Here is a 144,179-nt window from a genome sequence, read left to right as displayed (position 1 = left end):
AATATGTATTTTAAAAATGGTTATAAAATTGTTTATAACAGAGACTATCTTGAGATAACTTAAATTCCCCCAAATAAAGGGACTATTAAATACATTATGATATAAATTTCTAACAGAATAGTATGTAGCAATGGGGGAAGCAAGATGGCAGAGGAGTAGCAGACTGAAATATCATTAGGTCCCAGGAATTGAGCTAGATACTTATCAAACAATTCCAAACACCTACAAACTCAACAGCAGATAGAGCAGAAGAAGAGCAGCAATTCTAGGACAGATAATCGACCACTGTCTGGAAGGTAAGATGTGTGGAGAAGTGAATCCAAAGGGATAGGAAGATAGACCATGGGAGGAGGGGCTGGGTCCCAGCAAGCAGTGGAGCAGCAGAGCACAAAATCAGAACTTTTAGAAGCCTGATACACTGAGGAATATCACTCCAGAAGCTAAGCAGGGGTTGAGCCCTCATGGGGACAGTGTGGTCTCAGGACCCTCAGGGTCACAGAAAGACCTGGGGTGCCTGAGTGTGGCAAAGCTGCCAGGTATTGGAGTGGGGAAGCTAGCTACAGAGATGGAGCCAAGGAGTGAGCTCTTAGCTCAGGGTTACCTTAAACCATGATCTAAGGCACATTGGGTCACTGCTCTTTGAGTAGGGACCCCCCAAGTGACATATCTGGAGAGTCCCCCCTCCTCCCTCCTCTGGAAGAAGAGATGTGGAAGCACATGGCAGGAATCTACTGGGTTTGGCGTCTCCAAACGGGGCCATGCACCAGAAATAGAAATGCTCAGTCACAGGCTGGGTGAGCTCAGAGTGCAGCCGGAGATCAGGGAGACGGGAGGGATTGACTGCTTTTCTCTGAGGATGCACTGAGGAGTGGGACCCTGAGCTCTTGGCTCCTACAGGACAGGAAATTGGGAGGTCGTCATTTTCATTCTGTCCTCCAAAGCTCTGCAAAAAGGGTTCAGAGAACAAAAGCTACCAAGAGCAAATCCAAGCAGGTTACTTAGCCTGGCCCTAATTCTGCCTCTGGAAAAGACACTTGAGAATCACTGCAACAGGCCCCTCCCCCAGAAGGTTAATAAGAACATCCAGCCAAGACCAAGTTCACTTATCAATGAGAACAGTGGAACTCCAGAGTTAGGGAAAAGCAATGCAGATAATTCATGGCTTTTTCCCATGATTCTTCAGTCTTGCAGAGTTAAATTTCTTTTAATTTTATTTTTTTTTCTTATTCTGTTTTATTTAAACTTTTCCTCTTTTCTCTTTTAACTTTTTAAAAACTATTTTATCTTAACAAAACCTTTAAAAAAATCTTTTTAAATTTTCATTGTTATAGTCATATTTTATCCCTTCATTGTATTTAACCTTATTTTTTGTATACATATAGGTTTTTTTGGCTTTAAAATTTTGGAATACAATTTCCTCTAACAGATCAAAATATACCCTAAATCTAGCATATAGCATTGTTCTAATCTCCAGCCTGATCACATTCTCCCCTCTTTCTCCAACCAACTTATCTTATCAATTCCTTCTTTAGAATCTTTTAAAAAAATTGTCATCTTTACAGTCATATTCTGACCCTTCATCATGTTTACCCTTATTTTTGCATATATATAAGTCTTTCTTTCTTTAAAATTTTGGGAGGTAGTTTCTTCTAAGAGACCAGAATACACCCAAAACCAAGTGGGTGGCTCTGTTTTATTCTTTAGTTACACACACACACACACAAACACACACATATATATGCACATATATGTATATGTATGTAAATATATATTTATATAGAAAAATTTATATATATATGTGTGTGTATATATATACACATATACATATACATGTGTGTGTGTGTGTGTGTGTATATATATATATATATATATATATATATATATAAATTTATTTTTCTATTTTTCCCTCTTTCTTCTCTCCCTGGTTTTGGGTCTCATCCAATTTTCTTAGTGCATATTTTTCTGGGGGTTTTTGCCACTCTTTTAGTATATTATTTTCTCATTCATGTATTCTTATCTGGATAAAAGGACAAGGCAGAAAAACTCACCACAAAAAAAAGAACAAGAGGCAGTACCGATGGCTAGGGACCTAATCAATATGGACATTGGTAATGTCAGAACTAGAGTACAGAATGATGATTATCAAGGCAATAGCTTGGCTTGAAAAAGGCATGGAAGATATTAGAGACTCCTTTTTGGAGAAATAAAATCCCTTTCTGGAGAAATAAAAGAACAAAAATTAATCAAGTTGAAATAATACACTACTAGTGAGGTGCAATAAAAAATGGAAGCTTTTACTGCTAGGATAAATGAGACAGAAGAGAGAATTAGTGATATAGAAGGCCAATGACAGAGAATAAAGATGCTGAGCAAAAGAGAGACAACTACTGGATCATGAGGGAAGAATTTGAAAGAAAAGTAATACCATAAGAAAAAATAATATTAGAATAATTGGAATCCCAGAAGAAGAAATAGAGGGGGGTAGAAAGTATATTGGAGCAAATTATAGTAGAGAATTTCCCTAATATGTCAAAGGGAAAAAGCATCAAAATCCAGGAGGCACAGAGAACTCCCCTCAAAATCAATAAAAATAGGTCTACAATCCATCATCTAATAGTAAAATTTACAAGTCTTATTGACAAAGAGAAAATCCTGAAAGCAGCTCAGGACAAGAAGTCTGTAACATACAATGCTAGAAATATTAGATTAGCAGAAGACTTATCCACAGAGAACTGCCAGGCCAGAAAGAACTGGCATGATATATTCAGAGCACTAAATGAGAAAAATATGCAGCCAAGAATACTATATCCAGCTAGGATGTCATCGAAAATAGAAGGAGAGAGGGAGGAGTCAAGATGGCGGAGAAACAGCAGGCTGAGACGACCTCAGGTAGCAGGAGATCAGCTAGATAGCTTATCAAACCATTGCAAACACCTACAAATCCAACAGGAGATCAAAGAGAAGAAGAGCAGCAATTCTAGAAACAGAAAATTGACCACTTTCTGGAAGGTAGGACTGGCAGAGAAGTGTATCCAAAGCGACGGGAAGATAGACCGTGGGGGGAGGGGCTGGCTCCCGGCAAGTGGCAGAACAACGGAGCACAAAATCAGGACTTTTCAAAGTCTGCTCCACTGAGGGACATCGCTCCAGAGGCTAAACCAAGGTGAAGCCCATGTGGGGTCAGCATGGCCCCCAGTCCCATGGGGTCACAGAAGGATCAGGGGTGTCTGAGTGTTGCAGAGCTCGCAGGAATTAGAGAGGGGAAGCCGGCTACAGAGACAGAGCTGAGGAGTGGGCTCTCAACTTGGGGTTACTTTGAAATGTAATCTGTGGAACAGGCCACTGCTCTGTGAGTGAGGTCCCCGCAAGATATGGGGAGACACGCCCTGGGGGAGCTCAGGGATCTGTGGGGTTCAGAGACTCCTGGTGGAGCTGTGTGCCAGGGACAGAGATGCTTGATCAAAGGCTGTGTGAGCTCCAAGCACAGCCGGAGGCCAGGGAGACATGAGTGATTGAGTACTTTTCTCTGAGGGCGCATTGAGGAGAGGGGCCCTGAACTCTTGGCTCCTCTGGGCCAGAGATTGGGAGGCCACCATTTTCATTCCCATCCTCCAGAGCTCTAAAGAAAGTGTACAGGGAACAAAGGCTCCTGAAATTGAGCCTGAGCGGATTATTTAGCCTGGCCCCTGGTAAGGGTGATGCAATTCCACCTCAGGCAAAGACACTTGAGAATCACTACAACAGACCCCCCAGAAGATCAACAAGAAATCCAGGCAAAACCAAGTTCACTTACCAAGGAGAACAGCAGAATTCCAGAGGAGGAGAAAGCAAAGCATGGAATTCATGGCTTTCTCCCCATGATTCTTTAGTCTTGCAAAGTTAATTTTTTTTAATTTTATTTTTTTTTCTATTTTTTAACTTTTACCTTTTCCTCTTTCAACGTTTTTTAACTAGTTTATCTTAACAATACCTTTCAAAAAAAATTTGGACATTCATTATTATAGTCATATTTTATCCTTCATTGTATCTAACTTCATTTTTTGTATACACATAGGATTTTTTCTTCTAAAAAATTTGGGGTACAACTTCTTCTAAAAGATCAAAATATACCCTAAATCTAACTCTGGGCTTGTTCTAGTCTCCAGCCTGAGCAAATTCTCTCCACTTTCTTTTTCCTTATTCTCCCAACCAACTTACTTTATCAACTCCTTTGTTAGAAATTAAAAAAAAAAAAATCTTTATAGGCATATTCCATCCCTTCATTGTGTTTACCCTTATATATATTTTTCATTCTTTAAAATTTTGGGAGGTAGTTTCTTCTAAGAGACCAAAATATTCCCAAAATTAAGTAGGTGACCCTGTTCTAGTCACCAGTCTAATATATATATTTTTTTCTTTTTTATATTTTTTCTTTATTTGTTTCCTTTTTTTAATTTTTATTTTCTGAACTTATTTTTATCCCCTTTGTCCCCCCCCTCCCAATTTGGGGTCTCTTCTGATTTGGTTAAAGCACATTTTCCTGGGGTCTTTGCCACCCTCTTAGTATTTTATTTTCTCCTTCATATATTCTTTTTTTTTAAAGATTTTATTTATTTATTTGACAGAGAAAGATCATAAGTAGGCAGAGAGAGGGAGAGGGGAGCAGGCTCCCTGCTGAGCAGAGAGTCCGATGTGGGACTTGATCCCAGGACCCTGAGATCATGACCTGAGCCGAAGGCAGCGGCTTAACCCACTGAGCCACCCAGGCGCCCTCCTTCATATATTCTTATCTGGCCAAAATGACAAGGCGGAAAAACTCACCACAAAAAAAATGAACAAGAGGCAGCACCGAAGGCTAGGAACCTAATCAATATGGACATTTGTAATATGTCAGATCTAGAGTTCAGAATGACAATTCTCAAGGTTCTAGCCGGGCTTGAAAAAGGCATGGAAGATATTAGAGAAACCCTCTCTGGAGAGATAAAAGCCCTTTCTGGAGAAATAAAAGAACTAAATCTAACCAAGTTGAAATAAAAAAAAGCTATTAATGAGGTGCAATAAAAAATGGAGGCTCTTACTGCTAAGATAAATGAGGCAGAAAAAGAATCAGTGATATAAAGACCAAATGACAAAGAATAAAGAAGCTGAGCAAAAGAGAAACAAATACTGGACCACGAGAGGAGAATTTGAGAAATCAGTGACAGCATAAGATGACACAACATTAGAATAATTGGGATTCCAGAAGAAGAAGAAAGAGAGAGGGGAGCAGAAGGTATATTGGAGAGAATTATTGTAGAGAATTTCCCTGATATGGCAAAGGGAACAAGCATCAAAATTCAGGATGAGCAGAGAAACCCTCTCAACATCAATAAGAATAGGTCCACACCGTGTCATCTAATACTAAAATTTAAAAGTCTTAGGAACAAAGAGAAAATCCATAAATCATCCCAGGAAAAGATGTCTATAACATACAATGGTAAAAATATTAGATTGGCAGTGGACTTATTCACAGAGACCTGGCAGACCAGAAAGAACTGGCATGATATATTCAGAGCACTAAACAAGAAAAACATGCAGCTAAGAATACTATATCCAGCTAGACTATCATTGAAAATAGAAGGAGAGATAAAAAGCTTCCAGGACAAACAAAAACTGAAAGAATTTGCAAACATCAAACCAGCTCTACAGGAAATATTGAAAGGGGTCCTCTAAGCAAAGAGAGAGCCTAAAAGTAGTAGATCACAAAGGAACAGAGACAATATACAGTAACAGTCACCTTACAGGCAATACAATGGCACTAAATTCATATCTCTCAATAGTTACCCTGAATGTTAATGGGCTAAATGCCCCAATCAAAAGACACAGGGTATCAGAATGGATAAAAAAACAAAACCCATCAATATGCTGCCTACAAGAAACTCATTTTAGACCCGAAGACACCTCAAGATTTAAATTGAAGGGTTGGAAAACCATTTACCATGCTAATGGACATCGGAAGAAAGCTGGGGTGGCAATCCTTATATCAGACCAAATAGATTTTAAGCCAAAGACTATAATAAGAGATGAGGAAGGACACTCTACCATACTCAAAGGGTCTGTCCAACAAGAAGATCTAACAATTTTAAGTATCTATGCCCCTAACATGGGAGCAGCCAACTATATAAACCAATTAATAACAAAATCAAAGAAACACATCAACAATATTTCAAAAACAGTAGGGGACTTTAACACTCCCCTCACTGAAATAGACAGATTATCCAAGCAAAAGATCAACAAGGAAATAAAGGCCTTAAATGACACACTGGGCCAAATGGACGTCACAGATATATTCAGAACATTCCATCCCAAAGCAACAGAATAAACATTCTTCTCTAGTGCACATGGAACATTCTCCAGAATAGATCACATCCTGGGTCATAAATCAGGTCTCAACCACTATCAAAAGATTGGGATAATTCCCTGCCTAGTTTCAGACGACAATGCTCTGAAGCTAGAACTCAATCACAAGAGGAAATTTGGAAAGAACCCAAATACATGGAGACTAAACAGCATCCTTCTAAAAAATGAATGGGTCAACCAGGAAATTAAGGAAGAACTGAAACAATTCATGGAAACAAATGATAATGAAAACACAATGGTTCAAAATCTGTGGGACACAGCAAAGGCAGTCCTGAGAGGAAAATATATAGCAGTGCAAGCCTTTCTCAAGAAACAAGAAAGGTCTCAAATACACACCTAACCCTACACCTAAAGGAGCTGGAGAAAGAACAAGAAAGAAAGCCTAAACCCAGCAGGAGAAGAGAAGTAATAAAGATCAGAGAAGAAATCAATGAAATAGAAAAAAAAAAAATAAACAATAGAACAAATCAATGAAACTAGGAGCTGGTTCTTTGAAAGAATTAATAAGATTGATAAGCCCCTGGCCAGACTGATCAAAAAGAAAAGAGAAAGGATGCAAATAAATAAAATCATGAATGAAAGAAGAGAGATCACAATCAACACCAAAGAAATACAAACAATTATAAGAACATACTATGAGCAACTCTACGCCAACAAATTTGACAATCTGGAAGAAATGGATGCATTCCTAGAGACATATAAACTACCACAACTGAACCAGGAAGAAATAGATAACCTGAACAGACCCATAACCAGTAAGGAGATTGAAACAGTCATCAAAAATCTCCAAACAAACAAATGTCCAGGGCCAGACGGCTTCCCAGGGGAATTCTACCAAATATTTAAAGAAGAATTAATTCCTATTCTCCTGAAACTGTTTCAAAAAATAGAAATGGAGGGAAAACTTCCAAACTCATTTTATGAGGCCAGCATCACCTTGATCCCAAAACCAGACAAAGATCCCACCAAAAAAGAGAATTACAGACCAATATCCTTGATGAACACAGATGCGAAAATTCTCACCAAAATACTGGCCAATAGGATCCAACAGTACATTAAAAGGATTATTCACCATGACCAAATGGGATTTATTCCAGGGCTGCAAGGTTGGTTCAACATCCACAAATCCATCAATGTGATACAATACATTAATAAAAGAAAGAATAAGAACCATATGATACTCTCAATAGATGCTGAAAAAGCATTTGACAAAGTACAGCATCCCTTCCTGATCAAAACACTTCAAAGTGTAGAGATAGAGGGCACATACTTCAATAATATCAAAGCCATCTATGAAAACCCCACCACAAATATTATTCTCAATGGAGAAAAACTGATAGCTTTTCCGCTAAGGTCAGGAACATGGCAGGGATGTCCATTATCACCACTGCTATTCAACATAGTACTAGAAGTCCTAGCCTCAGCAATCAGACAATAAAGAGAAATGAAAGGCATCCACAGCAGCAGAGAAGAAGTCAAACTATCATTCTTTGCAGATGATATGATACTACATGTGGAAAATCCAAAAGACTCCACTCCAAAACTGCTAGAACTTGTACAGGAATTAAGTAAAATGTCAGGATATAAAATCAATGCACAGAAATCACTTGCATTTCTCTACACCAACAAGACAGAGGAAAGAGGAATTAAGGAGTCAATCCCATTTAGAATTGCACCCAAAAACCATAAGATACCTAGGAATAAACCTAACCAAAGAGGCAAAGAATCTATTCTCCGAAAACTATAAGGTACTCATGAGAGAAATTGAGGAAGACACAAAAAAAATGGAAAAATGTCCCATGCTCATGGATTGGAAGAACAAATATTGTGCAAATATCTATGCTATCTAAGGCAATCTACACATTTAATGCAACCCCTATCAAAATCCCATCCATTTTTCTCAAAGAAATGGAACAAATAATCCTAAAATTTATATGGAACCAGAAAAGACCTCGAATAGCCAAAGGAATATTGAAAAAAAAAAAAGCCAAAGTCGGTGGCATCACAATTCCGGACTTCAAGCTCTATTACAAAGCTGTCATCATCAAGACAGTATGGTACTGGCACAAAAACAGACATATAGATCAATGGAACAGAATAGAGAGCCCAGAAATAGACCCTCAACTCTATGGTCAACTAATCTTTGACAGAGCAGGAAAAAATGTCCAATGGGAAAAAGACAGCCTCTTCAACAAATGGTGTGGGAAAATTGGACAGCCACATGCAGAAAAATGAAATTGGACCATTTCCTTACACAACACTTGAAAATAGACTCAAAGTGGATGAAGGACCTCAATGTGAGAAAGGAATCCATCAAAATCCTTGAGGAGAACACAGGCAGCCACCTCTTCAATCTGAACCGCAGCAACTTCTTCCTAGGAACATGGTCAAAGACAAGGAAAGCAAGGGCAAAAATGAACTATTGGGATTTCATCAAGATCAAAAGCTTTTGCACAGCAAAGGAAACACTTAACACAACCAAAAGACAACTGAGAGAATGGGAGAAGATATTCACAAGTGACATATCAGTTAAAGGGCTCGTATCCAAAATCTATAAAGAGCTTATCAAACTCAACACCCAAAGAACAAATAATCCAATCACTAAATGGGTAGAAGACATGAACAGACTTTCTGCAAAGACATCCAGATGGCCATCAGGCACAGGATAAAGTATTCAACATCACTCAGTATCAGGGAAATATAAATCAAAACCACAATGAGATACCACCTCACACCAGTCAGAATGGCTAAAATTAACAAGTCAGGAAACAAAAGGTGTTGGCGAGGTTGTGGAGAAAGGGGAACCCTCCTACACTGTTGGTGGGAATACAAGCTTGTGCAGTATGGAGGCTTCTCAAAAAATTGAAAATAGGGCTACCCTATGACCCAGCAATCACACTACTGCATGTTTACCCTAAAGATACAAATATAGTGGTCTGAAGGGGCACCTGCACCCAAATGTTTATAGCAGCAATGCCCACAGTAGCCAAACATTGGAAAGTACCTAGATGTCCATCAACAGATGAATGGATAAAGAAGAAGTGGTATACATATGCAATCAAATACTATGTGGCCATCAAAAGAAATGAAATCTTGTCATTTGTGATGACGTGGATGGAACTAGAGGGTATTATGCTGAGCAAAATAAGTCAATCAGAGAAAGGTAATTATCGTATGATTTCTCTGATATGAAGAAGTTGAGAGGCAGGGCAAAGGGTTTGGGGAGTAGGAAGGAATAAAAATGAAACAGGATGGGATCGGGAGGGAGACAAACAATAAGAAACTCTTAATCTCACAAAACAGACTGAGGGTTGCTGGGGGGTGGGTGGGTAGGGAGAGGGTGGTTGGGTTATGGACACTGGGGAGGGTATGTGCTACGGTGAGTTCTATGAAATGCATAAGCCTGACGATTCACAAACCTGTATCTCTGGGGCAAATAATACATTATATGTTAATTAAAATAATTTAAAAAATAAAAAAAATAAATAAAACATCAAAAAAAGAATAGTATGTAGCCATTAGTAATACTGTTTACTGAGAATTTTTAGATTCATGCAAAAATATTCATGATATTAATTAGAAAAAAAGAGTGCTAAATTTAATCAGCAGTATGACCTTGAATCTGATTTTTACTTTACTGCATTTGTTAAACTGGAAGTAACTTGTACATCTATTTTTGTAACAAAATCACAGAAACGTTATCATCATAGGAGATTTGGCATTAGAAAGTTATACTGAGCCGGGGGAACCAGGTGATGCATCATTTCTGTGCCTCTCCAATTTTTCTATGCATTACTATAGAAGGAGTCACTTGAAGCAGTCTGAGAACACTTGAAACACTATATTAATATTTTATTGTAATATATGTGTAAAACATTCCTTTCATTCAATACTATATTTATGCTTATTTTAATTAAAAAAAATAAAATTACTTACCTCCAGGAAAATAATTGCAACAGAAAAGATCACAACCTAAATTTTCCAATTATTTATTGTGCATGCAGGTTTTTTGCCACCCAACTTTCACAAAATCCATGAGATTCACCAACATGAAATCTTTATTCAATTTGGTGGTATATGCGTTAACACCAACTTCTTAAAATAAAAAAATAAATAAATAAAATAAAGTCTTTACTTGGCATCTTGTTCAAATGAAAGCATTACTCTGGAAAGATTACTCATGTTTGTCCTTTACCTTTGGGTGTCCTTTACCATCTTGGGATGTGCCCCTGGTGTAGGGACACATACCCCATTTTGAAGAACCTGATCATCATTAAAGTCCACATGTTGAAAGTGACAAATAAGAGAGTGAACATAGTCTTCATTTTAATTTCATATGTATATATATATATATATATATACATATATATATATATATATTTTTTTTTTCTCTCCACAAAAAGTTGAGAAGACAGCTTGTCATCTGGTGCATAATAACTGCAGGGTTATTTTAGATTAGGGTAAGGACATAAAATAACAAAACTCACCAAAATTTCTCCTTAAAAATTAAAGAATTGGACTTCCTGTGCCCTGAGATGTTTAACAGGAAGTGGATTACATTTCTGAGAGAGGTGCTCAGCACTGCAAAGTATGTGGCTAAGATGACTTCCAAGTCTCCTTCTGAACCTGAAATTATGTAGAAGATGTCCTGTAGCCATTGAATGATGCCTGACATTATGAGGACATGTGTGCACCACCATATTTTTTGTCACATCCATAGCTTCTGCTCCACTACATTTTTCACCTTCAAATAGTTCCTGTTCCTCAGATGATGCACCTTTTAATACTGTGTTCAATTTCCCAGTATGCCACCCTACACTCCCCCATAGCCTTTTCACTGACAATTAATTTGGGCACATCCTGGTAGGACCACTGTTCGTTCTGCTCCTGTTATTCACACACAGTGGCTCTCCCTTGTACCAGAGTTAAGCTGTACTTGTCTGGTTTCCATCATCCACAGCACCTTGACATGCCCTTTCCAATGCGTTTCTTCCCCCCCACCTATAACTCATTAAGATAATTGACTTTTTTTTTTTAATTTTTATTTCAGCTATAGCATAAATTGTACTCCTTTAAAGAATGTGATGACCTGAATGGTTTTTAATGATATTAAGGTGATTGTAATGACAAGTGCTTTCACTAGAAGATTATGTGGGGTGAATGACACTCTTTGATGCTGTGTATTATGGTTCCATTCCTTTATTCATATTCATACTCGAGGTCCTATAGCTATGCTCTCTTGAATATAAGCTCCTCTTCAATTAAGGAGATAATTTTATTGACCTTATCTTATAAATATTGCATCCTTACCTTTGGCAAAAATGATTACCATCACTTTGGGCTTGGTCAGAACTCATATCACATATCTCACCTAGCTTCCTAAGCAAAGGATGAAAGAATCTACCAGTTTTTTTTTCCCCTCAAAAAAAAATTCCACTTTATTCAAAATGTTTTATAAACTCTGAAGACATTCTAGTTACAACAGTGATTGGCTCCTTCACCCAAGAGAGCCAATGTGTCACAATATTCCTGTCTTGTGGATAAGAGGTGCAGATGAGGATTTCCTGATCAAGCCTAGTGGCCATTTGATCGAACCAACTCAAGTCAGATATAGACCCATTGACTGGTCAACTGTGACTAGAATGGGGAAGATGACATTGAATAAGCATGATGACCAGGCACTCCATCAATCTAACTAAAAGATAGGAGAGAAGAAAAGTTAGCATTATAAGATTGTACCCTCACTATTTCCCAAAGACCATTAACATTTTTTAACCTCAGGAAATTATTCAATGTAATAAACATTTATAAGACACCTACCATGTAGTAAGAATTGCATGCAACATCTACTCTATGTTAAATCCCTTAGGAAATCATAGTGATACAAATATCAACAAAAGCCAACACTCAGCAAAAGCTTATATGTAGGGATAAAGGGGAATGAGGAAGGCCAGAAATAACTACCATAACCTTTTTCTAGTCTACATTTCTTTCAAGGCCTGATTTGTTGTTGTTGTTGTTGTTGTTAAACAACTTTCTGGAGAGTAAGAGAGAAACTTCGAGATGATAGGAATCTACAGTTTAAGGAAAGACAACACAGGTTAGAAGAATAAAACAATGGACCTATCCACTGTACTTTGAGAAATGAATGCACAGATGATCAGGAATATCTGAGACAGAAAAGTGCCCCTGGGAATGAGGAGGAGGAGGAGAACATACATTGTTGGACAGTCATGACTACACTTTGTCCTTTATTTCACCTCTCTCCCTGACTTCCATTTATACTTTGTGGTGTTTCCCATTAGAGCTGCATCTACATTTCTCTTAGGATGAATTGTTTATAGCAACTTTGCTTTTAAAATAGTGTGACACTGTGCTTTTGGTACTGTTTGAGTTACTAATTGAATTTTGTTAGCCCGTTCTGAAAGTTAACCCTGATTTATATAACCCTTCTATGGGCAAATGTGTTCAGAGTGCCAAATGTAGACCCTGTCTCAATTGGGGGAAGACTTGGGAAACTTCTGAAAAATCTACCCATGTCTAGCAATCATGGGGTGATTCCCAGACTTCATTGACAGAGGCACCAATTTCTTCTCATTTCTTTCAGGTTTTGTTAGTGTTCTGGAAACTACCTTTCCGGAGCACCTGGGTTGCTCAGTTGGTTGGGCGTTTCCCTTTGACTCAGGTCCTGAGCCCAGGGTCCTGGGATTGAGCCCCACATTGGGCTTCAGCCCCACAATGGGCTCCCTGATGAGCAGGGAATCTGTTTCTCTCTCTCCCTCTGCCACTTACCCTGCTTGTGCTCTCTCATTCTATCTTTCTCTCTCTATTTCTCTCAAATAAACAAATAAAATCTTTTAAAGAAATAATAAACTACCTTTCCATGTGGATGTATGCTCAAAGAACCAAATAAATAAATAAATAAAAGATTGAAACTGGTGTTGCCCCGATATATTCTAAGAAAAAGGAAACTCCCATTCCATATTCTATAGAGACAAACGGAGAGTGTTTAGAGCAGGTTGACTGATGTCTAATTCACAGAGTCATTAAGTTTTGGGCACCGAGGCTGCAGGTGATATATTTTTTTTTTCAATTTACAGTTTATTAAACTTTCTCATTTTTAAACCACTGCAATATTTATTGTCTGGACTCTGAATCTCTCACTCCCCATATGGTGAACTACAGGAATCGGCGCACAAGTCTCCTTTCAATTGGCTGTAACCTTCTGGAAGGCAGAGCTGAAACTTGGACTATGTTTCCTTACCCGTGGAGCCCAGTTCAGTGTCTGGCACACGTGCTCAGGAAGTGAATGCAGCAAGAATGAACACATTTTCCAGAAGCTACTACATTTCTGGGATATTTCATTTAGTCTTCCACTATTTCAGGAGTAATTTCCAAATTCCACAACTTTTACTAAAATTGCATGCCTGATACAACGAATCAGTTGGTGAAAATTGCTATTACTGTGCATCAACGAACAGATGGGATGCTCTTGTAGTTGGGAAGGCATGAATAAACTAGCTCCATATCAGAAAAGACTTCACCTTACTTTTTTTTTTTTTTTTAATGGCCAAGAACTGTGCCATACAGAAATAAATCTTTGAAAGACCAATAGGAAAATAGACTTCCAAGGAAGAGTGAGGGAGACATTTTGGGGAGATGTATAAAAGAGACTTATGAAGCTGGGGAGGGGTCAACATCATTTTTTTTAAAGAACTAAATGAAGCTGAGATAAAGCTAAAGGCATTGTCATTGGCTTCAGTTACTTGATAAGCAGAGTGATTACAGCAGAAGAATTCAGAAATGGGGAGTAGAGATAGCATACTTATTTTCAAGTGGATCCACTCCCTTATGAGAACAAAAATCAGAGCAGCAAAAAGAGGAAGAGGAGACCTTCCACCTTTGTGCCAGCCTCTGCAATACCATGAAATATATGTTGTGTTGATTAAATATGTTAGTTTAATCTGTGACACTATGCGCAAGATGGTTGCTTCAAATATGACCACCAATTGGATCATAAAACTTGCATACCCATATATAGTACACACTAAACAATGAAGAATCAGTTTTTACCAATGCTTTAATACAACTGGGCATAAATGTTTATAAGGGTGTGTGATTTTACTCACTCAATACTAGTTATTCTCAATTAGTAAAAAAATACTGCTTCCTCAAGGGAGATTAGCATTCCAGAGGTAGTATGGCAGTGAGGTGGTATCAAATAATATAGTCAATATTTTCCTATGAGTTCATATTTAGAAAATAAATATGTATTGTTTCATAGTACAAATTGTAGAATTTGGAGAAAAAAAGGGATGAAAAGAGTCGTAAAGCACTTGAAGTCCTTTGTGGCTCAGTTGTTGATCTACTTGGGATTTTGGCTTATGATCTCAGGGTCATGCATGGAACCCTATGTTGGGCTCCATGATCACTGGGGAGTCTGCTTGAGATTCTCTCCCTCTGGCTATGCCCCCTCAAATAAATAAAATCTTCAAAAAATTTTAATTGAGAAGCACTGAAATAGGCTGTGAGTTTCTTGCAAGCAGAAGGTATGTCTCCTAGTTATTTGTATCTCTCTTCCCTATTTTCCTTCTCACGGTTCCTGCACCGTAAACTTTCTATAGTTGTGGTTTATTAAACGTAGGCTCTCCCTTGCTTCATTCCCAGGCTCTAGGCAAAACACTGAGGACACAAAGGTAACTAATGAAGATTCTGGCCTCATGATATTCACACTCTAGTGAAGAAGACAGTTAAACATACAGGCTGTTGAAACAAAGTAACGAAGTTTCATCACAGGGTGTTGTGGGGGACATAAGAAAACTCAACCAATGATTGAGTTAAACAGAAACATAAAAGACTGAAAAAAGGCCTTTATAGGCATTCAGTAGGACAACTATTTAAGCAAACTTTTATTGGTAAAGACCATCTATCCTCAGAGATTATCTCACAAAGAGATTAATTTTATGTGGCTTCTTTTTCTTCCACTGGAAACAGCACTTTGCTTCCAATCCACATATTGAGCTTCTATGAAATTTATTGTTGGAAATTCGGCAGAATAATTTATGACTAAGATGTTTTCAAGTGTTTAATTGGAAATACCTCCCCTTCTGCCTTCATTACATAGAATATGGGGCATTATTCAGAACCCTTTCAAAGAAAACAATTTCTAAATGAAATTACTTTAATGCAGTATTTGTGTGTGTGAGTGTGTGTTCCTGGTGGCTTTTTTCCACATGAATAAATATCTCAATTGAGATGTAGAAAACCAATTAGGTCTCTGTTTCTCTTTGCTTTGCAACTGGGTAGAGACTTCTCAGCACGAGGCTGAGAACCAGTGTGTTGTGCATGTGATGGGATACCTCCTCACAATAAGGAGGCAAAGGCATAAGTTTCACTTCCAGTCCCCAGCAGAGCTGCCAATGGTCCCAGGAGTCAGAGAAACTGCTTTATGTTGAAAAACAATAGTGTTTCCTCAGAAAATGATTTCCAAGGATGAGTCATTTTCTTTTTCTTTCTTTGATTTGTTAAGCTCAAGTAAGTAAGGAAGGAAGTAAGACAGTAGGGAATGCTGACTCTCAGTCCTGTGCTCAGACTGCTTCACTGTTATGAACCAAGGGGCTGTGTGCAAATTACTTAGCTTCTCTGAAATGTCATCCTCATCTCTGTGAGATGTTAGTTAGCCATAATATACCTCAGCCTAAGGTGCAATGACCTATGGTCTTTGAACAAGTAGTGTCAGCCCTCTGTACAGACCAATAGCTATAAAATGAAGATAATGATAGTTCTTATTTGAAAGGAAGTGGCAATTGAATGTGCTACTGTGTCCAAAGAGCTCAGAGCATACCTAGTATATCACAAGCATTAGTTAAGTGTTTTGTTTTATTTTTTAATGTTTATACTGTTATATTTATTACATTTCTTAAATTACAAGCATGGGCCATACACTTTACATTGGTTATCTTCATTTAATTCTATTTTCACAGTGACTTTATGAAGTACTAACATTCATTTTACAAATGTCAAAACCGAGACTGAAGCTCAGTGGAAACCCGTTACATAGCATCACTCCATAAGTGGCTGAGATTGAATTTACCTGGAGTTGACTGACATCTGACTAAGGTTTTGTTATGTTTTGAATACCAACTGGAATAATTCCAGAAAATTCCATTTCCAGTAGTAAAAAATAAATAAAACTCTTATGCATTGCAGAGAAATCATTCCTTTACTTTAAATAAGCCTGATCATGTACTTCTTTCACTTGAACATAATATTGCCAACAGAAACCATATGTACGAGTCAGCACTTTGGTCCTAAGACTGATACCAAGCCAACAGGAACATTCCTTACCCAAGAGAGCTGTTGGCTTGAGTATTTCACATTCTTTAAAGATTTGGGTCCATCTCGTATGTGTAAAAATGATCTTTATTTGTGTAGAAACACATGTGTGTACATGTGACAAAATGCATGTGGTTTTCATGTGGTGCCATTTATAAACAGGACCTTGAAGTTAAGCCATGATGGTTCCATTTAGTGAGTAATGAATAATAAGTGAAGAGGGAAACTTGAAACGGTGAAAATGTGTGAATCCATACAGCCCCAATTACATTAAATAAAGTAAGTCTCAGTTTAAGTAAACTCATCCTACAGAATTTAATACATATCAAATCAACAAAGTAATAATAAAAAAGTTAAAACCTACCATATATTGATCTCCTACTATCAGTCACCTTCCATATATCTCACAGATCCCCTAGAACAATAATATGGGCCAGATAATTCATTTTGCAGACATCAAATCAGAAAATCACAGTAAGTGATTAAACAAAGCCGCAGAGCAAGTAATAGTAACAAAGACTACAATTTTTGAGCTCTTAGCACGTGTCAGGTAGTATTCTAAGTGGGTGGGTTTTAGGTATTACTCATCATCAATTTATCAAATAGATATTTATGGCATGCCTACTATGTACCAGCAACTTTGCTAACCTATAGGGACGTAGCAGGATGCAAAACATGAAGTCCTTATAGATCTCATGTACTCGTTGTGGGACTGTAAACAAATGACCACATTTATGACACAACACTATAGTTTATAAATGCTATGCAGAGTAGTAAGTGGGATAGGGAGGGATGGAAAGTTGGGACACAAAATAGGATGGAAAAGATCCCTGGGAAAGAGAGGAGAATATGCATTCATTTTAGTAGTTCATTCATTTATGCCTAGATGACTCACTGTTGGGTTGCACTTACGTAAATCTAGTTGATGCCCATCACTACAGCAGAGACCTAAATGAGGAACTGGGGTCCAGAGTAGGAGAGGCAGTGCACAATGTCTTCACAGACACTCCATGGGCTTACACAGAACCAGGCTGCTAAGATGCTTTTCATTATTCACTGCAACAGCATAGTTGTTGGGAACACATGTTTTAGGGATAGCCTTCCTTTGTTTGAATATCGTATTTAGGGGACTCCCTTTATGTAAGCTACTTAAACTTGTAAGTTTCCTTAAATTGTATGTTGAAAAACATGATACATTATGTCTCATAAGGTTCTTGTGCAGATAAGTTATTCCCTGATCATACTCCCTACCACTCTTCCTCACAGACATCTCCATGCACACTTAGCTGTCCCTATGAGTTCATCCAATTCTGTCAGCTGTACTTCCATTCTTCTGCTTTGACCTTCAGGTAGTATTTACCTTTCACTCTTTTTTTTTTTAAATCCTTCTCAAAGTCCTTTAATTAATCAATTAAGGTGTTCTTATTTATTTGTTTGTTTGTTTACCTTTCACTCTTACTCCAGATTTCATTATGGCTTTTTGTCACCCTTTTCACATATTTATTCAAGTATCATCTTCTTGTCAAGGCACTTAAGGACCTCACCTGAGCAAGTGCCTTTCAAAATGATTCTGTCCTTCTAAAGATTCTCCTTCACCATCCCTTATCATCTCCAGGCTGATTAGCAGGGTCAAGTCTCAGCACAGTGCAAATTGGGACATACAGTCCAATATCCAGGAGGATGGAACTCAAAGACAAAACAAAACAAAAACAAACCATCAAGACCTACATAATGAAATATTAGCAGGAATTTGGGAAGATGGGTTGAAATGGATCCTGAGGGGTTGGAGCAAGAGGTATAATGAAGAAATGGACTATAAACGTAGACAGGCAAGAATATATTGACATAAGAGTCATGAACTCTGCCTGTGTGTTAGCAGGCTTGGCAAGGTCAGTTAAAAGTAGCCTCAAAGAATTTCAAAGCTATCCCTAAAACGGCCTCAAAGTGTTGGGCTCCTTGAAGCTCTTAGATCATGATGGTTAGCAGTAAATGCCATGGAGATGGTAGGACTGCAGGATAGGAGTACTGGGGTAAGGGCCACAAGGTTTTGGGGAAGTAGGAATGTTTAATAAATTTCATATATGAAACCAGAGAAACTACCACTTGACTATTTATTCTACGCAGGCCAACAGAGCACACCTTCAACTAAAATAAAGAAATACATATTGGAGAGGAGACCTGAGCTGGCTCTCCTCTGTAGGCTGGAGCTGACAGCCGGAGTTGCCACCATGGAGTTGGGCTCTGTAGTAACAATGTAGATGTTGAACAGATAGTATCAGTGAGAGTACTCTATAATGGCAGAGGCCAGGTAAAGACATTTAATCATCAGAGACAAGATGGAATTACCAAAATATACAGAGATGGTAAAGTGACAATGAGAATATCTTATCCCCTGGGACCTGAGGTGATGACCAATAAATCATGGTATGCAAGGAGACAAGAGGTCAACACCCTATTGAGAAGAAGTTGCTTCCCAGAAGCCACATGATAGCCCTCATGGAAAACTGTGGCCCTCAGTGGAAGACAGGCCTAGGAATTATCCACTGAAGTGGAGACCAGAAGGAAGAATTTTGCAATACCATTATAAGTGTTTATACTAAATACTACCCAAGTTCTTTCTGAAAGAAACATGTGGTAATGTATCTGATTAAAATTGTACTAGAGAAAAAGGGATGCCAAGATTTTTTTTTTTTTTTTAATAATTGTTGCTATAGGTTCTGATATATCATTGGTACCAGAGAGCCAAATTGCCATCAGGATCCTCCAGCTAGTAAGAGCCCTATTGAGGCCACTTATAAATGGAATTCTAAGCCAAGTCAACTCCCAATGGATTCAATCTTTCTTTATATACTCCCTGTTATCATTTTCCTATTCTCCATGTGTATAACTGGGGAAATATATTTAGTAGCTGGCAGAATCTCATTTTGGTTCCGTAATAATATGGAATAAGAGCCATGATTATAGTAAAGATCAAGTCCCTGAAATGGCCCTTTGTGACACCCTCTTCCCTCAGCAGTGGTAGTTAATCAGAAGTAATAATATATGCTATAGGAATTGTGGAGATTAAAGACACCATTAAAGATTTAAAGCTTTAAGGGATGTTACAGTAGTGCTGTCCATTATATTCACATTCAATTAGTTTGTATGACTTCTGTAAACAAAGATCACTCTTGGAAAATGACAGTGGTCTACCATAAATTTAGTCAAATGATAGCCACAATTGCAGCTGCATGTATGTGGTATTTCTGCCCAAACATATTAACACAGCCTCCAGTACTTATTGTGCGTCTATTAATCTAGTGAACAGACTCTCTTCAAAACACATCAGTAAGAAGGAGCTGAAGAAGCTTCCCCATCCGCTTTATTGAGATATAATTGATGAATGACACTGTGTAAGTTTCAGATGTATAATATGAGAATCTGATACATGTATATATTGCTGAAAATTTATCACAATAAGGACAATTAACAGATACTTCACCTCACATGATTATCATATCTTTGTTGTTGTTATGGTGATAACATTAAAGCTCTGCTCTTATAGGAACTTTTTAGTATAAAATACAGCTTTGTTATCTATAGTGATCATGCTGTACCTTAAATCCCTGGAGTTTTAATTCAACTTGTAACTGAAAGTTTATATTCCTTGACCAGTATCTCCCCATCTTTCCACCCCTCAACTTTTGGCAACCACTATCTTATGCTCTGCTTCTTTGAGTTCAATGTTTTTATATCCTACATGCAAATTAGAATATGAAGTATTTTTCTTCGTCTGACTTACTTCATATAGTGTAATGCCTTTAAGATCCAGTAATTTGTCACAAATGGCAGGATTCCCTTCCTTTTGTTGCGGAATAATATTCCACTGTGTATATATAGAAGATTTTACTTATCCATTCATCCATTGATAGACACTGAGACTGTTTCCATGTCTTGGTTATTGTGACTAATGGGGCAACAAACATGGGAGTGTAGATATTTATTTGTGATTATTATTTCATTTTATTTGAGTATATATCTACAAGCAAAGTGCCAGATTGTATGGTAATTCTATTTCCATTCTTGAGAAACCTACATATTGTTTCTCATAGTGACCATACTAATTGACAATCCCACAAAGAGAGCACCAAGGTTCGCTTTTCTTCACATCTTCACCAATATTTGTTGTATTTTGTCTTTGATGATACTTATTTTAACAGTGTGGGGTGGTATTTTACTGTGGTTTTGATTTGGATTTACCTGATGATTAGTGATATTCAGCACTTTTCCCACAAATGTATTGCCCATTTATATGTCTTTTATTAGAAAATGTCTATTTAATTCCTCTGTCCATTTTGAAATTGTGTATTTTGTTACTGAGTTGTATAAGTTCTGTACAGATTTTGGATATTAACCCATCATCAGATATAGTGTGTGAGTATTTTCTTCATTCAGTAGGTTGCCTTCTTTTTTGTTGATTATTTATTCTATCATACAAAGGCTTTTTTAGTTTGATTTAGCCCCACATGCTTACTTTTGGTTTCATTGTTTTTGTTTTGATGTTGTATTAAAAAAAAAAATCATTGCCAAGACAAAGGTCTTTGCCAAGACAAATCATTTGCCAAGACAAAGGATAATTTTCCCTATGTTTCCTTCTAGGATTTTTATGATTTCATGTCTTATGTTTAGGTTATTATTCCATTTCAATTTAATTCTCGTAAATGGTACAGGAAAAGAAGTAATTCCTCATAAATTTTCAGATTGTTTTTCCTATTTCTATAAAAAATGTCATTGGAATTTTGATAGAGATTATATTGAATGTGTAGATAATTTTGGATACCAAGGACATTTTAACAATATTAACTATCCTAATTCATGACCACATGATATCTTCCCATTTGTTTCTGTCTCCATTAATTTCTTTCATCAGTGTCTTGTAGTTTTAAGTATATATATCTTCCACTCCTCCGTTAAACTTATTTTAAGTATTTTATTGTTTTGATGCCCATTGTAGAGAAAATTGTTTTATTTCTTTTTCAGATCTTTCCTGTCATATAGAAATTGAACTAATTTTTGAATATTGATTTTGTATCCAACAACTTTATGGATTTTGTTTATTAGCTCAGCTTTTGGGGAAGTCTTTTTTTTATTTTTTTAAATTTTTTTATTTTAATAAACATCTAATGTATTTTTATCCCAAGGGGTACAGGTCTGTGAATCACCAGGTTTACACATTTCACAGCACTCATCATAGAACATACCCTCCCCAATGTCCATTTCCCCACCACCCTGTCCTGTCCCCCCTCCCCCTGCAACCCTCAGTCTGTTTCTTGAGATTGAGTCTTTTATGGTTTGTCTCCCTCCCAATCCCATCTTTTCATTTTTTCTTTTCCTACCTCCCCCAACCCCCCCCACCTTGCATCTCCACTTCCTCATATCAAAAAGATCATATGATAGTTGTCTTTCTCCGATTGACTTATTTCGCTAAGCATGATACCCTCTAGTTCCATCCACGTCGTCGCAAATGGCAAGATTTCATGTCTTTTGATGGCTGCATAGTATTCCATTGTGTATATATACCACTTCTTCTTTATCCATTCATCTGTTGATGGACATCTAGGTTCTTTCCACAGTTTGGCTATTGTGGACATTGCTGCTATAAACTTTCGGGTGCACGTGCACCTTCGGAGCACCACGTTTTTATCTTTAGGATATATACCCAGTAGTGCAATTGCTGGGTCGTAGGGTAGCTCTATTTTTAGTTTTTTGAGGAACCTCCACACTGTTTTCCAGAGTGGTTGCACCAGCTTACATTCTCACCAGCAGTGTAGGAGGGTTCCCCTCTCTCCGCATCCGCGCCAGCATCTGTCATTTCTTGACTTGTTAATTTTAGCCATTCTGACTGGTGTGAGGTGGTATCTCATTGTGGTTTTGATTTGTATTTCCCTGATGCCGAGTGATGTGGAGCATTTTTTCATGGGTCTGTTGGCCACCTGGATGTCTTCTTTGCAGAAATGTCTGTTCATGTCCTCTGCCCATTTCTTGATTGGATTATTTGTTCTTTGGGTATTGAGCTTGCTAAGCTCTTTATAGATTTTGGATACTAGCCCTTTATCTGATATGTCGTTTGCAAATATCTTCTCCCATTCTGTCTGTTGTCTTTTGGTTTTGTTCACTGTTTCCTTTGCTGTGCAAAAGCTTTTGATCTTGATGAAATCCCAATAGTTCATTTTTGCCCTTGCTTCTGTTGCCTTTGGCGATGTTCCTAGGAAGAAGTTGCTGCAGTTGAGGTCAAAGAGGTTGCTGCCTGCATTCTCCTCAAGGATTCTGATAGATTCCTTTCTCACATTGAGGTCCTTCATCCATTTTGAGTCTATTTTCGTGTGTGGTGTAAGGAAATAGTCCAATTTCATTTTTCTGCATGTGGCTGTCCAATTTTCCCAGCACCAGTTGTTGAAGAGGCTGTCTTTTTTCCATTGGATATTCTTTCCTGCTTTGTCGAAGATTAGTTGACCATCGAGTTGAGGGTCTATTTCTGGGCTCTCTATTCTGTTCCATTGGTCTATATGTCTGATTTTGTGCCAGTACCATACTGTCTTGATGATGACAGCTTTGTAATAGAGCTTGAAGTCCGGAATTGTGATGCCACCGACTTTGGCTTTCTTTTTCAATATTCCTTTGGCTATTCGAGGTCTTTTGTGGTTCCATATAAATTTTAGGATTATTTGTTCTTTTTCTTTAAAAAAAATGGATGGGATTTTGATAGGGATTGCATTAAATGTGTAGATTGCTTTAGGTAGAATAGACATTTTCACAATATTTGTTCTTCCAATCCATGAGCATGGAATATTTTTTTCATTTCTTTGTGTCTTCCTCAATTTCTTTCATGAGTACTTTATACTTTTCTGAGTATAGATTCTTTGCCTTCTTGGTTAGATTTATTCCTAGGTATCTTATGGTTTTGGGTGCGATTGTAAATGGGACTGACTCCTCAATTTCTCTTTCTTTTGTCTTGTTGTTAGTGTAAAGAAATGCGACAGATTTCTGTGCATTGACTTTATATCCTGACACTTTACTGAATTCCTGTATAAGTTCTAGCAGTTTTGGAGTGGAGCCTTTTGGGTTTTCCACATATAGTATCATATCATCTGCAAAGAGTGATAGTTTGACTTCTTCTTTGCCAATTTGGATGACTTTAATTTCTTTTTGTTGTCTGATTGCTGAGGCTAGAACTTCTACTACTATGTTGAACAGCAGTGGTGATAACGGACATCCCTGCCGTGTTCCTGACCTTAGCGGAAAAGCTTTCCATTTTTCTCCATTGAGAATGATATTTGCGGTGGGTTTTTCATAGATGGCTTTGATAATATTGAGGTATGTGCCTTCTATCCCTACACTTTGAAGAGTTTTGATCAGGAAGGGATGCTGCACTTTGTCAAACGCTTTTTCAGCATCTATTGAGAGTATTATATGGTTCTTACTCTTTCTTTTTGTAATGTATTGTGTCACATTGATGGATTTGCTGATGTTGAACCAACCTTGCAGCCTTGGAATAAATCCCACTTGGTGGTGGTGAATAATCCTTTTAATGTACTGTTGGATCCTATGGGCCGTATTTTGGTGAGAATTTTCGCATCTGTGTTCATCAAGGATATTGGTCTGTAATTCTCTTTTTTAGTGGGATCCTTGTCTGGTTTTGGGATCAAGGTGATGCTGGCCTCATTGAATGGGTTTGGAAGTTTTCCTTCCATTTCTATTTTTTGGAACAGTTTCAGGAGAATAGGAATTAATTCTTCTTTAAATGTTTGGTAGAATTCCCCTGGGAAGCCGTCTGGTCCTGGACTTTTGTTTGTTTGGAGATTTGTGATGACTGTTTCAATCTCCTTACTGGTTATGGGTCTGTTCAGGTTATCTATTTCTTCCTGGTTCAGTTGTGGTAGTTTATACGTCTCTAGAAATGTATCCAATTCTTCCAGATTGTCAAATTTGTTGGCGTAGAGTTGCTCATAGTATGTTCTTATAATTGTTTGTATTTCTTTGGTGTTGGTTGTGATCTCTCCTCTTTCATTCATGATTTTATTTATTTGCATCCTTTCTCTTTTCTTTTTGATCAGTCTGGCCAGGGGCTTATCAATCTTATTAATTCTTTCAAAGAACCAGCTCCTAGTTTTGTTGATTTGTTCTATTGTTTTTTTTAGTTTCTATTTCATTGATTTCTGCTCTGATCTTTATGATTTCTCTTCTCCTGCTGGGTTTAGGCTTTCTTTGTTGTTCTCTCTCCAGCTCCTTTAGGTGTAGGGTTAGGTTGTGTATTTGAGACCTTTCTTGTTTCTTGAGAAAGGCTTGCACCGCTATATATTTTCCTCTCAGGACTGCCTTTGTTGTGTCCCACAGATTTTGAACAGTTGTGTTTTCATTACCATTTGTTTCCATGAATTTTTTCAATTCTTCTTTGATTTCCTGGTTGACCCATTCATTTTTAAGAAGGATGCTGTTTAGTCTCCATGTATTTGGGTTGTTTCCCAATTTCCTCTTGTGATTGAGTTCTAGCTTCAGAGCATTGTGGTCTGGAACTATGCAGGGAATGATTTCAATGTTTTGGTACCGATTGAGACCTGATTTATGACCCAGGATTTGATCTATTCTGGAGAATGTTCCATGTGCACTAGAGAAGAATGTATATTCTGTTGCTTTGGGATGGAATGTTCTGAAGATATCTGTGATGTCCATCTGGTCCAGTGTGTCATTTAAGGCCTTTATTTCCTTGTTGATCTTTTGCTTAGATGATCTGTCCATTTCAGTGAGAGGAGTGTTAAAGTGTCCTGCTATTATTGTATTACTGTCGATGTATTTCTTTGATTTTGTTATTAATTGGTTTATATAGTTGGCTGCTCCCATGTTAGGGGCATAGATATTTAAGATTGTTAGGTCTTCTTGTTGGACAGACCCTTTGAGTAGGATGTAGTGTCTTTCCTCATCTCTTATTATAGTCTTTCGCTTAAAATATAATTGATTTGATATAAGGATTGCCACCCCAGCTTTCTTCTGATGTCCATTAGCATGGTACATTGTTTTCCACCCCCTCACTTTAAATCTGGAGGTGTCTTCTGGTCTCAAATGAGTTTATTGTAGGCAGCATATTGATGGGTTTTGTTTTTTTATCCATTCTGATACCCTGTGTCTTTTGATTGGGGCATTTAGCCCATTAACATTCAGGGTAACTATTGAGAGATATGAATTTAGTGCCATTGTATTGCCTGTAAGGTGAGTGTTACTGTATATTGTCTCTGTTTCTTTCTGATCTACTACTTTTAGGGTCTCTCTTTGCTTAGAGGACCCCTTTCAATATTTCCTGTAGAGCTGGTTTGGTGTTTGCACATTCTTTCAGCTTTTGTTTGTCCTGGAAGCTCTTTATCTCTCCTTCTATTTTCAATGATAGCCTAGCCGGATATAGTATTCTTGGCTGCATGTTTTTCTCGTTTAGTGCTCTGAATATATCATGCCAGTTCTTTCTGGCCTGCCAGGTCTCTGTGGATAGGTCCACTGCCAATCTAATGTTTTTACCCTTGTATGTTACAGACTTCTTTTCCCAGGCTGCTTTCAGGATTTTCTCTTTGTCGCTAAGACTTGGAAATTTTACTATCAGGTGACGAGGTGTGGACCTATTTTTATTGATTTTGAGGGGCGTTCTTAGCATCTCCTGGATTTTGATGTTTGTTCCCTTTGCCATATTAGAGAAATTCTCTCCAATAATTGTCTCCAATATACCTTCTGCTCCCCTCTCTCTTTCTTCTTCTTCTGGAATCCCAATTATTCTAATGTTGTGTCATCTTATGGTGTCGCTTATCTCTCGAATTCTCTCCTCATGGTCCAGTATTTGTTTGTCTCTCTTTTGCTCAGCTTCTTTGTTCTCTGTCATTTGGTCTTCTATGTCACTAATTCTTTCTTCTGCCTCATTTATCCTAGCAGTGAGAGCTTCCATTTTTGATTGCACCTCATTAATAGCTTTTTTGATTTCAACTTGGTTAGATTTTAGTTCTTTTATTTCTCCAGAAAGGGCTTTTATCTCTCCAGAGAGGGTTTCTCTAATATCTTCTATGCCTTTTTCGAGCCTGGCTAGAACCTTGAGAATTGTCATTCTGAACTCTATATCTGTCATGTTACTAATGTCTGTATTGATTAGGTCTCCAGCCTTCGGTACGGCCTCTTGTTCTCTTTTTTGAGGTGAGTTTTTCCGCCTTGTCATTTTGTCCAGATAAGATTTGCTTTCTCATGCTGTGGAATTCCGCTATTCTTGGTGAGTGAAGTTGGTTTTGGATGGGTTTCTTGTTGATCTTCTGGGGGAAGGGCCTGTTGTAGTGATTCTCAAGTGTCTTTGCTGCAGGTGGAATTGCACTGCCCTTGCCAGGGGCCTGGCTAAGTAATCCTTTCGGGTTTGCTTTTGGGAGCTTTTGTTCCCTGAGCGCTTTCCGTAGAGTTCTGGAGGACGGGAATGACGATGGCGACCTCCCAATCTCTCGGCCCAGAGGAGCCGAGAGCTTGGGGTTCCGCTCCTCAGTGCGCTCTCAGAGCAAAGCACCCAACCGCCCCCCTCCCTGGCCTGCGGTTGCACCTTGAGGAAAGCAGTCAATTGCTGGAGCTGGAGAAAAGCACCGGGTCGCTTCTGTCTCCGTGGCCTCTGGCCGCGCTCCGAGCCCACCCAGCCTGCGACCGGCTCAAGGTAACCCCGGCCTGAGAACTCACTCCTCGGCTTTGTTGCTGTAGCTGGCTTCCCCGCTCTAATACCTGTGAGCTCTGTGGCACTCAGACACCCCCGGTCCTTCTGTGACCCCGCAGGACCTGGGGTTATGCTGACTCTGCCTGGGTTTCCCCCTGGTTTAGCCTCTGGAGCGATTTATCCCAGTGGAGCCGACTTTTAAAAGTCCCAATTTTTGCTCCGTTGCTTTGCCGCTTCCCGGGAGCCAGCCCCTCCCCCCGGGGTCTATCTTCCCATTGCTTTGGATTCACTTCTCAGCAGGTCCTACCTTTCAGGAAGTGATCAATTTTCTGTTTCTAGAATTGTTGTTCTTCTTCTCTTCGATTTCCCGTTGGATTTGTAGGTGTTCACACTGGTTAGATAAGCTATCTAGCTGATCTCCTGCTATCCGATGTCATCTCAGCCTGCTACTTCTCCGCCATCTTGACCCTTTTTTTTTTTTTTAAGACTTTATTTATTTGAGAGAGAGAAAGACAGGGCATGAGGGATTTGAATGGGAAGAAGAAGAGGGAGATACAGACTCCCTGCTGAGCAATGCAGGGCTGGATCCCAGGATCCTGAGATCATGACGCTATGACCCTGAAATCATGAGGTCATAAGATCCTTAACTGACTGAGCTACCCAGACACCACTGGGGGAGTCTTTAGTAATACTTTTAATATATAAGATCATGTCATCAGCAAAAAGATAATTTTACTACTTCTTCTTAGATTTATATATCCTTTTGTTTCTTTTTCTTGCCTAATTGCTCTACTTAGGAATTCTAATATTATGTTAAATAGGAATAGTAAGAGTGGGTGGACTTGTCTTTTTTCCAAATTTGGAAAGCTTTCAAGCTTTCACCATTGAGTGTGATGTTAATTGAAGGTCATATATGACCTTCATTTTATTAATGTATATTTCGTCTATACTCAATTTGTTGTGAGTTATTATCATGAAAGTTTTGAGTTTTGTAAAATGCTATTTCTGCTACTATCGAGATGCTTATTTGATTTTGCCTTCCATTCTCTTAATGTGGTGTATCAAATTTATTGATTTGCTTATGTTGAAGCATCCTTGAATTAAAATGGTAAAGTCCACTTGATCGTTGTATACAATCCTTTCAAAGTGCTGTTGAATTCTCTTTGTTAGTATTTTGCTGAGGATTTTTTCATATATGTTCATCAACAGTATTGGGTTTTAGTTTTCTTTGTTGTTGTTGTTGTTATTGTTGTTTTATACTTAACTGGCTTTAGAATTAGGATGATGCTGACTTCATAAAATATATTTAGGTGTGTCCCCTCCTATTCAATTTTTTGAAAAATTTTGAAAAGAATTAGCATTAATTCTTCCTTAAATGCTTGTAGGATTCCCACATGAAAACATCTGGCCCTGGGTTTTCCTTGTTGGGAGTTTTTTGATTACTGACTCAATTTTATTTGTTAATAGTTTGTTTAATTTTTATTTCTTCTATTTCTTCATGATTCAAAGTTGGTAGTTGTGTGTTTCCAAAAAGTTAATCATTTCTTATAAGTTGTTTAATTTGTTGTTGTGAAATTGTTCATAGTTGTTTCTTATGGCCCTTTGTATTTGTGTGGTTATCATCTGTAATATATTTTATTTATATTATTATTTATTTGAGTTATCTGTCTCTATCTCTCTGTTTCTCTGTCTCTTTGGGGGGACATTAAGTAAATATTAATAGATCTGTAGGAAGAAATAGACAATAATACAATAATAGTAGAAATCAACATCTTACTTGCAAGAAATGTTTTACTTGAACTATGTTTTAGACCAATGCAACCAGTTGACAACTACAGAATATTCCATCTGACAGCACTAGAACACACATTCTCAACTACATATAGAATGTCATCCAAGATAGATCAGAGGTTAGAAAATAGAAAACGTCTTAAAATTTTTAAAAACGCACAAACAAAAAATAAAATAAAATTAAATTAAAAAAAAAATCAGAATAATACCAAGTGTCTATTGGTATGAATGGTATGAAATGGTATGAAAAAAAAAGATGAGGAGGAGGATGTTATTAGAAAGTCTGTGCCAGACATTGTGCTAAATGCCTTAATATGCCAATCATCAAACAACTCTAAATGGAAACGATTTTCCTATGAATTGGAAATCACTATGCCTAATCAAAAAGTAGGAAAAGTAAAATAGAGTTGAAATGACTTGTTGAAGGTGAGCATTCAGATAAAGGAAGACCATGAATTCATTCACAAAACAAGATACTTTATCTTTAGAGAAAAAAATTAATAGGAAGATTTGGAAGTTTATAACAGGAGATTTATTAATTATTTCTTCAATTATGTTTTCAATTCAGTTTTCTTTTACAATATGAATAAATTTATTCAATAAACAATTATGAATAATCCTATCTAGCCATGGAGATATGGACATGAATATCCTGAGTCTTCCCTCTAGGAAATAAGTCTACCTGGAGAAGAGACAGGTATAAAAACTATTATAATACAGTAATTAATATAGTTTGAAGAATTTTATAGTATTGGTTACTTTAGAAATTAAGAGATATTGAGGGGTCATTCTATGATGGAGTGAGGTTAGAGAATAATGCTTTAATGGAATGGTGGGGAAAACAAAATGGAAAAGGAATTAGAAGTGCTGTGTAGAAAAAAAAAAAATGGTATCCTGGAAACAAGAGGACTTTGGAAGTGGGCCATGTGGGTTTTAATCCCCTCCTCCACTTACTGGTTATATAACTACTGACATGTTGCCAAATGTCTCCTTGCTCCACATTTCTAACAATAAAATGGATATAATAATAACTAAGAGAAGTAACCTTTTTTTTTTTTTAAGCTTTTTATATTCTGGGAATGTTGTTAAAGGCTTCAAATCATTATCTGATATAATCTTCTCAATTTTCTTACAATTAAAGAAACAAGCTCAAAAAACTTTGGCAAGTTGCCCAGATCACAGAAATATTAATCAGTAGAGTCAAGATTTGAACCCACAACCATCTGACTTCCAAGTTCATGCTTTTCCCTCTATACCACTCTCCACTTCTAACTGCAAAGTTTTCTTTGGGAATTTCAAAATATAATACATGAAAAATGAATACGGCCACCTGGATGGCTCAGTTGGTTGAGTGTAAGCCTTTGGCTCAAGTCATGATCCCAGGGTCCTGGGATGGAGTCCTGAACCGGGCTTCCTGCTCAGTGGGGATCCTGCTGCTCCCTTTCCCTCTGCCTGCCACTCTGCCTACTTGTGCTCCCTATCTCTCTGTCAAATAAACAAATAAAATATTTCAAAAAATGAGTAAACAAACCAGCTATCAACTTAGCTTGGTGACTGACATAAAATAGGTACTAAACAAATGCTGACCATTAAACTGGCATTGTTCCCATTATCCTCCATATTAAATTCAGGAATTTGCATTGAGTACACAGTGGTAGAATTACTAATTAGCATGACAGCAACATAGGAACAGGAATCTGTGTGTTCTTTGTGAGCAGGGAATGTATATTATCCATTTGTGTCCCCACCCTTAGAAGAGTCAAATGACAAAGAAAATAATGGAAAAAAATAAATAACCACATTTACACATACTGCCTCAGGTTCATATGCACCATTATGGCATAAAGAAAGACTATTTCCAGGTTTGCTTCAAAACCTCTTGCCTGGTGACACATGATTTTCATTGTAGAGTCTCAGGTACCCCAGATATCTGTCTTCAGAGAACCAGGGCTGGGACTTCACGGTAGTTTTTAGGGTTAGAAACCAAACATCTGGGACTAATAATACTGGGTTTCCTTTTAGCAGGAAAACTAAATAGGTAAAAATGACTCATGTTTGACTAAATTATCACTTTATTGTGACCCAATTGATTGAGAAGCTTAATAACAACAAATATTGGAGGATAAGCCAAGTAAATTTCACAAAAAACATGTGACTTTAAATCATGCCTTCTCAGTGACATTTTAAACCTCTGAATTTGTGCTTTTTAAACCATTGGGAATTTATCTTTTAAAGAACCTTTGATTTCAAGGTTGGAAGCTGGCAAAGACAGCTAAAACTTTCTTACTCTATACCGTAATTAACTAATATAATTAAAAATGCCAATCTTATTACTGCTTTTTTGAACAGAACATTTTGAACATTACTGCTTTTTTTTGGCCTTTCAAGATCATTTGGAATTTGGATAAGAGCGCTCTATACCCAGAGAAATTGCAGTGTTTACCTCTGGCCCCATTTGTAGCCTGAAACAACAAGGGTTTCTTAAGAGAATAGAATAATATATACGGCATTGACCCTGGAAATAGGAGACATGAATCCCAACTATGGCTTTATGAATACAGAGAGAGAGTCTTTCATTTCTCTCTGGGACAACTTAGGAATGACTTTGTGGGGAAGGAATTCTCCTCAATGAATTCAGGTCTTTCCCAAAATTAGGAGTGTGTTCAGTAGGAAAACAAAACATTATCATAATGATCTAATTTTTTATATCCATCCAGGTGAAGAATAGCAAAAGCTTATGGCATGTATCAAACACCCCAGGTATTTATGGTGTCGTGGCATATGCGGTGAGCAAGATGTGTGACTGTGAGCTGCAAGAACCATTGAGGAATCATGTAGACTCTGAGAGACATTCATGGTTCTGAAATCTACTTACTGTCTCTGTCATTTTTATCAGATTTTCCATGTTCGGGCCAAATCACTTCTTAAATATCACAAGCTACTGACAGCTATTACTATTTTCTAAATCTTTCCAATCAAATTATTCTAATTTTCAATAAAAAATTTATAATTGCATTTTTTTTCCTCTTTGGATACATGGAAAGAGTTTTATAAATTAGAAGATGCAGATCCAGAGGTGAGCATTACCCAGTTACCAGCTGTCTGATTTTAGGCAAGCCAATACTTAAGCATCAGCTGATTGAAAGCATCCCCTTTTTTCTTCTCTTCTGTCCTTGCCTCCTTTTCTTCTTCACTTCCTCATTTTCCACCTCTTCCTTTTCTTTCTCCACCTGGGTCCAAAATCAAATGTGAGGATCATTATACATAACTTAACTGACTAGAAAACAAGGATCAAATTAAATGTTGTTGATAAAATGGAATGGGGAAGTATCTCAGATTCGTTGGGACTTCTAAAACAAGATCTTACAGATTGGCTGGCTTAAACAACAGAAATTTATTTTTGGTAAGAATCCTCTTCCTGGCTTGCAGATAGTCATCTTATTGTGTCCTCACATGGAAGAAACAGAGAGGGATAGAAAGATTTTGCGTTTCTTCTAAGGGCACGAATTCCATCACGAAGACTCCACTCTCAAGGTATCCCAAATTCTCCACCTCCAAATAGCACCACATTAAGGATTAAGGATTCAACATATGACTTTTTGGGGGACACAGTTATTCAGTCCATAACAGGAAATGGGAACCTCCTCCATGAAAACAGCAAAAACACTAGCAAAAAAGAAAAAAAAAGTCAAAATAAAGTCATTGAGGACATTAATCAATCAATTAATTAAAGGCTTGCAACAATATGAGGATTATTTATTCACACACACACACACACACACACACACACAAGCTGAATCTTGGTAAGAACAAGAAGCTTTGTGTCTTTTTACTTGCTCCAGTCCCACCTTCTTCTCCTCAGCTCTGCAGCCTCCTTGAAAACCAGCAGCCTAGCAGATTCTGGAGGAATAGGAGTTTGGGAGACTGGATTTAGTTTGGTTCTGTTCATTTATGAAACACTTCCTTTAAGCACTTCTAAGACATGGCAAGGAGCCAATGATTTTAGTAGTTGAAATCATATATCTAATGTCCTGGCAAGACATAGGCTGAGCAGGGGACTGTTTCTATGTTTAAAAAAAAAAAAAAAAAAAAAAAAAAGTCTATTAAGAATGCCTCTCTGCTCTAAGGAGTTAAAAAATGTTCTCCGTTAAGTCAGATATGGATATGTCCACATTTTGAAAATAGGAATGAAGAAAAGATCTCTCAAGAAGTGAAGGCCCCCAGTAATGCTGGCATCTTGGCTGTGTAGATGTATAAGCAAAGTCATAGAACGGAGACATGGAGAGAGAATGCTTACAGACTAATACATAGTCTGATTGGGCTCATGATCTCCTCATGGATTTTTCTTTTTAAATTTTATACTTTTTAGGTTTCACCACATTTTGGTGCTAAAAGCCAATTCCACTAACTATATCACAATTATCACTTCTCTATGCACTTTTGAGCAATTTCTAAGTCAAATGTGGGTATTTGCTATACTTCTGGAAATGTAAGTTTAATTACTCTTATGTTTATTCTCTTTGCTACGCTATGGAGATTTTAGATTTTTTCCTGCAATAATTCCTCATTTTATGCAATGCAGCAGAACCTATTGCCTGCTCTTGTAAGTTAGTTTTCTTTTCTTTTCTTTTTTTTTTTTTTAAGATTTTATTTATTCGACAGAGAGAGACAGAGTGAGTGTGGAAATATAAGCAGGGGGAGTGGGAGAGGAAGAAGCAGGCTTCTTGGAGAGCAGGGAGCTTGATGCAGGGCTAGATCCCAACACCCTGGGATGATGACCTGAGCTAAAGGCAGGTGCTTACCAACTGAGCCACCCAAGAGTCCCATAACTTAGTTTTCTTTAATGACTCTATCTGGTATAAGAATTTAACTCAGTCCTCCCTCAGAAATTCTGACCCATCCAATGGGGAATAGGTTCTACAGGAAATTCAGTTGTTGGTCCCCCATAACTCATGGGACCTCTCAATCTGCTACTCAATGCCAACTGCTTTTGACCTCCCCAGTATGTAATTCACCCTTGAATCTTCATTTTTTTCCGAGTCTGCACTCTGGACACCCCTCCAGACTCAACACCTGATCCCATATTTTTTTTTTCTATTCTTATGTACACACAGATAGGTTCAGCTGGGTGTTACCTTTCACTCACTGCTGTTCTTGTCCTTTACCTCCATGCATGTTTACATAGGGACTAGTATCTACTGCTCTAAACCAATAAAAAACATACTCAAAGCACTTTGTTTACCTAATTTTGTCTTTTACCTCATTTTACTGAAACAAAATCAGATACAAAAGTTCTCTTGGAGAAGACATACTATTTATCCCCAATAGCTGTCTCATTCCAAAGTACCCTTTGCTTTCTCACCTTTTAAGAATAAAGACAAAATATGCCCACATAGTTCCTAACATTATTGATATTATCAGTTTTTTCCCCACTGTCATTGGTTTGCTGATGGTACTTGATCGATTGACTTTGCCATGGTCCTTACCGCTACTATGGCTAATCATGTTCATTGTGCATTGTTGTTGTTGTTGGTAGCATTATACTTTTAATTGGGCCAGGTCATACTTCACAAAGGCAGAAACTCTTGCGAATAGTGTTGCCTTTCTTCAAAAGAAGTTGACTAGCAAGTATTATATTCTATTTATGAGAATCACGGTTTAAATGAAAATGGCTAAAAAACTGTGATTCAAAGTACAGAGGGAGGCAGTGTGAAAAGGTATCTCTTGTGAGTTCCCTCTGATTTCCTGCCTCTGTTGCCTTTGTTCAGACCTCTTTGCCAAAGAGCATTACCAAAGTTATCTACATGGTCTCCCCAAGTCTTATCTAATCCATTATGATCTATCTTCCCAGTTATGGCAAAATAGTACTTAAAGTATTTCTTCTGATTTTATTTTCTTTCAGGAAAAGTAACTGATAAATTTTTGGATTCTATTCCATGTGGGAGAGCATACTTTGTATTATTCCCATACTTTTTAATTTACAGAAGCTTATTTTATGGTCTAGGACATGACTTAGCCTCAAAAATGTTCCCTGTTCAATTGAAAAGTATGTATTTTCTATTGTTTTGGGTGGGATATTATATAGATACCTGTTAGGACTAGGAGGTTTATAATCTTTTTAAAGTTTTCTACTCTTATTAATCTTATATCTAGTTGTTCTAGCCACTTTAAAGGTAAGGTATCAAATGATCTAATTATTATTGTTGAATTATCTATTTCTGCCTTCACTTATGTTAGTTTTACTTTGTGTGTTTTGGTGCTCTGTCTTAGGTGCATATTTGTGTTTATAAATAGCATTTCTTCCTAATACATTTGACCTTTCTTTGTCATTATAAGAGGTCTCTTTTTTATCATATTTTTAACCAAAAACTGTTTTAATTTTAATTTTTATTTATTTTTATATTTTTAAAGATTTATTTGACAGAGAGAGTGAGAGTGAGTACAGGTAGGGAGAAGCAGCAGAGGCAGAGGGAGAAACAGGCTCCCCAGTGAGCAAGGAACCAGATGCCAGACTTGGGGCTTGATCCCAGGACCCTGGGATCATGACTTCAGCCAAATGTAGACAATTAATTGATTGAACCACTCAGATCCCTATTAACAAACCTTCAAAAATTGTCTTAAAAATTTCTTTCTTCATTTGCTCTCATCCTGAAGACCATTTCTAAAGGCTGTGTTTTTTTATTTGTTTGATTTTTGTTTTTATTTTTAATGATTTTAAATAATTTCCCTTGGAATGAGTCACCAGAGTTCCCCATGTTCTCATGCCTGAAGCTGATCTCCTGATGAATTTCAACACCTTTAATAGTTGTATAATTCTTCTCTATCCCCTACCTCTCTACATACATATACATGTAAGTATACATGCTCATATACAGAGTAACTGTTTTTCTATATCTGAACTAGATTTCCATCTATATCCTTTATTCTATTAGAGAGCAGAGAACACAATCTAGTCAGTTTTAATGAACTCAATTACTTCAGAGTTTGTCAGTTATTTTAACTCAAAAAGTCCATTCAAAATGCTACTTTATTTTCCTTCTTTCCTTCACCCTAGGATTATGTTAACTTCCTAGGGGCCTGTATTTTCAGGTGTGGAAGACAAGTAAGAAAAATACATAGTCCACAGACATCTTGTGGAATACTCTGAGGTGTTCAGTTTTATCTGATCTCAAGTATAGCAAATCTCCCTGCCCTGACTTCTAAGGCTACTCTGTCCACTTTTTATCCCTCCGTATCCCAGTGTTCTGATGTTGTCATAGGAGTGTTCAACACTCTCCTTCAGAAATAATTAGAATTCTACTAATAGACCAGGAAACACAGCCCTCCCCGTATCCTTTTCTGGGACAATAGAAGACATGGAGCACTACCTTGGGCACTTTCTTCCCCAGCAGGTTTCTTGATTTTTCTGTTTCCAAACCACAGTGGGGAGAAAAACCTCCTGAATATTGATATGTCTCAGAGTTATAGCACAAAGCTGAGTATAACTGACTACTGGTCTCAGATCTCCAAACTGTCCCTGGAACTCCCCTAGGGAGGTGTCCCAAAATCTCCCTAAGTCCCTACAGAATTCTTCCTCAGAGATCCCACCAATTTTCCTATTTTGCCTTCTCTTTAACTTTTCTTCAATCTGTGGCGAAATGATTCTGTATATTTTCTGAAGAATGAACATCACATCTGGAGGAATTTCTTTCTTAAAATCTTTCAAGTGTTAGGAATGTATGTGTGTACATATGTATGTATGTATGTATGTATGTATGTAAAAGCTGAGTGTTTGAGGTCTCCATCCCCTGATTCCTTAATGATGATTCTACTTGGTGTAGCAGCCTGGATTGTGAGACCAAAAGGTAAAAAGGGGGTATTATTTCAAGAGTGAGTATGCCTATTGGTTAACTTTTGAAAAGCCATTTTGATATGTGTACATGTTATTTCTTCTTCCTGGATTGCATTCCCTAACCTACTGGCAAAATCCTAATGATCCTATAGGATTCCAAACTTTGTAAAACTTTCATTGCCTACCACAGAAAACCAGATCACTTCTTCATGTCCCCCATGTGTGTTTATATCCATTGTTATAATTATTCTTTATATTATTTCATATCACTTTTGTTTTCTTTTTACTTGTCTGACTTCCATTTTAGACTATGCATACTCTGAGTGCTAGTTTTGAGGTTTCATTACTGTATAATGCACGTTTTATGAGTGAGTCCGAGTGAAGACATGAAGGAAAGACACACTAAGAAGATAGAATTCAAGAGGGAGATGTTGGAGATAGGTGTGAACTAGGGATCAAGGGCACAGTTTGTAGTAAGATTCTCCCATAGTGAAAAACATTCTAGAACCCTTGATTTCTGGTAGACAAAACTGCTTTCAGAGAAGCTTAGTACTATTCTTGGCAACAATAGCTTATTCAGGTTAGTAGAGAAGAGTAGACTTAAGTGTGTTTGGAAGTCAGGAGACAAGATTCTAGTTCTCATCTTGCCAATATGCTTCATACACAGACTTCAGGTTCTCAACCATTAAGGAGAGGAATAAGAAGGCTTTTTTTGTGATTAAAGTTGCTATTAGCTTAAGATATTCAATGACACAACTTTTAGACTTTCAGTCATCAAAAGTGTACATTGAGGTATGATTCTCCAGCATATCACCTTGTATCCTACTGAATTCCTGATGAGAGGGAGACAATTTTGTCCTTCCTACCTATTTACTGAGGATTTCAAAGCAAGTGATTAACATTGAAGGGTTGATTCTACAGATCCTTTGCAGTAGTCAACATTTATTTCTTTCTAGTCAACTTTATTTTTATCCTTAGAAGCATGCTTTCTTTGCACATACAAAGAATATAAGAAATCAAGAGGGATTATAGATGATTGTCACAGACCAAGTTAAACAGTCTGGATGATTTTCATGATAGCTGTTTATGCACATCTCTTGTCAACACAGTGCCTAGTGATATAATTTTGATAGTGTGAATGTTCATGATGAACACATTTATGAACACTTACATCACAGAAATCAACAAACCTACAAATCTGTTGTTTTCTCCACCCTTAATTTTATCATACACCTGAATTACTTTATACCATTCTTTGGGACAAAGAGAATTTTGGTATCTATGATAAAGAAATGGAAATATTTCTTAGTTGTAATTACATGATACTTTCTATCTTGAGATATTAAGAAGTATTCTGGCTAGGGCTTAGGACCCTACTTCTTACTCTGGTTCTGCTCTATCTGTCACATAACATAAGCCATTTTTTTTTTCCTTTGGACTCTGTATCAATTTGTTTTAAAGATTTTATTTATTTGTTTGACAGACAGAGATCACAAGTAGGCAGAGAGACAGGCAGAGAGAGAGGAGGGGAAGCAGGCTCCCTGCTGAGCAGAGAGCCCAATGCAGGGCTTGATCCCAGGACTCTGAGATCATGACCTGAGCCGGAGGCAGAGGCTTAACCCACTAAGCCACACAGGAACACCCATATCATCAGTTTTAAAATGAGATGATTGAACTAAATGGTGTCCTGGAAGCTTCTAGTTCTATTGATCATGACTTTAGGCTTAGAAGAAATATATTCTGGAGTCTACTGGTGTGATAATGCATATAAAATTATTTAATAGAAAAGTGGCCAGTTAATGTCTCTTAAGAGAACAGATATTGGCCTATGTTGATATAAGCACGCTCCTTTTAAGGAGATATCTACATAGGCAAAAAGGAGTTCCACCCACACTTGGATTTTTAATTCCTTGAATATATATTTCACATTCAACATTTCACCAGCCTCTTATATGTTTATCATGATGCCTTTGAAAGCATTTTGATAGTCACACCCTTTTTACTATTTCTTGTATGCCCCCTCTGCAGATAGCCTGAATCAATTCTGATCTACACAGCAATTAAGAGAAAAATTCATCAGTTATTCTCAAATGTTCATTACCTCAATTTTTATTGACATTTGTCATTTGTATTTTCCCCATTTTTGCATTTGTGTAAAGACTTTGCAGAAATTTATAGTCAATTTATTTATTTATTTATTTATTTATCTATTTATTTACTACTCATGCTGAGCAATTTCTTCCTTGGTCTGTATGGACAGGAAAACTGGCCCTACATAGAGTTACAGAGTTGGTGAAATTGGTCTTTTTCATTTTCTCCCTCTCTTCCTTTTATTTCTGTCAATAATGGTAATGAAAATAATAGAAAACAATAGCCATCATTTTTTTGAACTCTTATTATGTGCAAGGTACTGTCTCCTGGCATTATGATATTATCCCCTTTCTTATTACAGCAGGCAGCATATTCTATTCCCACCTTGATCTCTACCATTCTAGCCCCTTGCACTTACCTCACTCAGGGAATGACCAGATTCCTGCCCTTGCTACTGATTTCAGGCCTTCCTTGTTTCACAGCTTCCTGGTCCCTCAAACTACCCCCTATCTTGTCTCAGCCCTTCTATGCCAGAATCTTAAGTTGCCTTTCACTTAAAAAAATCACCTGACATAGTAATGGGAAAAGAAATGCTGTGAAAGACAGTTTAAATTATTATAAGAGGATTTTCTGGGCGCCTGGGTGGCTCAGTGGGTTAAAGCCTCTGCTTTCGGCTCAGGTCATGATCTCAGGGTCCTGGGATGGAGCCCCGCATCGGGCTCTCTGCTCAGCAGGGAGCCTGCTTTCTCCTCTCTCTGCCTGCCTCTCTGCCTACTTGTGATCTCTGTCTGTGAAATAAATAAATAAAATACTAAAAAAAAGAGGATTTTCTATCCACTAAAAAAGATTGAGTAAAACCAAATACAAAAACAATGTTATAAAATAGTAGATATTTCCAATGGGGTATCACATAGTTAGAAGGGAGCCCAACCATCACATCCTTGCTAGAGTTTGGACTTTCCAGAAGCATACACTGATTGATTTTGAAGTGTAAAGTCTTCATAGGGATCAATACGTGAGAAAGGAAAAGTCAAATTGTAGTGCAGACTCACAAAACTTTAACCAAACTTGTAGGAGTTCTGGAGAGAATATTGACTAATGGAGTTGTTTCATATTGTGTCAAAGAGTAGGTATCCCTACTTGGTATCCCTACCTTGCTCAATTATCACACATGGGCTATCCTAGGTAAAGCATGTCCTCAGGTGAGGCGACTCTCTGCAGCTGAAGCATACCCCAGAATGGTGGACAGTTGGCTGTCTCCTGATGGCACCTCTATAGCTGACCAGAAACCCTTCCCTGAACAGGGATCAGGCAGCATATCTCCATGTCCATTACACATAATCCACATCTTTTATTGATAATTTCCTTGGTTAGATTACAGAAAAATAAAAATTGTTTTTTTATGATTCTATCCATCTTCAGAAGAGTGAGAAATATAAGTTTACAAATATCCAAAATGCTGCCATTTTACATCTCTGAGGTTTTAGAATAACTGCTCTCTCTTTCTGGAATTTCTGAAATGCTCCCACCCATCTCTTTCAAAACCAATAGAAAACTGGGTATCCCATGGTACCTGTTTGAAGTTGTTGATTCCTTCCACTGTACAACTCTGGAAGTGAGCTTCCTCCTACTTTGGCTTTTCTGAGACATTTAGTTGTTTGTCTATCAGTGTTATCACTAGGCTGTGAGCCCCCAAGGCTGAGGCCATGCCTAAAATGTATGTATTCCACAGGTAACTACAGGATGAAATAGATATCAATTGGTAGAACTATAATACAACACAAACCTGAAGTCACTAAATAAAGTAAAGAAATATCAAATCATTTATTTATCAATTATCAGTAATATTTTCACATTTTCCAATTTTCTGCAGATGTATAGTATTGACATCGTCTCCTGAGTCCTAAGGCTTTATAAATTTCTACAAAGCACAACAATTGGTGGCTTCAGGGGGTGCCAGGTGGTGCTGGGACAGCCATCACACCCTGAAGAAAGTCACACCAGGAGATCCAGGGCACCAAATTTGCTCCAAATCATCCTGATATATGAGCTACTGGCATTCAGCAAGTCATGTGGAGTGAAGCACATGGTTTCTCCCCCAGCAAAGACTTTTTTTTTTCCTTTTCTTTTTTTTTAATTGCTGCCAATAAAATAAATTGGGGTGCTGGTGGGGGTTGCATACAGAGATACGTTGACACAGGCATTGGAAAATATTGTTGACAGCAGTCTGATGGAAAGCAATCATAGCACCTTGCATTTGGTAGACAAATTGAACTGTTCAAACACAGTATTTGAGTCCCTGTAATATCATGAGCCTATATAAAGTCACATAAGATAACGTGTGTTTGACAAAAGAGGGAGTTGGAAGCCTGGAGTACTTTAGTATTTAGTCCATGTCATTGTCTTTTATATTACTTTGCCTACCTTTAGCACGTAGAAGATCTCCCTTCTATTCATCGTGAAGAAAGTTCTTTGATGGTCAAGTAGGCCTTATGTTGGAAATTTTTTTCTTTCTCTTTTCTTTTTTTTTGCTTTTAATGCCTATTTCTTTTTCTTTTTCATTTTTAAGATTTTATTTATTTGACAGAAAGAGAGAGATGGCAAGAAAGGGATTACAAGCAGGAGGAGTGGAAGAGGGAGAAGCAGTCTTCCCATTGAGCAGGGAGCCTGATATGGGGTTCCATCCCAGGACCCTGGGATCATGACCTGAGCCAAAGGCAGAGACTTAACAGCTGAGCTACCCAGACACCACAAGCCCTGTTTCTTCTTAAAGCCTGTTTCTTTTTAAGGCCGAATCTCTAATGTGAAACTCATCTCGTCTTGTCCATTTAATGACTTTGTTCCTGTAATTATCGTCTCCTTTTAAATATGATCTTTTTTCTTTAGGACATCATAATAAGCTTCTAAACAGGTTGTAAGATCTTCCACTTTATTTTTTTTACTTTTTATTTATTTTTGTTTTAAAGATTTTATTTATCTATTTGACAGACAGAGATCACAAGCAGGCAGGCAGGCAGAGAGAGAGGAGGAAGCAGGCTTCCGGCCAAGCAGAGAGCCCGATGCGGGGCTGAATCCCAGGACCTGGGATCATGACCTGAGCCGAAGGCAGAGGCGTTAACCCACTGAGCCACCCAGGTGCCCCAAGATCTTCCACTTTAAAGCAAAATTTATTTCTTGACCACACTTATCTCTATTTTTAAATTATGCTTTATTTTAAAACTCCTCAAAGCCACAAAAGATAACCCCTTTTTCCTCATCTCTTATCTTCTCTAAGTCACTCCAATTATACTATGTCTCTGCCTTTCCCACAGAACTCCTTCTGCTTTTGTCATGATCACTAAAAGCTTACAGTTTTCCAAGTTCAGTGGCCAGTCCTTAGTTTTTATGTTATTTGAACTTTCAACAACAATTAACCCAATTGTTTCTTTTATCCTTCTGTAAATACATTCTCTGGTGCCTAACATACCACTTTCTTCCATTTTCCTTTTTATTCCATCGATGACTCTTTTTTTGTTTGTTTGTTTGTTTCTTTTGCTTAGTCCACTCTGTCTTTATGACTTCTAAATGTTGACATGTTATGGGGCTAAGATTAATCGTACTGTCTTCTTATTCATCTTATGCTATGGTGCATCACCTCCAGTCCTATGGCTTTAAAGTGCTACTTGTAGGCTGGAGAGGCTCAGTTACTTCCAGTAACAACCAGAAAGGCATTTACGTAGTGAAGGACTAACATTGCATAGCACCTAAGTGAAATCCTAACAATATGAAAAGCTGTAACTGTTTGCCCATGATCAGACAAAGACAACCATATCACAATCATCACCTGATTATCAGTGACTAAAGAGAACATGAATTATGTACAACATTTCTATTTTACAAGGATGTTAAAGTGTGAAAGAAGAATGAGCATTGGAATCAATGAAATACAACCTATTCCTGTGCCTATTCTACTTCCTCACTTGCATGGCTGCTAAAAGATGATTAAGATTTACCATGCCCAAAACAGAATTCTTTTTCTTTTTAAAAATTGTATTTATTCATCTGAGAGAGAGAGAATGAGAGAGAGTGTGCGTGAGAGAGGAGAGAGGGTCAGAAGGAGAAGCAGACTCCCTGCTGAGCAGGGAGCGTAATGTGGGACTGGAGCCTGGGACTAAGACAAGACATCCCCAAAAGCTAATGGTTGGGCTTCCTGATGGAATCTGCAGGATGGTTAGAAAAATTCCCATTCATTTGATGTCCTTGGAGAACCATGGCTGTTGTGCTCTCAGGCCCTGTACACTGCTCCGCACCTTCCCCACGCAATTCATGCAGCACACCTCATATTTTGGAAGGGGCAAGAAAGAAGTAAGCTTTTTTGGCAGCACAAGGGGAAAGCCACATGCTCACTCACACACTGTATGCAATTACAGGCTGAGAAAATATTCTGGCTCTGAGCTGAGCTATCTTGGAGGGAGAATGCCACTGGTACAATGAAACTGTTCTTATTCTCTTTGTTTTTTGAAGACTTATTTATTTGTGGTGGGGGGGATGAAGAGCAGAAGGAGAAAGAGTCTCAAGCAGCCTCCATGCTCATTGAAGAGCCTGACAGGGGGGCTCATTCTCACGACCCTGAGTTCATGACCTGAGTGAAACCAAGAGTCTGATCTTTAACCAACTGTACCACCCAGGCTTCCCCTTTCTTATGCTCTCAAATGCATCTAGTTTTGGATTCTTCTTCTCCAGTGGTTTTCTGGAACTTCTCTAATGGGCTCACTGACTTCCATAAAGACACTCTGGTCCTTGTCAAAAGTGATATTTCTGAACACATCAGAAATTCCTATTCTGCCATGCCATGTCACTTTCCCAGGATGTCCATATCTCTAACTTCTAAATTAGTGCCTGGTACATAATTACTGGGTATATATTTATTTAATGAATAAATAAATACTGCTTTAGTATAAAAAGAACTTGGGTCTAAGTGTTGGCAAGTCGCCTTCCATTTTATGAATTTTTAAACTTTTTCTCTCCAACTGCAAAATGGAAAGAAATACCTAATTCACAGAGTTTAGGTAAGAATTAAAAATGGTTATTGATAAGTACACATATGTAGTACAGAATAGCACATATTTTTTTTTTATCTTTATTTAACTGTAAGTGATGGCTTTCTTGTTATTACCCTGATAGGCAAGATGAAGAACATCATGCAAAATTAGCCAAGCCTCCTCTGGTTCATTTTATAATGTTTGGTTTGGCCTGCTTCTGCAGCTGGTTGACCTAGGCCTCCACATTTTCTGTGGTGTCCTCCATTTTGACCCCATTCACTCACTATCACTGTTTCTCTGCCAAAGCAGGCTTCAAGAACCAGGTGAGCCTCCTCCAACAGTGGCACAAGCCTGAGCCCCACTGTATGTTGCTAGTAGGAACGGTGGCACCTCCACCTGGGATTCCCTGCCTCCTGTGGCTTGATGAGCAGGTGCACCAAGCAACAATAAAGTCACAAAGCCCAGGCTTGGGCTCAGTAACCAGTTTATGCTACTGCCTCCAGTTATTTATGTATTTATGAATTATTTATTGTGGCCTGTAAACACACCTCCACCTCCAAGTTTATTTATCTTTAATCTCTTTATTTATAATTGGAAGATGTAAACTCATTCTTTTTACTGTAATACAAGTTGAAAATATGACCAAATAAAATCAAGGGAGACATTTGGATACTAGTTTATGAAATAAAAGGCCTTTCCCCATCACACACACATACAGGAAAGGTAAATGAAGACTGGAGAGAATTATCTTTCATTCTTTTGGCAAGCTTTCCTTTCTTCAAACAATCAAGGAAAAACAGAACTTTACCTTGTTTTTTTTTTTTTTTTTTCTCTTTCTTTTCAACTAGCTGATCATAAAGGACAAATTTCAAGTAGTATGATGATAGAAATCATTTTCTACTAAAGCTAGAAAAATAGGCAGTCAGAGTGTATAATCGAGGACATTGTCATATCTTATTCTGTTTCTCCATCATTTAGCCTTTAAAAATGAAGAGACTAAGGAAATAGCAGGAATTAAGGCACATGGATTAAGATTAAGAAATGTGTGGCTTTTCCTGAAATTTTGCCAGACAAGTTTCCAGGCTTCAAATCTTTCCCCATTAACATCTTTGGTTGACTAAACTCTATTATTAAAAATGGAACCCCTTTGGAATTTGATACATTTTTGGGGTTTAATATTGCAATTAAAATATACCTCTTTTTTCTCTATAACAATTAATTCCATATTTATTTGATCACACCCAAATCCCACAGGAGTAACCTATGTTGCTTGGAGTGGGAGAAGTGAATATTAAAACTTCTGTTTATATTTATTTTTAGCTTTTTTTGTATTTTTACTTATATTTTATAAGTTTTAAATAATTTTATAATATTTTAAAATGCATAAATGTGCTGCTAAACAAGTAACTTTAATAGCAATTATATTTTGTAATTAGTAATTATATATAGATGGTACATAGTAAAAATACTTTTTATCAGAAGAATACAATCTGAACTTTCTGTTGGATAGAATGGGATACTCAAGAATTATTTCCTCCTTCTGCAACACCATCACTCATATTTTATTCTACTTTATAATACTTAAATAATACAAAACTCTTGAGTTCTTGAACACTTGAAGTGGTCTCCTATCACTCTGCATTTGTTCGCTTATATCCTTTTCCTGGAACCCCATTTTCTTCACCTGCCAAATTCTTATGTCAGAACTGTATCAGATCTCAGATTTTCAGATCTATGTAATGTTTCCTGTCTTTTTAAACATCTTTATTGAAATATAATATAATTTAAACATCATAAAATCTACAAGTAAAGTGCATAATTAAATTGTTTTAATACAGTCACAGAGTTGTTCCCCCATTGCTAATATATAATCCAAGAACATTTTCATCACTTTGAAAAGAAATCCTATAACCTATTAGAAGTCACTCCTCACTTTTGATTTGAAAACATATACAGCTGCAGTAATCAAAACAATGTGTTACTGAGGCTAATGAAAGTATACGTAGTTCAAGGAAATACAATTGAAATTCAGAAATAAACCCTTGTGTGTATAGTCAACTGATTTTCAATAAGGGTGTCAAGAAAATTAAATGGGAAAAGAACAGTACTTTCGACAAATAATGCTGGTTTTAACTGAATATCCACGTACAAAAGAATGAAGTTGGATCTCAACATTCTATCTTACACAGGAACCAATTAAACAGATTATGGACATAAATGTAAGAACTAAAATTGTACATATTTTAGAAGACAGCATGAGTGAATAGTTATGATATTGGATTGGGTAATAATTTCTTAGATATGACACCAAAAGCACAAACAACAAAAAGAAAAAAATATCATTTGGACTTACTCAAAATTAAAGTTTTGTTTTGGAGTATTATCAAGAAAGTGAAAAGATAACCACCAGAATAGAAGAAATTATTTGAAATTCATGTATGTGATAAGAAACTAGTGTCTAGGATACAAAAAGAGCTATTTAATGAAAAAAATAAAGATAAATAACACAATTAAAGTGTGCAAAGGATTTGATTTTTTTTGCAATTTTGATAATTTGCAAAGAAGATGTAGAAATGGTCACTAAGCATATGAAAAGATAATCAAAGTCATTAACCATTAAGGAAATTCAAGTTGTAACTGAGGTACCACTTTATATCCACAAATATGCTTATAATCAAGAACACAAATAATGAATATTAAAGAATATGTGGAGAAACTGGGACCTTTATACATTACTGATGGGAATATAAATGGTAGGAAAAAAATATATATATAAATGGTGTATATATGTGTGTGTGTGTGTGTGTATATATATAAATGGTATATTATATATGGCATATAAATATTTATATATTATATATGTATATATATAAATATATATACATACCATTATATATAGAGAGTATATATATATAAAGAGTATATATATATAAAGAGTATATATAAATATATACTCTACCATTTATTTTTATATATATATATATATATATACACATATATATATATATATATATTTGGTAGAGTCATTTGGGAAACTTTCTGGCCCTCAAAGGTTTAATTAATGTAGTTACCATATCACCCAATAATTCCATTTCTTTCTTTTTTTTTTTTTAAAGATTTTATTTGACACAGAGAGAGAGAGAGAGCATAAGTAAGCAGACAGCAGGCAGAGGGAGAGGGAGAAGCAGGCTTTCCCCTGAGCAGGGAGCCCAATACAGGCCTCAATCCCAGCACCCTGGGATCATGACCTGAGCCGAAGGCAGCTGCTTAACCAACTGAGCACCGAGGCACCCCTAATGATTCCATTTCTAAGCATACACTCAAGATAAATTAAAACATGCCCTTCTCTGGCCATCTGTACCCCAATGTTTATAGCAGCAATGGCCACGGTTGCCAAACTGTGGAAAGAGCCAAGATGCCCTTTAATGGATGAATGGATAAGGAAGATGTGGTCCATATACACTATGGAGTATTATGCCTCCATCAGAAAGGATGAATACCCAACTTTTGTATCAACATGGACGGGACTGGAAGAGATTATCCTGAGTGAAATAAGTCAAACAGAGAGAGTCAATTATCATATAGTTTCACTTATTTGTGGAGCATAACAAATAACATGGAGGACAAGGGTATATGGAGAGGAGAAGGGAGTTGAGGGAAATTGGAAGGGGAGATGAACCATGAGAGACTAGGGACTCTGATAAGCAATCTGAGGGTTTTGAAGGGGTGGGGGGTGGGAGGTTGGGGGAGCCAGGTGGTGGGTATTATGGAGGGCAGGTATTGCATGGAGCACTGTGTGCGGTGCATAAACAATGAATTCTGTTACGCTGAAAAGAAATAAAAAATAAATAAATAAAGAGGAGAGTAAACTGGTCAAACAAAACAAAACAAAACATGCCCTTCTCTATCTTTTAAATGCATATTTTAAAAAAATCAACTCATATAATATGTTCTTTATCTTAACCTGTGTCTAGCATGGTAGTTCATAGACTTCTTGAGGGTAAAAACTGTTTCTTATGCATTTCTGCATAAGTAACATGTGAATAGAAATCGAAAGTCATATTAAGTAAGTAAACTTATACTTTAAGGTATAAAGTTACAAAGCAGGTATCTGGTACAAGTTAGGCATCAAAAATACCTTCAACTAGGAAGGTACCATAAAGTCCTGCCCATTAAAACTTTAATGAGGATCAGTTGGTGGTCATTTGAGACTTCCACTGGTGAATATTGGGTTGAACAGGCAGATTTAGGAAGATAGTAAAGAAAGAAGTCAAGAAACCTAAATGTTTTTAGCTTCTCAATTTTCTTGTATACCAGTTAAAACTCACAAAGTAAATTTTATATCAGAGTGTCATCATGCACTTGTTCCAACTTCCATGTAAGATTGTTTGAAATTAATGAATTTTTTTTGAAATGAGTATCCTCAAATATCTCCAGATCTATGAAAAAAATCCAGTTTCTACTTTTCTCTTCATAACCCTGGCACCTATAGCACAAAAATATATGATTTTACAAAAAGGCATATGTATGTAATCTAATAGAATTGGTTGAATTAGAAGCAGCTAGAAGGATGAAAGATAATGGAAGAGAAATTTTCAGGAAAAGAAGAGAAGCAAGTAGAGGGATGCTGCAAATCATACTTTCAACACCATGATATTTTGAGCTGAGTTTCTCATGAGATGATGCACCATGAAACAAGTGTCCATCCGGAAGTCAGACCAACTTTGATCACAACCAACAAGTGATGTGAAGAGGCACAATGTCTTCAGAAGGTCATAGAATGGCCATGCAAAAAAGCAACGTATTCTATTTTTTTTTTTAATTTTCACATATGCAACAATTGGGTCATGACCTAAGCCCTGATCATCTTCTCATCTAAATATTTGACTTTGATTTGGGGTGAAAAATTCTCCTTGTTCTTTTGAGTGTAGTGGTGCCTGAAGGACAGTGCTCAAGGTCTGACTATGATACCTCTGATAACATGAATACAATTCAACAGATATGCTTGTGATTTATAAGACTATTGGTCAGTCACTCTTCCACTGCAAATGTCAACCTCATCTGCGTAGGAGCAAGGTAACAACCTTTGTCACTATGATCCCATGATGCAGGTACCGAACATAACTTTAGCCATATTCAGGCTTGGTTGAATCTCAGTGACCTACTGAATATCAGTTATAAGTTCTCTCTCATATGTCTACAAAATGTATTATTCTCTGAGTTAAGAGTATGTTTAGCCAAAAAGTAGCTGGTGACCACTGACATATACAAAGAGCTTTGAATTCACTTGAAAAACAAAATTGTGGTAAGAAGATGATCATCAGACTCCTATTTTGAGCAGGTCTAGTAATATCCTAATTAATTTATCTTTTAAAACTTCTCATTGTGTTCCTCCATATCATTGGACGATTTCAAGATCCTCATAGGTACCCAGAAGAAATTCTCAAGTGTTTTTCAATGTAGCTTTTCAAGATAAGGAGAGAAGGAAGCTCTGCTTTTGTGACCTTTCAGTCTCCAGTACTGTTCCTGAATTAGCTAGGTAGTTAGCTAGTTTTTTTCTGGCTTCTCTTCTACCATGGCTTTTCCAATGAGCCATACATTCCATACTCTGAAGTCCAGTAGTACCATGAGAGAAAATTAAATATAAAAGTCAAACAAAACTTTAATGAAAAGAACATGCTTCAGGTGACTCTGTTTTCCATATTCTGAGTCTGATTTGTCTCTCATAATTCAAGGTCCTCTGGTCAAAATATAAGCTTTTTGGAGTGCCACCATTCTTTTAAAAAAGTCAAATCAGCATGGGGAATTCTTTATTTTTTTTCTTTTAACTAATAAACTAGAAAAATGATCTTCACTCATGAATGTATAATATCTATCCTTACATTTCATAGTGTTTCTACACACATACATTGGCTCCTAATATCTAGTTAGGGACCATTTCCTGCTGTGAAACAATATTGAAGTATTCTCAATACTCCCTATTAACTTTGACTCTCTCAATGACATTCCTTCTTTATCTGCTGTCATTTTGTTTTCGCTTCTTCTTTTTCTTTGACTTGAAGCCATTATAAGAACACTTGGTTAATAGTTACTTAGAGTGATTAATTTAGGTCATTTAACTTAGGTGTTTGTGTTCATTCTTCAAGGGGCTAGGGTTTGTAGTTGCCTCTGAAAAACAAGAGTCTCAGGGCCCTTGGGTGGCTCAGTTAGTTAAGCGGCTGCCTTTGCCTCGGGTCATGATCCCAGGGTCCTGGGATGGAGTCCACATAGGGACTCACTGACCAGGGATCCTGCTTCTCCCTCTGCCCCCCCCCATTGCTCATGCAAGCATGAATACTCTCTCGCTCTCTCTCTCTCTCTCTCTCCCCCTCGCAAAAATAAATAAAATCTTTAAAAAATCCCCCCCAAAAAAACAGAATCTCTAACTTTATCAAAATAATGGTGGAAAAATTAGAGGGCCAGTGGTTCTGAACGTCTATCCTGAGGACCATATTTTTAGTTATTTCTGCTTAATCATAGTGGTGGCCTACACCCTTCTCACAAGATTTCTCACAATGATATCTTCAAATACCTAACATGTTAGAGCTCTTCTACATTTAGCTGACAAAATTAAATCAACAAAAATTTTAGGAAAGAAAGGTAGAAGTACTTGATTTATCTGAGACATTAAGCTTGATTTCCAGTAAGTACATACAATTTGAGGAATTCTAAATCTGTGGTACATGGAATATAATTTATTCTTTTTTTAAAAGATTTTATTTATTTATTTGATAGACAAGATCACATGCAGGCAGAGAGGCAGGCAGAGAGAGAGGAAGGGAAGCAGGCTTCCTGCTGAGCAGAGAGCCCTATGAGGGGCTTGATCCCAAGACCCTGGGACCATGACCTGAGCCGAAGGCAGAGGCTTTAACCCACTGAGCCACCCAGGTGCCCCAGAATATAATTTATTCTTAAGCTTCTGTCAAAGAGTACTTGAAATTTTCTATTTGTTCTTCTGTGGAGTATATATGTGGGTTTTCAGACTGAATCTTGGTTGAATTTGCTCCACTGTCAGAATCCTAATCTAGCCAAGTGTAGGCTAGCATGAACACTGGCCAGCTACAAACCCAAACAAGTAAAACAATAACAAGACACTTTTGAACTAACTTGCTTCCTTCTATTTTGGCTTATTACAATCATTGTTCTCGGAAGTTTGATATCAAAATTTGGCTAAGGCAAATTCACCTACTTAGGTTGAAGGCAATATGGTCCTAATTCTTGGAATTGTGCTCATGGGAGGAAATTACTTAAGAGAAATATCTCCTTTGCATTTATCTCCAGTTGCCTGTACTTGGCAGTGAGCTTGCCTGGTGATTGTCAACTCCAAAACACCACACATTGTCAGAATGATGTATGGACTTTCTGGGTCAGCATAGTAGTATCTGCTGCAAACACCTGATCTGCCCCCATTTACTATGGCTCTGACACAGACATCTCTTTCTTTTCACTTGACTCTTTCCTTTGTGTAGACTTGTGCTGTTTGTTTTAGATAAGCCCTGTATCAATAAGGGTCCAAACACTTTGAAAAAAGAAAACAAAGCAAAATAGCAGTGGGTTTATTGAAAATGAAAGATGACCTCTTAAAGAAGAGGTAATCCACTTAAGAAGCATGAACATTCAGTATTGATATGGGGATCAATTGAAGCAATGAATAAAGTTCTTAGGTCTGATAATGCTTATGGAAAAGATAATAATAGCTACCATTTATTAATTCACTATTGTGGGTTTAACGTGTAAAGTTTACGTGTAGCTTTACACGTAATACAAATCACCCCTCTTATTGGTACTATGTACCGTGTATGAAGAGCCTCCTATTCCTGTGCTCCTGACCTAAATGCCACTTGCCCCCTCTGTTTGTGGAAGAATAGTCTTTATTCATATCATGCTGTGCATGCTACCATTTATTCTATCTCCCTTACATATATGGCGTTCTGTCTGATGGAATGCACTGAATACAAAGATATTCTTCACTCTTTGTTTAATAGTATCTATGTACTTGCATTATGTTAAATTTTTATGCACATTGTTGATGAGAATATCAGCCACTATATGATAAATGCCTTCTGTTTGCTAAACAAGCTACCGGTTTCATTCAAATAGGTACAATGTATGTGTTAAAAGTTTTGACAGGTAAGGAAACTGAGGTTGAGAGACATTAAATATATCATCCAAGGTCACACAGCTGGTAAATTCAGGGGCTTTGAACTGAATCTGGATTAGTCTGATTCTGTAGCATGGGCTTGTTCCAATCTGTCCCAGTGTGTGTGTGTGTGTGTGTGTATGAACACAATCGGGTCACACATTTTATGCTAACATACATTTCTTAAATAAAGGCTCTTGAAAAAGATTCATAACTTATAGCTGAACTATTTTTTTTTAATACTTGTTTTCTCTCTCTTTTTTTAAGATTTTATTTATTTATTTGACAGAGATCACAAGTAGGCAGAGAGGCACCCAGAGAGGGGGGAGGCAGAGAGAGGGGAGGGAAGCAGGCTCCCTGCTGAGCAGAGAGCCCAATGTGGGGCTCGATTCCAGGACCCTGAGATCATGACCTGAGCTGAAGGCAGAGGCTTAACCCACTGAGCCACCCAGGCACCCCTATAGCTGACCTTTTTAACAGCCTTTTAAGAACAAAAATTATACATTATTTATAGCAAAAAAAAGGTCCTTAAAAACTATTTCTGATTTATCAAACCATGATTAAGGTGATAGACTTGATTTACACTTAAAAAGTATATTTTAAAAGTTCTCATTCAAGGGAAGACTATTTTTCTTACCTATTTCATGTATGGGAAATGTAAATCAGCAGCCAGGAAGATAGCAACCATGTCTACTTATAAGTTAAAAAAAAATACCCACAATGAAACAAAGAAGCCGAATTAAGTTTATTTAAAGCATGGCAAGTACACAGGAACCACCATTATCTACAGTCAGAAATAAAACAAAGCAAAACAAAAGACCACACACAGTTGTGACTGCTTTAAGCACTGATGCACTAATCACTACCCTTCTGTTTTATGGTCTCAGCTCTAACCAATAACTCCATTATTTATGGTTAACATGCCTGCAATAATTATGGTGGAGGCATTTAGCTCAGCCATGCATATTATTACATTTCCAGTATTTCTAGGTCATGAAAAAAAATCTTTATGAAAAGATATAAGAAATTGAACTACCACATTGCTTTGATCATGGTCAACATCAGATACAATTATGAGTATTTTTTTACTATCTGTCTGGACCCTTGGAGAATTCCACTTCCCATACCCAGAGACCACTGACCATTGGCAATGCAAGTCTATTGAATCCTTCATCTCATATTAACTACGGCTCCCTGGCTAATTCCTTGATATCCATGAATCTCATCTCATTGCCTTATTTTAGCCAATGTTTCCCCCAAATCTTGTGCCCTGACTCTTATTATTATTATTCTGATAAAATTTTAGAAGTCTTTCTAAAAAATGAGTCTTTCTACCCCATTGGGACACCTTTCTTTGGTTACCTTTAGAATGCCCGGCCCATGCCAATTAGGTATGGGTCTGGTCTGCAGTGGTAGATAAATATTTCAGGTGTTTCTGGGTCTTTCCCAATAGAACCAAATAGTATATTTTCCCCATTATCATCCATCTCATTTGCTCTGTAACTCTCATTTACCAGGTATGCAGAAGCATCTTTCCTGAGCTGACATTCTCTGGGTGATCAGTGAGTCATACCCTCATCTCAGCCCTATCTAACTTCTTAAATTTTCTTCTACACTTCCTGGTGATTCAGCTCTCACAGAGAAAAGAAATGTGAAAAATTACTCACAAGGGATCAAGACGAAATGGCAGTGAGGTGGAAGGGATGCTTTTAGGCAAAACTACTTCAATTTACCCTCAAATCACAAATCTACTCCTAGGGTAAGGTTTGAATAAAGAGCAATTCAAATCATTATAGACATACATTAGATTTAAAATTTTTTCATGAATCATATTTTAGGTATTAGGAAGAAGGGAAGTTATAGTACATAAATGTAGAGCTCCATAGTAATAAATTGCACTTATCAACTTAGTACAAAGTTTGTTTAATTCTCTTTTTAATAATTTGAAGTAAATGCTAGAATTATCTTGATTTTATAGAGGTGGGAGTTAGTATTAGAAAAATTTTGTGATTGCTGTAAGTTCACATAACAAGTAGGTGAACGAGCATGGATTCATGGCCAGGTTAACTTGTCTTCAAAGATGGCATTTCTGTCTCATTATGCATTTCTTAGGAAAATGACTTTAGGAAAAGTGTAAGTTAACAAAGTTGTTTGTTTGTTTGTTTATTTTAAATTACAGATGTACATTCTCCTAGCCCTCTTTTCTTCTCTATACAAAATTATCCTTAATTAGGTTCCTCATTCACCAATTAATAATCTAATAATAACTATCTGTACCTTCAATTGATTTTAAATCATCATATGCCCTCCACTAAGAGACTGTGGGATGAGAAATTACAGGGTCTTTTGTTTTGACTGCTTGCTTGTTTCTTTCTTTCTTTCTTTCTTGAATATTACTGAGGCACCAGTGATCTCCCAATTAGGAAAAAAAAAAAAAGATTTTAGAGGAAAAAGGACTGAATATTCCACATAGCCAACCATATTAGACAGTAGAGGTTCTAAAAGAGCTGTTGTATTTGGTAGTAGAACAAATTCAGTGTTCATCAGCTGATGGTAATGGTACCACTCTGCTTCATGATAACTGAGGGACAGTTTAGAGTAGTGATGGATTAAATCATGGATAAAACTTTTTAATAAGACCAAGATAAACTGGATATTCAGTGTAGTCAGAGGTCAAGACAGTGGTGGGTATGCAATTGAGGATGTATCAGGAGAAGAGTTGAGAAAAAACCAACAACAAAAAAGATGGTATTTAGCCTGTGACAAAGACTTTGGTTGATGCTATTGCTGTCTTCAAATACTTACTGGCCTGTATTAAGAAGAAATTGTTGGGCTTCTTTCTATTTTGTAGCCACAGAATGAAAAACTAAGATCTACAAGTGGAAATTACTAGGAGCTAGATTTGGGCTTAATGGAAGAAAGGACTTTCAAATAATTTACGTTGTCCTGAAATGGAATGAACTGTCTGGTGAGGCAGTGAATTCCCGAGCACTGGAAGTGTGCAATAAGAGGATACATGACCACTTATCTGGAATTTATGCATCAAGTTAGAGGGTTAATACAGATGACCTAATCTCATTTTCCATTCTGGGAGCTCATGATTCGATACTTGGCTGTGTCTGTTCCAAGAATGTTTTAATGTGATTACTATAGCCTGAGCCAACACAATTTGGTGGATCTATGACCAACTCAACAGCCTCTTGATTTTTTTTTTAGTATTTTGTTATTTGTTATATACCTTTTTGAAGTCTATTACGGTTTGAGTCAATAAATTGGCTCTCTTATGTTGATCAGTGGCTCTAGTCTCAGCTTAGCTCCTTCTTCCAACAGAGAGAGAGAGTAATCAGCCATAATGTATATTGAGGTGAAGGCCAATCACTATTCTTAAGAATCTTTTTTCCCCTGTACACAGTCCTTTTTTTTTTTTTGGCCTGTTTCCTCATTTACTACTCAAAATGTATCATGAAAATTTTTGTATAGACCAACAGGTGAAAGATAATTAGAATCACATAGAAGGCAATTCTGAAATGGGTCTATAGCATTTTAAGGTTTTGAGCTCGTGGGAAGTGACTACAGATGAATACAATAAATCCTAATTTATTTAGTCACAAATACAGAACTAAACAGAAATAAGACACTACAGAGCAAGAACAGACGGCATATTTCAGTAGGCATTTTACTAACCTCTCATGTCCACAAGAGGCACAACACTACCATATTTTCCATACTGGTAGGGTCTGAAAAAAGAAAAAAAAAAAGCCAAACAGCTGAATTTTTGCTAAGCCATTGTCCTTTTTACTTTGGTCCATATCCTATTTCCAGAAAAATGTACCGTATGATCTACGTATTTCCATTTATGTAGGCATCTACAATAAACATTAATACATTAACTTGACATTATAACTGCAATTAATTAAAACAAAGGATAAGTAAACATAGTATTAAGAGATCCTTTGATGCTTGAAAATATTAAAACCACATATATGATTTACTCTAAGTCAAGGCTTAACTATTTTTTTAAATTTATTTTTATTTGTCCTGAATTTCAGTATTTTACTTGCTTCTCTGTGCATTTTATTATTTTTGGCTTAAATATTGTTTTGTTATCTCTTGGGTGTATTATGGATTTCCAACTTGCTTTGGGCCCCATCACTGTATTGCCTTGACGTGCAACTCTGTCCAATCTTCTATTGCCTGTTCGTTTAATTTATCTGCTGTTTATCCTCTGTTCCACATCATTAATAATAATGACAAATAAAATGCAAACAACTCTCATCCCCATGGCACCTCGCAGGGAAGCCTTCTGGATGAATAAGCTTCTATTTATCATTTAACCTTAGATCTAGACTGTTGGCCATTCTTCAATCCATTAGACAGTGCTTCAAATATAAACCAGCCTGCATTCATGATTTCTAATTATTTAATAGAACCCAGAAATTTTGGATCTTTTTGTTAATTGTTAATGTTAATCATAAGAAATCAGGGATGAAGTAGTTTGATTAGCAGCAATTTGTGTTTTCTTCATCATAAATACATTATATTCTTGAAGCAAATAAATTTGATTTCATCCATATCTGTTAATTAGTCCAATGGTGGATATTAAATATTATGGTTGGTGAGGATCAGATATTGTTTCTGCAATTTGAAAACAAGTACCCCAGTAGACTTCTTATGCCATTTTTTATTGCTTTTGGAATTAGAGACATTTCTGATGCAAATAACAGAGTGAGGCATGTATCAGTCACAGCTTTTCAAGATACTTAGCTTCCTATCCCTTGTCTACCTCATAGGGAAGATTCGTCTGTAATTTATTAATGTAGTTGGTCAAAGAATTTTAATTATTTATAATTGAGTGTCCAACACTCTTAAGGAGGAAGGGTTGTTTTGCAAAATATAGCTTTGTTGAGATATCTCCCTGAAAGACTATGTTTCATTTTCTCTTCAGTTTGATAAATCAAAATAATAGCATTACTTGACCAATTTTCTTCTTTTAAAAATTTTTAACAATTTGCCAGTCTTCTTAGAAAATTGTCTTTTTTCCTCAAATATTAACCCCACTTATTTCCAGATTTTACATTTTTAGAGGATTTGTTTTCAGTACATTTCAACTCTACTTGAATTTTTAAAATATCATATTTTATCAAAACAAAATTATTAAGTAATCTTTAAAAATACAAAAAGAAAAGTATCTTTCAAATTGCTTGTCTTCATTCTCAGACAAAATTATTATTGACTTGGGGAATGGCCTGCTTTGGTTATTGCCTTGATTATATTATCAAAATTATAATCATAACATTATGTAACTCATGATACAGAATTTTGTAAAAGCTTCAAGATGCCCAGAATATGTAAAAAATAATTAATAAATTCAGTGTCATGAGTTCATAACTTAAGCACTTAACTGGGTGTTAAAGGGGGACCTTGTTTGAATTTTATGAAATACTGGAATAAATTTCATGATAGTTAAAAGATGTTGACAATATACATAAACTATATTTGTGTGTGTGTGTGTGTGTGTGTGTATATGTATATATATATATATATATATATATATATATATATATATATAAAATAAAACTGGCCAGAAAATCAGATCATGACATCTATGAATTTCTCAATGATCTGTGATTTTATGATTCTCAATGATTCAGTGGTTCTATGGACTGCTCCTATTAGTTGTGTCTGATTTGGAAAAAAAAAAAAAAAGTTGTGTCTGATTTGCTTATTCTTATAGAATATAAGAAGAATGTACCTTTGCACTCTATTCCTCAGAAAATATATCCTATTTTCTACAGAGAAATAAGTAAATCATCCAATTCCATCTAAGTCTATCAATAACTTCCATATGATTTGGCACCCTGGAGTGCAAAGAGGATTATTCTGGACAGCTTAAGTTTCCATATAAACAAAACTTTAAAAAATAATGATTTTAGTTAGTTTCTCACAAATTCCTATGCTTATATTTCTCTGAAATATTATATGATATTGAAAAGTGCCCAGTAATAACATAACTTATATCCTAAACATAGCAAATTTAAAGGTCAAATTTGAAAAGGGGTCATGTATGTCAGAAGTGACAACGAAAAAACCACAATGTACAAAAGTATATGTTTAAATAAGCAGTTTTATTTTATGGAACATACTAAAGACTACTTGGGAAAATGCATTTTATATGTTAATGAAAAATGAGGTCAGTTAAGTTATTCAAGTTTACTCATTAGCATTGATAGTAAGTCTGAGATGTGGAGATTATTGTAATAGGAAATAAGGAAACCTAGATGATTTTTGATGAGAGACCTGGAAAAAAAAAAAAGAGTTTAGAATAATAAATCAGCCTGGGAGAATCTAGGTGTGAGTGTGTATGAGTAGCCATAGGGGTGTCTTTTTAACAGTTTTTAAATTTTAATTTTCAGGGTGAGGTTGATGATTTCCACTGATACTTGGGTGAAATAGACATAAATCAGGACTTCACCAAATATATAAAGGCCAGAATGCCAGACAAAAAAAGAGTAGGGTAAAGTGATATTCATACAAAAAAAAAAATTGTCACATTTGGAAGAAAGAAAATGGTAGTACAAAGATTATTGTAAATTTTGGCCTAAATGAGTTAAATAATTTTAGGACCTAATCAAGAGTGAAAATATTCAGATGTAGTGTTACTTTAGGTTTTGGCCAAAAGTTCAATCTTACATATGTGGAAATTATTATAATGAGGAGGCACATATATAAGAGGAATTATAATAGAGAATAGTTATAACCAACATTAACTATTTCTATTACAACTACTGTTTTAACATCTTTATTTTCATTAATCCATTCAATCTCTCCATTAGCCCTAAAAGATACATAATACTACTATCCCGATTAATAGATGACAATACTAAAGTACTTAGAGTTAAAATAATCTCCATGATACAGCTTGTTAATGACAAACATGAGATTCAAACCAGAAAGTCTAACTCGTGAGCCTGTTCATTTTATCACTAAATTACAGATGCAAGGCTGGTAGGATTTTAACAGGGAAATATATCTAGAGCGACATTAAGGGCCAGGGCTCAGGACAAGTGAGGGTTCTATGGCCCAAATTTAGGGAGACATGTGCATGATCCTGAAAGAAAGTCTCTTTAAAATTTAGTCCTTAGAAGACTTGCTCCCAAAGAATTGTGGTCCTGAGACAAAGACCTGAAGATACTTAACATGGACACATGCTTTACAAGATTAGCAGTGTACAGGTAAGAGGAAGGATCTAGGAAGTAAATCTCAGATGTCAACACAGGGTCAGGAAAAGACCCAGAACAGGAGAGAGTTGGCATCCTGAAAGAGTTAGGGGTCAAAGTGAGACAATTTTCAGAAGCAAAGACTGATAAAGAGTTTGTTCCAGTTACAAGTTCTGTGTTACAAATTGCCTCAAAATTTAGTGACACAAAGAATTTATTGATTTTATGGAATTCGTGGGTCAGAAGAATTGATACAAGCCATGGCGGGTTTAGATCATCTTTGTTCCATGATGTTTGCAGCCTCCTCTGGGAAGAAGCAAAATCTAGAGGAACTTAGAATCTATAATCTGGAATTATCTGAAACCTATTCACTCACATCTGATAATGGAGCCTGGCAGTCAACTGGGACATTAGCTGGGCTTCTAGTCTGGAACACTAGACACAGCCTTGAATTGTGGGCTCTTACAGCATAGTGGCAGGGCTTGAAGGGAAAGTATGCCAACACAAAGAGCCAGGAAGAAACTGCATTCCTTTTATGACCCAGCTTTGGAGGTCACATAGCATCATTTTTGTCACATTCTATTTGTCAGAGTACTCATAGTCCTGACCGAAGGGAGGGAAATAGACTATCACCTGATGAGAAGTGAAGTGTTCTCAAAGAGCGTGGAAGAATAGAAATGAGATTTTTGGAAAATGCAGAACCTGTATAATCATCTACAAAGGATGGCATGAAACATGCTCAAAAGAATGGCAAAGCTGGTTCATTTGGCCTTGGATTTGAATTAATTTATTTCATGATAATGGTGGATAGAGGGCTCTTGCTTAAGAAAATTCATGGACAGGGTGCCTGGGTGGCTCAGTGGGTTATATCTGCTGCCTTCGGCTTGGGTCATGATCTCAGGGTCCTGGGATCGAGTCCCACGTCGGACTCTCTGCTCAGTGGGGAGCCTGCTTCCCTCTCTCTCTCTCTCTGTCTGCCTCTCTGCCTACTTGTGATCTCTGTCAAATAAATAAAATCTTAAAAAAAGAAAAAGAAAATTCATGGACAACTAATATACATTGGTCACTCATTTGAGAATTCTGGTGGCTAGAGAATAGCAGTTGGAAAGAAGAGCAGGATTGAGTATTTCTCAAAAGTGATCAAGAAGTCCTCAAATATTCAGTTAAAAATAAACTTTGTGATACAAATGTTAGACAGAAAGAAGAGGTAAAGTTTTCTGGAGGAAGGAAAAAATGTTTTTTGTGTTCCTACAATAGACTGTGATAGGTGTTTCAGGTGTAATCTCATTGAATCCCTGCAACATGGTAACTACATTTTTTTTCTTTTTTTCCCAGGTCTTTATTTATATTACAGTTAACAGTGTAGTAGTAGTTTCAGATGTACAATATAGCGATTCAACATTTCCATACATCACCCAGTGCTCATCACAAGTGTCCTCCTTAATATCCATCATCTATTTAACCCATCTTCCTGCCCACCTTCCCTCTCACACATATTTTAAAAATTCTATATATAGAAAATGGAAACTGTCCACTTCTGATTACTTTATTAATTTATAGATTAAGCAATAGAGTTGGATTTATGGTGGGCATGACTCTAAAGTTTGTATTCTTCAACTGATATGTGAGGTACCTGAAGAGACTATAATCAGACTGGGTCACTGTGACAATGGCTTTCCTAAAATTATTTTGCAATAAGGTTTTCAGTCCAGTATCTCTGGTTCGTTATGCTTTTGGTTAAGACTATAACTCCTTTTATTTTTCTGCTGTGATTAGTTAGACAGAGTATAAATTGAAAGTAAATAACAGACCAGTAAGCTATTCTCATAAATATTTAGAATTGGGTGAGAACGTATTATGCATGTATTATAAGAGTAAACACTTAGAGTAAGGGAAGGAAAGAAGAACTGTTGAGAAGCAAACAAACAAACAACAAAACAAAACAAAACAAAAACAATATAAAACAAAAAATAACTAGTGATTTCCTTCAATTTCTAGACATTGTGCTCAGAAGTTGGTTCCACAGAAATGCTGCTATACCCTTCTCAGGTTTCTGATGTCTGAGGTATAAAAAGGAAAGGTGTATTGTCCAAAGTGACTCATCTAGGTAAAGCTGAACCACAGTTAAATTCACAATATTCAAACTCCAAAGCTCTTTTCATGCTGCCTTCTTTGAGAAATAAAATGGTGACTTTACATTAAGACAGATGTTTATATAAAATTTTTAAATAATCTTTTATATTTGTCAAGTTGGTACTGATGTCTTACATCTCAAATTACAGAAATCAATTTATAACAATTGGCCATGGGTGTCAAACATTTTTACACCTCTTTCAAGCAACAGCACTTGTAACTTTTCTGTGCAACTGCCCCTTTTCAAGGATGTTTTTATAGTGATCAGCCTAGGAAGATGGAGACTTGCCTCCCTCTGGAGAAGAGGGAAAGGAAGGATTGTTTACTTTCCAGTGTAATAAGGATCATATCTCCCACCAGGGTAAATGTTGGGCAACTTTGCTTGGAGCCTCGTAAAAAAGATTCAGATTCCCTAAACTCAGGGTTCCTTAGCTATAGCATGAATTCACTGCATGGATAGCACCTGGGTCTCTCTACTTTTCCTCTGTGGAATTAAGGTGGCAACAAGGAAATTAAGGGAGCAACAAGGAAAATCAAAAAGGATACAGAGCTAATGCTGTATGCTTATGCCATTAACAAACATCTTTGTTTCTGACCCAGGAGACTTGTGTCTTCTCTCAGGGCAGTGAAACTGTGGCAAGCAACTTTGTTAGCTTCCGAGTATGTAAAATCTTTGACTCTTCACAGATATTTTACAATAGATCTAATGTATGTTTTCCATGTGGAAAGAAATATTTCACTACTTATTTTTTCCTTTTATAGATATCTAATTTTTAAGAGAAATATGAAGGTTATTTTGAATTTCTCAAGTAAGGCAGGAAATGGGTCCACAAGATAAGAAAGAATAAACATGAGGTAGGAAAAAAAAATAAAAGCAATAGGTGACTATGAGAAAATATTTTACAACTAAATCTAACTTCTATGTATCCATATCTATACAAACATCTATCCATATTTATGAAAATGGCAAGATTTCATTCTTTTTGATGACTGGTAATATACCATTGCATGTATATATCACATCTTTATCCACTCATCTGTTGATGGACATCTGGACTTTTTCCATACTTTGGCTATTGTGGACACTGCTGTTATAAACATTGGGGTGCAAGTACCCCTTTGAATATCTATGTTTGTATTTCTTTGATAAACATCTAGTAGCACAATTGCTGGATCATAAGGTAGTTCTACTTATAACTTTTTAAGGAAACTCCATGCTGTTTTCCAGAATGACTGCAACAGTTTGCATTTTCACAAACAACATAAGGAGGTTTCCCTTTCTCAGCAAACGTGCCAACATCTATTGTTTCCTGACTTGTTAATTTTAGCCATTCTGACTGGTGTAAGGTGGTATCTCATTGTGGTTTTGATTTGCATCAAACACCAAAAAAATGTTATTTGATTCCCTAATGTGGAGTGATGTTGAACATTTTTTCATATGTCTGTTAGCCATTTATATGTCTTTCGAGGAATGTCTATTCATGTTTTCTGCCCATTTCTTAACCAGATTTTTTTGTTTGTGTGTTTGTTTGGGTGTTGAATCTACACATCCATTGTCCTTGCAAATAATATACAGAGTTTGTGTCAAACAGTGAAGGAAAGAGTGATGTTAGGGAATAACTTCACCCAATTGATCAAATTAAACATTTCCAGGGGCTTTTTTTTCCTTTTGTTCTTGTGTTTAGAAAATGAATACTCAGTAACTTTTTAACTTAAACCTAATGACTGAATTCCATAATATGTAAATATCACTGGAAGAAGATGGGTATCTAAGAAAACCCCTCTTACTGACAAGTATGGGTTCTCAAATTAGTTTGCACAAGAGAGGAAACAGAAGCCTCCTCACATCAGTGTTTAAACATAACGATTTCCAAGGGTTAAACAGTTTGGAAAAGAAAATGTTTAATTTACACAATCTCTTCAGGTCAGAGTAAAAACAGTCTTGTGAGTACTGGAAAAAATGCATTATGATTTCATTATGTATTTATATTTCTATCAGAAAATCAGTTGGAGTACAATTTCATGAAATAGGTATTTATATAAAGAAAAGAGGCATGTCACTAGAACATATTCTTGATTCATAGAGAAGAGAAAACCTAGGGTGTACTGGCCTGTGTGAATATTCTTAAATGGTTATAGTAGTTAATAATTGAAATTCATGTGTGCCACACATCAGGAATATGACTAATCAGAAAATCACCTAGTGAGGACACTAAATAGATGTATAGCAACCACTACTGTCTATGGATCAGGGTCCCATCACTTCACCATGTCCAGAAAAATGGACTTTTTGCCATCTCTATTCAATGTGCTGCCCATGAGCCAGCAGCCTATCTTCTCACTACTATAAATGTTGTAAATGTAGAAACTCAGGCTCCCCTCAGACCCACTGAATCAGAATGTTAACAAGATCACACACACACAATAAATTTTGAGAAACCACTGGGTAAATAGAATACCTTGATTCTGTCTCTTTCCTCTCTTTCTCAGTTGTCCACTCTAGGGAGAAATCTTTCAAAACTGCAAATCTTATCACAGATCCTCTAATGACAGCACATTAGCAGATAAAACCTAGACTCTGTGGTATTCTGTATAAGATCATCTAGATTTTGCTCCTCCTTTTTTCCAACTCCATGCCCCTTCTAACTGTTAAATTTCCCCAAAACCTAAGTGATAACATCTTCTTAGCATTCCCAGACCAATCACACATGTATGTGTGCCTGCACACACATGTGCCCCATCATTTCAACACACTCAATTAGTTAGGGTTTGGCAAATATGACTTGCCAACATGTGCTCACTTGTCTTCACACAAGATAATCCTGCTGTGTGAGATGACCTTTTCTTTTTTGTCTCTCTATTGGACCTGAGCTCAACTATCAATAATGTCTTTCATCTCTCCCACTCTTAGAAACCCTTTCAATCCTCTTAAGTCCTGAGTTCCATTTCCTTGCAGCCACTCACAGGCACACCTCCTCTCAGGCACAGTTTGGTCCAATTATTTAATTTAATCCCATCTGCCTTCTCTTAATTCCTTCTGCTACTCTCACTTATAAACCCAAACAAGCAATTCTTCAACCGGTTGTAGATGATTATTATTATTATTTTTTTTTTTTACCTCTTTCTCATTCTACAGCTGTTCCCTGGTTGTGTGCTTTGTTTATTTAGTTGGTATCATCTTCTCATCATCTCTAGTCCAAACCAGATTAATTCCAACCTCATTACATTGATCAGTTTGTTCCCCATAGCTGAAAGAGTACCTTTCTTCTTTTTGGGAAGTTAAATATTACTTGTTCTTAAAGATACAATAAAAATTCCACCTTTTCCATAAAACAAGATTTTTAATATAGTAGCCTTATGAAAATGGTAACAATAAAATGTGACAGAGTATTGATCACAAAACAACTCTGATATAATAATATACTCACATTTTTCTGTACTTTTGTGTGCAGGTACTATATAGGTACACACACACACACACAGACACACACACTTTTTCTTTTCCTGCTTTTAGATGGAAAGTCATTTGAGGTTAGGGTTTGAGGAACCCGCACTCAGGATTTTACTTCCCTGCATCCTCTTAACTGATCTTCCTTATTTTCTCTTGAATACAACAGTTCATTTTGTTTATCTCAATCCCCTTGCCTTGGATCTATCCTTGCTTCTTTCCTGTATTATTAAAATCAACTTCTTTTTTGAATTTATTAATTTATTTTTTTTTTTAAATTTCAAGATTTTATTTAAATTCAAATTAGTTGGCATATAGAGTACTGGTGGTTTCAGGAATATAATTCAGTAATTCACTACTTACACACCCAGTGCTCATTACAACATGTGCCCTACTTAATGCCCGTAACCCATTTAGCCAATCCCTCTGTGGCCTCCCCTCCAGAAACCTTCAGTTTCTTCTCTATAGTTAAGAGTCTCTTACGGTTTGCCTCCCTCTCTGTTTTTATCTTATAAAATCAACTTCTAATTTTCCATGTTGCTTCCAAACTTCAAACTCTTCTTCAAGTGCGTCCTTGTTATTTTCTTGCCCTAAATTTTTCGGTGTGGCTTATTATTTCCAGAATTTAGCACCGACTAGTTAGCAAGAAACATGAAGCCCAGCATGATGTGCCTCATGTTGTAGGTCTTTTTTTCTTTTCTATGTGTGTAAGGACCATCTCAACTGCAATGACCTTGAGTTCTCAAATTAAGTCAAACCATTTTTCCAATTTTTTTCCCAAGATCATATGTTCTTTTGTTTTGTTTTTGATTGTTTTGAAACAACTGTCCTCTCTTTATCTGTCTCCTGAGCTTTCTTTTATATTCTTCCTTCAAGATGTAGCTAAATCTCTTGGAAATATTTTTTGTGCCCTGCAGGCCATTATGTACCTTTTTTTTCCATTCTCTGATATCATGATGTATTATTGAATTTTTTTACAGTTGCCACAATGTTGCAACCATTAATTGCTAAGCTGAGTCCTTGGCTGCTAGAAGCATTTGTTTCTTTCTTTCTTCTTCTTCTTCTTTTTTTTTTTTTTTTTACTTTATTGGGGGGGAGGCACAAAGAGAAGGAGAAAGGATCTTAAGCAGACTCCACATTCAGTCCAGAGCCACATGGCTCAATCTCACAACCTAGATATCACAACCTGAGCTGAAATCAAGAATCCCTCACTTAACCATATGTGTCACGCAGGATCCCTGTGTTTCATTTTAATACTACAAAAGATGGAACAAAATGTTTGCTGAAAAAGTAAATGAATGATTCTTAGAACTTCCCCTCAGGTAAAATATTCAGCATTATAAGTTTTGTCTGATGGGTTCCACTATGAACATGAGGGTAAGGAATATTACTGTCATCTTCTTTGCATCAGTTGGTTATGCTGAATAACTTTTCAAGCAGGGTTTGACTGCCTCATAAATGCATGATTCAGCTTTTCTAAATACTATATTTTCTCAATATCTTTTTATCTCTCCTCTCCCACCTCCTTTTTCTCTCTCCCACCTACTTTCTGTTGTCTTTCTGCAATGACAAGATTATACTGAATTTCTTGTTTGACTCAGAAAATTATTTTCTCATTTTGCTTCATCTGTCTACTTTCCGAACATCATATCTGAACTGTCCTCATCTTGTCATTTCTCTGAATCAATGAATCTTAAAATGGAAAAGATAAGAGTAATTTTAGCAATAATTGAGTCCTAATCTTTAATTTTGGGAGATGAGGAAACAAACATATTGAAGGAAGAAAAAGATGGAAACATGCCCTAGAATTACAGCCTGACCCACTGTGGTTGCTCTGTGCCATTTGTTTTGGTGACTGCCATTTGAAACCCTTGCCTGTGTTAGAAATCCCCCACTTAAAAGTCAGTTTGGAATTTGCCTCATACTCCAGAACTGAAAATACCACATATTTTTAAGGCCTTCCTGGATGCTAGGAAGGTTAAGGCTCCAGCATCAGATGTGCTCACCTTAGATTTTAAGTTGGAAGCTAGTAATATTATTTTTTTTAAAGATTTTATTTATTTATTTGACAGACAGAAATCACAAGTAGGCAGAGAGGCAGGAAGAGAGAGAGAGGGGGAGGCAGGCTTCCTGCTGAGCAGAGAGCCCCATGCGGGGCTCGATCCCAGGACCCTGAGATCATGACCTGAGCTGAAGGCAGAGGCTTTAACCCACTGAGCCACCCAGGCGCCCCGGAAGCTAGTAATATTATTAAAGTGGGGCTCCCTAGTTTCTGTGAGAGAAGAGGCAACACCACTGACTGTTCCAAAGCCACATTTTCAGTCATTTCTGGCCTAAGTATTTCTCACTTATAAACATTTATTTTTTAGTGATAATAAAACAATACTTTTCTCATTATATATATATATATATATATATACACACACACACATATATATAGTATATATTCTCTTCTTTTCTGTAAATATCACCCCTTTGGGTATACGCACCTTACTTCTTTATTTTTTCATTTATTTGTTGCTGTTACATTTGTTTTTCTTAAGTATGTGTGGAATCTCTAGATATTCACTTGTAGTTATGGTTTAAAAGCAATACCCAGCTAAGAAACTGCCACGAACTTCCTCTGTACCTGAAAAGAACATAGCTGAAGGCACCATGCTTCCTGATATCAAACTTTATTACATAGTTACTATAATTAAAACAATATGGTATTGACATAAACACACACATATATGAATGAAACAGAATAGAGAACCCAGAAATAAACTCATTCATATATATATTAAGTTATCTATTACAAGTAAGTCAAAAATATAGAATGAGGAAAGGATAATCTTTTCCACAAATGGTTATGGGATAACTAGATATTTACAAGCATAGTAATAAAACTAGACTCTTATTTTACACCATACACAAAAATAAATTCGAAGTGGATTAAAGATCTCAACATGAAACCTGAAACTACAAAACTCTTAGAAGAAAATACAGGAGGTGAACTACTTAATATCAGTTTTGACAATGATATTTTTCAGTATGACACCAAAAGCAAATGTTACAAAAGTAAAAATCAGCAAGTGGAACTATATCAAACTAAAAAAGCTTCTGCTTTTTTAGTTTTATATAGTCTCAGAAACTATAAACTGAAACTATAAACAGAAACTATAAACAGTTTCAGAAACTGAAAAAAAGTTTCTCTTCAACAAAATGGATGAAATGGGAGAAAATACTTGAAACCATATAACTGATAAGGGGTTAATATTCAAAGTATATAATGAACTCTTACAACTCATTAGAAGAAAAATCCCACAATCTAATAAGTGGGCAGAGAAACTGAATATAACTTTTTCCAAAGAAAACAGAAATAGCCAACTAGTACACAAAAAGTTGCTCACATCATTAATCATATGGGAAATGCAAACTCAAACCACCTGTTAGGATGTCTCTTATCAAAAAGACAGGAGATAACAAATATTGGCAAGGATATTGAGTAAACGGAACCCTTACACATTCTTGATGGGAATGTAAAATGGTACAGTTACTATGGAAAACAGTATGAAAATTCCTTAAGAAGTTAAATTACAGAACTACCATATGACCCAGCAAGCTCACATCTAGGTGTATATCCAAAGGAAATGAAGGCTGGATATCAAAAAGATATTTGCATTCCCAGGTTTAACTCACTGCCCATCAATGGCTGGATGGATAAAGATAATGTGGTATAAACATAATGATGGAATATTATTCAACAATGAGAAAAAAGGAAATCTTGCCTTTTGCAACAACATGTTTGGAACTTGAGGGCATTATACTAAGTGAAATGAACCAAACAGAGAAAGACAAATACTATATGAGCTCATTTATTTGTTCATTTAAAAAAAAAAAAAAAAGAAAAAGAAATACAAACCCAGAGAAACAAAGTTGAAAAATCGATGATAAGGTGACAAGGACTGGGAGGTGGGGAAAATAAGGAGAAGTTGGGAAAGAGGTACAAACTTTTAGCTATAAGGTAAATATGTTCTGAGGACCCAATGTAAAAGATGGTAACTTGAGTTGATAACACTGTATGGTATAAGTGAAATGTGTTAAGGAAGTAGAACATAAATGTTCTCACATATACACAAAAGATAAATATGTGACGTGATTAATGTATTAATTAACTAAATGTGGGGAAATCTATCATAGTGCATGGATTTATCAAATCACCATGACTTACACTTTAAATATCTTGCTATTTTAAGTGTCAATTATGGTTCAATAATGTTGAAATTTAAAACTTAATAAAATAAGAGAAATAAGATGACACTATATAATTTCTGGGATTTTTTTCAGCTCTTCCTCTCATAATGTAAATTAAAAAAAAATGTTTTCATAAATCGAAAATCTTTTGCAACTCATGACACTTGTACCAGTTAATTCAAAGAGTAATTGTCCCTGCCAAGATGGATTGTAATAATTTCACCTTGAATATCAAAGTCCTACAAGAATTTAAATGTCTTGGAATCAAAAGACCCAAAGACATTCAGTGTCACTGCAGCAAACATCAAATGCAACCCCAGGAAAATATTTGATCATGAGTCATAAAGATCTGTTCTGAGCCATGAATTATATTTAGAGGGAGATGGTAAACACAATTTGCTTTCAAGTTTTATATCTTCAGGACACTCATTTTCTCAGGTGTTAATATGAAGAGATGTAAATAGCCCAGGAACTACTTTTTGAAACACAAGCTATAAAATTAATGATCTCTGCCAAAGATTTTCACATTTCTCATCACGATAAACAAATTGGACATAAAACAACCTGGCTGGATGTGCCTTTTTCGGTAGAGGAGTGTCTGTGGGGGGAAGTATAGGGTAGTAGGTAGTGATATAACCTTTTTAAGAAAGAGCGAAAGGAGAGGAAAATAAATAGGGCTTTAAATTATATTGGCTTAAAAATGACAGGTGCTCATTCGAAAATCTAAAAGGCAACTAGCCAAGACAATCAAACTCATGGCTTCATGAGTGGATGTTAGTTTCAAAAACATACCATTGGTGAGATAATAGAAAGCCAAATATAAGAGATATGAGGCTGGGGACCTGACAGCTTCGAGTTGACTGCTCACTAAGGTGGGGCCTCTGCCAAGGTAGACCCATTTATAATTTATTTCTCTGTTTTGCAATCGGCCAATTGTTCACACTGACAGAAAGTGGCAGGACTGCGTAGAGTTTACTAGAGGCAAAAGTTAGGGGCCAAAGTCCTTTACAAGAAGAGAGAACAAAGAAAACATATCCTAAGCACATTAGGGACATCTGGGTGACCCATTCGATTACCACCCAGCTCTTGATTTTTGACTCAGGTCATGATCTCAGGATTGTAAATCTAGCTCTGAGTCCAGCTCCCTGCTCAGTGGGCAGCCTGCTTCTTTCCCTCTCCATCTGCCACTTCCTCCCCTGTTCTCTCTGTCTCTCTCTCAAAAAATAAATAAATAAATAAATAAATAAATAAATAAATCTTGGGGCGCCTGGGTGGCTCAGTGGGTTAAAGCCTCTGCCTTCAGCTCAGGTCATGATCCCAGGGTCCTGGGATCAAGTCCCGCATCGGGCTCTCTGCTCAGCGGGGAGCCTGCTTCCTCCTTGCTCTCTGCCTGCCTCTCTGCCTACTTGTGATCTCTGCCTGTCAAATAAATAAATAAAATCTTAAAAAAAAAAAAACGAGGAAAAAAATTAAATAAATCTTAAAAAATATTATAATATACATTTATTTTTTTTCATTTTCTGCAAAAAATAAAAGACATAGAAAAAAAGTAAGGTGATCTCAGGGTTATGAGATTGAGCCCTAGTCAGGCTCCGTGCTCAGCACAGAGTCTGATTCTCTCTCTCTCTCCCTCTGAAATAAATAAATAAATAAATAAATAATAAAGTCTTAAAAAAAAACACTCAAATTTCTTAACTTTTTTTTCCTTTGTATTAGAAAAGAGTGCACACAAAGGTAGTATATATACACAGGTATTTTTTAAAATACATACAGATACATAGTGATAGATAAGATTTCTATTTTCCCATGGGATTCAATTCAGATGTGTTCATTTTTGTATAGATATTTATCATTTATTGTAGGAAAGCCATCTATAACATAGGGAAGCCTATTGGAAGTATTTGTGGCCTGAATCTATGTAACTATAGGTGTATTTGAATTTTTCTGTGCTGATAAATATGATGGAAAATAATCTCTAAAAATGTATGAATGAATGAATGAATGGCAGAAAATTTTCTCAGTAAGGAACCATTTCTGAATGAATATTAATTTACTTGATAGTAAATCTAAAAGCTTATCTATACCTCCAGAGAATAACAAATCCAACCTCTGTTTAGTTCTTAGTGTGCAAAACTTGGTTCCAAGGATCTTACATCAATTTACTTCTCAGAAATAAGTACTATTATTTTGTAGGTGGTACAACTGTGAAAGTAAGAGGTTACATGACCTTACCAAAGCCCCTTAGTTACCCAGAGGTAGAGCCAAGATTTGAACCTAAACAGTCTGGTCTCTGGTCCTCAGCTCTGGAAGGATGTGCACAGTGAATGCTCAAGGAATGGTGATTATATAGAGAAGAATGCAGAGCAAATTGGAGCTTAACACGTAAATGATGCTTCCTCCCCTACTGTTCACTCTCCATATATCCCATGCTTAAAATATTAAATAACTGTCATGTGATCACTAAGGGATGAACATGGTAAAAAAAAGATGTATGGATAAATAGGACTTCTCTCTTTGGCAGAGATTTAATCTTGGAAAAGAGACTTAAGGTGGATTTTATCCAATACATGAGCATCTCATAGAGATGAAATTCAGAATATTCCAATAAATTTAATTATGGAAAGAAAGAATAGGTATCAAGCATCTACCTGGTCCCAGATGGGAGCATCAACCTTGTGAAAGTGATTGATATTGCTATCTCAATTTAACAGACAAGGTCATTTCATTCCTGAAAGTTTAAATAACTTGAAAAAGAGTGATATTTGCATCAGAAAACATACAACCCTCGAATTCTACTGTCTTCCATTAGGGAAAATACTATTATCACCTATGAGCTGTCTAGTGAATAGAACCAATCTGTGGCACAGAGTCTGCATTTACCATCAAGTAATTAATATTTGTGCCGATGTGGTTCAGTACTGGGAGAATTTTCTGCCATTCATTCATTCATTCATTCATTGTCATACTTGGTGTACTTTGAGCCATGATCAAGGTGTAAGAGTGTCACTCTTGCCAGGCTGTCTAATAGTACACAGATGAAACTCCCTCCGTGTAGGCTGGGGGAGCTCTGGGTACGTGTATTTGTGTGGGGAGATGGTTTGGGAGTGATAGGGAGGAGGGTGAGAACAGCTGGTTTCTTCTGCACCCTACCCTGTGCTGCTTCTCTCTCCCTTCTGGATTGGGTGCCACAAGGAAGATAAGAACATTGAAGATCTCATCTGATTGCTGTGGTTGTTTGGGGGAACCTCTGCCTCAGTCAAATTCTTCAACCTTCTCCTCTGCTCTGAAATTCAGGGCAGCTGGAGCCCTTTGACTGTCTATCCAGTGAAGATTTGATTTCTGGCAGGGCTTGATCAATAGAAGACAATGAAATAAGATTTAGACCAAGAGGATGGGGTTAAACCTTCTTGTTTCTTTCCCTTCTTTTTGGTTCAGGAGATATTTCTTCTGTGGCCCCATCTCCTGTTTAACAAGCCTGCTGAGGTTCCAGCCTCTGCTTAGTGATAAGTATCTTGGGCTGAAAATCCTCACCTCTTGTCGTTGTCCTTGGCAGTATCAATGGCTTCCAGCTATTGTTAACCTCTGAGCTCTTTACTGTGGCCTAGAAAGTTTCTCAGACCTCCAATTCTCTTTTGGCCTCTGTTTCTTGTTTGGTTCCAGGCAATACAATTGGAAGATATTATCTTGCCGTGCAGACTGGTTTATGAATGAAGATGTTTAGCTTCGTGGCTGGAGGTTGTGGCTTCGCTACCTCTTTTTTGAGGGCTACCATTGTAACCCCTAAGTGCCCATACCTTCAGACAGACAGTTTCTGCAGAGGTTAACTATCAAGAAAAACTCTTCTCAAAATGGAAATTCTCCGAGTGCCTGGGTGGCTCAGTTGTTTAAGTGACTGCCTTCAGCTCAGGTCATGATCCCAGGGTCCTGGGATCAAGCCCTGCATTGAGTTCCCTGCTCAGTGGGGAGCCTGCTTCTCCCTCTCCCTCTGCTGCTCTGCCTTCTTGTGCTCTCTCACTCTGTCAAATGAATAAATCAAATCTTAAAAAAAAAAATGGATGTTCTCTTCAAAATGACCCAGTCAAGTTTCCATCTGTAGAATCCAAAACCAGCCCATTCTCAAACATTTACCTTTGTCCAATATAGTTAGAAGTGTTACTTGCTCCCTGTCAACCCCCTTCAGAATCTTGAGTCATCCTCTCAAAAAAAAAAAAAAAAAAAAAAAAAACTTTCCCAGGGATCCAAATGGGATTACTTTACAGTCCACATTTCAAGGAGCAAAGGTGAAGCTCGGAGAGGGTTTTCTTGAAACTCTGCACATGTGTATTGAGGTGTATTGAGAAAACACCTCTCCTGTTCCTCCTGTTTCTAGGGGTTGAGGGAGATGAGATGCTACAATCTACCAATATACCAACAATTCTTGGAAAAACGCTAACATAGGGAGGAAAGAAAAGTTAATACCTCATATCTACCAGTCTTCTAGAAAACCAAACCAAACCAAACCAAACAAAATAAAAAGTCAAAGACAAATGAAAGATTGGGAAAGCCTTCACAATAAAGTACAGCTAAGTAGTAACATCTTTAATAAATAGCCACATAAATGTCCCTTCATCAGTGGTCTAGCACTTTGCTTTGGCATGTGGGCATATTTGGAAACTCTTGTTTTCCTCTTAACCTTTTAGTTATCATCAAAAACAAGGGACTGAGAGTCCCATTCTGTATCCATGCTTCATATTTTTAAAGCAATACATGTACATATTATACAATTGATACAAACTAGATAAATAGTAAAATTATCCTTCCTTGCACCTGCCTTCATCTTCCCCTCTCACCAAGGTAACACTTCCTATTGTTTTCTTGTGCCCACCCAGGGATATTCTATGCATTGAATATAAATTTATTTTTGTATTTTTTTAACCAATGCAACATATTATACAAGTTGTTCCAACTCTTATTTTTAGTTTGCATTGTATAGCTTAGACAATTTTTTTTTTTTTAAGAGAGAGAGAGAGCCCATTGGAGAGTGGCAGGGGAGGAGCAGAGGGTGAGGGATAGAGAGAATCTTAAGCAGACTCCACACCCAGTGTAGAGCCCAATGCAGGGCTTGATCCCAGGACCCTGAGATCACCACCTGAGCTGAAATTAAAAAGGGCACTTAACAGACTGAGCCACCCAGCCACCCCTACCTTAAGATTTTTCCATATCAGTACAGAGATGCCTCATTTTTTCCCACAGCAGGATGAACTTCAGTTACATGTATTTATCATACAATCTTTAACAAGTACTCTACTGATGCACATTCTGATGGTTTTCATTTTTTGTAATGCACACAAACACTCAACATGCAACCTGTACTTTTTTCAATTGCATATATTTGCAGAAAACATTCACAGATATAGGTTGTGCCAAAGTTTATGTGCATTTTAAGGGTTGATGAAGATTGCTATATTGTCCCAAGAGTTATTGTTTTATACCTCACCCAGGAAAGTAAGATAATTTGTTTCTTTATCAGACCACGAGTTGTAGTATGAACTTGTTCAGAACTTACTACTCTTAAGTGATGAATTACAGTATAATTTTAATATGAACAATTCTTATTTTCAGTGATATTTTGCATCTTTTCAGCTACCTAAAGCCATTTGTATTTCATTCTCTGAGCTATTGGTTCACATCTTTTGTCATTTTCCTAAGGTACTCATTAAATTGCTCTAATAACTCTTATGACTATTTACTTATTAAAAATGTTATCTACTTATTTGCACTATGAATTAGAAAAGTGTTCCTCAACTTTTAATTTTTCTTTTGACTATGTTTTTTAAATACATGGAATCCTTTTTAAACTTCAAATTATAGGGGCACCTGGGTGGCTCAGTCTGTTAAGTATGTGCCTTCAGCTCAGGTCATGATCTTGAGGTCCTGGGATCAAGCCCACATCCAGTTCTGAGCTCGAAGAGAGTCTGCTTCTCTCTCTGCCCCTTCTAACTGTCCATGTTCTCTTTCTCACACTCACTAAAATAAATTAATAAAAATTTTAAACTTCAAATTTATAAAACTTCAATAAGATTTTTTTTTAAATTGGGGTGCCTGGGTGGCTCAGTGGGTTAAAGCCTCTGCCTTTGACTCAGGTCATGATCCTGGGGTCCTGGGATTGAGCCCCACATCGGGCTCTCTGCTTGGTGGGGAGCCTGTTTCCTCCTCTCTCTCTGCCTGCCTCTCTGCCTACTTGTGATCTCTCTCTGTCCAATAAATAAATAAAATCTTTAAAAAAAAAAGATTTTTTTTAAATTTTCTGACATTTTTTGAAAGGACCCCTTTATGCTAAGTCATAAAATGTGTTTTTACCTAAAGTATTTTATGATTTTATTTTTCATATTTAAATGTTTCTTCCATCCAGAATTTATTTTGCTATATAAATTTATCTTCTGGATGTCTACTCAGTGTGTCAAAATCATTTATTTAATAAAGTACTTTAAGGGGATGTCTGGGGGCTCAGTTGGTTAAGCATCTGCCTTCAGCTCAGGTCATGACCTCAGGGTCCTGGGATTGAGTCCTACGTTGCGTTCCTTGCTCATTGAGGAGCCTGCTTCTCCCTCTTTCTGCTGCTCCCGTGCTTGTACTGTCTCTCTCTCTGACAAATAAATAAATAAAATCTTTAAATGAAATAAATAAATAATAAACAGACAAACAATGTATTTTTAGGTCACTAACATTTCATTACCATTTTCATACACTAAATTTCTATATTTATTTATATTTCTGGACTTTCCATTTTGTTACTGTGATGTTTTATTTATTTCTATATTAGCATCCTACTTTTCATTTTTGTAGATATGTAACTGGTTTTGGTATTGGCTTGGGCTAATTTCTGTTCAGAACCCCTCTATTCAGAATGTTTCTGGCTATTAATGAGCTGAGATTTTATATTAATTAAGAATAGTTTATTTCTCTAAAAATCCACTAGCAAATTTAACTAGGAATTCATTTCCTTTGTGGATGAATTTAGGGAAAATTTTAGACTATGATATTATTTTCTTATGTAAGGAAACAATATGTCTTATTGTTTTTCTTTTTTGTTGTTGTTGTTCCTCAGATTAGAATTTTAAAGTTTCATTCATATAACTAGTGTATTTCTCATTAAGTTTACCTGTTCTAAAAATTGTTTGTATTACTTCAGAATACTGTAAAATACTTAAAAACAAAATAATGTATTGAAAAATACATTGAATGATGATGTATTCCCTCTACCCATATAAGAAATAATTCCATATCAGTAAAAGCTTCTTGCTAACTCTTTGGTGCCTAGATTTTTGCATTTATCATATTTAGAAATGTATCTATGCAAGGCATATATCAGTACTTGAGACATTTTTATTGCTAGATAATATTCCATTGTATGAATGAATTTACTGTGTTTGTTTTTCCATTTACAAACTGACAACTGCTATAATGTTTTCTAGGTTTCGATTACAACAAATAATGCTGCTATGGAATCTATGTATGTACTTTTATGGGACATACACATTCTCCTTCCCCCATGAGTAAATTCCTAAAATGTAATTGATGAACCATTTGGAAAAGTTATATTTGGGCTTTTGAAAAGTTGTCAAATGTTTTCCAATGTGTACCATTTTACATTCCTACCAGCAATGAATGAGGGTTCCAAAGTTCCCACATCCTTATCAAAACTTTGTACTTTCTGTCTTTTTGATAATAGTCATTATTGTTGACATATAATGGTAATTCATTTCAGTTTTAATTAAGACTTCTCTAATTAATATTGATTTGGAACATCATTTCATGTGATCATTAGCTACCTATATATCTTACATTGATGAAATGTGTATTCACATTTTTTTGTTTGTTGTTTAATTGGACAGTTTTCTTATTATTGAATTATTAGTTTTTAAATACTCTGGATATGAGTCAAATACATAATTTGAGAAAAAAAAGTGCCCTCCAGTCCTAACAGACTGTGATTTGCCTTTTCATTTTCTCTCCTCCTCTCTTCCTTTCTTTCTTTTCCTTCCTTTCTTCCTTCCTTTCTCTTTCTTTATTTTTTCCTTTCTTGATTTTATTTATTTGAGAGAGAGAAAGAGACCATGAGTGGGGGGAAAAGGCAGAGGTAGAGGGAGAAGGAGGCTGACATGGGGCTCAATCCCAGGACTCTGGGATCATGATCCAAGCTGAAGTCAGACACTTAACCCACTGAGCCACGTGCTCTGCCTTTTCATTTTCTTAATGCTGTCTTTTAAAACACAATTACTTTTCTTCAATTGAATCATTTTTTTCATTTATAAATTGTGCTCTTAATGTTTTATCTAAGAAATCTTTGTCAAATCCAAAGTCAGAACATTATTTCATATATTTTCTTTTAGAAATGTTATATTTGCTGGTATATGATCCATGTTGAACTAATTGGTGGCTTAAAGATCTACAGGGATGTTTTTGCATGTGTATGTAATGATCCCAACACCATTTGCTACAAATACTGTTCTTTCCCATTGATTTGTCTTGACATCTGTGTCAAAAATTAACTGACTATAAATGTAAGAGTTTAATTCTTGAGTGTCAATTCTGTCGCATTGATCTATCTGCTTGATTCTATTAACCAAGACCATGTTGTCCTGATTACAATGTTTTTTTTTTTCTTTCTTTTAATTACTTAAAATTATTCAGTGTGGCTACAAATTTGTTTTACTTTTCAAAATCGTTTGGTTCTTTTAGTGACTTATTACCTTCTTTCATATATTTAGGATCAATTTGTCAATTTTTGCAAAAAACTTTGTTATAATGTTGATGTGGAGTGCATTTTGTTTGTAGAACATTTTACACAGAATAGCAGATTTGGAATTTTTTAGTTTTGTAACCAATGAATGTAAAATATTTTTCATTCATTCAGAAATTATATTAAATTTCTCTCAGCAACATTTAGTAGTTTTTGATTTGTAAGTATTACATTTCTTTTGTTAAATGTTTTCATTAAGTTTCTTTTGTTCTCAATATTTGATTCTTCTTGGAGGCTATGGTGAATGGAATTTTTTTCTTAAATTTATTTTTATTGCTCATTGATAGTGCATAGAAATACATTTTATTTTAATATCAGTCCTGTATTCTGCCATTATAATAAAATTGTTGATTTTTTTCTAGCATTTTTTGTTGTGCATTTCTTAGCATTTTCTACATACATAATTATGGCATCAGTGAATACAGTATTCTTTTCTCCATATTGATGAATATCCTTTTTTCCTACACACTTCCTTTCTTCTTCCTCCCCTCCCCTCAGGTATTGAGCCCAAGTAAGTTTATTCTTGCTATGTCTTTCTAATGTGTTAACCCTTTCAAGGAAGTCCTGGTGATTTTTTTTTCTTTTTTTTTTAATTCTTTTTTGTCTCATTCTATAATAGCCACTTTATTTCTTCTATGGTTACTGTTTTTATAATATACATCATTCTTTTCCTTTAAAAGAAAACATTCTTGTTTCTTGGTATTTAAGGTTTGTTGCTTGAAGCAAACATATGTTTAGATCTTGCTTTATTTTCCCCTTAGATTCCACCTAACTTTTGACTGGTCTTTATCGCATTTGCATTTAATAGGAATATTGATATGGTTGGATATGCATTTTCCATTTTGTTATTTATTTCCTATATGCCTCCTGTATTTTTGGTTCTTATGTCTTTTATTTATTGTCTTCTTTTCTGTTAAATGCATGTATTTTAGAATAGAATGTTGTGTTTGTTTGTTTGTTTGTTTGTTTTGCTTTTATTTGCATTGTTTTCTTAGCTATTTCTCTAGGAATTACAATAAGCCTCTAACATCATATTTTTTTCAAATTAATTCTGATGTAATTCTATTAAATGATAGAAAAGATCTACCTCCTGTTCCCACCTATCTCTGCAAAGAATTGTAATAGATATAAATATTTAAATATGTTTTCTATAATGAAGTTTTTAAAGACAATCATAAACTTATTCACCAAGCAGCTAAAAGATTAAAATAATAGATATATTTTCTATCAGATATATCACTATTTACCAATTACTATCTAATATAGTACTATAATTATTGTTTTGTATAATTTTTAGAGTGTTTAAGAGAAAAATGAGGAAATACATCTTTGTAGTCTTTCCTATTATTACACATATGTATCCTTTTTTAAAGATTTTATTTTATTTTATTTTTACTTATTTGACAGAGAGAGATCACCAGTAGGCAGAGAGGCAGGCAGAGAGAGAGGGGGAAGCAGGCTCCCTGCTGAGCAGAGAGTCCTATGTGGGGCTCCATCCCAGGACCTTGAGATCATGATCTGAACTGAGGCTTTAACCCACTGAGGCACCCAGGCATCCCTATACCATTTTTTATTTCCCTTCCTTCCTTCCTTCCTTTTTATATTTGTGTTGCTAGGAGGTGCCACTTTCTTTCAGCCTGAAAAAACATGCCTTTATTATTTTTTATATGACAGGTCTGCTAACAATAAATTCTCAGCTTTTTTCTTGGGTGGGGGGAGGTCTTTATTTCATCTTCATTTTTGACAAATGGTTTTCCTGCAAATAGAATTATTGGTTGATAGTCCATCCCACACCAATGTTCTGCATACCTCTTTCTACTGCCTTGTGTCCTCCATTGTTATAAATGAGAAGTCACTGGTACACAAGAAGTACCACTGCATTGGTACTTTCTTATGTATGATGAGTGATTTTTCTCCAGTTGCTTTCAGGCTTTTCTCTTTGTCATTGGCTTTTCAATTTGACTTGGTGTATCTATTTGTGAATCTCTTTGTATTTATACTATGTAAGATTCATTGGCCTTCTTTATGGTTAGCAAGAAGAAGTGATGCAAAATGTTGATTTTATGTTGTCTCTGATGCAGAATTATATCTTCTGCTAATATCCAGAAAACCATGGCAGACCAATTTGTTAGCTTGTAAGAAGTGTAGAAATCTCAGAGACTTCCCATTTCTTCACAGTACCTTATTGACATATGTGTGTGTGTGTGTGTGTGTGTATTTTTTGAACAGATCTACCCATTGCTGAGAGAGATGAGTTAATGTTTTTTCATTCTATATGAATGCTGTATGTCTTTTGATTTCTCTAATTTTAGTTAATTGATATTAAGTGGTATATTGTTTGGGAGGGATATCTATAATTATTAAATGTTAATTATTTATTGAATACTTCTTCATTTTTCAAAGTTTTTTTTCTTTTTGTCTTAAATCCAAACCAATGTTATATTAATATAATAATTTGCCTTATTTTTGTTTAAAGTAGTATGCTTCTGTCCTTCCCTTTATCATTAACATTTATTTTTAGAAAACACACTTTTTAGTTTCTCTTACACACAATGTGCAGCTGCATTTCATTTTGTGAACCAGTATTTTAAATTAAGGGTTAGCAAATTGTGTCCTCTAGGACATACCTGGTTACAGCCACTCATTCATGCACTGTTGATTTTTTTTTTTTTTTTTTTTTACTAAGATGGTCAACTTCAATAGTTGTACTTGAAGTCACATAACTTTCAACACCTAAAATTTTTGTTATCTGCCCCTTCATAGAAAAAATTCCAAGATAGATAGAAAAAAATTGATAACTCCTCTATCTAATAATATTTTATGCTGAGCTTTTATATTTTATTCCTTTGTTTCTTTATGTTTAGGATACATTTTATGTTTCTTTTTTGTTACATATTTTTTCTTTGTAATTTAAAATTATTTTAAGCCTCTAGCAATGATGGTTTTAGCTATAGGTTTCTGTAATACATCAGGATCTCTTCTACTTTAGACCTTTGACCTTCTACTAATGACTTCCTAATCTAGGCAATGTGTATGTGGGTATGGTTTATAGTTTTCTTCAACTCCCGTCACCCTTCTCACCTTCCCGTCAGTATGAATTTTTATAGATTATTATTTTTTAGTTCTTCATGTTTACCTTAGTATGACTAATCTTGGATTTATATTCTTTAAATTATATTATGATATCCCTGTTATTAAACTTGAGAAAGTTATTGTACTTTGTAATATTTCCACTATTCCTTTTTCTTCCTTTTTGATCTGTATTGGTCATATTATTTCTATAGTAAGTAATATATGCATTCTGTTCTTCAACTATAAATCACCCAACATTTTTCAGACTTAGTGATAAATTTAAGTTAATTTATTGTTGAGAGATATTTCATTGTTAATTAGGCACCTAGTGTTTCTGCTAATTAAATTATGTTCTATAGTAGTGTTTTAGTAAAAGCTTTATTCAAAATATACTGAGTCCTCATATATTCATTAATATTCATATATTGCATTTGATATGTGTGGCAGTTTGATATTATGTGGCAGTTTGATTTACTATAAAATTCCTGAGACACTTTGTTCCCTAGAACTTTGGAGGTATTGTAAAATGTCCCTTAAATTTTAATATCAGTGTAGGAGATTTGCCTTAGTTTCTTTTTTTTTTTTAATCTTACAAATAGCTTGATATCTTACTTTGCCTTAAATCCCTTGGTATTAGTTTACTAGGGCTGCCATAACAAAATACCACAGACTGGGGTGCCTGGGTGGCTCAGTTAGTTAAGCAACTCTTGATTTGGCTCAGGTCATGATCTCAGGGTCATGAAATTAAGCCACACATTAGTCTTTGTACTCAGGTGGGGAGTCTGGTTAAGATTCTCTCACTTTTCCTTTGGCCCTCCCCCTGCTTGTGTGTACTCTCTCTCTAAAATAAATAAATAAATCTTAAGAAATTAAACAAACAGAACACAACAAAACAAAATGCCACAGACTGAGTGGCTTAAATTGTAAATTTTTTTTTTTCCCCTCTCATAGTTCTGGAGACTGGAAGTCCAAGGTTAAGGTGTTAGTAGGGTTGATTTTTGACCTTTTTTTTTTTTTTTGAGAGAAAAAGAAAACACAAGTTAGGGGAAGGAGCAGTCAGAAAGGGAGAGAGAGAATCTTTAGCAGGCCCAGCATGGAGCTCACTGCAGGGCTACATCTTACAACCCTGAGATCATGACCTGAGCAGAAACCAAGAGTCATTTGCTTAACCAACTCAGCCACCCAGGTGCCCAGGGTTGATTTCTCATGAAGCCTCTCCTTCACTTGCAGATGGTCACCCTCTTGCTGCCTCTTTCCAGGATTGTTCCTCTGTGAGTGGGCATCCTTTTAAGAACTTATATCCAAATACAACCACATTTTGAGTTACTGGAGCTTAAGGCTTCAACAGCCTCCAAAGTCAGTAATTTTAAATAGCCATTGATAATTCAAAAATATATTATGTTAATAATCATTTTTCAACCTTCATTTTGTTTCTTTAGGGAAATAATGTTTCCTTCAATCCCTAGGGAAATAATGTTTCCTTCAATCCCTAGGTTTAAGTCTTTTTCTTTTTTTTCCTAAGATTTTATTTATTTATTTGACAAAGAGAGAGAACACACAAGCAGGGGGAGCAGCAGGGGGAGAGAGAGAGAAGCAGTCTCTCCACTAATCAGGGAGCCCAATGTGGGGCTTGCTCCCAAGACCCTGGGATCATGACCAGAGCCAAAGGCAAAACACTCAACAGAATAAACCACCCAGGCACCCCTAAGTCTTTTTTTTTTTTTCTAATTTTGAAAAGTTTTCTTGAATTATATCTTGGAATTTTTCAAATTTGATTCTTTTATTTCAAAATATAAAGTAATTATGGAAATGTGACATCTCTTTTACCTTTCCTAATACTTATTTCTAATTTTTTTTTTAAGATTTTATTTATTTATTTGACAGAGAGAGATCACAACTAGGCAGAGAGAGAGGAGGAAGCAGGCTCCCCGCTGAGCAGAGAGCCCAATGCGGGACCCTGAGATCATGACCCGACCCAAAGGCAGAGTCTTAACCCACTGAGCCACCCAGGCACCCTATTTTTAATTTTCTTAATGTATTATTTGCTTCACCTTAATTTTCCATCATTTTTAAATATTCTGTTCTATGTCCCTAATGCTTTTAGAAGTGTCTGCTCTTTCTTTATTTTATATCTTTATTGGAATTTGTTTCTGTCATAGTTTTTTCTCTTCCACATTTTTAAACTGAGGTATCAGGTCCTGAATCACTAATCATTTCCTGCTGTTATTTTTCACTATTTCACCAAACTTTGAATACCTCTGACTTTATCTCATTGTCTTACTAAAATTTTTGAATTGATATGTGGTTACCATTTCCCTCTATGTGTTGTTTTTGTTGTTGTTGTTTTTAACTAATGAATGTTCTCTGTTATTCTTTAGAGTATCCCTAACCTCCCATTTCCTTTTAGTATTACCAGTAGTATCTTTGGACATTGTGTTGTTGACTATTTAGTATTACTCATCTTTCAATAAAATGCTGTTTGTATTAACAAATTGCAGGAGGTTCCTAGAAAACAAAAACAAAAAAACAAAACAAAACAAATAACAAAACAAAACAAAAACAAGGAAGTATCCTAAACTGGAAGAAATTCTCTCTAGATCACAGTGAATTTTTCATAAAACAAGTAATTGTCTTGCCCACATTGCTTTGGCATTAACTTCTTCCCAGTTAATAGAAATCAGTGACTGTATTGTAGTAACTTAAAATGAAAATCTCTCTTTTATAGCCTGCTTCACAGAGAGACTACTTCCTACTAAAAGGCTTATCTGCGTATTCACTCAATCAGGTCTAACCTCTCCAATTCCTCATCCTGTGAAATGTTTTGAAGAAACTTGGTTTTACTATTGGAGCAAACATCGCATTGTCATTGTTTTAAAAATAATACTAATGTGACTCTTCCAGACAAGCTACTACTCTAGAAAACTGCTCATGCTCCATGTGTGTCTGAGCTCTTCAGTTTTATTTTCATATCATGTAACCATCACTCTTCTTTCTTTTTTAATTGACGTATAGTTGACACACAATTTTACATTAGTTTCAAGTGTAAAAAATAGTGATTCAATAACTCTATACATTATACTGTGCTTACCACAAGTGTAGCTATCCTCTGCCACTCTGCAATGCCATTACAATACCATTGACTATATCCCCTATGTGTCCTTTATCCCTTGACTTATTAGCTCCTGTATATCCCATTTCTCTTCACTTCTTTTTGCCTATCTCCCCCACCCCACTCCCTTCTTTTATGTAATTGTTAGTTCATTTGGCAGATCCTTCTTGAAAATTATGAGGACCTTATATGTAAATTCTAGTTTCATTGAAATTTTATGCAAGCAGAGGATTATAGGCTGATTTAAAGATTCCGTAGTTATTTAAAAAAACCCTAGCCTCACCAAACTTTTTACTTTTCTTTCATAATTGACCTAACTTCTGTCTGTACATCATAGTATAAGCAATTAATAGCAGAGAACAAACAGCTTTATAAAGTACTGAGATTAGAAAATACAAGCAGGGACACTTGGGTGGCTCAGTGGGTTAAAGCCTCTGCCTTCGGCTCAAGTCATGATCTCAGGGTCCTGGGAATGAGCCCCGCATTGGGCTCTCTGCTCAGCAGGGAGCCTGCTTCCCTTCCTCTCTCTCTCTGCCTGCCTCTCTGCCTACTTATGATCTCTGTCAAATAAATAAAATCTTTAAAAGAAAAAAAGAAAATACAAGCAAATTACAATTGAATCTGTAGTTCAGTTGTGAAAGAGAAGGTTAAGTGTTATAATATATAATATTTTTTTTCTGTTTTGACATTATCTGGTTCTGTTTCTACTATGTCTTATCCTTAAGAAGCTTATCACAGTTGTTCAACTTATTTTTATGGAGCTTGTAAAAGATGGATACTGTTCCAAGTAGATATAATTTCTAATCTTCATAACAACCATGCAAAGTAGATACTATTATCTCTATTTTAAAGATGACAAAATTAAGGCTTAGAAAACAATTGAAGGATTTCATGTTTAAGTTGGTAGATTAAATATGCATATTCAATTCCCAAATCACATGGGAATTATATTAAAAGGAAGGAAAGAAAAGAAAAGAAGGAAAAGAAAAGAAAAGACAAGAAAATAAAAAAAAAGAAAAATCTAAAATGTCCATAACCTAGCATTAGCAGGTACTCATAATAGTAGGGAGGATGAAGGGGCTTAAGAACAGCATAATTTCTTACAAGTAAAGACATTAATCCCTCTGTCACTCTTCCAAGTCAGACAAGTGCTTCATGGGAAAAAGGAAATATTTATTCCCCAGAGAAGACAAAAAAGAGGGTTTCTGGCCTTGGAAACAACAGGCATAGGTAAAGGTAGTGATGCTAAAAGGAAAATGAATACTTAAAAGTAAAAAATGAAATTAAACACACACACACACACACACACACACGCACGCACACACACACACAAAACAGGGTCTCAAACAAAAAATCAGGAAATTGAAAGGGATCTCATATTTTCAATAGAGGTTCTTAAAAGATAAAGAAGCTAAATTTTAAGCTTAGTACAAATGCCACCCAATCTGGCATTCCTAGCTAACCAGCTTATTGATTTATTTTGAAGGCACAATAAGCATGTGGAAGTCTATAAAATTTCACTTTGATGTACCTTTTCTCAGAAATATACTAGAAGATATTCTCTGCTTGCCAAAATATGAGAGGAAAAAAAAACAAACAAACAAACCAGGGTTGGAGGGAGAAAAATAATAGAGTAGAGGGCTATAAAACAAGAGAGAGAAAAGTGAAATTTCCACATTTATGTTGAAGAGGTGTTTAAAATGCCACATATAGCTACTGAGCACTTGAAATGCCATTAGGCCAAAATGAGATGTGCCCTAAGACAGGGGTTAGCAAACTTTTTCTGTAAAGGTCCAGATAGTAAATATTTTAGGCTTTGCAGGCCAGACAATTCTGTTGTAGTAACAGGAAGCAGCCACTGATGATCATAACAAATGGTGGAGACTTTGTTCTAATAAAACTTTATTTGCAAAGTCAAGCAGTGGACAGGGTTTGGCTAACAGGCTTGCTGACCCATTTTCTGAGTATAAAATACATTACAGATATCAAATTTAAATACAAATTAAAATGGAATATATAATGTCTCAAATTTATATATTGATTATATACTGAAATGATCATTTTGAATATATTAGTTTACATAGGATATATTTTAAAATTAAATTTGCCAGCTTTAGTTTATTTTTTATATGTGGCTACTAGAACTTTAAACTTAGGTGTATAGCTTCCATTCCATTTCTGTTGGACAGTGCTATCTAGAATGATGGCTCTGCCTTTTGCATAGAGCTTCTAGTCTAGACTGAAGTCCATTGGGGGATTCAAGAATCATTCATTCAAAAAATTAAAAGCAGTATAACATCAAATATGATCAAACAAAATGAGAGGAGAATTAACTGAGAGAGATGATTTAAGATTGAACTAATTAGGGGTGCCTGGGTGGCTCAGTGGGTTAAAGCCTCTGCCTTCAGCTCAGGTCATGATCCCAGGGTCCTGGGATCAAGCCCTGCATCGGGCTCTCTGCTCAGCGGGAGCCTGCTTCCTCCTCTCTCTGCCTGCCTCTCTGCCTACTTGTGATCTCTGTCTGTCAAATAAATAAATAAAATCTTTAAAAAAAAAAGATTGAACTAATTATAAGTTAAAACAAACAAACAAACAAACCACAAACCTAGGCAAATGGAAAACAGAAAGGAACAGCCATGATCCTCAAATCCAGGAAACTGAAAAACTATACTAGAAAGGATAAATAAACATGCTATAATGTGTGCCTCAACTATAAATATATGCTTTGGCTTATGCTGTATTATCATAAAAATGCAAATACTGGATGTTGTTTTCCTAGTTTCAGAGGTCGAATTCAGTGATTCATCAGTTGCAAATAACACCCAGTGCTCATTACATCAAGTGCCCTCCTTAATGCCCATCACCAAATTATCTCATACCCTCACCCACCTCCCCTCCAGCAACACTCAATTTCTTTCCTAGAATTTAGCATCTCTTATGGTTTGCCTCCCTTTCAATTTCATCTTATTTTATTTTTATTTTCTTTCCCCTATGTTCATCTGTTTTGTGTCTTAAATTTCACATATGAGTGAAATCATATATGTGTCTTTCTCTGACTGACTTATTCCGCTTAGCACGATACCCTCCAGTTCCATAGTTTTGCTATTGTGGACATTGCTGTTATAAACAGTGGAGTCCAGGCACCCCTTCAGATCACTTATTTGTATCTTTGAGGTAAATACCCAGTAGCGCAATTGCTGGGTTGTAGTGTAGCTCTATTTTCAACTTTTTGAGGGACCTCCATACTTTTTTCCAGAGTGGCTGTACCAGTTTGCATTCCCACCAACAGTGTGGGAACCAACAGTTCCTACTGTTGGAACCAACAGTTCCCCTTTCTCCACATCCTTGCCAACATCTGTCATTACCTGCCCTATTAATTTTAGCCATTCTGGCTGGTGTGAGGTGGTATCTCCTTTTGGTTTCAGTTTGTATTTCCCTAAAGTACAAAAGTTTGTGGTCTCTTGGTTTTTATAGCAATTTTAATAGAATTGATTCCTTTAATATATCTATATGCATAACTGTAAAAATAAACTAGATGATAACAATGATGACTAAAAATAGATTTTTTAATATGGAAGAAGGAAGGGAGGAAAACACATCATAGTATTTGCCCAATGTCACATGGTTAGTGATGGGGCTGCCATCTAATCTGAAGCTGACCTGTCTGACTTCATTACAAGATGCTGTCTGAATGCAGAAATAATTAAGGCAGGCAGATTAAATGACAGCTTTTTACACAGGCATTGGCAGGAGTTTCACAGCCCCATTGCAGGCCTATCTTTGCATCCTTTAATTCCAAGAAGATTCCTAAACAAGGAGCCCCTGCTCCAACCTTGGACCACTCCAATCCTAACTTGGGCTGAGTTCCCAAAGGCTCCTATTGAATTGCAAAGCCAAAGTCTCCTCCAGACTGAGCACATTTGACTGACTCCAGTCAGCTCAGGAAATAACTGGGGGTGAGGATATCTTCTGGTTCTAGCCCTTGAATTTCTTGCATGATTTTTTGTAAAAATTCCTTCTTTAGAGGCAGCTGCAGGGACTGACTTTGGAAAACCTTGTGAATCCTTGTTCTCTCCATCATCATGAAAACCATTCTCAATAATGGGCTATATGATGGCCAAAATCCCCTGAAGATCCACCCCAACAGCCTCATTGTGGAGTTATGTGGCATACGGCAGAGGTGGGCAAGGATGACAAACTATTAATGATCTTGTGGCGCTGCTGTTTGAAACTGCAGTGCTCTCTATGGCTTCTCAGTTGAGGATTCCCAGACCCACTCTAACCTTATCTATCACATGATTGTACTAGGGCTGAGCACTGATGAAAACGAGGTGACAGCAGAGGAAACCAACATGGCTGTCTTCTGGGTTGACAAGGATGCCTCTCACATGGAAGAAGTAGATTAGGAGTTTCTACCTGCAGACCTTATGTCCTAGAGTCCCCCCATGGCTCCCCCAGGAGCTGCAAGTGGCCCTGGCCCACCTAGTTCCCTTTGCCAATGTCTAATGGTTGTTCTTCTCTCCTGTCTTTCTGCTTAATGCAGGATACAAGGGCTTCAAGCTCTATCCCTTCCCTCATTTGACATGGGGTGTGGGTGTGTATTGTGGGGTTTTATTTTTGTTGTTTCTTTTTTTCTGAGGATAAAGTATGCAAAATAAAGAGAAAAATAATTATTAGTTGTGTATTTTTTAGGCAAAGTTTCTTCTCATTATGTTTTCCTCATATTGTTACTCCTAAGTCTTTCCTTGTTTAGTCATGGAACCCCGTTCTCTAAGCTTTGAATATTCTGAAAGACTTTCAATCTCCCAAACACATCATGGCTTGTGAGAGTCTGGACTTTTTAGGCTTGATGTTTTCATTTCCTGGATATTCAATCACCTTAATCTGCCTGATGAGCTAGCGTTTTTCAAAGTACCATTCATGGGCCCCTTCTCTGTTGAAGATTTCCCTGATTCCTCCCCATTTTACAAAGAGGGATATTTGTAAATCGTTAATAGTGACTGTCCCTGTCCTGAGTCACATGACAGCAGGAAGTATTTCTCACTCCTGTTTTTGTCCTCAGTTTCCAATCCAAGCCCTGTACAAAGGTGGCATTCCAAAGTCTTTCTCCAATGTAATAGGGAAGACAACTAAGTAGGAGTAGAAAATGAGTTCACAATTAGATACCAGATTCTGTGGTCTGCTTTTAACTTGTAGAAAGTAGGGACAGAGATGAAATCCATCAACGTCTATGGTAGTAAATGTTGATGACATACAGCCTCATTTCTTAAAGACTATGGAAGGCATGTTGAATAATCAAGTATGCAATTTTAAACTTAAATAATACTAAAAAGAACTGTGACTCTACATGCAAAAAACCCTGCATTATTTCACATTATCAAGGACTGCATTAGCTTTGCACCCTAGACATGAAGCAGTACTTTGGATGAATGGCATACATAGTGTCCACAATTCACCTCAAGAGTAAATTCCAGTATTTATTTGAATAGTATACCTTCCCCAGCTGAAATCAACACTGGGAATTTGGGACAGGCAGGATGATAGCTGGCAAAGTAGAGACAGTCAGAGTTGAGCCTTTGCATTCTTAATGCCAGTTCTTGTTTTAATGTCTAAAACAAAATAAAAATAAAGTTGAAATGACTAAAACATTTTGTTCTAGAACCAGTAAATAGGTTCCTTCTTTTATTTTGCTTTTCTGAAACAAATTGAGTAGACTTGTTCCATACAACTTTGATGTCTTAGCTTCTATGTTTAATAATCTTGGCTGAGACAATTTGGGGCCTCTTGCAAAAATATAGCAAAAGTCTGATGAGTAACAAATGGCCAGAGCTTGAAGTTCACTATAAACCTGCCACCTGTTTCTTCATACAAGAACACTGGCTATAAATACAATAGTATTATTGATTCTTGTGGATATGCTTCTGTTCACGGTTTTGACATTTAGAGAACATGGTTTATTTCTTTTCCCTTTCGTAAATATATATTCTTTAATTCCTGAAAAATGACAGACTTTATAGGATTTCAGCTTTCTTTTTGGCATGAGAGATGTAATACCCATTTATGTCAATTTTTGTTTAATTCTTTTAAAAGGAATAGCACAGTTCAAACATGCTGATGCAGAAAACAGTTCATTTATGAATATCTACACAAACACAGGGAACAGTCAATATTCCAACCAACATCTAAAATATTTAGAGATCATCTTTTAAATTTCCAATTTTTTTTTTCTTCCTTGTACTCATTCCCCTTATAGACTTAGATGTCTCTTACCTTCAGGACTTGTTTAACTCATCTTCATGTCCTCTCAGGATAGCATTCCTTTTCTTCATTTTTCTTATTCCAGAAAAATGTTGGCAGCACTCCTTCTATGACTGTCTATAATCACCCAACATTCCATAACTCACACCCATTGAATTCTTGCTCTAAACTCTAGTCCATGAATAACATATATCTTTTATCCACACAAATCTTTTGGTCTTTTGTTGATCCAATCTTTAACATGCCAAACATTTGAGTTGATTTTACCCTTCTTTGAAAATGTTGTTTTTTTTTTTTTCCCCTTTTTGTCATTGGCCTAAGAGTCTATTACCCTCCTGACATTTTCTCCCTGCTGCCCCTTGCCTTCTTCCTCTTCTCTATATGGATACCTTTACCTATGACATTTTATGATCTTCCTTAATGTTTCTACCCGACATTCTTTTCATGGAAGATCACATCACTTCATTAAGAGCATCTGTATATGTAATTTTTCCAAAGTTGCTTTCCATCTTTCTCCTATAACTACTTCCAAATCACCATCAGCTTATTGTCCATTTATTTTTTCCATCATATCAAGAAAAAAAAAATTACAACTTGTCCTTTCACAGTTATGGAAGAGAAGAAATCACAACAAAGTCTGGCTCTAAGACTGAAAGAAATGAAAATAAAATAATATTTACTCTGCTGCTGAAGTCATTGAAATAATTGACATTCATCTTTCTCGTTCCTCAGATTCAGTCATCTTTCTGCTGATCCTGGTTTCCTTAATTCCTTTCTTCTCACTAACATCTTTTTGTGATCGTCTCACTGCCACTATTAATTCTACTGCCTTGCATTATTACAACTCAATACCCAAATGTCAGTACCCAAACTGGTCCTTCTCACTTGCAATATATTTTGCACAATGACACCAGAATAAGCTCCATAAAACACAGTTTTCCTTAATCAAAATCCTTCATTAGTCCAGTGGTTTTCAACCAGGGAGATGTTGTCCCCCATCACCCTCCCAGAGACTTTTGACAATGTCTAAAACATTTCCATTATTACAGCTGAGGACAGAGGTGCTACTGACATCTAGCATGTGGAAGCCAAGGATCCTGTCAACCATCCCACAGTGGATAGGACAACACCTGAACCAAATGGCTATCTGATGCAAAATGTCACAAATATCAAGGTTGAGCAAACTTCCTTTAATCTAATATACATTTCCTCTGAATTTGGTATGATGGCACCTTTGCATTTGTATCACCCATTATTCCATAATGCCAGCACTACACTCTTATTCTGTCTGTCATCCTTGAAACATGTTTGAAATATTTTCATCTCCCTGCTAGACAGGCACTTCCTTTTCTCTGCCTTTGGACATTAAAAAAAAAAAAATCTTTTAATCTTCTTCATGAAACTTTAATAGGGCCACCATGTAAAACAGTGATCTACTTTCTCTTACACTGTCATGAATGTAAGCCCTTGCTGGAGAGCCTGATCCTCAGGAGCAAATCATGTCTCAAAAGCTTTGTCATGCTCCCAGAAAGTAATCTACATATTTAGCCAGTAATCATCTAGGATACTTTAAAATACAAGGTAGATCTAACTAGACGCTCAAATAGAACCAGAATGGACTGCACTCAATTCTTAAAGGAAGGTGGGGGGGACCTTAATTCTAACAGAACTGTCTTTTAATTTCTGAAAAACACTTTGTAAAGCCTAGTGGCCCATTCTCAGCTCTCTCGTTTTTCTAATGAAGGTCTTCAAGGTGGAGTCTTTCCTGCCCTTCCACAACAGAGACATCTGCCTGGAGGCATTCACTTTATAAATCCAGTGTGATACTTCCAGACTTTAAATGATCAGGGCACAGAGAGGATGTCTTCTTGTACCCACCTAACATTTATGGTGTTTATGATTTAGAATTTTGGATGCCAGACATCAGGTAAGACATCTAATAGAACCCTCAGACCTAAAGACTGACAACCATGATTCTGAATGAATTGGAAAAGCACTTTATAATCAGACTTTTTTCTGTGTTCCAGCAATTTCTTCCTCTCTCTTTTTTTTTCTCCTCCTCCTCCTTCTTTTTCTTTTCTTTTCCTCCTCTCCCCCCCAACCTTCTTCTTCTTCCTTCCTTCCTTTAATTTTTAAAGGAAAAAATAGAAAAAAAAATGGTAGGTTGGAAGAATTTCACAGACCAATCAATTTTAAAAGGGCTAAATATTATATTTCACATTTGATAATTCACAAAACCCATTTGAGTATAACAGACTTTGTGATGTTCTGGGTTAAAAACAAAACAAGACTAAGTAAATGCAACAAAACTTTAACCGTTTGAGGGATTCCAGTCCCAGATAACAGTGAATTCATATGATTATGTCCCTTCATGGGATATAAACTTGTCAAGAAAGATTTTTTGGATCTTGGAAAGGAGAGACAGGAGACAAAAGAGAGAATGGAGAAGCCCTAGGGAAATGAGGAATGGAACAGTAGCACAGGAGGAATGAAATGCAAAAGTGAGGGCCTACTTGTGGTTGGAGAATCTTACAGTCCAAATAAAAAGGCAAGGGATTAAGACTATTGGCAAAAGATAGTAAAGAGATGAACATATGCTGAATTGAATACCTCTAATCAATTGAGAAAGAGACTAATTGAGACAATGTTGGAACAATGGGGTTTAACAATGGTTGCACATTAGAAACAGAGGAAGAGACTTTTAAAACATATGAATATTTAAAATTTTATCAAATCAACTGAATCAGAATCCCTGAAGATTGGGCCAAGACAAATGCATTTTTAAAAACTTTTTACTTATAACTGTAATATGTGCTATGGTTGAGAAACATTGCCATATAAACCTCATGAAATTTGAGAACTTAATGAGGCTTAGGAAAAAGTGGAGGTGATGGAAAAATTACCTGGAATGATAGGCGATAGTAGAAGAAAGTGAGATGTTTGGATATGATTCTTAATTAGTGGAGCAGTTAAAGTCACTGTAATTGGAAAGTTACAAAAATGAAGAACTATTGCATTACGTGGTGAACACACACTTTCATGAACAGATAGTGACTTTTCAAAATATTCAGTGAAAGACGAACCATAACCTGTGGAATAAAGTGGATATAAAAGAATCCAATATACTTAACAGGCCCTGGGACATAGAACAACTAGTAACAATTTTAATATGGTTTCCTAGAGTTATAAAAGGTTTTGTAAAAAGGAAGAAGAGGTGTTTCTTTACAAGAGAAATACGTTTTGAGGACATAGTAGAAAAGGTTCTTGCCACCCTCCTTGGTTAATTATTTGCTTTGGGCCTTCTAAACTTGGAAACATCAATTACACTAGGACAAACTTAAGGATGCTTGGGACACTATTAGTGATTACCTGGCATTCTTGGTTACACCAGGTAACTCTATGTAAGTTATTCAACCTCTATACCTCAGAATTCTCATCCATAAGATGAGAATAATTTAAAACCCCCTTACTACAGTTTTTAGAGGTTATAGGCTAAAACCTTAATAATGCCTGGGGAACCTACATGGCTCAGTCAGTTGAAGGTCCCACTTTGATCTCACCTCACTTCTTGATCTCAGGGTCTTTAATTCAATCCACTTGTCAGGTTCCATGCTGGTTGTGGAACCTACCTAAAGACAAAGAAACAAACAAAAAGTCCACCAAAACCCTTAATAATTCCCAGAGTGTAGTAAACAATGAGTTCTTATTATGTATCAATATTAAATATACATTATATTGTGGTATCAGCTATCCTATTTTGAGCATCACATATAAAGCTTTTTGCTAAGAATATTTATATACTACTTATATCATCCACAATGCCCCGTACATGACAATATTCCACTATAGAAGGAATAAATGATAAGATCACACAGCCGGTAGATGATTATGCCAGGAAAAGACTCCTAGGAAGATCTAACTCTAAATCCATGACCTTCTCACACTCTAGGTTGTTTTAGCATCCTGTACCCCAATGGCTAACAGAAGTGAAAGAGAACCTGTGTGTGTGTGTGTGTGTGTGTGTGTGCATATGTGTGTAGGAAACAGAGTCTATATGCATCTATAAACATTATAAAATTGCTAACCAGTGTTCTACATTCAAAGAATGATTTTCATGCCCAGCTACACTTCTGCCGGATAGTTCACATATTATAATTATAATAAGCAAATGCATTCATCAGTTCAGAATTGACTTCACAGAATGATAGTGGAAATACCTGTAAAACAAAATTCAATTAAGTCTAGTAATATAACCAAAATTTTTTAAATAAATAACTAGTGAAGAAAATAATTTAGTCAACTATGGATAGTGTTCCTACAAAGGTAGATCTGAATGGCTTCAGTGTTAATATTCTAAGCATTCTGTTATAATTTAAGCAAACAGAGCAATTCTAACAAGCTTTGAACATGGTACATTACTATAAAAATGTAAGAACTCTTTGAACTTTTAGATTACCCAGGGGGAATTAAAAATTTGCTCATAAATGCTTTGTAAATGAACAAAAAAATGACAAAAATACTTGGTAGACATCTCTGTCTCTGTATCTCTCTTTCCCTTTCACACAAACATACACATACACACATAATATTTTAGATTTTTAAAATATCGTATATTGTGGGAGGAGTCAAGATGGTGCTGAGACGATATAGGGTAGCAGGAGATCAGCTAGATAGCTTATCTAACCATTGTGAACACCTACAAATCCAATGGGAATTCAAAGAGAAGAAGAGCAACAATTCTAGAAACAGAAAATCGATCACTTTCTGAAAGGTAGGACCTGCAGAGAAGTGAATCCAAAGCAACGGGAAGATAGACCCCGGGGGGAGAGGCCAGCTCCCGGCAAGCGGTGGAGCAACGGAGCACAAAATCGGGACTTTTAAAAGTCTGCTCCACTGGGAGACATCGCTGCAGAGGCTAAACTGGGCGGAAACCCATGCGGGGTCAGCATAACCCCAGGTCCTGCGGGGTCACAACAGAAGGACCGGGGGTGTCTGAGTGCCACAGAGCTCGCAGGTATTAGAGTGGGGAAGCTGGCTACAGCGACAAAGCCGAGGAGTGAGCTCTCAGCCCGGGGTTACCTTGTGCCAGTCACAGGCTGGGTGGGCTCGGAGCGCGGCCGGAGGCCACAGAGATGGAAGTGACCGGGTGCTTTTCTCCAGGTTCCAGCAATTAACTGCTTTCCTCAAGGTGCGGCTGCAGGCCAGGGAGGCGGGGCGGTTGGGTGCTTTTCTCTGAGGGCGCACTGAGGAGCGGAACCCCAAGCTCTCAGCTCCTTCGGGCCAAGAGATTGGGAGACCACCATCTTCATTCCCATCCTCCGGAACTCTATGGAAAGCACTCAGGGAACAAAATCTCCTGAAAGCAAACCCGAGCAGATTACTTAGCCCGGCCCCTGGCAAGGGCAGTGCAATTCTGCCTGTGGCAGAGACACTTGAGAATCACTACAACAGGCCCCTCCCCAAGAAGATCAACAAGAAACCCATCCAAAACCAACTTCACTCACCAAGAACAGTGGAATTCCACAGCAGGAGAAAGCAAATCTTATCTGGAAAAAATGACAATGCAGAAAAACTCACCTCAAAAAAAAAAAGAACAAGAGGCAGTACCGAAGGCTGGAGACCTAATCAATACGGACATTGGTAACATGACAGATCTAGAGTTCAGAATGACAATTCTCAAGGTTCTAGCCAGGCTCGAAAAAGTCATAGAAGATATTAGAGAAAACCTCTCCGGAGAAATAAAAGCCCTTTCTGGAGAAATAAAAGAACTAAAATCTAACCAAGTTGAAATCAAAATATGAACAGACACTTCTCCAATGAAGACATACAAATGGCTACCAGACACATGAAAAAATGTTCATCATCACTAGCCATCAGGGAGATTCAAATCAAAACCACATTGAGATACCACCTTACACCAGTTAGAATGGCCAAAATTAGCAAGACAGGAAACAACGTGTGTTGGAGAGGATGTGGAGAAAGGGGAACCCTCTTACACTGTTGGTGGGAATGCAAACTGGTGCAGCCACTTTGGAGAACAGTGTGGAGATTCCTCAGGAAATTAAAAATAGATCTTCCCTATGACCCTGCAATTGCACTGCTGGGTATTTACCCCAAAGATACAGATGTAGTGAAAAGAAGGGCCATCTGTACCCCAATGTTTATAGCAGCAATGGCCACGGTCGCCAAACTGTGGAAAGAACCAAGATGCCCTTCAACGGATGAATGGATAAGGAAGATGTGGTCCATATACACTATGGAGTATTATGCCTCCATCAGAAAGGACGAATACCCAACATTTGTAGCAACATGGACAGGACTGGAAGAGATTATGCTGAGTGAAATAAGTCAAACAGAGAAAATCAAGTATCATATGGTTTCACTTATTGGTGGAGCATAACAAATAATATAGAGGACAAGGGTAGATGGAGAGGAGAAGAGAGTTGAGGGAAATTGGAAGGGGAGGTGAACCATGAGAGACTATGGACTCTGAAAAACAACCTGAGGGTTTTGAAGGGGCGGGGTGGGAGGGTGGGGGAACCAGGTGGTGGGTATTAGGGAGGGCACAGATTGCATGGAGCACTGGGTGTGGTGAAAAAACAATGAATACTGTTACGCTGAAAATAAATAAAAAATTGGGAAAAAAAAATAAATAAATATATATGAAAAGTAAAAAAAAAAAAAAAAAAGCTATTAATGAGGTGCAATCAAAAATGGAAGCTCTCACTGCCAGGATAAATGAGGCAGAAGAAAGAATTAGTGACATAGAAGACCAAATGACAGAGAACAAAGAAGCTGAGCAAAAGAGAGACAAACAAATACGGGACCATGAGGAGAGAATTCAAGAGATTAGTGACACCATAAGACGACACAACATTAGAATAATTGGGATTCCGGAAGAAGAAGAAAGAGAGAGGGGAGCAGAAGGTATATTGGAGACAATTATTGGAGAGAATTTCTCTAATATGGCAAAGGGAACAAACATCAAAATCCAGGAGATGCTAAGAACACCCCTCAAAATCAATAAAAATAGGTCCACACCTCGTCACCTGATAGTAAAATTTACAAGTCTTAGCAACAAAGAGAAAATCCTGAAAGCAGCCCGGGAGAAGTCTGTAACATACAAGGGTAAAAACATTAGATTGGCAGCGGACCTATCCACAGAGACCTGGCAGGCCAGAAAGAACTGGCATGATATATTCAGAGCACTAAACGAGAAAAACATGCAGCCAAGAATACTTTATCCGGCTAGGCTATCATTGAAAATAGAAGGAGAGATAAAGAGCTTCCAGGACAAACAAAAGCTGAAAGAATGTGCAAACACCAAACCAGCTCCACAGGAAATAATGAAAGGGGTCCTCTAAGCAAAGAGAGACCCTAAAAGTAGTAGATCAGAAAGAAACAGAGACAATATACAGTAACAGTCACCTTACAGGCAATACAATGGCACTACATTCATATCTCTCAATAGTTACCCTGATTGTTAATGGCCTAAATGCCCCAATCAAAAGACACAGGGCATCAGAATGGATAAAAAAAAAAAAACAAAAAAAAAACTCATCAATATGCTGCCTACAAGAAACTCATTTTAGACCCGAAGACACCTCCAGATTTAAAGTGAGGAGGTGGAAAACAATGTACCATGCTAATGGACATCAGAAGAAAGCTGGGGTGGCAATCCTTATATCAGATCAATTAGATTTCAAGCCAAAGACTATAATAAGAGATGAGGAAGGACACTATATCATACTCAAAGGGTCTGTCCAACAAGAAGACCTAACAATCTTAAATATCTATGCCCCTAACGTGGGAACAGCCAACTATATAAACCAATTAATAACAATATCAAAGAAATACATCGACAGTAATACAATAATAGCAGGGCACTTTAACACTCCTCTCACTGAAATGGACAGATCATCTAAGCAAAAGATCAACAAGGAAATAAAGGCCTTAAATGACACACTGGACCAGATGGACATCACAGATATCTTCAGAACATTCCATCCCAAAGCAACAGAATATACATTCTTCTCTAGTGCACACGGAACATTCTCCAGAATAGATCACATCCTGGGTCATAAATCAGGTCTCAATCGGTACCAAAAGATTGAGATCATTCCCTGCATATTTCAGACGACAACGCTCTGAAGCTAGAACTCAATCACAAGAGGAAATTTGGAAACAACCCAAATACATGGAGACTAAACAGCATCCTTCTTAAAAATGAGTATATCAACCAGGAAATTAAAGAAGAACTGAATAAAATCATGGAAACAAATCATAATGAAAACACAACGGTTCAAAATCTGTGGGACACAACAAAGGCAGTCCTGAGAGGAAAATATATAGCGGTGCAAGCCTTTCTCAAGAAACAAGAAAGGTCTCAAATACACAACCTAACCCTACACCTAAAGGAGCTGGAGAGAGAACAACAAAGAAAGCCTAAACCCAGCAGGAGAAGAGAAATCATAAAGATCAGAGCAGAAATCAATGAAATAGAAACAAAAAAAACAATAGAACAAATCAACAAAACTAGGAGCTGGTTCTTTGAAAGAATTAATAAGATTGACAAACCCCTGGCCAGACTTATCAAAAAGAAAAGAGAAAGGACACAAATAAATAAAATCATGAATGAAAGAGGAGAGATCACAACCAACACCAAAGAAATACAAACAATTATAAGAACATACTACGAGCAACTCTACGCCAACAAATTTGACAACCTGGAAGAAATGGATACATTTCTAGAGACATATAAACTACCCCAAGTGAACCAGGAAGAAATAGATAACCTGAACAGACCCATAACCAGTAAGGAGATTGAAACAGTCATCACAAATCTCTAAACAAACAAAAGTCCAGGACCACACGGATTCCCAGGGGAATTGTACCAAACATTTAAAGAAGAATTAATTCCTATTCTCCTGAAACTGTTCCAAAAAATAGAAATGGAAGGAAAACTTCCAAATTCATTCTATGAGGCCAGCATCACCTTGATCCCAAAACCAGACAAAGATCCCACCAAAAAAGAGAGTTACAGACCACTATCCTTGATGAACACAGATGCGAAAATTCTCACCAAAATACTGGCCAATAGGATCCAACAGTAGATTAAAAGGATTATTCACCACGACCAAGTGGGATTTATTCCAGGGCTGCAAGGTTGGTTCAACATCTGCAAATCCATCAATGTGATACAATACATTAATAAAAGAAAGAGTAAGAACCATATGATACTCTCAATAGATGCTGAAAAAGCATCCCTTCCTGGTTAAAACTCTTTAAAGTGTAGGGATAGAAGGCACATACCTCAATATTATCAAAGTCATCTATCAAAAACCCACCGCAAATATCTTTCTCAATGGAGAAAAACTGAAAGCTTTTCCGCTAAGGTCAGGAACACGGCAGGGATGTCCATTATCACCACTGCTGTTCAACATTGTTCTAGAAGTCCTAGCCTCAGCAATCAGACAACAAAAAGAAATTAAAGGCATCCAAATTGGCAAAGAAGAAGTCAAACTATCACTCTTTGCAGATGATATGATACTCTATGTGGAAAACCCAAAAGGCTCCACTCCAAAACTGCTAGAACTTACAGAGCAATTCAGTAAAGTGTCAGGATATAAAGTCAATGCACAGAAATCCATCGCATTTCTTTACACTAACAACAAGACAGAAGAAAGAGAAATTGAGGAGTCAGTCCCATTTACAATCGTACCCAAAACCATAAGATACCTAGGAATAAATCTAACCAAAGAGGCAAAGAATCTATACTCAGAAAACTATAAAGTACTCATGAAAGAAATTGAGGAAGACACAAAGAAATGGAAAAATATTCCATGCTCATGGATTAGAAGAAAAAATATTGTGAAAATGTCTATTCTACCTAAAGCAATCTACACATTTAATGCAATCCCTATCCAAATCCCATCCACTTTTTTTAAAGAAATGGAACAAATAATCCTAAAATTTATATGGAACCAGAAAAGACCTCGAGTAGCCAAAGGAATATTGAAAAAGAAAGCCAAAGTCGGTGGCATCACAATTCCAGACTTCAAGCTCTATTACAAAGCTGTCATCATCAAGACAGTATAGTACTGGCACAAAAACAGACATATAGATCAATGGAACAGAATAGAGAGCCCAGAAATAGACCCTCAACTCTATGGTCAACTAATCTTCGACAAAGCAGGAAAGAATATCCAATGGAAAAAAGACAGCCTCTTCAACAAATGGTGCTGGGAAAATTGGACAGCCACATGCAGAAAAATGAAATTGGATTATTTCCTTACACCACACACGAAAATAGACTCAAAGTGGATGAAGGACCTCAATGTGCAAAAGGAATCTATCAAAATCCTTGAGGAGAATGCAGGCAGCAACCTCTTTGACCTCAACTGCAGCAACTTCTTCCTAGGAACATCACCAAAGGCAACAGAAGCAAAGGCAAAAATGAACTATTGGGATTTCATCAAGATCAAAAGCTTTTGCACAGCAAAGGAAATAGTTAACAAAACCAAAGACAGAATGGGAGAAGATATTTGCAAACGACATAGCAGATAAAGGGCTAGTATCCAAAATCTATAAAGAGCTTATCAAACTCAATACCCAAAGAACAAATAATCCAGTCAAGAAATGGGCAGAGGACATGAACAGACATTTCTGCAAAGAAGACATCCAGATGGCCAACAGACACATGAAAAAGTGCTCCACATCACTCGGCATCAGGGAAATACAAATCAAAACCACAATGAGATACCACCTCACACCCGTTAGAATGGCTAAAATTAACAAGTCAAGAAATGACAGATGCTGGCGAGGATGCGGTGAGAGGGGAACCCTCCTACACTGCTGGTGGGAATGCAAGCTGGTGCAAGCACTCTGGAAAACAGTGTGGAGGTTCCTCAAAAAACTGAAAATAGAGCTACCCTATGACCCAGCAATTGCACTACTGGGTATATATCCTAAAGATACAAACGTGGTGCTCCGAAGGGGCACGTGCACCCGAAAGTTTATAGCAGCAATGTCCACAATAGCCAAACTGTGGAAAGAACCTAGATGTCCATCAACAGATGAATGGATAAGGAAGAAGTGGTATATATACACAATGGAATACTATGCAGCCATCAAAAGACATGAAATCTTGCCATTTGTGATGACGTGGATGGAACTAGAGGGCATCATGCTTAGTGAAATAAGTCAATCAGAGAAAGACAACTATCATATGATCTCTTTGATATGAGGAAGTGGAGATGCAATGCAGGGGTTTGGGGGGAGGTAGGAAAAGAAAAAATGAAAAGATGGGATTGGGAGGGAGACAAACCATAAAAGACTCAATCTCAAAAAACAGACTGAGGGTTGCTGGGGGGAGGGAGGATGGGAGAGGGTGGTGGGGAAATGTACATTGGGGAGGGTATGTGCTATGATGAGTGCTGTGAAATGTGTAAACCTGGCGATTTTCAGACCTGTACCCCTGGGGATAAAAAATACATTATATGTTTATTAAAATAAAATTTAAAAAATGTCCTATATCTACATAGCTGGCCTATAATAGTAAGATTCTTATATCTCTATTCTTATAATAGTAAGAAAATAGTATTCTTTTCTTTTTGGTATACCTGAGTTCTCTTAACTAGAAATCTGTTCTTAAGCCCTGTTCTTCTGAATAGTCCACGTCTGGATCCTGCAACAAGTTGAGATGACAAGCTATGTTTTGTGAATTCATTGTAGATGCCAAGATGTTGAGTTCCTCATCCTGGAAGCTACCCAGGCAGGGATAGGAGAAGCTGGAACATATTCCTGTTTAACCCAGCGTGACGCACAAAAATTATTTTCCAAAGAAGGCATAATGTGAAATATTTGGTTAAACACTGATATATACCTCACTGACCCCCAAAAGTCACTGCTTCTCCAACTATCCTTTCCCACAGTCTCACTTGCTGATTGAACACACTTAATAATTTCATCATTAGAATTCAAAAGTCCATGTGTCCTTCATTCACAGTGTGACAGCTCATGAAAATAGAATCGTGGTTAACCCAGCTGAGGATGAGATCATAGAAACAGATAGCCCATTATGTCCACCAAAACTTCCAGGATCACCACTCACCCCTTTTCCCTCCTTGACAATCTCTACCTTCAATTCCTGTTTATTGCAATGTTGATTTACTCACTGCCATCTGTTTGTTTGTTTTTAATAAAGGCATTTATGTTTTTAACTGGTTCAAATTTGTTTGAAAAAATAAGCATTTGGTTTGTTATGGTACAAAATCTGATATTTGTGCTTTTCATTAGTATTAAATATTTTGCATGTTTTATTTTGGAATTTTTAATGTTAATGATGAGACTCACACTATGGTTATAGATTTTTAAAATGTCTACTTTCATTTTCATTAACTTGCAGTTTTTTAAGTTAGATGGCTCGAGGAAATGTTTATGTATGTGTGTAGAAACAAACATGACTGCTACATATTCATGGTTAATTGAACAGTTTATAAATAAGAAGTTTTCCAGTCCAATTAATATCTTCACCTTGAATTCTATTTTGTCTGATATTAATACTGACATGTTTGTTTGGTTTTGTTTTCATTCTTATGCTATTTCATATTTCCCACATTTGCAGTTTTTATTTTGCTGCCTTAAACTTCTGAGTTGTATTTTTATAGAGAATATGATTGTAACGTTTTCTGATTTCTTATATGCCTACTTTGTTTTGTTGCTGTTAAATAAATTTATTTTTTTATAATTTAATATTAGTATTAAATTAGTATTATTATTTCTGGATATGAGATTCTAACTCACACAGTAATTTCTACATAAACTTTGAAGTTATTGCTCAATTGTCTTTTTACAGTAGATAACAGATCTTTATATCCTTTCAGAAACTTGTTTTCTTTATCCTCAATTTTTCAAAATTCACTACAATGTATCTAGACATTGATCTTTTTTATATTAATGTTATTCTGTACTATGAAGTGATAACTTGATAATCTGGGAATAAAGTATATTTTTCAATTTAAATATTCTGGGTTCATATTTTTTATTCTATTCCTATTTCTTAAATTTTCTTTCCCAGATTATAATTTTTCCTTTTCTGCCTTGTTTTAGGACTATCTAAAATTAGTCACTTCTCAACTCTTCTTTTAGTAACCTGTCTTTTGTGTGTGTGTGTGTGTGTGTGTTATTAAATTTCAAGTGTCAAAATGTCTAATTGATGTTTTTGCATAGCTCTCTTGTATGACACAATATTCTATTTAATATCTGAGGAGAGGCATTATCTTTATTTTTATATTTCCTTATTTGGACTGCTGATTTATTTTCATATCTGTTGGTCTTTTTACTAATGTTTCTTTTGTCTTGTTTTAATTCCCTCAAATGTTGGCATTTTGGCTGTTTGCTGCCTTTTGTGTTTTAGAATTCCTATTTTATCACTACTGTAGGAACAAGATTTGACTATACATAACTGCTTCTGGTGATGGTAAGGATTAGGGTATAAGAGCTATACTAAAAGGCGGGAAGTGCTAGAGGCTCATCAGTTCATTGCATGGTCACTATATCCCTAATGATTCATGGTCTCCATGGAGATATGTCTCTGTCTCTGGGGAGAAAAAGTACACCCTCTACATGCCTCACATTACTACTTTGACTGTTGCTCCTGAGATCTTTTCTGCTCTTGCATTCACTGGTTCTGATCTCCACCTCTATAGGTGGAGACATCTCTCCTAGAAGCCTTATTTTTCCCTTTCACTTCCAAAGGTTTTTATCATTCAGAAATACCTCAAAAGTTTGATTTGCTAATGGCATCCATCATCATCTTCCAGAATATTATGTATCCTGTTTTCATGTGTTGAAACAATATTTTAAAATATTTTATTTATTTGTTTGAGAGAGAGAGCAAGTGAGAACAAGGGAAGGGGCAGAGCGAGAGAGGCAAGGGAGAGGGAGAGAAAGAATCTGAAGCAGACTCCACACTAAGCAAGGATCCCAATTTAGGCTCAATTTCATGACCCTGAGATCATGACCTGAGCTGAAACCTAGAATCCGATGCTTAACCAAATGAGACACCCAACAGGATTTTTCTTACAGAAAAACAATTACTCACTTAGACATTCGATTACATCCTTTGCTCAATTGTAAGTTTCTTTAAGTCTTCCACGTGCTTAATAAAGAAATTTATTTATTTATGTATTTATTTTTTTATTTTTTATTTTCTAGCAATGACTTCAAAATTAGCTCTTTTACAGTCTGTATTAATTCCACAAATTCTTTCACTTTTGAAGATTTCACTTCCACATTTACAAAGTGGAGATAATACCCCAAACTTCAGAGGGTTGAGAGGAATTTCATGTTATGATTGCCTTCCGAAAATACCTAGTGACCTGTCCTAGTTTCAACACTCAACAGATGTCATTTTCCCATCATGACTTCTCCCTGTTTTGTATACGTGTGTTACCCACTACAATCAGTCTGTAATTCTGAGAGGCTGGGATCACTGCTGTAGATTGTATCTCTTGTAGTACTTAAAGTAGGAGATATCCTTAAGAGGGTCAAGTTGAGTAAGTGCATTATATAGAAAGATAGTGTTCTAGAAAGTGGCTGTTAAGTGTCGAATTCCTAGTACTGAAGAGATGACAGGATCAGATGAGAAAAACTATTTGCCTTGTTTCTCGACAGGTTCCTCTGAAAATGTCTACCTTTGCCTTCTCAATTTTGCCTCTTGTTCATTATCTCTTTTCACTAATTAAAAAAATAGTTATGATCAGACTTCTAATTCTTATGTCCTTTCACTTCTGGGAAGTGATAAAAGTACATGGGAGCATTTAGGTATTGCGGGGGTGGGGGGAGAAGTTGAGCACATGAGAAGATGATTATTTGATTTTAATCACTTGCCCTTATTAAAGGCTGTCCTGTGAGCTGAGCTCCTAATAGAAAGCGTGCAGGCTGAATCTCAGAAAACAGGTTTAATGGTGGTTATTTCTAGAACTCTCTGTAGTGGTGAAAATGTGTGGTTTTAACTTGTTCCAAAATGCTTTAGACAAGCATGAATTCATTAGTTTAGGTAATAGGAAGCCTAGAGGTAACATGGCTTTAGGAGTCACTGAAAAATCTCAGTTTTTGGACTTCTCTGCTCTGCAATCTACATTGTTGGCTATACCATAAAGCATGTTTTTACTTTGTGAGTAACTTATAATAAGTATGTTGCAGCTTATTACTCTGTTGACATCCTGATGGAAGTAAAACCTGTGTTCACTTAATCTTTCCTTACTGCAAGAAAAATATTTCTTCATCTCTTATAGCAATCTCGCCTTGTATTTTATCTGCTAGCATGCAATCACTTGCTTACTCCTGAACAAGTTGCTGTCAATAAAATTACCTTGAGACTTATCAGGTTACCTTCAGAGCTGTTTCCCAAGTGGCACTGCTGTTACTTCATATGGCTCAACCACAGTACCTACTGTACTCATAATAATGTCTCATTATTATCTATTGGATTAATTTCCTTACCTGTAAGCTGAATTTCCTTATTTCTGTTCTTTCTTAGATATACAACATAAATTTAAAATAGTAGTTAATCAAAATTTAGAATGCTTAGTGAGTTTTTAGATATTCTCTAATCCTGAAATTCTTAAAAATCCATGAGTTCACAGGTGAATTTTGAATGTTGTGTGATTGCAAATAACTCTTTTGTATTATGTATTGTCATTTCAAATGTTAAATCAATATAGACCTTCTTGTTAGGGTCTAAAAATAGTCTTTTTAGGCAACATCTTTGTAACATTCAAACTCCACTTTCTTATGGAATGTAAAGTTTGAATAGTATTAATACCATGATTCAATGGTATTAATACAATGATTCAATTAACACCATGTTCTTCAATGTCTGAGTAATTTTCAGAGCAAGAAACTTGAATTCCCTGGTAGTTATGTAAGCACTGAAGTATTCTTTGGGTTATCTGAGGTGGACAAATATTAAAATCTTTTGAGATTTGATGCCTACTTAATGGTAAATCCAACATATCCCTTAATCTCTTGGGATTATAAAAAATATGCTAAAGTACACTACAAAACAAGATATTCTTGGATATTATTGTTGGATGCTATAATCCATAGACTTTCTTTAACTTTCATTACTTCTTTCTAGAAGTAAATTCTGGATACTTGATGTCCTAGTTGTCAACAAAAACAAAGTTATTTGTTTTGAAATTTTTAAAGTATACATCTCCTTTCCTCCCACAACCTGACTAGAACAGAAATGATCTTAAAAATCACAGGACACTTTAGGGTGCCTGGGTGACTCAGTGGGTTAAGCCTCTGCCCTCAACTCAGGTCATGGTCTCACAGTCCTGGGATCAAGCTCTCTGCTCAGCGGGAAGCCTGCTTCCCCCCTCTCTCTCTGCCTGCCTCTCTACCTCCTTTGATCTCTCTCTTTCTCTGTCAAATAAATTAAAAAAAAAGTTTGTTTCCCAAAGATTTTATTTACTTGACACAGAGAGAGAGAGAGATCACAGGTAGGCAGAGAGGCAGGCAGAGAGAGGGGAAGCAGGCTCTCCACTCAGCAGAGAGCCTGATGCCGTGCTTGATACCAGGACCCTGAGATCATGACCTGAGCTGAAGGCAGAAGCTTAACCCACTAAGCCACCCAGGTGTCCCATAAATAAAAATCTTTTAAAAAAAGATCATAGGACACTTTCTAAAGGAGTAGTTATAACTGAATATATATTCCTCTTTACCATGTCACTTCCTTTCAAAATTTTGAGTACATTGTATTACACATAGAAGTTCCTGTCTTATGTCCAATCGTATTCTGGGCACTAAACATAATGAATGAATAAGACTTTGTATCCACTCTAAAGAACTTATAAACTACAGAGGGAGAAAACCATTAAGGGATACATGCGTTGTAGAAATGGAACATGGATGGGACTGGAGGAGGTTATGCTGAGTAACATAAGTCAAGCAGAGAAAGTCAATTATATGGTTTCGCTTACTTGTGGAACATAAGCAATAGCATGGAGGACATTAGGAGAAGGAAGGGAAAAACTGAAGGTTGGGGGGTGGATTGGAGAGGGGAGAGAAACCGTGAGAGACTTTGGACTCCAAGAAAAAAACTGAGTGTTTTAGAGGAGAAGGGGATAGGGGATGCGTTGGCCTCGTGATGGGTATTAAGGATGGCACATATTGCAGGGAGCAGGGGATGTTATATGTAAACAATAAATCTTGGAATACTACATCATTAACTAATGACATGCTGTATGGTGACTAACATAACTTAATAAAAAATAACAATAATTTCTGTTAACAAAAAGAAAAAAGAAATGGAAGCAACATCCTATTACAATAGTGAGAGGGTTGAGTCTAGGGTAAATATGTAAGAATGGAATTACTTGGTCATGAGATGTACATATGTTCAATCTCATTGCTATGAGAAATCCTTGAAACAATTCAGGGTCCAAAAACAAAAGGAAAAAAAAAATCAGTGTTAAATGTATGAAGATAACTTATTAATTATAGAAAATAAGGAATTTCGAGTAAATTTTTAACCAAGAGGTTAGAAAATATTAACTATAAAATACCAAACATAAATATAACAGAAAAATAATTATACAGATAAGGAAAGCAATAGAAGAGGGCATTAAGAAAAATAATATGAGTCAAAGTAGAATTTCCTTATATCACTCTGGTGTTAGTTACCTTGGGCTCATTCCTACTCTAAAAATGCTTCAATACATCTCAGACTTATTGTCTATATGTCTAAGATCATGAACTCTGGAGCCAAACTGCTTGGACTGGAAACTGAGATTTAATTATTCATCTCTAAAGTAGAGGTTCTCATAGTACAAAACTTCTATAATAGAGTGAGAATGAAAATAGTGAATACAGAGTGAGCATCTGTAGGACTTAACACTCAGCAGATGTCAGCTGAGACAGTGCTAGCAGTACAATAGTACAGTTAAGAGTATATATTCCGGATTCAGATTGCCTGAGTTCTAATCCTACCCTTGTGGCAAGTAAGTCAATGTCTCTGGACCTCAATCATCTTACTTGTAAAATAAGGGTAAATTAATAGTACCTACCACATGGGACTGTTAGAACCAAATCAAATGATATGTATAAAATATTAAGAACAGTACACAATCTATGTTAAGTACTCAATATGTTTTAGCTAATAGAGTTGGTATGCTGTATTTTTAGTTATTTTGGTCCTTTCTTGCCCTTGAAAAAGCTAATTTTTTTCTACCTTCCATATCTAACCTTAGATATTATTTTCTGATGTCCAAAATTAGCGTATTATTGTTGGTACTGCAGCAAGTGGGGTTTTGAGATGAGTATTAAAAAATAATTTAATTGTTGTCTAAAGAAAAAAAAATCTGATTTTTAAATGTATTTTAGAATTATTTTATTTTGAATAGTGTGTATGTGAATGGTCCAGAGGCTTTGTGGTATTTAGTCTGAAACTAGTATTGCTGATAACCTGCTTGATACTTACCTCCTTCATCACTTATTGTGCCTTACAAAGTTACTCTTTAACGTCTGACTCATTCCCTTCTTACCATTTTATGTTATGGAAAATTATCATTTTTATTACTTTGACTCCTTATTGTCTATCTTTTCCCTAGTATATGAGTTCAAAGAAGCAAGAATTTAATTTATTTTGCTTATCAGTTGATCTACCTGCCTCTAAAGTGCCTGGAACATAGGCACTTAAATGCTTCTGTTTAGAATACAGAATAATTGCTAAGATGTCACTAAGAGTTTCCATATATCCCACATCCAGTTTCCCCTATTGTTGATATCATATATGATACATTTGTTAAATTAATGAACCCATATTGGTACACTATAATTAACTAAATTCCACACTCTATTCAAATGTCTTCAGTTTTTATGCAATATCTTTTTTCTGTTACAAGACCCTATCCAGGAGAACATACTACATTTAGTTGTCATGTCTCCCGACATTCCTCTGGTTTGTCAAAGTTTCTCAGAGTTTCCTTGTTTTGGGTGATCTTGATTTTGAGGCGTTCCACTTAAGTATTTTGTAGAATATCCCTCAATTGGGATTTGATTTTTTTGATGTTTTTCTCATGCTTAGATTGGAATTATGGGTTTTGGGGAGGATGGCCACAGAGATAAGGTGTCATTTTCATTATATCATATCAAGGGCACATAATATCAACATGTTAATCTTTTTTTTTTTTTAAAGATTTTATTTATTTATTTATTTGACAGACAGAGATCACAAGTAAGCAGAGAGCCAAGTAGAGGGAGAGGGGGAAGCAGGCCTCCCGTCAAGCAGAGAGCCCGATGCCGGGCTCGATCCCGGGACCCTGGGATCATGACCCCAGCCGAAGGCAGAGGCCTTAACCCACTGAGCCACCTAGGTGCCCCTCAACATGTTAATCTTGACCATGATGCTGAGAGAGTGTTCATGAGATTTCTCCACTGTGAACTTACCCTTTTTGCTACTGTTCTCTACTATATTCTTTAAAAGGAAGTCACTGTGAGCTACTTACACTTAAGGAGTGAGGAAGTATGTTCTATCTTCTTTAGGGTAGAATACTGAAGAAAATTATTTGGAATTCTTCTGCACAGCTTTGTTCTCCCAATTTGTATATATTTATTAATTTATCTATTAAAGTATTTTCAGTATGGGGATATGTAAACATACTTTACATATATATTATACTTTAGACTATAATTCAAAACTATCTTATTTATTTTGATGCTCAGACTATTCCAACCATGGCCATTGGACCAGTTTCACTTAGTTCCTGAATCCCCTTGACATAACACCATCCTTTTTTTTTTTAATACTTTCTGTTGTCTTATGGTGTTCAAAGCTCATCTTCAGTATTTCCTGCCTCAGTCCCTAAATAAGCCATTTATCTAAAGATATTTATTTCTTTTCATTGGAGTACTGTCATGAAAACCAAGATCTGGGCTCTGACTATTTAGTGCTGCTGGGATGTCATCACTTCTAAGCCTTTTCACCTGAGAGAGGAATGAAATACAACTGTGAACATTAGCCAAGTAGATACACACATATCCATGAATATTTTTATATCTAATCTTCTATATCTGTATTCACTAACCATGCATTCATAGTAACTCAAATTTATAACTGCATGAATCATTGTACCTATCCCCCTTGTTTATGTAAAGCTTCCTATTCTCATGTGGAGAAGCCTGGCTCCCATTATCTACCATCCATTCATTGAATCATTTAAGTGCAGCATAATTGTATGGAAGCGTCAGAAATGTTATACTATATCCCCATGGGTAATAACTTTATCACTAGATTATAGTAGTTACACAATGTTTCTTTTAATTGGATAGACTCATGTCATTTCCAGGGATACTTAGGTCAGCACCCTTTCTCCCTATTCCCTGCAGTTAGCTTGTTGCAAGCATTTGAAATACTGCTAGATTGTTGTGTCATATTCTACATCCCATCCTGGTTTCTTTCAATCCTCTAAGTGAGTTTTTGAAAATCTGCACACATTGAAGTACACATGCTGTGCTATAAAGTCCCTGTTTTCATGAGTTGATAGTTTACTTCTTTTCATGCTTATGAAATACTCTATTCTGTAGATGCACTGAACTCTATTTATTCATTCATTCCACCTATGTGAAGACATTTTTGTGGCTTACAGGTTTGAGTGATTAAGAAGAAAGCTGCTGTAAACCTTCACATGCAGCTCTTCATATAAACATAATTTTTCAAACCAGTTGGGTGAATACAAAAAAGCATTATGGCTGCATCATATGGTGAAACAAGGATTAGTTTTGCAAATAACTGCCAAACTGTCTTCCAAAGTGATTGTACCACTTTGAATACCCACTTATGAGGAATGCAAGGTCTTGTTGTTCCACATTCTCACAAGTAAGATGTACTCTCAGCTTTCAGACTTTGGCTTTCTCATAGGTGTATATTAGTAATTTCACTGGTGTTCTAACATACATTTCCTGAATAAAGATCATGTTGAGCTCCTTTTCATATGTTTATTTGTCATCTGTATATGTTTTTGGTGAAGTGTCTGTTCAGATTATTTTTTTTTATTGGTTTGTTTCTCTTTTTTTAAGATTTTATTTTATTTATTTGTCATAAAGAGAAAAAGAGAGCATGCACAAGCAGGGGGAGGAGGGGCAGCAGGCAGAGACAGAAGCAGGCTCTCTGCTGAGCAAGGAGCCTGATGCTGGACTCTTTCCCAGCCCCTGGGGACCTGGACTAAAGACAGATTCTTAACTAAGCCACCAGGAATTTCCACCTGGTTTGTATTTTTTTGAATACTGAAATGTAAGTGATTTTGTGTGTGTGTGTGTGTTTTGGATAGTAGTTCTTTATCAGACGTGGATTTTGAAAATATTTCCTCCCAGTAGGTAGCTTGTCTTTTGATTTTCTTAACAGACTTTCACAGAGCAGAAGTCTAATTTTAATAAAGCCCAATATAAATTTTACTTGAATGGGTCATATTTTTTTTTATGTTGTATCTAAAACTAGTCACCAAATCTAAGGTCAAAAGGATTTATTCCTCCATTTCCTTCTACAAATTTCATAGTGTTGCACTTCACAATTGGATCTGTGACATATTTTTAGGTAATTTTTTGGTGAAAGTTATAAGATTGTGTTTAAGTTCACCTTTTTTTGCATATGAATGTCCTTATAACACAACATTTGTTGAAAAGATTGTCCCCTCTGATCTTTAATGAAGGAACTGATCTTTGATGAAATAATTGCCTTTGTTCTTCATCAAAGATCAGTTCTGTATAATGGTGTGCATCTATTTCTGGACTCTCCACTCTGTTCCATTGATCTATATGTCTTTTCTTTTGCTAATACCACACTGTCTAAATTCTTATAGCTTTATTAGGTTTGGGGATTTTTCTAGTGGCCCATTTCTAACGTTTTACTTTTCTGGGCTCTGTGCATTCTGGTTAAACCCTTGAAGACATTCTTCATTTCTGTTACAGTGTTTTTCATTTGTAGAATTTGTTTTTGATTCTTTCTTGGATGTAAAATTATATCTATGTTATTATATTACCCATTCACTATTACATATTATATACCTTCTCCATTAGAGCTCTTGACATATTAATCATACTTATTTTATATCTCCTGTGTGATAATTCCAACATCTGGGCCATATCTGAGTCTTGTTTTGTTCTTTGCTTTTTCTCTTCGCACTCCCATTTTTTTCCCCTTTGACATTCCCTAGTTGTTTATTTGTTTAGTATGGACCATCTACTATGGGAATAATAACAACCAAGATAAATAGTGTCAGTGTTAGTTATTATGTTAATTGGGTAGGGATTGGGCTGTATTGTTTTCCTTAGCAGTGGGTTCCAAAGACTTCAAATTTATCATGTCTTTGTTTTTACTCCCCTGACTTGGATTTTCCTAAGAAGCACTTCTTTAATAGCATCTGTGCTTTACTGAAATTTCAGGCATAACCCCCTCTTCTTTCATTGGTACTCTGTTTCTCTGATGGTTAGATATATTCACAGGCAATCTTTGATCTTATTAAATCTCAGTCTTTCTCTGGGCCTGTGTCTCTGGATTGTGGTCTTCACAAATGCTTCTCTAATAATATGGGACTGCAGTGGGATAAATGCCCTTATCCAATCTGGGATAAGGCTATAGTAAATTATTTTCTCCTGTAGAGTAAGCATTTATTATGGAAAATACTCTAGGAATATTACAAAATGATTACTCTTTTCTTCCCTTGGCCTGAGACATGAGGACATCTTTCCAGGGTTTTTCTGTGATAATTCAATGGGTTTCATGGAGTAAAATCCATGAAAGAGAAGTTTTTAAGGCTAGAGCCACAGGAGCTACTCATTTTCAAATTATTACTCACCCAACCTCCAGCAATTTGTCAAAATTACTATTTCAGTACTTTTACTACTTTAGAGCTCTAGCAGCTTCAGCTGTAGGTAAACAGATCCTTTTTGTGAGTCTCTGGATTCACTTATCTCCAGCGGTTGTGAAGGCAGTTTGTCTTATGACCACTATTTTCTGGTGGGTCAAAAAAAAAATTCAGTCATTTTAAATTTTTGCCATAGTTGTGCTGTAATGATGGAGGAGATGACATATATTCTTTACATGACAGGGCTAAAACTGAAAGTCTTCAGTAATGATGTTTTTAAAGCTCATTGAAAATATAACATTAAAAAATATATCATTGTAAACATAGATTCTGAGAAGTATGACCAAGAATAAATAGAAAGAAGATGAAACTTAATAAAATAAGTATGAGAGAGTTTAATATCTATAGCTATGTAGTATATTAAACTACTATTTACAACTTCAGACAGAAACACAATTACTCCAGTTGAGTATAAAAGGCACCAAGCTGTCACTCTATCCATATAAATGAGATACTTTTGATGTGTTTACAAGTAATGGTTATAAAATTTCTATGGTTCAGCAGCTTTCATGTAATTTTTTGTCATTTTTTTTATTTTAATAAACATATAATGTATTTTTATCCCCATGGGTACAGGTCTGTGAATCGCCAGGTTTACACATTTCACAGCACTCAGCACACAGAACATACCCTCCCCAATGTCCATTTCCCCACCACCCTCTCCCGTCCCCCCTCCCCCCAGTAACCCTCAGTCTGTTTTTTGAGATTGAGTCTTTTATGGTTTGTCTCCCTCCCAATCCCATCTTTTCATTTTTTTTTAATTTTCCTACTTTCCCCCAACCCCCCCCCCCGCATTGCATCTCCACTTCCTCATATCAAAGAGATCATATGATAGTTGTCTTTCTCTGATTGACTTATTTCGCTAAGCATGATAACCTCTAGTTCCATCCACGTTGTCGCAAATGGCAAGATTTCATGTCTTTTGATGGTTGCATAGTATTCCATTGTGTATATATACCACTTCTTCTTTATCCATTCATCTGTTGATGGACATCTAGGCTCTTTCCACAGTTTGGCTATTGTGGACATTGCTGCTATAAACTTTCGGGTGCACGTGCCCCTTCGGAGCACCACGTTTGTATCTTTAGGATATATACCCAGTAGTGCAATTGCTGGGTCATAGGGTAGCTCTATTTTCAGTTTTTTGAGGAACCTCCACACTGTTTTCCAGAGTGCTTGCACCAGCTTGCATTCCCACCAGCAGTGTAGGAGGGTTCCCCTCTCTCCGCATCCTCGCCAGCATCTGTCATTTCTTGACTTGTTAATTTTAGCCATTCTGACTGGTGTGAGGTGGTATCTCATTGTGGTTTTGATTTGTATTTCCCTGATGCCGAGTGATGTGGAGCACTTTTTCATGTGTCTGTTGGCCATCTGGATGTCTTCTTTGCAGAAATGTCTGTTCATGTCCTCTGCCCATTTCTTGACTGGATTATTTGTTCTTTGGGTATTGAGTTTGATAAGCTCTTTATAGATTTTGGATACTAGCCCTTTATCTACTATGTCATTTGCAAATATCTTCTCCCATTCTGTCTGTTGTCTTTTGGTTTTGTTAACTGTTTCCTTTGCTGTGCAAAAGCTTTTGATCTTGATGAAATCCCAATAGTTCATTTTGGCCCTTGCTTCTGTTGTCTTTGGCGATGTTCCTAGGAAGAAGTTGCTGCGGTTGAGTCAAAGAGGTTTCTGCCTGCATTCTCCTCAAGGATTTTAATAGATTCCTTTCTCACATTGAGGTCCTTCATCCACTTTGAGTCTATTTTCATGTGTGGTGTAAGGAAATAGTCCAATTTCATTTTTCTGCATGTGGCTGTCCAATTTTCCCAGCACCATTTGTTGAAGAGGCTGTCTTTTTTCCATTGGATATTCTTTCCTGCTTTGTCGAAGATTAGTTGACCATAGAGTTTAGGGTCTATTTCTGGGCTCTCTATTCTGTTCCATTGGTCTATATGTCTGTTTTTGTGCCAGTACCATACTGTCTTGATGATGACAGCTTTGTAATAGAGCTTGAAGTCTGGAATTGTGATGCCACCGACTTTGGCTTTCTTTTCAAATATTCCTTTGGCTACTCGAGGTCTTTTCTGGTTCCATATAAATTTTAGGATTATTTGTTCCATTTCTTTAAAAAAAGTGGTTGGGTTTTGGATAGGGATTGCATTAAATGTGTAGATTGCTTTAGGTAGAATAGACATTTTCACAATATTTGTTCTTCTAATCCATGAGCATGGAATATTTTTCCATTTCTTTGTGTCTTCCTCAATTTCTTTCATGAGTACTTTATAGTTTTCTGAGTATAGATTCTTTGCCTCTTTGGTTAGATTTATTCCTAGGTATCTTATGGTTTTGGGTGTGATTGTAAATGGGACTGACTCCTCAATTTCTCTTTCTTCTGTCTTGTTGTTAGTGTAAAGAAATGCGATGGATTTCTGTGCATTGACTTTGTATCCTGACACTTTACTGAATTGCTCTTTAAGTTCTAGCAGTTTTGGAGTGGAGCCTTTTGGGTTTTCCACATAGAGTATCATATCATCTGCAAAGAGTGATAGTTTGACTTCTTCTTTGCCAATTTGGATGCCTTTAATTTCTTTTTGTTGTCTGATTGCTGAGGCTAGGACTTCTAGAACAATGTTGAACAGCAGTGGTGATAATGGACATCCCTGCCGTGTTCCTGACCTTAGCGGAAAAGCTTTCAGTTTTTCTCCATTGAGAATGATATTTGCGGTGGGTTTTTGATAGATGACTTTGATAATATTGAGGTATGTGCCTTCTATCCCTACACTTTGAAGAGTTTTAATCAGAAAGGGATGCTGCACTTTGTCAAATGCTTTTTCAGCATCTATTGAGAGCATCATATGGTTCTTACTCTTTCTTTTATTAATGTATTGTATCACATTGATGGATTTACAGATGTTGAACCAACCTTGCAGCCCTGGAATAAATCCCACTTGGTCGTGGTGAATAATCCTTTTAATCTACTGTTGGATCCTATTGGCCAGTATTTTGGTGAGAATTTTCGCATCTGTGGTCATCAAGGATATTGGTCTGTAACTCTCTTTTTTGGTGGGATCCTTGTCTGGTTTTGGGATCAAGGAGACGCTAGCCTCATAGAATGAGTTTGGAAGTTTTCCTTCCATTTCTATTTTTTGGAACAGTTTCAGGAGAATAGGAATTAATTCTTCTTTAAATGTTTGGTACAATTCCCCTGGGAAGCCGTCTGGTCCTGGACTTTTGTTTGTTTGGAGATTTGTGATGACTGTTTCAATCTCCTGACTGGTTATGGGTCTGTTCAGGTTATCTATTTCTTCCTGGTTCACTTGGGGTAGTTTATATGTCTCTAGAAATGTATCCGTTTCTTCCAGATTGTCAAATTTGTTGGCGTAGAGTTGCTCTTAGTATGTTCTTATAATTGTTTGTATTTCTTTGGTGTTGGTTGTGATCTCTCCTCTTTCATTCATGATTTTATTTATTTGTGTCCTTTCTCTTTTCTTTTTGATAAGTCTGGCCAGGGGTTTGTCAATCTTATTAATTCTTTCAAAGAACCAGCTCCTAGTTTTGTTGATTTGTTCTATTGTTTTTTTAGTTTCTATTTCATTGATTTCTGCTCTGATCTTTATGATTTCTCTTCTCCTGCTGGGTTTAGGCTTTCTTTGTTGTTCTCTCTCCAGCTCCTTTAGGTGTAGGGTTAGGTTGTGTATTTGAGACCTTTCTTGTTTCTTGAGAAAGGCTTGCACCGCTATATATTTTCCTCTCAGGACTGCCTTTGTTGTGTCCCACAGATTTTGAACCGTTGTGTTTTCATTATGATTTGTTTCCATGATTTTATTCAGTTCTTCTTTAATTTCCTGGTTGATATACTCATTTTTAAGAAGGATGCTGTTTAGTCTCCATGTATTTGGGTTGTTTCCAAATTTCCTCTTGTGATTGAGTTCTAGCTTCAGAGCGTTGTCGTCTGAAAATATGCAGGGAATGATCTCAATCTTTTGGTACCGATTGAGACCTGATTTATGACCCAGGATGTGATCTATTCTGGAGAATGTTCCGTGTGCACTAGAGAAGAATGTATATTCTGTTGCTTTGGGATGGAATGTTCTGAAGATATCTGTGATGTCCATCTGGTCCAGTGTGTCATTTAAGGCCTTTATTTCCTTGTTGATCTTTTGCTTAGATGATCTGTCCATTTCAGTGAGGGGAGTGTTAAAGTGCCCTGCTATTATTGTATTACTGTCGATGTATTTCTTTGATATTGTTATTAATTGGTTTATATAGTTGGCTGTTCCCACGTTAGGGGCATAGATATTTAAGATTGTTACGTCTTCTTGTTGGACAGACCCTTTGAGTATGATATAGGGTCCTTCCTCATCTCTTATTATAGTCTTTGGCTTGAAATCTAATTGATCTGATATAAGGATTGCCACCCCAGCTTTCTTCTGATGTCCATTAGTATGGTACATTGTTTTCCACCTCCTCACTTTAAATCTGGAGGTGTCTTCGGGTCTAAAATGAGTTTCTTGTAGGCAGCATATTGATGGGTTTTGTTTTTTTATCCATTCCTATACCCTGTGTCTTTTGATTGGGGCATTGAGCCCATTAACATTCAGGGTAACTATTGAGAGATATGAATGTAGTGCCATTGTATTGCCTGTAAGGTGACTGTTACTGTATATTGTCTCTGTTTCTTTCTGATCTACTACTTTTTGGGTCTCTCTTTGCTTAGAGGACCCCTTTCATTATTTCCTGTGGAGCTGGTTTGGTGTTTGCACATTCTTTCAGCTTTTGTTTGTCCTGGAAGCTCTTTATCTCTCCTTCTATTTTCAGTGATAGCCTAGCCGGATAAAGTATTCTTGGCTGCATGTTTTTCTCGTTTAGTGCTCTGAATATATCATGCCAGTTCTTTCTGGCCTGCCAGGTCTCTGTGGATAGGTCCGCTGCCAATCTAATGTTTTTACCCTTGTATGTTACAGACTTCTTCTCCCGGGCTGCTTTCAGGATTTTCTCTTTGTCGCTAAGACTTGGAAATTTTACTATCAGGTTACGAGGTGTGGACCTATTTTTATTGATTTTGAGGGGTGTTCTTAGCATCTCCTGGATTTTGATGTTTGTTCCCTTTGCCATATTAGAGAAATTCTCTCCAATAATTGTCTCCAATATACCTTCTGCTCCTCTCTCTCTTTCTTCTTCTTCTGGAATCCCAATTATTCTAATGTTGTGTCATCTTATGGTATCACTAATCTCTCGAATTTTTGCCTCATGGTCCCGTATTTGTTTGTCTCTCTTTTGCTCAGCTTCTTTATTCTCTGTCATTTGGTCTTCTATGTCACTAATTCTTTCTTCTGCCTCATTTATCCTAGCAGTGAGAGCTTCCATTTTTGATTGCACCTCATTAATAGCTTTTTTGATTTCAACTTGGTTAGATTTTAGTTCTTTTATTTCTCCAGAAAGGGCTTTTATCTCTCCGGAGAGGTTTTCTCTAATATCTTCTATACCTTTTTCGAGCCCAGCTAGAACCTTGAGAATCATCATTCTGAACTCTAGATCTGTCATGTTACCAATGTCCATATTGATTAGGTCTCCAGCCTTCGGTACTGCCTCTTGTTCTTTTTTTTTGTGGTGAGTTTTTTCGCCTTGTCATTTTGTCCAGATAAGATTTGCTTTCTCCTCCTCTAGAATTCTGCTGTTCTTGGTAAGTGAAGTTGGTCTCGCCTGGATTTCTTGTTGATCTTCTGGGGGAGGGGCCTGTTGTAGTGATTCTCAAGTGTCTTTGCTGCAGGTGGAATTGTACCGCCCTTGCCAGGGGCCGGGCTAAGTAATCCGCTCGGGTTTGCTTTCGCGAGCTTTTGTTCCCTGAGCGCTTTCCGTAGAGTTCTGGAGAACAGGAATGAAGATGGTGGTCTCCCAATCTCTCAGCCTGGAGGAGCTGAGAGCTTGGGGTTCCGCTCCTCAGTGCACCCTCAGAGAAAAGCACCCAACTGCACCGCCTTCCTGGCCTGCGGTCGCGCCTTGAGGAATGCGGTCAATTGCTGGCACTTGGAGAAATGCGCCTGGTCACTTCCATCTTCGTGGCCTCCGGCTGCCCTCTGAGCCCACCCAGCCTGCAACCGGCACAAGGTAACCGTGGGCTGAGAGCTCAGTCCTCGGCTTTGTGGCTGTAGCCAGCTTCCCCGCTCTAATACCTGCAAACTCTGTGGCACTCAGACACCCCTGGTCCTTCTGTGACCCCGCAGGACCTGGGGTTATGCTGACCCCTCCTGGGTTTCCCCCTAGTTTAGCCTGTGGAGCGATGTCCCTCCATGGAGCAGACTTTTAAAAGTCCCGATTTTGTGCTCCATTGCTCTGCCGCTTGCCAGGAGCCGGCCCCTCCCCCCGGGGTCTATCTTCCCGTCACTTTGGATTCACTTCTTCGCAGGTCCTACCTTTCAGAAAGTGGTCCATTTTCTGTTTCTAGAATTGTTGCTCTTCTTCTCTTTGATTTCCCATTGGATTTGTAGGTGTTCACAATGGTTAGATTAGCTGTTTAGCTGATCTCTTGCTACCTGATGTCGTCTCAGCCTGCTACTTCTCCGCCATCTTGACTCCTCTGTTTCATCTATATAAATCTATATAAATCTATATGTATATACCTGAAAGAATAACCAGGCAACAGATTCATAATGAAACAGAATGCTTGAACAACACTATAGGCCAACTGAATCTAACAGATATATATCTATATATAGATAGATAGATTATATATTATATATCTATAGATCTGTCTATATATCTATAGATCTATATCTATATAGATAGATCTATATCTATCTATATATATATCTATATCTATAGATATATATAGAGATATATCTATATATATTCATAAGAAAACAGATATATATGGATATATTATTTATTATATAACTATATATAGATCTATCTAGATCTATAGATCTAGATCTATAGATCTATAGATCTAGATAGATCTATATAGATCTTTCAGGTATTAAAAGTGAGCTCTTTAATCTTTCAACTGTTATTGTATAACTGTCTATTCTGTATTCAATTCTATTTGTTTTTTATTCATACATTGTCTATTTTATTTTTTGTTTGTTTTTTCTTTTTGTTTTTGTTTTGAGGGGTGGAAGAGGAAGAAGGAGAGAGAAACTGCTCCAACATGTAGCAGGACATATGGATGGATCCCACTACCATGAGATCATGACCTGAGCCAAACTCAAGAGTTGGACATTAACCAACTGCCACCTGAGGGACCTCATAAAGTCTCTTTTATAAAAGACTATTTTGTCATTTATTAAAGTAATTTTTGATAAGGAAGGAATTCTATAATTTTTCTGTTTGTTCTCTGTATGTCTTACAACTTTTCATCCCTCACTTCTTGTTTTGTTTTTGTTTTTTTATTTTAAGATTTTATTTTCAAGTAATATCTGCACCCCAACAAAGGGCTTAAGCCTAACTCCAAGATCAAGATTTGAATATTCTACTGACTGAGACTGAGTGAGCCAAGCATCCCCTTTGTCTTCCATTTCTTGATCAACTGTCCTTTGTGTTCAGCTGTTGTTTTTAGTGATACATTTTGACTCTTTTTTCATTTCCTCTTTTTTTAATCCATTGATGTGTGTGTGTGTGTGTGTGTAAATTTGGGTGTGTGCAGGGGGGTGGATGGGCTTGTGTGAATAAATGTGTGGTCGCCAGGAGGAATATATATATAACATCCTAAAGATACAGCAATCAAATACGAATTGATACAAAATTAACATCAATCATATACAAAAAATTGACACCTACATTGACCCTTTATGTTAGTCAAAACACAAATGACGGCTTTATACATTGCTTAATAACATAAAGTTATACTTATATTTTTGTATTTGTCTTTTAAAATTCCATAAAATATTTTTGAAAGCGAGTTACAAACTAAATTTATAAAAGTACTGGCTGTTACATCTGCCCATGTATTTTCCTTTATCAGAAATCTTTATAACTTAAAAAACAAGAAAAATATTTATAGTTTCATATGTCTTTGAGTTATCAGATAGTGTCTTTTTCTCAAAGGAATAAAGGAATCTGACTTTCAGTATTTCTTATAGGCCAGGTGAACTGGTTATGAACTCTGCCAGTTGTTGTTTATCTATAAATGCTTTAATTTCTCCCTCATTTTTTAAGGAGCATTTTATGGATAAAAATATTAAGTTGACTTTGTTTCTCTTTTAGCACTTTGAAATACATTGTCTTACTGTCTTTTGGACTCTAAGCTTTCATATAAGAAATTCCCTGATAATCACATCAAAAATTGCTTGTATGTGATAAGTCATTTATTTCTTGTTGCTTTCAAGATTTTCTATCTTTGTCCTTAAGTTGGTTATACTGTGCTTCATTGTGAGTCTCTTTTGGTTTATCCTAGTTATAATTCATTGAACTTCATCAAATTAAGGAGTTTCTGGTCATTATTTCTTATAATAATTTTCTCTTTGTTGTATTTTCTCTTATTATTTGGGATCCCCATAATGTATACTTGTCTGCTTGACAGTGTTTCACAGGTCCCATATGCTGTGCTCACTTTACTTTTTTTTTTTTTTCTCCTGGTCCTTAAACTCAGTAATTTCAAATGTCTTATCTTCAATCCATTGGTTCTGTCTTCTTCCTGCTTAAATCTGCAGTTTAATTGCTCTAGTAAATTTTCATTTAATTTATTATATTTTTCAGCCTCAGGTTGTTTATATTTTTATGTCTATTTCTTTTATATACTTATTTTATTCCTATATTATTTTTCCATTTTAATTTTGTTCTTTGTCTGTATTTTCCCTTAATTCTTTGAGCATATTTAAGACAGATAATTTAAAGTCAGATTAGATAATTATAAGGTATCAATATAAAATTCCCTGACCTTGATTACTTACTGTGGTTATTTAAGGAAGTGTTCTTATTCTTAGGATACATGCAGTAAAACATTTAAGGGTAAAAAAATTAAGGCACTAATTTTTACAAATTCAAAAATAATCAGTTTTCATTTATTAAAATGTATCTTTGAAATACTGACAAAGAGTAATAGTTAGGTAGAGGGACAAAAATCCAAATTGATATAGCTTTTAGATTTAATTTTATTAAAGTTGGAGGAAAGTATGAGACTAATGATTAGGAAGTACTTTAAGAAATGAATATGTAAGTATTCAGACTTTTGCATATTCATTTTTATATTTGTTAGTCTGGGTAATTATCTGACATGTAACACTATTAAAGTTAAGTAGCTTACCAAATCAACATTCACACTCTCAGTATTTAGCAAATTATATGAAATATATAGAAATGGGTTTTAGAAAAATCATCAGTCTAGCTCACCCAGGGCAAAAATTCCAAATGATTGACTGTCATTAACTAAAATAAAGAAAAGGGAGAAAACGTGATGACATGATTCTAGATATATATCTTTATAAAAAACACTTCCTTAATATAATGAAAATTTCTTAATAAGCAATTAATTTAACTGGAACTATGAGGTGCCTAGCTAGCTCAGTCAGTGGGATATACAACTCTTGATCTCAGGATTATAAATTTGAGCACCACACTGAGTACAGAGATTACTTAAAAAAAAAAAAAATCTCAAATAAATAAGAGTAGAACCATAGATATACCTACTGATTGCCCACAAAAACACTTTTGAATTATTAACTACTAGTGAATGAAATCATTGCACTATATCAGAAGCAGAGTTCCAATGTTGGAATGCCTGTCTTTATAGTCTCTCCACTCTGTACCAGCTATGTGAACTTGGGCAAGGTGTTTTACCTTCCAAGTTCACTGATTCATAATTTGCATAACAAAAATAATAAAGATACATCCTTCCTAGAGATGTTGCATGTGCTCTATGAGTTAATGCGGGTAAATTTTCATTACCTAGAAACATTAAGTTCTCACTAAGTATAAATCATTTCCTCACCAATGTCATGGACTAATTTGCAGAGTTGCAATATGTTTATTGATTGTGTATTGCTAGATCCACAACTTTGTTAATTAAATGGTACTAAGTGCATGATGTACATGTCAAATATCAACACATATGTAACATTTTTTAATGAGAAGTCAAATCAAGGAAAAAAATATGTGTGTGTGTGTGTGTGTGTGTGAATATGCATGTGCATATACACATGTATATGTTTCTATAAACATGTGCATAAAAATGACTTCTGGGAGAAATCCATGCAAACTGGTCAAAAAAGGTCATCTTTCTAAGGGAAGTAATGGAAAATTTAATTTTTTCTTTATATTTTAATGTATGATTATATATGTTAAGTATGAAAATTTTCTTTTCTCAAAAAAAAAAAATGATAACATATCTTTAGTGAAAACCCATAAACAAACACAGACAAGCACCACCACAAAATATTGCAGCCAGAACACTTGTCCTGGAAGAGACAGCTGTGGAAGATGAAAAACCTCCAAAGATTTTTCAAATTTACTTTCTCTTCTATCATGTGGAAAAGAGCTGAAAGGAACTTGAGAAGGTTAAGAGGTCCTTGACCTTTGAGTAGCTAGTGAACACAAAGGAAACTCAGTCTCACTGGAAAATAACAAAGGGGAAGGGGGAGTTAATGAGGAATGAAGTTATGTAATGTAGACCTAAGCATAGTGCACTGGTCAAGATTTGGATATCTAAGCAGAACAGAAAGAGATGTTATTTTTTTCAATGACTAGTACTTAACTGCATTATTAACTGTATTATCTTGTATTATTCTGAATAGTGGCCAGATAGGTAAATATTACCATCTCTACTTTAGAGATGAAACTCAAAATCAAAGAGTCTAATTATTGCTGGTCACTAGTAGGTATTTTCTTGACATTGATTCTAATTTTTTTTTAAGAGTTACTTATTTGAGAGAGAGAGAGAGAGAGAGAGAGTGCAACAAGGGGGAGGGACAAAGGGAGAGAGAATCCCAAGCAAACTCCTACTGAGTATGGAGCTGAAGTAGGGCTTGATTTCATGACCCTGAGATCATGATATGAGACAGAACCAAGAGTTGGAGGCTCAACCAACTGAGCAACTCAGGCTCCCCTGATACTGACTTAAAATAGAATATTTCTATTTACATTTGCTTCTGAGTTCTACTGACATACCAAAAAAAACTGTGTTTTCTATGATACTTGTTATCTATAGCAAAATATCTCATTATTGTATGTACTAATAGTATGGTCAACTGATTAACTTCTATTGTAGTTTTATGATAACACACTGTGATGACAATCTCATCTTCTTTTCTAATATTTACACACCTGATTTTTAAAATTTAATTACATTAGTATTTCTAATCCAATATTGATTGATAAGATTTTAACAGGATTTAACAACATTTTAGAGAACTAATGTTTATAAGTGAGCTTATAGTGTGAGAGATGTGTAGATTATGTATGAATATGTATATGTCTACATTCATAGATATATGGTAGAGTTGTCTGATTTGGACATAAAAATTTAAAATGAGTGGGAATAGTTCCATCATACCTGAAATAGTTAATATTACATGAAAGCTAGGGGAGGAGTAAGATGGCGGAGAAGGAGCAGGCGGAAACGACATCGGGTAGCAGGAGATCAGCTAGATAGCTTATCTAACCATTGTGAACACCTACAAATCCAACAGGAAATCAAAGAGAAGAAGAGCAACAATTCTAGAAACAGAAAATCGATCACTTTCTGAAAGGTAGGACCTGCGGAGAAGTGAATCCAAAACGATGGGAATATAGACCCCGGGGGGAGGGTCTGGCTCCCGGCAAGCGGCGGAGAAACGGAGCACAAAATCGGGACTTTTAAAAGTCTGCTCCACTGGGAGACATAGCTCCAGAGGCTAAACCGGGCGGAAACATGCGGGGTCAGCATAACCCCAAGTCCTGCGGGATCACAGAAGGACTAGGGGTGTCTGAGTGCCATAGAGCTCGCAAGTATTAGAGCGGGGAAGCCAGCTACAGTGACAAAGCCGAGGAGTGAGCTCTAAGCCCGGGGTTACCTTGTGCCAGTCGCAGGCTGGGTGGGCTCGGAGCACGGCTGGAGGCCACGGAGACAGAAGCGACCAGGCGCTTTTCTCCAGTTTCCAGCAATTGACTGCTTTCCTCAAGGTGCGACCGCAGGCCAGGGAGGCAGGGCGGTTGGGCACTTCTCTCTGAGGGCACACTGAGGAGCGGAACCCCAAGCTCTCGGCTCCTTCAGGCCAAGAGATTGGGAGGCCACCATCTTCATTCCCATCCTCCGGAACTCTACGGAAGGCGCTCAGGGAACAAAAGCTCGTGAAAGCAAACCCGAGCGGATTACTTAGCCCGGCCCCTGGCAAGGGCGGTACAATTCCACCTGCAGCAAAGACACTTGAGAATCACTACAACAGGCCCCTCCCCCAGAAGATCAACAAGAAACCCATCCAAAACCAACTTCGCTCACCAAAAACAGTGGAATTCCACAGCAGGAGAAAGCAAATCTTACCTGGACAAAATGACAAGGCAGAAAAACTCACCTCAAAAAAAAAAAAAAAAAAAAAAAGAACAAGAGGCAGTACCGAAGGCTGGAGACCTAATCAATATGGACATTGGTAATATGACAGATCTAGAGTTCAGAATGATGATTCTCAAGGTTCTAGCCGGGCTCAAAAAAGGCATAGAAGATATTAGAGAAACCCTCTCCAGAGAGATAAAAGCCTTTTCTGGAGAAATAAAAGAACTAAAATCTAACCAAGTTGAAATCAAAAAAGCTATTAATGAGGTGCAATCAAAAATGGAAGCTCTCACTGCTAGGATAAATGAGGCAGAAGAAAGAATTAGTGACATAGAAGACCAAATGACAGAGAATAAAGAAGCTGAGCAAAAGAGAGACAAACAAATACGGGACCATGAGGAGAGAATTCGAGAGATAAGCGACACCAAAAGACGACACAACATTAGAATAATTGGGATTCCGGAAGAAGAAGAAAGAGAAAGGGGAGCAGAAGGTATATTGGAGACAATTATTGGAGAGAATTTCTCTAATATGGCAAAGGGAACAAACATCAAAATCCAGGAGATGCTAAGAACACCCCTCAAAATCAATAAATTAGGTCCACAACTCGTAACCTGATAGTAAAATTTACAAGTCTTAGCGACAAAGAGAAAATCCTGAAAGCAACCTGGGAAAAGAAGTCTGTAACATACAAGGGTAAAAACATTAGATGGGCAACGGACCTATCCACAGAGACCTGGCAGGCCAGAAAGAACTGGCATGATATATTCAGAGCACTAAACGAGAAAAACATGCAGCCAAGAATACTTTATCCGGCTAGGCTATCATTGAAAATAGAAGGAGAGATAAAGAGCTTCCAGGACAAACAAAAGCTGAAAGAATGTGCAAACACCAAACCAGCTCCACAGGAAATAATGAAAGGGGTCCTCTAAGCAAAGAGAGACCCTAAAAGTAATAGATCAGAAAGAAACAGAGACAATATACAGTAACAGTCACCTTACAGGCAATACAATGGCACTACATTCATATCTCTCAATAGTTACCCTGAATGTTAATGGGCTCAATGCCCCAATCAAAAGACACAGGGTATCAGAATGGATAAAAAAACAAAACCCATCAATATGCTGCCTACAAGAAACTCATTTTAGACCCGAAGACACCTCCAGATTTAAAGTGAGGAGGTGGAAAACAATGTACCATACTAATGGACATCAGAAGAAAGCTGGGGTGGCAATCCTTATATCAGATCAATTAGATTTCAAGCCAAAGACTATAATAAGAGATGAGGAAGGACCCTATATCATACTCAAAGGGTCTGTCCAACAAGAAGACGTAACAATCTTAAATATCTATGCCCCTAACGTGGGAACAGCCAACTATATAAACCAATTAATAACAAAATCAAAGAAATACATCGACAGTAATACAATAATAGCAGGGCACTTTAACACTCCCCTCACTGAAATGGACAGATCATCTAAGCAAAAGATCAACAAGGAAATAAAGGCCTTAAATGACACACTGGACCAGATGGACATCACAGATATCTTCAGAACATTCCATCCCAAAGCAACAGAATATACATTCTTCTCTAGTGCACACAGAACATTCTCCAGAATAGATCACATCCTGGGTCATAAATCAGGTCTCAACCAGTATCAAAAGATAGGGATCATTCCATGCATATTTTCAGACGACAACGCTCTGAAGCTAGAACTCAATCACAAGAGGAAATTTGGAAACAACCCAAATACATGGAGACTAAACAGCATCCTTCTTAAAAATGAGTATATCAACCAGGAAATTAAAGAAGAACTGAATAAAATCATGGAAACAAATGATAATGAAAACACAACAGTTCAAAACCTGTGGGACACAACAAGGGCAGTCCTGAGTGGAAAATATATAGCAGTAAAAGCCTTTCTCAAGAAACAAGAAAGGTCTCAAATACACAACCTAACCCTACACCTAAAGGAGCTGGAGAGAGAACAACAAAGAAAGCCTAAACCCAGCAGGAGAAGAGAAATCATAAAGATCAGAGCAGAAATCAATGAAATAGAAACTAAAAAAACAATAGAACAAATCAACAAAACTAGGAGCTGGTTCTTTGAAAGAATTAATAAGATTGACAAACCCCTGGCCAGACTTATCAAAAAGAAAAGAGAAAGGACACAAATAAATAAAATCATGAATGAAAGAGGAGAGATCACAACCAACACCAAAGAAATACAAACAATTACAAGAACATACTAAGAGCAACTCTACGCCAACAAATTTGACAATCTGGAAGAAACGGATACATTTCTAGAGACATATAAACTACCCCAAGTGAACCAGGAAGAAATAGATAACCTGGACAGACCCATAACCAGTAAGGAGATTGAAACAGTCATCACAAATCTCCAAACAAACAAAAGTCCAGGACCAGATGGCTTCCCAGGGGAATTGTACCAAACATTTAAAGAAGAATTAATTCCTATTCTCCTGAAACTGTTCCAAAAAATAGAATGAAAGGAAAACTTCCAACTCATTCTATGAGGCTAGCGTCACCTTGATCCCAAAACCAGACAAGGATCCCACCAAAAAAGAGAGTTACAGACCAATATCCTTGATGTCCACAGATGCGAAAATTCTCACCAAAATACTGGCCAATAGGATCCAACAGTAGATTAAAAGGATTATTCACCACGACCAAGTGGGATTTATTCCAGGGCTGCAAGGTTGGTTCAACATCCGCAAATCCATCAATGTGATACAATACATTAATAAAAGAAAGAGTAAGAACCATATGATGCTCTCAATAGATGCTGAAAAAGCATTTGACAAAGTGCAGCATCCCTTTCTGATTAAAACTCTTCAAAGTGTAGGGATAGAAGGCACATACCTCAATATTATCAAAGTCATCTATCAAAAACCCACCGCAAATATCATTCTCAATGGAGAAAAACTGAAAGCTTTTCCGCTAAGGTCAGGAATACGGCAGGGATGTCCATTATCACCACTGCTGTTCAACATTGTTCTAGAAGTCCTAGCCTCAGCAATCAGACAACAAAAAGAAATTAAAGGCATCCAAATTGGCAAAGAAGAAGTCAAACTATCACTCTTTGCAGATGATATGATACTCTATGTGGAAAACCCAAAAGGCTCCACTCCAAAACTGCTAGAACTTAAAGAGCAATTCAGTAAAGTGTCAGGATATAAAGTCAATGCACAGAAATCCATCGCATTTCTTTACACTAACAACAAGACAGAAGAAAGAGAAATTGAGGAGTCAGTCCCATTTACAATCGCACCCCAAACCATAAGATACCTAGGAATAAATCTAACCAAAGAGGCAAAGAATCTATACTCAGAAAACTATAAAGTACTCATGAAAGAAATTGAGGAAGACACAAAGAAATGGAAAAATATTCCATGCTCATGGATTGGAAGAACAAATATTGTGAAAATGTCTATTCCACCTATAGCAATCTGCACATTTAATGCAATCCCTATCCAAATCCCAACCACTTTTTTTAAAGAAATGGAACAAATAATCCTAAAATTTATATGGAACCAGAAAAGACCTCGAGTAGCCAAAGGAATATTGAAAAAGAAAGCCAAAGTCGGTGGCATCACAATTCCAGACTTTAAGCTCTATTACAAAGCTGTCATCATCAAGACAGTATGGTACTGGCACAAAAACAGACATATAGACCAATGGAACAGAATAGAGAGCCCAGAAATAGACCCTAAACTCTATGGTCAACTAATCTTCGACAAAGCAGGAAAGAATATCCAATGGAAAAAAGACAGCCTCTTCAACAAATGGTGCTGGGAAAATTGGACAGCCACTTGCAGAAAAATGAAATTGGATTATTTCCTTACACCACACATGAAAATAGACTCAAAATGGATGAAGGACCTCAATGTGAGAAAGGAATCTATTAAAATCCTTGAGGAGAATGCAGGCAGAAACCTCTTCGACCTCAACCACAGCAACTTCTTCCTAGGAACATCGCCAATGGCAACAGAAGCAAGGGCCAACATGAACTATTGGGATTTCATCAAGATCAAAAGCTTTTGCACAGCAAAGGAAACAGTTAACAAAACCAAAAGACAACGGACAGAATGGGAGAAGATATTTGCAAACGACATAGCAGATAAAGGGCTAGTATCCAAAATCTATAAAGAGCTTGTCAAACTCAATATCCAAAGAACAAATAATCCAGTCAAGAAATGGGCAGAGGACATGAACAGACATTTCTGCAAAGAAGACATCCAGATGGCCAACAGACACATGAAAAAGTGCTTCACATCACTCAGCATCAGGGAAATACAAATCAAAACCACAATGAGATACCACCTCACACCCGTCAGAATGGCTAAAATTAACAAGTCAAGAAATGACAGATGCTGGCGAGGATGCGGTGAGAGGGGAACCCTCCTACACTGCTGGTGGGAATGCAAGCTGGTGCAACCACTCTGGAAAACAGTGTGGAGGTTCCTCAAAAAACTGAAAATAGAGCTACCCTACGACCCAGCAATTGCACTACTGGGTATATATCCTAAAGATACATACGTGGTGCTCCGAAGGGGCACGTGCACCCGAATGTTTATAGCAGCAATGTCCACAATAGCCAAACTGTGGAAAGAGCCTAGATGTCCATCAACAGATGAATGGATAAAGAAGAAGTGGTATATATACACAATGGAATACTATGCAACCATCAAAAGACATGATATCTTGCCATTTGCAACAACGTGGATGGAACTAGAGGTTATCATGCTTAGCAAAATAAGTGAATCGGAGAAAGACAACTATCATATGATCTCTTTGATATGAGGAAGTGGAGATGCAATGCGGGGGGACTTGGGGGGAACTAGGAAAAAAAATGAAAAGATGGGATTGGGAGGGAGACAAACCATAAAAGACTCAATCTCAAAAAACAGACTGAGGGTTACTGGGGGGAGGGGGACGGGAGTGGGTGGTGGGGATATGGAGATTGGGGAGGGTATGTGCTATGATGAGTGCTGTGAAATGTGTAAACCTAGCAATTCACAGACCTGTACCCCTGGGGATAAAAATACATTATATGTTTATTAAAATAAAAAAATTTGATTTTTATAGATATAGATATAGTTTTCAGCTATATAGATATAGATCTATATATATAGATCTATATCTATAGATCTATAGATATATATAGATCTATATCTATAGATCTATAGATATAGATCTGTATCTATAGATAGATCTATATATAGATATATAATATATAATATATCTATATATATCTGTTTCCTTATTAATATATATATAGATATATCTCTCTATATAGATCTATATATAGATCTATAGATATATAGATGTATAGGCCCTTCCAAGAGCACCAGGTGACACATTTTTCTCAGTGTGGAACGCATAGACAATACCTTAGGCCACAAAAGAGTTTAATATAATTGATTGAAATCAATCACTAGTATCCTTTCTGCTCACAATAGAATGAAACTAGAAATCGATAGTAGGAATACTAGGAAATTCAGAGAGGATGCAGGATGCTGAAGAATAAGAGGACCTCGTATCATCTGGTCCTTTGAATTTAGCTGGATAGCTATCAAGCCATTATGAAAACCCAGAAATTCAGTCTGAGATATAAGAAAATATATCTGGAATTCTGCAAGTAGAAAAGTGACTGCTTTTTCAAGTTAGGACGTGTGGAAATGTGAATCTCCAGGCAGATATCAGAAGATAAATGGAGGGGAGAGGGACCCTCCATTAGACTACTGAAAAATGATACAGCCCCAGAGGGCAAAATTGGAACTCTCAGAAATCTGTTCCAGTGAGAGAAAGGGCTGTTCCTTTCTGAAAAAGGCTCAGAGTATGAAAAGGACAGAATCTTAATTGGATCAGTGTGTTCTCAAGATCCCAGGAGTCACAAAACTAACAGGAGTGCCTGAGCTGGTAGAGGGCCCAAAGAGTGGGGAAACTGGTTACAGTCAGCAAGCATAGGAGGGGACCCTCAGGTTGGGTCACCAGAATCATTGAGCCTGGCCAATTGGGTGAATGCTTTCCACCTGAGCACTGTGAAAATGATAGGAATGCATGGATAGTCTGCCACTCCCTGTGAGGGACAAAACAAGTGCACCCATGGCTGGGCATCATCTGTCAGGGCTCCAGCCCTGGAAAGGACAATAGAGTGACACTCAGCCATCCCCCAGGAATGGTGGAGCAGGTACATGCACAGGCCCACAAATGGTTTCAACCCCAGGGCAAACAAAGAGCAGTAACGTGGGTCCCTCAGACTCCCCCTGGGAGGATCACTGTGGGCACACACTGCAGGAGTCTGTGGAGTTTGACATACAAAAATGAAAACTGTCCCAAAGGGTTTACTGAAGAAGGAGACCCACTATCTTTCGGCTGTGGGCTGGAGATCAGGGCACAGCCATTTTTATTGTGATCCTCTTAAGAAGCAAGGAAAGCCTTCAGAGGGGGGAAAAAAAAAAAAAAGCTACAGGGAAGACCAGCTTACACTGAGCCCAGCCCCTTGGCAAGTGGCAGTGCAACTCTGCCCAAGCAAAGACACTTGAGAAGCGACAAAGCAGACCCTTCATTCAGAAGACCAACTGGAAGAACAGCTGCAAACTAAGTTACAGATCCCACAAGACTGTAAAACTCCAGTGCTAGGGGAAAATAATATATAGAACTCAAAGTTGTTTTTTTTTTTCTCATGATTTGTTTATCTTTCAGTCTAAAATTTTGCATTTCATTTTTTTCTTTTTTCCTATTTCAACCAGTTTCTTATTTTATCAACTCTGTATTTTAAGTCTCTTTTTAACTTTTATTTTTTACAACTACATTTTATAGACATAAACTTCATTTTTGGCTTTTTTTCTGACTATATTCAATTTTTTATTTGTGTATATATAGATATAAATATGTAAAAGTTTGCTGTCTTTGTAATTTTGGGATTTCGTGTCTTCTAACACATAGACCAAGACTCACTCAGGAACAAGTGGATCACTCTGCTTTGTCCACCCTGTGAGATTATATTCTCTTTCCCCCTCCTGTTCTTGTTTTTTTTGGTATTTTTCTCTCTTTCTTTTTTTCTTTTTTGTTCTGTTTTGCTTTGTTTTTGTTTGCTTTTCTATTTTGGTTTCTGAATGCTTTGGATTTGTCTAGAGTGTATTTTGCTTGGGCCGTGGTGGATATTTTTGGTTCTGTTCACTTGCTCACCCATGTTACTCTTGCAAAAATAACTAAAAGGAGGAATTCACAACAAAAGAAAGAACCAGAAGTAATGTCCTCTGCTACATATTTAATCAACATGAATATAAGTAAGATGCCAAAGATGGAATTTAGGATGACAATTGTAAAGTTCATAGCTGGACATGAAAAAAAAAAAACGGGTAAAAACAGAGACTCTCTTAGTACAGAAATGAGATCTAATCAGACCATAGTTAAAAATGTTATAACTGAAATGCAGTCTAAATCACATGATCTAACATAGGGTGAGTGAGGCAGAAAAGAGAGTAAATGATTTAGAAGACAGACTGACAGGAAGGAAAGAAGTTGAAGAAAAGAGAAAAACAACTAATAGCCCATGAACAAAGAGAAATTAATGATGCCAGAAATGTACCAATGTCAGAATTATTGAGGTGCCTAAGGGCAAAGAAAGAGAGAGATGGCCAGAAAGTATAATTGAGCAAATCATAGCTAAGAACTTCCCTAATCTGGGGTAGGAAACAAATATTCATCTCCAAAAGGCAGAGAGGACCACTCCCAGAATCAATAAAAATAGATCAACACCCTGACATATAATAGTGAAGGTTGCAAAATTTTAGAGAGAAAAAGAGAATCCCAATAGCACCTGAAGACAAGAGGCTCCTTACTTACAGAGGGAGGAACATCAGACTAACATCAAACCTAACCACAGAAACCTGGAAGGCCAGCCTGGCATAATATATTCAGGGTACTCAATTAGAAGAACACGGAGCCAAGAATACTTTATCCAGAAAGGCTGTCATTCAGAATGCAAGGAGAGATAAAGAACTTCCAGGAAAGACAGAAACTGAAAGAATATGTGACCACCAAGTTAGCCCTTACAAGAAATACTAAGGGGTATCCTGAAAGTGAAAAAAGAGCCCAGAAGTAACATAGACAAGGGGAAAAACAAAAAATACAAAAACAAAACAAAACAAACAACAAACAAACAAACAACAAAACAAAACAAAAACCAACCCGAAAAAATCTATAGAAACAGGGACTTTACAAGCAATGCGATGACACTAAATTCATACTTTCCCATAGTTACTATTAATGTAAATGGACTAAATGCTCCAATCAAAAGACACAGGGTATCAGACTGGACAAAAAAGCAACACCCATCAACATGCTATCTACAAAAGACTCATTTTAGATTTAAAGTCACCTCCAGATTGAAAGTGAGGGGATGGAGAACAATTTACCACACTAGTGGACCTCAAAAGAAAGCTGGGGTAGCAATCCTCATATCAGACAAATTTGATTTTAAACCAAAGACTGTAGTAAGGGATGAAGAGGGACACTATATTATACGTAAAGGGTTTATAAAACAAGAAGATCTAACAATTGTAAATAATTATACCCTCAACATGGGTGCAGCCAATTCTATAAACCAATTAATAACCAAAGTAAAGAAACACATTGTTAATAATGCTTTATTTATAGGGGACTTCAACATCTCACTCACAACAATGGATAGATCATCTAAGCAGAAGATCAACAAGGAAATATTGACTTTGAATGACACACTGAACCAGATGTACTTCACAGATATATACAGAACATTCCTTCTTAAAGCAACAGAATACTCATTCTTCTCAAGTGAACGTGAAACTTTTTCAGAATAGGTCACATAGAGGGTCACAAATCAGGACTCAACTAGTACCAAAAGAATGAGATTATTCCAGGCATATTTTCAGACCACAATGCTTTGAAATATGAACTCAGTTAAAAGAAGAAATTTGGAAGGAACTCAAATATTTAGAGTTTATAAAGCATCATATTAAAGGATAAATGTGTCAACCAGGAAATTAAAGAATTTTAAAAAAATCATATTAAAGGATAAATCATATTAAAGGATAAATGTGTCAACCAGGAAATTAAAGAATTTTTAAAAAATCATGGAAAGTAATGGGAATGAAAACACATCTGTTCAAAACCTTTGGATTACAGCAAAGGTGGTCCTAAGAGGGAAGTACATTACAATACAAGCCTCTCTCAAAAAATTAGAAAAATCTCAAATACAAAAGCTAACCTTACACCTAAAGGGCCTGGGGAAAGTGCAGCAAATAAAACCTAAACCAAACAGGAGAAGAGAAATAATAAAGATTAGAGCAGAAATCAATGAAATAGAAACTAGAAGAGCAATAAAATGAAACTAGAAGCTGGTTCTTTGAAAGAGTTAATAAGATTGATAAACCTCTGGCCAGACTTATCCAAAAGAAAAGAGAAATGGCGCAAATTAACAAAATCATGAAGAAAGGGGAGAGATCATAACCAATATCAAGGAAATACAAACAATTGTGAGAACATATTATGAGCAACTGTATGGCAACAAATTAGACATTCACGAAGAAATGGATGCATTCCTGGAAATTCATAAACTACCAAAACTAAAATAGGAAGAAATAGACAATCTGAACAGACCAATAATCAGCAAGGAAATTGAAGCACTAATGAAAAACCTCCCAAAAAACAATAGTCCAAGGCCATATGGCTTCCCAGGGGAATTCTAGCAAATACTTAGAGAAGAAATAATACTATTTTATTGAGGCTTTTTCAAAAAAATTGAAATATAAGGAAAACTCTCAAACTTGTTCAATGAGGCCAACATTACCATGATCCCCAAACCAAAGACCCAACCAAAAAGTATAGAACTTCAGACCACTATCCCTGAAGCACATGGATGCCAAAATACTTACTAAGATACTAGCCAATAGGATCCAATAGTAGATGAAAAGGATTATTCACCAAAATCAAGTGGGATTTATTCCTGGGATACAAGGGTGGTTCAAAATTTACAAATCAATCAACATGATAGATCACATTAATAAAAGAAAAGATAAGAACCATATGATTCTCTCATGCAGGAAAAGCATTTAACAAAATGCAGCATTCTTTCTTGATCAAAATTCTTCAAAGCGTAGGGATAGAGAGAACATACCTCAATATCTTAAATCCACCTATGAAAAGCCCACTGCAGGTATCATTCTTAAGGTCAGTTATAGGACAGGGATGCCAACTCTCACCACTATTTTCCAATATAGTATTAGAAATCCTAGCCTCAGCAATCAGACAACAAAAAGAAATAAAAGGCATCCAAACTGGCAAGGAAGAAGTCAAACCCTCACTCTGCAGATTATATGATACTTTATCTGGAAAACCCAAAAGACTCCACCAAAATCTGCTAGAACTCATATAACAATTCAGCAACATGGCAGGATACAAAATCAATCCACAGATATCAGTTGCATTTCTATACACTAACAATGTGACTCAAGAAAGAGAAATTATGGAATTGATCTCATGTATAATTGCACCAAAATTATAAGGTACCTAGGAATAAATCTAACCAAGGAGACAAAAGATCTGTACTCCAAAAACTACAGAACACTTATGAAAGAAATTGAGGAAGACATAAGGAGATGATAAAATAAGCCATGCTTATGGATTGGAAGAAAAAACATTGTGAAAATGTCTATGCTACCCAGAGTAATCACATTCCATGCAACCCCATCAAAATACCACCAACATTTTTCACAGAATGGGAACAAAAAATCCTAAGATTTGTATGGAACCAGAAAAGACCTTAAAAGCCAGGAGAATGTTGAAAAAGAAAACCAAACCTGGGGGCATCGCAATTCTGCACTTCAAGCTTTATTAAAAGCTATGATCATCAAGACATCATGACACTGGCCCGAAAACAGACATATGGATCAATGGAACATGATAGAGAACCCAGATATGTACCCTCAACTCTGTGGTCAACTAATCATTGACAATGCAGGAAAGAATATCCAATGGAAAAGACAATCTCTTTAATAAATGGTGCTGGGAAAATTGGACAGCCATATGCAGAAGAATGAAACTGGACTATTCTCTAACAACATACACAAAGTTAAACTTAAAGTGAATGAAATACCTAAATGTGTGACAGGAATGCATCAAAATCCTTGAAGAGGGGCGCCTGGGTGTCTCAGTGGGTTAAGCCTCTGCCTTCGGCTCAGGTCATGATCTCAGGGTCCTGGGATCCAGTCCCACATGGGGCTTTCTGCTCAGCGGGGAGCCTCTGCTTCCTCCTCTCTCTCTCTCTCTCTGCCTGCCTCTCTGCCTACTTGTGATCTCTCTCTGTCAAATAAATAAATAAAATCTTTAAAAAAAAAAAAATCCTTGAGGGGAACACAGGCAGCAACCTCTTTGACCTCAGCTGCAGTAATTTCTTGCAAGACTCGTCCCTAACAGCAAGGGAAACAAAAGAGAAGTGAACTATTGGGACTTCATCAAGATAAAAAGCTTTTGCACATCAAAGGAAACAGTCACAAAACTAAAAGGCAAACTATGGAATGGGAGAAGATGTTTGCAAATGACATAGCAGATAAAGGGCTGGTTTCCACGATCTCTAAAGAACTTATCAAACTCAACATCCAAAAAACAAATAATCCAGTCAAGAAAGGGGCAGAAGTCATGGACAGTCCTTTCTTCAAAGAAGACATACAAGTGGCCAATAGACAAATGAAAAATACTCCATATCACTTGTTATCAGGGAAATACAAATCAAAACCACATTGAGATCTACCTTACACCAGTTAGAATGGCTAAAATCAATAAGATAGGAAACAACAAATGTTGGCAAGGATGTGGAGAAAGGGGAACACTGTTACACTCTTGTTGGGAATTAAAGCTAGTACAGCCGTTCTGGCAAACAGTATGGAGGTTCCTCAAGACGTTTAAAATAGAACTACTCTATGACCCATCAATTACACTACTAGACATTTAACCCAAAGATAGAGATGTAGTGAAACAATGGGGCACCTGCACATCAATGTTCAGAGCAGCAATGTCCACAATAGCCAAACTACGGAAGGAGCTGAGATGGTCTTCAACAGATGAATGGATAAGAAAGATGTGGTTTATATATACAATGGAATATTACTCAGCTATCAGGAAAGATGAATACCTATCCTTTACATTGATGTGGATGGAACAGGAGGGCATTATGCTAAGTGAAATAAGTCAATCAGAGAAAGATAATTATATAGTTTCACTCATATGTGTGATATTAGAAATAGTACAGAGGATCATAGGGGAAGGAAGGGAAAACTGAATGGGAAGAAATCAGAGAGGGAGGCAAACCATGAGAGACTCCTGACTCTGGGAAACAAACTGAGGGTTGTGGAAGGGGAGGTGGGTGGGGGGATGTGGTAACTGGGTGATGGGAATCAAGAAGGGTACATGATGTGATGATCACTGGGTGTTACAAGCAACTGATCAATCAATGAACACTGCATCTGAAACTAATGATGTTCTGTATGTTTGTTAATTGAATTTAAACAAAACAAAGGGGGACACCTGGGTGGCTCAGTTGGCTAAGCCTCTGCCTTCAGCTCAGGTCATGGTCTCAGGGTCCTGGGATCAAGCCCCTCTCTCTCTCTCTCTCTTTGCCTCTCTCTCTTTGCCTGCCTCTCTGCCTATTTGTGATCTCTCTCTGTCAAATAAATAAATAAAATATTTTTAAAAACTTAAATAAATAAATAAATAAAATAAAGGAACACTAGGAAATTCACAAATATGTGGAAATTAAACAACACCCTCTTAATCAGTAGTTCAAAGAAGAAATCTGAAGAGAAATTAGAAAACACCTTCACAGAAACTAAAGTGAAAACACAACATACCCAAACTTATAAGATGGAGCAAAAGCAGTGCTAAGAAAGAAATTTATGGCTGTAAATGTATGCATTGAAAAAAGGAATATCTCAAATTAATAACCTGACTTTACAATTTAAACAATTAGAGGATGAAGAGCAAACTAAATCAAAAGTTATCAAAGAAAACAGATTAATAGAGATTAAAATGCAAATAAATACAGAATAGTAAAATAGGAGAGAAATTCAACAAAACCCAAAATTGGTTTTTACAGAAGGTCAACAAAATTGAAAAACCTCTGGCTACATAAATTAAAGGAAAAAGAGAAGACTCGAATTACTAAAATCACAGAGTAGGGGCATTACCAAAATTTTACAAAAATAAAAACGAGAATACCAAGAACAATTGTATGCCAGCAGAATGGATATCTTAGATGAAATGGACAAGTTCCAACAAACACATGATCTATCAAAACTGACTGAAGAATAAGTAGAAAGTCTGAATCAACCTCTACTAGTAAGAAGATGGAATTATTACATAATCATAAACCTCTAAATAAAGAGTTCAGGACCAGATGATTTCACTGGTGAATTTTACCAAACATTTAAAGAATTAACGCCAATACTTTTGAAACTGTCCCAAAAGATTGAAAACACATTCTGTAAGGCCAACATTATCCTGATATCCAATCAAAGGCATTACAAGAAATGAAAATTACAGACCAATATCCCATATGAACATAGATGCCCATGTATTCAACAAAAAGCTAGCAAACTAGTTGCACCGTTAGTTTCCTTCCTCCCTAACCTGTGGCTTACCTGCTCTGCCCAGCCACCAGCCACATGGGCCTTCTTTCTGTTTCTGAAATATGTAAAGCTCCTCTCTCTTAGAATATTTATACTTCCTGATGTTTCTCCATATGGTGGCCCCTCTTAGATAGTTTTCTTCCATATTCCTTTTCATCATTTAATCCCCCAGTTCCAGTAAAATTATCCTATTTGCTATATATTGATTTACGTCCTTACTAACTTTTCATTTCTCCTCACCTTAGTCTGAGTTTCCTTAGAGTGAGGTCCTTGACAATGCCTACCTGAAATAGTGCTTTGCATTGAATAAATTCCCAACACCAATTTGGTCATAGAAGGAAGATCTTTTAGGTAATCTACAAAAATTTCCTTTTCTCTTTAATAGATGAAGAAACCATATCTCTTGAATATTTTACCCTTTTTGGGTTTTTCACAGTCTTACACAGAGGACTTCCCATCCTCTAATTCCAGTCATTCCCTTGCACATCACACTCAGCAAACTGATCCCATGATCCACTGCCAACTCCACTATAATCTCACATTTTATCAGTGAATTTTTGTGATTTATTTGCTTTTGTAGAAAAGCCATAGAGTTTACCATTCTGCCCTGTACTTTTACTTCCCATATCATTGCTTTTTTGTCTGCTTCCTTAGGTGTTATTTTGTCTTCTGGATATAAGTTCTCTTAATGCGTTGCTTGCCGTAAAGCATTTTCACTATAGTCCTCCCACTACAACCAGAGTCTCTTTTCTGCAAAACACCAGTAAGTATGTACCTACAGTGCTTATTTTATCAAAGAGGCATATAGCTTCTTTAGGATAATACAAGCATAGCACCTCTGTGGCATGTAAACTCATCTTCCTAAATTCCCCAGTATCATTTCTGCTTCATCTCCTGCTCTGTCTCCGTGCACAGTGTGCCCGGTGACTGTGCACAGCCCTCATCTCCAGTGTTCCTCTGTAGTCCCTTTACATGCTCTGCTTTGAGGACACCCTTGCCTCTGCTGGAGGCTGACCCAGTTCAAACATAGTGAGCTTTGAGGAACTTTCCCTGATTTTCATTTAGACTTAGCACTTTCTCCTTTTTTTTTTTTTTAACTACTTAAGGTATTCTTTTGAAAAATAAATATATTCTTGTACCAATCAGAAGAAATTCATTTTATAAATAGAAATAAGGGAGGACCCTTCTCTTTAGTCTGAAGACTCCCAAGTCCCAGAGCTCTTTTATGGCTTTTCCTGTGGTGTCTTACCTGACCTATGAATTCTCTTCTAGAAGATTTAAAGTTATTTTGAGTATATAGCAGTATTTCTAATGTTTTACATATATATACATATTTCTTTAGAAATATAAATATACAAAATATTTTTGTATATATATAATCAGTGACTGTATCAGTCACTGAAATACAAACAGGAAAATACATATTTTGAACATGAAAAATATAAAACAATAGGAATGAACATTGATTTATAGCTTATAAGTAATGTTTTATAGATTATCATTAAAGTTTCCTCATCCCATCTTTTATTGTTGAATTCTTGGACACACCTTACATTGTCTATTTCTTCAGCCCTTTAATCTGAGCTGGGATGTGAATATTTTGAAAAATAGGGTATAGCAGAAGTGTTCCTCAGATATTTCTGGGCTTAGTCATAACAAACTTAACTGCTTCTACATTGATCTCTGAGTCCTGAGCACCAAGTACGTAGGCTAGTTGCTGTGCTGGGGAGACTACACGGAGATGAAGAGTCTGGCCTTTATCTTTAACCCACAAGGCAACAGATGTGAGAGAAAAACTGTTTTCCATGCTCCAGACTGGTCCAGCTGCTGGCTGACTATTGGTAAACTTGTTCTGTTGGTGCCATGTGTAGAAGAATCTCCCACTTGAGCCCTTCTCCTATTATGACCCGTAGAATCATGAGATATAAACATAAAACTAAATGATTTTTTAAAAATCATTTAGTTTTTAGGTAGTTTGTTTTTGGTCAATTGCTCAGACATTTCCAATTTATAGTAAACAAATTAGGTGTTAAAACACTGAACTACTTCCTAAGGCTATCTATCCAGCTAGTAGTGAAATACTCTTGCAGCTTCTTCTATCTAAGTTCTGGGCACTCTCTGTACTTTGCAGCATCTGTACTATTTAGATATTTATCTGTTTCTATTTGCCGACATTATATAGCACGTAGTGGAAATAGAGGAGCATTCTAGTGTAAAGTTCTAGGTGTAATTATAAATAGGGTTGCCAGATTTAGCAAATTCAAATATAGGTATACTGTTAAATTGGACTTTCAGATAAACAAAGGATTTTTTTTCAAGTATAAGTATGTCCGCTGTAAAGTATGTCAAGTATAAGTATGTCCGATGTATAAGTAAATTTCGTATTTACTTATACTAAAAGAAAAATAATGGTTGTTCATCTGATATAAACTTAAATTGATGGTCTTGTACTTTATCTAGCAAATCTAAACATAGAGAAAATATTTAGTTAGACTTGGGAAGAATCCTTGAGCTCTGAAACTCAACATTCTAACTCATAAAAGGAGGTAATTATTTACCACATAGGAGGATTAAGAAGATAAAATGAGACTGCTTGAAGGAATTCCTACATTTATGTCTGCCTTAACTTCAATGCTGGGGAAACACTGATTCAACTTTAAACAGTCTCATTCTGATTCTGAATCTTAACCTTTTTCTGTATATTAGAGCCTCACAAATATACTTTATCATCTTTTTTTTTTCTCTTCCATGGCTGCTGCATTCAGAAATACATGTATTTATCAAGGGTTCACTAAAATCCTGTACTGAGTTTGATCAAATTATATTGAATAGTATAAATAAGTTCATACATATATACATTCACTTTCATGTAATACTATTTAATAGCATATAATTTTAACCTTTGAACTAGTTCTTGACATTATCAACATTTTGACATGAGAAAACAGAGGTTCATTGAACTGAGGCTACTTGATAAGACCCAACAGATAGTAAACACACTTTGAGGAAGAAATGAAAGGAAATGAGTGTCTTTTGAAATTTCTGCAATACAAAAAGGATAACAAATGCCCATCTTCATATTGCTACCTGCTATTTGGAAAAGTCACTTTTTTTTCTTCTTTAAAGAACTCCCATGAGTGCAACTCTGTCAAATGTCTGTTAGCAAAAGAAGGATTTTCCAATTGTATCCTATTTTCTGAGACATGATAGGTGAGAAGTCATGCATTCATAAAAGTCACCACAAAGAATTTGTGTTGTATAGATAAAAAGGGCTCAAACACTTAGTGCTATTTTTCAATAAGAAAACCAACCACTTGAACCAAATATGTTTCCTGGGCACACAGACTCTTGGACAATAAAATTATTTTTAGGGCATAAGTCAGGCCCTTCTTTGCTCATCCAGAATGACAACTTGAATATCCCACTTAATCATGGGCTTTTGAAGATCCATCTGCAAGCATTTAATAAACAGCCAACAAGAGATATATAGTACAATTCAACAATATATAAAACCAGAGCTTTGCGCTTGACAGAAACTGGAAGGAGTGTCTAGTTCAGACTCCCATTTCATAGAAAATAGAATTGAAGTGCATAGAAGTCCACTGAAATAAGGTCACACAAATCATCAGTGTCAAAGAAAATTAACTTAATGAGTACTCATGAATAATTGGTACATGATTAGTCCAGTGTTAGCAGTTTTGGTGGTCTGGTTTCCTCAGACCTTTTCTTAAGTTTCTAAACTACTCAAACTGCATATGCAATAAATTTTAGGCAGAATGAACATATGGTATTTTTTATTTTAAGCTGGTAGCATAGTCTTAGGTATCATCTTTGTACTAGTGTCTCCAGAATCCATAGCTCCAGAGCACCTTTACGAGTTCCAGACCCGTAAACTCTACTCTGAATTTGACACATCCTTGTCAGTGTGCCACAGGTGTTTCAAACTAAGCATGCACAAAATTCCTATATGTAGCTTTTCCCGCACAACACGCACTCATGAGTTGTGTTTGCCTTTTTTCCCAAGGGCACTTAGGCACAAAACATAATTAAATTGGATTTAAAGAAGATAACACTTCCAAATCTCAGGTATAGGTTATTTTTTCCTTCTATTTTGAAGTCCCAGCTTACCTAGTAAGTATGTATTTTCGGAGGGAACAGCTCTGCTTTCTTCCTAGCCTATTGATGTATTTCCTTTCTGTTTCCAGTGAATCCTAATGTGTCCTAGCCTGATCCTCATAAGAACAATTAGAAGCAGCTTCATGAAGAGAGGAAAAACAGAGAAGAAAGCTCTAAAGACACCAAATGAGGGGTAGGACAATTCCTACTCAGCCAGGTGCTGTTTTTTGTTTGTTTGTTTGTTTTTACATTTCTTTTGCAAATTTGCTGAGTTACATTTACTTAGTTTAAAATTTACTTTATTTCAATGTCTTCTTCCCAGGCACTATATGGAAAAACACAGCCTTACCATTGGGGGAAAAAATACCTTCAAATATGATACTGGCCTAAGGTGCTAATGTGTTTACGGTTG

This window comes from Martes martes (genome assembly GCF_963455335.1).
Source record: "Martes martes genome assembly, chromosome: 3".
Taxonomy (NCBI): domain Eukaryota; kingdom Metazoa; phylum Chordata; class Mammalia; order Carnivora; family Mustelidae; genus Martes; species Martes martes.
The sequence above is the reverse complement of the archived record's forward strand: the minus strand, read 5'-3'. Positions refer to the sequence as shown.